A 144,179-nucleotide genomic window follows, 5' to 3' on the forward strand; every position below is an offset into this window, starting at 1 on the left:
CATTACGACTTTCAGGTGTCAGTCCGTTTTCTCAAGTGCTTTTAGTCAATTTCAACATTGTGTTAACATCGGGAAGTGGAGTGGTTAGCACAAGCCATTAATTATATAACTGACCAGGTCCCCATGTCAACAATTTCATCGGTGGCAGTCTTTAGTTGTAATCTATTTCTGTAGTCATTTATGGGAATTGAAATGGACTCTTTTTAAGTTAATTAGGGACTCGGTTTTTGACAAGTTGAGCAGACACTTATATATGGTCTAAGGAACTTTGTTGATTTCCAGATAATGAGTTTTGTATACTAGATTTTCTAAATGTATCGCTTTAATGTCATTTGCATCTTGAGATCGTCCATATTTTCTTTTTTTGGATTGATTCGTGTCTGTCTGTTTGTATTCTAGCATATACAAGAAGAAAACATGTAGTAAATATAATGCTGAACTGCAATATCTTTACTTCGAACTTCACTGTGATTAACAAAGTAATTGCCTGTACTTTCAGAAACCCATATCTTATCAAATTGATAATAGAGTCCTATAAATAAAATTGAGAATGTAAATGGGGAATGTGCCAAAGAGACAACAACCCGACCATAGAAAAAAAAACCACAACAGCAGAAGGTCACCAGCAGGTCTTCAATGTAGCGAGAAATTCCCGCACCCGGAGGCGTCCTTCAGCTAGCCCCTAAACAAATATATACTAGTTCAGTGATAATGAACGCCATACTAATTTCCAAATTGTACACAAGAAATTAAAATTAAAATAATACAAGACTAACAAAGGCCAGAGGCTCCTGACTTGGGACAGGCGCAAAAATGCGGCGGGGTTAAACATGTTTGTGAGATATCAACCCTCCCCCTATACCTCTAGCCAATGTAGAAAAGTAAAAATGTATACAAAAGTTAGTAAGTACGTGTCAAGATGTTAGCTTGTAAATTTCTTGCTGTAAAATATGTCTTCCGTTTATTGTCTTTGAACATCCTGTTTATGAAATGTTTTATATGTATTCTTGTAGTTTCACACATATTTGATATGCTATTAGCATTTTTAAGATTTCGTAATCGCATTTTTAACTTCTGTGTAATGATAAATATTACAGAGAACGTGTATTCAGTTAATAAACCTATTTGTACAATCTTTCATTAATTATTGACTTTTTGGAAAGAAGCAAAAACTCGAATACACTAACAAACCCTCTTGAACTTAAATGGACATTCGCTCATCGATTTGACCCAAATTCTTATAACTAACTGCTTATAGCCAATAAATATAATTTCTGTATTCTGCTTTAATAATTGTTTGAAACAAAAACAAAACCGGAATTCGCTAGAGATACATGCATTTAGAGGGGGATTGGAATCTAACAAAACATATTTAACAGCGCCTGGTCCAAGTCAGGAACCTCTAGCCTTTGCCAGTGTGTTCGAAAATGAATAATTAGTTAATAGGATGCTTTATCAGGCATCATATGGACTTCAAAACATGTTTCCCGTAAGTACATGGGTATAGAAATAGGTTAAGTTGCTGAATCCCTCATGTATGTCCCATCTTTTACAGATCCCTGTGTACTTCTGTAACATCTATCTTAGAAGTTCCCCTTTGACTTGTTCTTATAGTCTGATTTACACCTCGCTCTTTGTGTTGTCATCCAGGCTACTTTCATATATATAAAATTGAGAAAGGAAATGGTGAATATGTCAAAGCGACAACCACCCGACCATAGAGCAAACAACAGCCGAAGGCAACCAATGGGTCTTCAATGTAGCGAGAATTCCCGCACCCGTAGGTGTCCTTCAGCTGGCCCCTAAAATATGCATAATAGTACAGTGATAATGGACGTCATACTAAACTCCGAATTATACACAAGAAACTAAAATTTAAAATCATACAAGACTAACAAAGGCCAGAGGCTCCTGACTTGGGACAGGCGCAAAATTGCGGCGGGGTTAAACATGTTTATGAGATCTCAACCCTCCCCCTATACCTCTAGCCAATGTAGAAAAGTAAAAGAATAACAATACGCACATTAAAATTCAGTTCAAGAGAAGTCCGAGTCTGATATCAAAAGATGTAACAAAAGAAAATAAATAAAATGACAATAATACATAAATAACAACAGACTACTAGCAGTTAACTGACATGCCAGCTCCAGACCTCAATTAAACTGATTGAAAGATTATGTCTTCATCATATGAATATCAGGTACAATCCCTCCCGTTAGGGGTTTAGTATCATACTATCATAAAATATATGAGAAGAACATAACCCGTGTCATGCCAACAACTGTTTTTTTAGAAATAAATGTGTTTAGTTCCGATGCAAAGACCCTATCAGTGAATCAATGTTAAAGCCAAAATATGCAATCTTTAATGACCTGACAACAGTATCGTAACTATATCCCCTTTTAATAAGTCTATTTAAAGGTTTTGTTAGTTTCTGAGGAGAATACTGACATTTTTGTGCTTTATAAAGAATATTTCCATAAAATTTTGAATGTGAAATACCTGAACGTATAAGATGTCTGCATGTTGAGTTATATTTACGAATTATTTCCTTATACCGGTGATAAAATTTAGTAAATGTTTTGACCAGTTTGTGATATCGAAAACCCTGGTGTAATAATTTTTCAGTAATACATAAATTTCTCTCGCTAAAATCTAATACATTGTTACATACACGAGCGAATCGTACAAGTTGAGATATATAAACACCATAAGATGGTGACAAGGGAACGTCACCATCTAAAAATGGATAATTAACAATAGGAAATGAAAAATCATCTCTTTTATCATAAATTTTTGTATTAAGCTTCCCGTTTATGATATAGATATCAAGATCGAGGAAAGGGCAGTGGTCATTGTTATCATTAGCTTTATTTAAAGTAAGTTCTACAGGATAAATTTCTTTAGTATACATACTGAAGTCGTCATTATTTAGAGCCAATATATCATCCAAATATCTAAAAGTATTGTTAAATTTTTGTATCAAATGTTGTTTTGATGGGTCTTTGCTAATTTTAGTCATAAATTGTAACTCATAACAATACAAAAACAGGTCCGCAATAAGTGGTGCACAGTTAGTCCCCATTGGAATTCCAATAACTTGACGATATACGGAATCTCCAAAGCGAACAAAAATGTTATCAAGTAAAAATTCAAGTGCATAAATAGTATCAAAGCATGTCCAATTGACATAGTTCTTTTGTTTATTGCTATTAAAAAATGATCTAAAAGAGTTTGAACATATGTACTCGCATTCCGACTTTTTAAATGCCCAGTTAATTAGGGATGTGAATTTTTTCTTAATAAGAATATGAGGCAAAGTGGTATATAGGGTAGAAAAATCAAAACTTTGAACAGATTCAAAATCACCAATATATGCATGCAATTTATCAAGTACTTCCAACGAGTTTTTGACACTCCAAAAGTAATTAATTCCACTATTTTCAAAGGCCTTATTTGAACAATTTATTATCAGGTTTTTTATTGTACCAAGTGTACTAGTAAGTAAAACAGACAATTTAGTAGTTGAACAATGGCTGGAAGATGAAATAAATCTATATTTGTAAGGTTTTTTGTGCAGCTTCGGAAGCCAGTACATACTTGGGACTTTCATTGTGTTTGGTTCTGCTTGTAAAGAAGTAGCTAAAAGTTTATGTTTGTTACAGATGTCGTTTTCTGAAAATGAAGTCAGTTGGAATGTTGGTGAATTCGTGATTTCCTTTTGCAGAACCTCTATATAAAATTTACGTCAAACAATAATGATATTATTCGCAGCTTTATCAGCCGGGACAAAAACATATATGTATATATATACATCTACGTTACATAGTTGTATTGTCCCTACACACCGTCTTGACCATTGTCCTCCAACTTATCTTGTATACCGTGTTGACCGCTTCCCACCAACTAATCCTGTCTCTGTAGTTTACCTGTATACCTTCTGGTTTTAGCCTTGCTTCATTTATATATAGCACACCTTAGTCCTGTTCCTGTATTTTTAGTCTACCATCGATCCTCTGTTTTTAATCTACGTATAAGTAGCTACAATTGATTCCATCTGTCCTAAATTTGTCCGATCTATGTGGTCTCTAAAACTCTAGAAATGACAAATGTAAAACTATTTAAACAAGAAAACTTGCCGCCTAATCTTAATATGTACAAAATAATGAATGAAAAACAAATATACTACACAACAACATACAACAACCACTGAATTACACTCTTGACTTCAGACAGGCACATACAGAATGTTACAGAGTTAAAAATTAATCAAAAAGTATGAGTAAGGCAAAAGGTTTGACATGAATAAGGCAGCAAATAAAAGTTTAAAATGAAAAAAGGTAGAGGTCAACATGTAGTCTAAAATGGAAAATAGTATTCATCTCTAAATCACTCCAAAGACTTAACAAGCTATAAATGATTAGACCATAGGAAGTATTTTAAAAAGGTCAGGCCCATCTGTCCACCCTTGGTTCCATGGATATTTTTTGTCCCATCTTTCTCAGGAACTACATTACAATGATTTCTGAAATTTGGATTCAAGGTTTTATGAGTCGGCTATACCCTGTGATGCGTTTTCAGATTCATCAATCAACAACTTCCTGTTTACCAAACAATAACATCTTTTTATACTATTGATATAATGCAGTCACAGCAGAGGTATCATCAGACTGAGTGAGCAGTAGCTCATAGTTTTACTTGTTTATTCTTTGCCATCAATATCAAAATTATAAGTGAACAAAAACCAAAGAATTAGCAAAACGGATGCCCCACTTGCACTATCGTGGTAATAAGTTTCAAGTTGATTGGACTTTAACTTCGTCAAACACTACCTTGACCAAAAACTTAAACCTAAAGTGGGACAGACTGGCGGATGAACGAACTAACGGACGCACAGTCCGGAAATCATAAAAACAGCTCTTTCTGAAGAAAATTCTTCTAAAAAGGAAAACGATCAGAATAAGATCTACAAATATGTCAACATGACTGAAATTGCAGTTAACTCATAAATACAAATATTTGGTGTGCAAGTTTTACTGGTCCTGTAGAAAACTTATTTCAAATAAAATAGAACATCCTAAATTTTACATTGATTTCAAGCCTGGAAATTTAAATACAATTTGAATAAAAAAATCTAAAAGGTTTACCTATTCAACACAGTAGTTAAATCTTTGGATAATGATTTTGTTGGTATTGATTTTTTTATTAGTAAATTAAAACCATATAAAATATAACACATATGTTCTTTCAGGGTACTACAATCTGTAGATACCTATATTTTGGCTGTGCAACAAGGTCATATTTTTCTATGACTTGTAATGGTGTCTTTATATTTAATTCTTTGGATGTTGAATGTGTACCGATTGATATTTTAGTCTTAGATACATAATTTTTTTATTAATTGTTTTGTCACTTAAACTGTGAGTACTCTCTGATCTGTACTTTTTATCTCACAAGGCCATAAGGGCCAAGCGAGCTCTTCTTGGTCACTTGGCATCTGTCTAATAGTTGAAAGTCTTTAAAAAGAAATAAGGTTTAAAACAGGCAAAATTATCAATTGCAATGACCTATGAAAATAACAGAAATTTTAGATAAACCACCTTACAATAATCTGATACTCACATTAGTTAATTGGAACCGTGTCATGAAAAGTCAATGCAGACCAAAAAACATGAAAATAAGGTCAAAGTCAGATGTACCTCATCAGACAAACACGTTAACTTCAATCATTCTGTATACCAAATACAGTTAACCTATTTTTGAATATCTTTAATAACTTTTTTTTACTTCTAAGAGAGTGCACACGCTGAAATGTCTCGCCTTCTTTACCAATCATTAATAGTATGTTGATAGTCCTAAATATAAAGCTTTATTACAACTGTCATATAAACTTAACATTAACCAAGAAAATTAAACATTGACCAATGAACCATGAAAATGAGATCAAGGTCAAATGAACCATGCCAGGCAGACATGTACAACTAACAATTCTTCCATACAACAAATATAGTTGACCTATTGCTTATAGTTTAAGAAAAACACATCAAAACACAAAAAAAACTAAACACTGAGCAATGAACCGTGAAAATTAGGTCAAGGTCAAATAAAACCTATGTGACTGACCAAATATAGTTGACCTATTGCATATAGTGTTAGAAAAAAAGACCAAAACACAAAAACTTAACTTTGACCACTGAACCATGAAACTGAGGTCAAGGTCAGATGACACCTACACGCTAGACATGTACACCTTACAATTATTCCATACAACAAATATAGTAGACCTATTGCATACAATATAAGTAAAACAGACCAAAACCAAAAACTTAACTATAACCACTGAACCATGAAAATGAGGTCAAGTTCAGATGACACCTGCCAGTTGGACATGTACACCTTATAGTCCTTCCATATATCGAATATACAAGACCTATTGCTTATAATATCTAAGATATGGACTTGACCACCAATCCTTAACCTTGTTCAGTGATCCATGAAATGAGGTCGAGGTCAAGTGAAAACTGTCGACGGGCATGAGGACCTTGCAAGGTACGCACATACAAAATATAGTTATCCTATTACTAATAAGAGAGAATTTAACATTACAAAAAATCTTAACTTTTTTTTCAAGTAGTCACTGAACCATGAAAATGAGGTCAAGGACATTGGACATGTGACTGACGGAAACTTTGTAACATGAGGCATCTATATATACAAAAGTATGAAGCATCCAGGTCTTCAACCTTCTAAAATATAAAGCTTTTAAGAAGTTAGCTAACACCACTGCCGCCACCAGATCACTATCCCTATGTCGAGCTTTCTGTGACAAAAGTCGCAGGCTCAACAAAAAAACAACTATGGACTAAAATATCCATGAAAATAAGGTAAAGGTCAGATGAACCTTGTTAGATAGACGTGTGAACCTTACAATTATTCTATTCATTGAATAAACATAATGAATTACTTAGTTTCAGAGAAACAAATACCTAATCCCAAAACTGAACATTAATCACTGAACCATGACTTTGTAAGGCTAGGCGATCTCTCATGATGGTAATGATGGACAGCTGTTAAAAGTCCTGTGGCAATTAAATGCATATTCAGGATAGGTACATGAATATTAACCCTGCTTTGTGCAATCCACAAGAAGAGCATCAGCAAATGCCAATTTTTGAGTCGTTAAGGTTTTAACATGTACAAGTTCCAACTTGAGGCGAACACACTGATGTTATTGTATAAAAGACTCCTTAGTTGTAAATGTCTATGTCATTTGGTCTCTTGTGAAGAGTTGTCTCATTAGGAATCGCACCACTTCTTTTTTATATGTATACCTAGCAATGAATCCATATACATTTGTACCAAATATAGTTGTCCATATTACACATAAAAATGGGGTAACTAGTCAAATAAAAAGACCATTTGGCATCTTCATACAAATATGGAGCTATCCAGCACCTTTAAAGTTTGGACAATAAAGTTTTAAAAAAGACAACCCGGTTAAGTATCCCTAAGTTCTGCTGATGATACACTGCCAAGCCAATGATGATGATAGATGTCAATGTGTCATCCCCTCTTCCCCCTTTACTTGTCATCCAGATACAATATAAGATAAGATGATTTTCCAAAAAATTTTAATTACCAATTATTATGATCCTACATGATACAAAATAACCAAATGAAACCAAACACAAGCTGCTTCTTTTAAGATGTGTGCAAGTATCAAACAAACAGTTACTTGTGATATGCTTTTGATCACGGTTGTAAATTATCTTTAAATAAAAAGGAGGAAAAGGATCTGCATCATGCGTTTGGTATCAGTAGCAAAATAGTACAATAATGCAAAATAAATGACAGTACTGAGGATACTATCTATTTTCCTGGTTGTTTTTATTATAGGGGGAAATAATCCTAATGTAATTTCTTAGTCTATATAATTACGTATAAAAGTTTATGAATTAAAATAAAATCATGTAAATTTTTTGATAAATGTAATAAATTTTGTAATCATTTAGTGACTATTCTTTATTTAATATATAAACTTAAGGCTTTCTAGTCCTTACTTAACTTTAGATAAATAATAGAATTCCATAAAAACAAAGAATCCTCAGTTTGTCTCAACTTAAAAATGACATCCAAAAACAATACTTTTCTTATACAAAGTAAAAATATTAAAACATGCATGTACAAATTATTTTTTGAGAATTACTCAACTTATTTACTGGGTAATTAAAACAAACTAAATATCTTGATTGGTGCAAAAATGATTAGATTACCAATGAAATAGCAGAGGTGGAGAAAATTTGGTTGATTATTTAGGAAATCACTGAAGTACCACTGGAGGAGGCCCTCTAACAATCGGTGAGCACCCCCCTTTTATTTCCATGTATGAAAATTTCTGGATCCTCCAGTGAACAGATTACATTTCATTCATTCACAATTTTAACCTCAAGCTGTTTTAAACTATATTATAAGTTATCTGCGTTCATATCCGTAGATATGGATATTTTAACACTCTGAAGTACCCCAGTACACCATGAGGGGTAGCCGAAGGTTGTACAGGGTACTAAAGGGTGTTAAAATATCCATATCTACAGATATGAACGTAGATAACGAATTTATCCCCGGTCTTAGTCCGAATCGGGCGAGTTTAATGGAAATTCGGGTACGAACTTTTGTGGGAAAAAAATTGCTGATTATAAAGGGAATCATTTGGGCTGGCCTGGTCCCCTCTTAGACAGTCAGGAGTAAAACCCAACTCAAAACCCAAACATTTTTATTTGGGGTCAAAAACTTAGTAGTTAAAATATTTAACAGGGGACTAGTTTCTCTACAAAGTTAGTCTTTTCATAGTGTTCTGCCATCAAAATCCTACTACTTTGGATTGTAACCAACAAAATTCATTTCACAAAGCACTTGTAAGGCTTAAATGTACATAACTTAAAAATATATGTAAACCTATGTACCTTGTGGGTACTTTGAGAAACCATATGGCATACCTTTGGGACCCCTCAAAACACAATAATTTCAGTTTAATTTTTTATCAATCACAAAACAATAATTGAATGCAATTAATATAAATAAAAAAAATCTATAATTTGTAATTCAATACAGCAATATAAATACAATTTGTTAAAAAATCATTCTGCTTACAAGACTACTGTCTACAGATTGTTCCAATAGAGAAAGTAACAGTTCATTGGATTGTTTGCAGGATTATTGAGGATTTTCCCATACAAGGCAGCAACTGTTACACTTTCAACTGAAAAGAAATAAAGTTAAGTTTCAATTATTTTATCAAAATAATCTTAAGGGTATATAATAAAATTCAATTTAAAAAAAACCACATATATCAATGAATGTGAAAACTCTTTCTTATTTTTGCTACTTCATTTTACTGAAATCTGTCAATACACAAAAATAAATTTTCCAAACTTTACAATTATGAGACTTGACATCAAATACCTGAGCAATTATTGGAAATATTTAACACAGTGAATGCAGAAGCTGCTGGTAAGTTTACTTGAAAGTAAAATTTAATGAATATTTTGTTATTTGTTGTTTTATTGACCCTTACTGAGATCCAAACAAAATTTTTTCCATGATAAAAAAGTAGAAATAAATTCTTTTGAAATTTGTAATGAAAATATGAATGACTGAATGTAAAGCAGTTATCATACATGATCATCTTTTTTATGATAGCTAGGTTTTACTTGATATCAGATTATCTCTCCTTCACATCTGGCCCAAGACCACAATTAATGACCCCACTTTTCGTTAAAGTTCCCTTTAATTAATTGTAGTGTATTTTTTCTTTATTTTTTTTTCTTTCCCTTTCTCATACATTTCTTAGTTTTTCTGGGGTGGAAATGAAAGAAGAGAGCTGAAAATAAACTTTTGGATGTTTTATTTAAACTGATTTTGATAAGGAAAGAGTGATTCGGCCAGGTGCAAAAAGGTAGTATTTACACTTTTTGGAACATCTCTTGATTTTTTCCTATAGGGGTATGGATGTGTATTGGCCAAATTTGTATGATGTAAACATGCAATTTTTCTGAAAATTGCATATATTTTTGAACTTGAACTGTACATTGCACACACCAAAAATTAGACAAAAAGAATAGCCAAATTTTTTTTAATGCGACAAAATGTTATAAAGAACTGATAGAGGAATTAATTGTAGTCTTGGGCCTAATCTTGTTCAGGGCAAGGGAGACAAATCAGTAAATATAGATACACTTCTAAAGTAAAGGTACAACATTTTACATTGACATATATTTAGGATAGCTATATAGATATCTAGGGGCATTTAAAATTAGATACATGTATAATAAATAAATTTAAATTGTTTGTTGATTAATAAATTCTTACCTTAAAACAGCTCTAATAAATCCCCAAGCAAGTAACCCCAAGAAAACTTGTGATGCTAACCTGTAAAACAAAGTTCATGGTCAGTTATACTCAACTTTCAAAAAATATGTACATCATAATAATTGTTTAAAAGTTCTCAGATAACAAACAAAATTCTGCAAGAATATAATTGGTATTCAAAATCAAACTAATGGTTCTGTTTTTTGACCTTTGTAAGTTTTTTTTTTATCTGTCTAATACAGTCCTGATTTACATTTTCAATTTTATTAAGTTAGCAAAAAATAAACTTGTATTTCATCATATGGTATAGTATTTCAAACCTTAAAATTTTTTATTGATGTCAAATACTATTGAAAGTATTAAAAATAAAAGCTTTAATACCTACCAACATGTTAACAATATCAGATATCCATGTCTTACTCCCAACACAAGGAAAACATTGTAATTTCAACAATCTGAAATAAAAAAAAATGTTTAAAAGATAAAATAAAGAAGAGAAGCATAATTATGCATTGTATCATTTCTTATAAATTTGTTATATATAATATCTTCAAAATATTGACTTAAATACAAGTTATAAAAAAATGTTATGAAATGATGCAGATATCTTCAATATTACACAAAAAACCTTAATAAATAAAAAGTTTTAAAAGTCTATAATAATATTATTATAAATTTTGTGGAACATTTCAACTCACCACAGATTTTTCCTGGTAAAGCCTCAGACTTGGTTGAAGATATAATTGACCATCTTCCTTAGAGCTGCTATCATAACTGCCAAGGAGGTCCATGTCCTCGTTATTTTATTGTCCATTTGCTTTCAGAAATATCATTATACATGTATAAAAAAAAAAATATCAGATGCACTTTACAGTTTTAACAAAATCGTTTTTTTTTTAAATTTCCCCTCATCAAATCAATGGTTACGTTACCCACTATTTCTCAAACCCTCCAAATCTATTATCTATATACATATTTTTTTTATTTACAGAGCTCTAAATAATAGTCATTTTAGCTAGTATACATCTGATATTTAAATAAAATGTGTACAAAAGTGAATATTTAAATAAAAAAAGTTATATTCCCTATAAACACTTAGGAAATTTAAAGTATGAGGAGTATAACAAGGGAATTACCTCCCCTTGCCTTGAAAATAGAGGGACCCTGTCGAGACTCCACATCCTTCCTATATTCAACAATACAAAATATAGTCCAATTAAAATGAAAAATAATACGGTATGTAAAAACTACAACACATTTCAAAAACTAATTTAGTACTTTAAAAGAGGGACGAAAGATACCAAAGGGACAGTCAAACTCATAAATCTAAAACAAACTGACAACGCCATGGCTAAAAATGAAAAAGACAAACAGAAAAACAATAGTACACATGACACAACATAGAAAACTAAAGAATAAACAACACGAACCCCACCAAAAACTAGGGGTGATCTCAGGTGCTCCGGAAGGGTAAGCAGATCCTGCTCCACATGCGGCACCCGTCGTGTTGCTTATGTGATTACAAATCCGGTAAATAGTCTAATTCGGTAGGTCAAATTCATGAAAGGGAAGGGGATTGTAGTTACGACGTGAGGAACATATCCGATATCATTTGTGAAATGGTTATTCCATAACGGTCAACCAACTCGTGATGGCGTCCGTAAAATTTACGAAGGGATGATTTCAACTTCACCATTTGGAACTCTTGATTTAATAGCTTCCTTGTGAGCAGTAACCCTCTATCAAGAAAATCATGATAGGAAATGCAAGCACGGGAATATCGTATCAATTGAGAGATATATACCCCGTATGCAGGTGCTGCTGGAATGTTGCTACTTAGAAATGGAAAGTTCACAATTGGAAAGCTGAAATCATCTCTTTTGTCGTAAAGTTTTGTCTTCAACCGACCCTCATTGTCAATTTCTAGATGTAAGTCAAGATATGAAGCTGACTTAACTGTATCTGTAGTATCCTTTATCTACAATTCGATGGGATAGATGCGTTCCACATAGTCACCAAATTTTGAATTGTTTAGTGAAAGAATGTCATCTATATAGCGGAAAGTAAAGTTAAAGGATATTGCTAACTTCTTATCTTTCTTCCTAACTTTTACTTTTACTTTTACCTTTTAACTTTTACCTAGGGCCTTGGAGGCAGAGTGGTCTAAGAAGTATTATTGTATCTCTATAAAAAAGAAGATATGGTATGATTGCCAATGAGACAACTATCCACAAAAGACCAAAATGACACAAACGACAACCACTGAATTACAGGCTCCTGACTTGGGACAGTCACATACATAAATAATGTGGCGGGGTTAAACATGTTAGCGGGATCCCAACCCTCCCCCTAACCTGGGACAGTGGTATAACAGTACAACATAAGAACACAGGGGCGGATGCAGGAATTTTCGAAAGGGGGGTGCTAACCCAGGGCACCCAGGGCAAAGGGGGGGTGCAAAACATATGTCCCGATACAAATGCATTGATCGGCAAAAATAAAGGGGGGGTGCGCACCCCCTGAACCCCCCCCTGGATCCGCCACTGGAACAAACTATAAAAATCAGTTGATTTTGAAAAAGGCTCAACTCATCAGATGGACAAAAATACAAGTGGAGGTGGCCCGGTACTTATACATACTTATACTCTAGCATGTCAAAATGAGGTTGAGAATTCAAACCCAACCTGTGTTAGGTGTGTTTGACTCAAAGCTTAATAGACTGGAATTGACAGTTCCCTGGGGGGAAAGTTGGTGGGTATCTACTGTTACTTTTATCTTTTTCAACCCATAAAAAATGGCCATCAAGATATTACAAATTGGGCTGAAAGTGGATTATACACCAAAATTCAATCAATCAATCTGTTTTCACCAATATGTTCCTTTACTCTGCTTATTGTGAAATAATTGAAATTTGTTTAGCTAAAAGCACTGCAAAAAAATAACAAAAAGTTGTAAAAATATGTAACAATTCAGGAAACTCCAAAAACACAATACATTTTTTTTGTTTTTTTTTTTGTTTTTTTTAGATTCTCCATTCTGAACTGACTGGAAGCCTTTGGACTGGACAGACCATTATTAAGTTTACAAGTTAAATTGGTGTTTCATTTCATTTCATTTTCAAAGTAAAAATGAAATACAGTTACAGGGGATGGGGAATAACAAATAAGATCTAAATTATGAAACAGTCTCCATAAGCATGATAAGAAAAGTAAGAGTAATTTTGAAATTTTAAATACAAGCCTCCAATCTAGTTGAAAATGGAGAATCTTTACACATTTTTTTTTATGTGTAAAAAATTACATTTTTTGAAACATATACAAAAAATTTCTGAATAACATTCTTTACTATCACATAATCAATGTATGCGGCAGCCAGAGTTTCCTGTAAAAGAAATAAAACAAATGATCAAACCTATATAAAAATTTAAACATCATCTGATACAATTATTAGCAAATAAGGACGAAAAAGTAATCAATGAGTGTCTTAATTTTCGTTAATTCTTTTTTATGAATCATTGCGTTGGTTTTCTTGTTTGAAATTGTTTCACATTTTGTCATATTCAGGGCCTTTTAACGTTTACTTTAAAACTGGTACTGTAACTTCAGAAATTATTGCATGCACCTATTCTTGATTTTTTAACAAATGGATAAATATGCAAGATTAATAATCCCGATTTCAGAAAAATCTACCTTCAAAGTTATGCATCAGGGATTAGAATGATGAATATGAGTACCTATTGTGATACTCAACCAGTTGTATTATTAAAAATTCATAACGATTTTGCTCATTGCTGAATGTCTTACGGTGACTGTAAGTTGCTTCTCTTATTGATAGTTGTGTAGTTGGCAATCTTATAATCTCTCTTTATTCTTATATACCCTTATGATTACTGGTATAATTAAAACTTTTAATTTGGAAAACATTTTAAAAATGTTAGATCTACATGTGTACATAATAAAATCAATGGTGCATTTACATTCTCTTGGATGAATAGTTAAATCTATTTTTTAGTTCTTACCATAAAATTCAGCTCCAATGGCCCTTTCCCAGCTTCAATCCTTAGGGACAAGCTGTAGTGCTAACCTGAAACATAAAATGCTTAGTCAATCAAAATTATTTTAAAGGATCACTTCTGGAATACTCTATCTACGTTACAGGTATATAAAATGGGTAAAATATATAATAATAGACATCAAACCAACAATCCAATTCAATCCTATAAGGGGTAGGATTAAAAAAGCTAAAGTTGGCCACAAGATTTTAATCTTTTTTAATCAGGCCCAAAAAACTACGCATTTGACACATACATTGTTGTGGTATCATTATTGATACAAAATAACCACATCATCTTTTTGGCACCTCACAATATAAACTACTAAGTTATGACCTGTTGATTATGCAATTCTACTGTTTTCACAAAAGCGCCAATGAAGGCCCAATTTTTCACAATTCAGAACTTTTTTTTTCCATAATTCACTTTCCCTGATCCAGAAATAGTTTATGTCTTAATTTAAATATTACCCTTAGCACATTTAGTTTATTAAACATTTTGGACCAAAGGTATTCTTAAAGCTTTTAGGTCAGAAAATCCATAAAATCATCGCATTTTGATGATATCTCCCAATATAGTTAATTATAGAGTCTACAATGTATTATAAAGAAGCAATTTATTTTATGTTGCATTAAGTCTTTTGAAAGATATCTATTGAAGAACCAGATGGGGCATTTTTTGATAATCTATGATAAAGGCTTAAATTTAAAATCTATACTAAGGCCATATTTTGCCAAGTGAACATTGTCATATATGGTACTGATAAAATAAAGAGTACACTGTTGACCAAACTCTTATAAACCTTTAACCCTAAAGTCAGTATTTATTTCGAAATAATATTATTTATAGAATTATTTTCTTTTAAACAGGATTAATATTACTGGTACCTACCTATATATTAGCTGTATTAGACCACCAAGTCTTATTCCCACACCATGAAAACATGCCAGAGAAAGTATCTAAAAAGAAATTAATACATTTATTAATTTTACAAACTAATTTACATGTCAACCTAAAGATGACTTTACAAATTGTTCTGATTTCTTATTTCATGTACCAATAGTTTAACATTCAATATTTTGTAATATTTATATAAAAGATTGAAAAACAAACAAAAATAGTCAAAGGTTTACTATTTGAATTCTGCACTCAACTACTTTGAATAATTAAAATGAGTTGTCTCCCATTGAATAAACAAATCTTGCTGTTGATTAAACTAGTCTCCCCTTGAATGTTGATTCCTATCTCAGGATTTTCTCTCGTAATTGTAATAGAAATTCTTGTTAATGTACCTGCTATCTCAAAATATTAAAACTTGTAAATAAATTCTTCAAAGATGTTTTTCATGCAGAAAATAAAGATGAATATGTACTTTTTAACAATTATACACATGTATTTCTAGAAAATGTATAGAAATGGTTTGACTTCAATAAACTTGCCTTCTCAATTTCATGGTTAAGCCTCAGACTTGGTTGAAGATTTTATTGACCATCTTCCTTTGAGCTGCTCTCCTGGCTGCCAGGGTGGCTATCATCATTATCTTAATTGCAATCTTTCAGTTTTTGGTCCATTATTTATAGAAATAAATAAAAAATATCAGATGCACTCTCAGTTAATCACATATCTTGAAAATTTCACCAAATCAATTCTACCCGTAATGAACCATGATTTCTCCCACCCTAAAAACTATTATCTAGACCTCTGTTTACATTTTTTTTATTTACAGAACTCTGAATAACAGTCAATACATATTTTTGTATTAGCTAGTGTGCATCTAATATCAAAGCAAAAACAAATGTGAAAATCAAGTAAATAGTTATATATTCCCTATTCCCTAGCATGAGGAAATTTCAAGAATGAGGAGTTAAACAGGGGAATAATTTATTACCTCCCATTGCCAAATAAATTCACCTGTTGGGACTCCACATCACTGCTATATCTAACAAAAATACAAATGGTAGAGCTATAATCAAAAATAAATAATTTGATATAAAATATTCAAACATTTACAAAAAATATTTAGCACCTTGGTGGTTCTCTCCCATTACTCTGACTTTCTCAACCATGAAAAAAATGGTCACCAAGATATAATCAATATTGCTGAAAGTGGTGGTTAACATTACCAATCAATCAATCTTTTTTCACCAGGATGTTTCTTTACTATGATTATTTTGAAATAATTTGTTTGAGCTAAAAACAATGCTAAAAATAACAAAACATTGGAAAAATATTTATATCATACAAATAAGAAAAATTAAAAAATACATTTCTTTTTTTTTTTTTTTTTTTTTTAGATTCTCCATTCTTAACTTACTGGAAATGTTTTGAATACACATGGACCATTATTAAGTCTCAAGTAGGTCTACAAGTTATAGCTTAAAATTCTGAAGTATGAATTTAGCATACAACTTCCAGTCTTGCTGAAAATGGAGAATCTGTACATATTATTTTTTTTTTTTATTTGTGATAAAAATTATCAACATTTTTTCAAACAACATACACCAAAATAGTCTGAATTACATTCTTTTTTGTTTCAGTCGTATTGCACAATAATTTCCTGCAGCCACAGTTGAATTCACCTGAAAAAGAAATATGCATTCTAATATCTGTCAGAACAATATTCAACGCAAAGGAATCAGTAACTGGTTAATGCACTGATGATGCATAGAAAATTGATTTACTTTGTTTTAAAGTGATGTGTAGACATGAATTTACAAACAACCAGTCTTCTTTAGCAAACAAGGGATGACATGTCGTTGGTTGTTGTCCACCATATTTGTTTTGATTTCATTGTTTCATCATAAATTTAGCTGTTGGTTTTCTTCTTTGAATTGTTTCACATTTTTTCATGTCGCCTACTTTCTGTTTCATAGTTAATTGTAAAGTATATGTTTTGCTCATTGTTGTAGGCCATACAGTGACCATTAGTTGCTTACACCCATGTCATTTGGTCTCTGGGAGATTTTTTTCATTGACAATGATCTTCTTTACTTTATGTATAGGGACAATTTTAGAAAACCAATTTTCTAAGTAACAGTATAATTTTTTATTTCCTTTATTTATCTTCATATAATTATATATACGATTATAGTTTTAAGAAAAAATAAAGTATACTACTTCTCTGCATAATTAAAGTATAATACTTCTTAGCATAATGCAGAACTAGATTTGTACATGCTGAATAATTCATTAATTTATGTACTGGTTCTTACCATAAAAGCCAGCTCCAATGCCCATTCCCAACTTCAATCCTTACAGACAAGCTGTGAAGCTAATCTGAAATATAAAATGTTGTCATATTATTGATAAAATGGTTTAAAAGGATCACTTGTTACTGTATTAAAATTAAAAAGAAATGGGTTATAATCATGTACTAGATGTTGAGAAAATACTGACTAGACAGCAATTCAACAACATAACAAACAAGAATGTGTCCATAGTACATGAATGCCCCACTCGCACTATCATTTTCTATGTTCAGTGGACCGTGAAATTGGGGTCAAAACTTTAATTTGGAATTAAAATTAGAAAGATCATATCATAGGGAACATGTGTACTAAGTTTCAAGTTGATGTAACTTTAACTTCATCAAAAACTACCTTGACCAAAAACTTTAACCTGAACTTCGCACTATCATTTTCTATGTTCAGTGGACCATGAAATTGGGGTCAAAACTATAAATTGGCATTAAAATTAGAAAGATCATATCATGGGGAACAAGTGTACTAAGTTTCAAGTTGATTGGACTTCAACTTCTTCAAAAACTACCCTGACCAAAAACTTTAACCTGAGGTGGACGGATGAATGGAGGCACAGACGGACGGACATATGAACGGAGGCACAGACCAGAAAACATAATGCCCCTCTACTATCGTAGGTGGGGCATAACAAAATAATCATGTTAGATCCTTCTAGTTACATTATACATTGTATTTGTACTGATGTCAAAAGAGAGGGTAGAAATAAATAACAGAAATTTGGTGTTTGATTATTTCAAGGCAAGGAAAGTAAAAAATGGATCTAATTTTTTTTTTATACAAGTACTACATCTATCTTTTTTTTCTTTCTTCTCTTTGAAACTGTATACTGGTACCTACCTATATATTAGCTGTATTAGACCACCAAGTCTTATTCCCACACCATGAAAACATCTCACAGAAAGAACCTAAAATATAGAAATTGACAATTTATATACTTTATATTTGCATTTCCCCTACATTTACCAATATTGTTTGGATTTCTGACTTCGTGCACACAAAAGTATAACATCAATAACTGTAAAATCAATGTAAAAGATGAAAAATAAAAAAAAAGTCTTATAAATTTTCAAATCCACAAAAATAATGGTTTAAACATATTTTATTGTTCATAAAGGTAAATCATCTGCATATTTTACAATGAGTTATCTCCCATTGAAAGGCAAAAAATAACATTTTACACTAGCAACATCACTTTCTCCACTGTAACTGCGTTGTATGCTCTAAATATACACTTTTTATCAAATAATGTAAGAATGTATAGAATTTGTTAGACTTAATTAAACTTGCCTTCTTATTTTCTTGGTAAAGCCTCAGACTTGGTTGAAGATTTATTTAACCATCTTCCTTGGAGCTGCTACCATGGTTACTTTTTCATGCTTTTCAACATAATTCTTTGTGCTGGTCAGTTCACTGAATCCAATTTATGCACTTAACGAAATGTCCTTTCCATTGTATTTTATCAAGTGTACAATTGTCCCAAGAATGTTCCAAAGCATCTCACAATATTTTCTTTTTCTATTCATTCCAGTTGAAGTAATTCTCAATGTAATATACAAATAATATTTTTAATTCATACATAAAATACAGCAAAAATACCAGATGTGCCTGTATTTTCTTTTATTTAGAGAGCTCTAAATAATAGCTCTTATATTAGTTTAAAGACATCTAATATGTAAAGACCTAAAATAAGGGGTTATAAAAAAAGAACAGAAAAGTAATTGGCTAACACCTGTAAATCACAAACATTTTCTAATATTTTGAAGCATAGTTTAATAAAATATCTCTTCTTTTAAGTTTATCATCATGCACATCATGAGCATGAAAATTATACTCCAAAAATTGACAATAGCCTGAAGTAGCTCAGTTGTGCAAATTCATATTTTTCCTTTAACAATGGAGAATGGTCTTTTAAATACTGAAATTTAAATACAGTATATGGAATTTTAAAAGGTCAAAAATTTGTGATGACAATTAATCTTAATCAATTTGCATGCTCATTATGAGAGTTCTAAAGATATGAGTTCGACAAAAAAAAGTTACCTTCTTAAAAAGATTTTAGATAAAAAGCTCCCAATTCAAGAAAAAATAGAAAAATTATAAACATTTCAAACTGCAGTAGTTATAATTACACAAAACTGGTACCGTCTGTAAATTTTAATAAAAGTGGGGAAAATTCCTCAAAAAATTTCATACTAGGAGTTACACAACTTAAACATGAGTGCAATCTTTCATTGAAGTTTTGATGGTACAAGAAACACTGAAAATATAAAATACAAATTTATTAAATGCAAAATAGTAGTATGAAGTAGAAAATCTTGTTAGGACCAAATTTAGAAAGAAAAATTGTGAACTAAAGAAATGGTAAAAAAACGCTGATTCTTTAGAATAAAAAAAAAGAATTGTCCAAATTCAAATTGCATGTGATAAAAATCATTAAATTTTAAACTTTAATAACTGAAGAAAAAAGTTCCAAAATTTACAATTCAAAAGAAACATTTTTGTTCCCAAATCAAGTTTGATACTTGTACCATATTAATTGGTGATGTCAAAATTTTGTTTTTCATAAGACTGCTTCCAAAAACCTCTGTTTGAAAAGAAGAGAAATCACTGATATCTTGACATTAATAGAGATGGACTAGCACAAGGTAACTCTTGGAATGACTGGTTCCTTAAATGGAGGATACCAGTCAGAACTAGCTCCAGTCAATACATAGACAGGAAACAGCTCTTTTAGGCCATTTGTAGAGGAAACAAATCCCATGTAATAACGTAAATAGTTTTTTCCATCTTCAAATGATAAAAAAGCAATTATTTAAACCCCCAGGGGTGATTCAAGACATTTCTAAAGAGAGGGGGCTCCCACCCAGGATAAAAGGCAGGGTTCAAACTAGTTTATTTTCTGATTCAATTGCATTGATCATCAAAAAAATTGTAACGATTCCCCAGAACCCAGTGTCTCAACGACTTTTGCTGTAGATCCCAGGCTCAACAAAAATGTGGGGAAAAAAATCAATAAAAATATTCCTCTAGATATTATCTTTTGATTGTAAGAAGCTTAATCTGTCCAAGTTTGGTAAAAATCCAGGATAGTTTATGAATCTAATAAAAGTTTTAAAAACTTTAACTTCAGATTGTATTTAAGGTTAACTAAGTCAATTATAAGTAAAATACAAAAAAACAGGAACAAAGTTTTAAATAATTTTTCTTCTAGATACTAGCTTTTGATCGTAAACAAGCTTCTGTCCAAGTTTGTTACAAATCCAGAATATTTTAAGAAGTTATTAAAATTTTAAAATCTTTAACCACAGAGTGAATGTATTGTATCCTGGCATTTATAAGTAAAATATGGAAAAATTAATATGATTTATTTAAAAAATTTACTTCTGAATACTATCCTATGATCATAAACAAGCTTCTGTCAAAGTTTGGAAGAAATTCAGAATAGTTTTAGAAAGTTATTAAAATTTCAAAAACTTTAAGCAAAGAGTGAATATTTGTGATCACCAACGAAGACGCCCGACAGAATGTAGGATAACCAGGTCTCATTTTTTTCAATTAAAGTTATAGGCTGGACAAAAAGTATTAATGGTATTTTACATTTACAGTTACATTAAGTGAAATTCCCAGTAAAATATATACCGGTAATCAGGAAATGCATAGTATTTTTTTTATTTGAATTGTCTATAAAAGATTCACTTATGATAATTCTTATAACAATACTTCAGGGATTGTTGGAATAATTAAACTATATTGGCATGTTTTAATTTCTATGGCACCTTCATCAGAATAAAAACTAAAGAGTACAAAATGGTGGTGACAATTTGCACTTCACAATGTCAACAGGAGGAAAAATAATAAATAAAAAATAAAGAAGGTAATAATGGGAGTAGAGTTTAAAAAGAATGTTAAATAAAATTTGTTGAATAGTGTTTAATCAAATTTTGCAGAGGTACATGCTTCCAATTGGCTTCGCTCAGAGTTACTGCCTCTAATTGGGACCACTCTGCCGGGGGTACTGCTTCTAATTAGCTTTAGCAGACAGAGGTATATATGTACTGCTTCCAATCAGCTTCGCAACAAGACAGAGGGTATGTGCTCCTAATTAGCTTCGCTAAGAGGTACATGCTTCCAATTGGCTTCGCTCAGACAAACATACTTCTTCCATGTTGAAATAGTACGGTAAACAAGTCTGTACTACATCCAGCATCGTAAATGGTACATAATTGCAATTCAAATGTCGTCCAAATTTACAAAAACATATTTTATTTAACATTCTTGATCCAGTTAAAGTTCACATCTACGTTCACTCCCTATTTGTAATTTATCCTGATGGTGTCATTGTCAAATGCAAATTAACATTACAGAATTCTGTACTCTCCTTTAGTTTCGATCCTGATGAAGGACCTATAGGAACCAAAATATGTCTATCTTATTGATTCACTGTAGCACTCCCTATAGTATTTTTCTTATCTTTTGATTGAAAGAAGCATCTGTTCAAGTTTGGTAAAAATCCAGAATAGTTTATGAATCTAATAAATGTTTAAAAAACTTTAACAGCAGACTGTATGTAATGTTAACTTGATTAAAAACTAAGTCCATATATAAGTGAAAAACAGAGAAAATGGAATTTCATTTTTACTTCTGGATACTATCTTATGACCATAAACAAGCTTTTGTCCAAACTTGGTACAAATCCAGGAGAATTTAAGTAAGTTATTATAAATTTTAAAACTTTAACCACAGAGTGAATGTAATGTTTCCCAGGAGAAAAACTAAGTCCATATATAAGTGATAAAACAGAAAAAATGGAATTTTATTTTTACAAAATTTACTTCTGGATACTATCTTATGATCATAAACAAACTTTTGTCCAAGCTTGGTATAAATCAAGGAGAGTTTTTAAGAAAGTTATTAAAATATCAAACTTTAAGCAAAGAGTGAATATTTCTTGATGCTGCCAAGGACGACGCCAATGATGGAATGTAGGACTGCTATGTCTCACTTTTTCAACTAAAGTCAAAGGCTCGACAAAAAGGGGGATCCAACACCAAAACTCCCACCCTCTAAATCTGCCACTGCCCTCAAAGTATGGTACATGATTCAATTGGAACCTGCTTGGTTAATATAACTGATTGTGTGCAATTTTTGAAAGAAATTTAAGGGGAATTTCGAAAAAGAAATGTCAAAATCTTATCTACAAATCATGATGAGCCATTGTTAAATGTGATGAAAAGGTTTAAATTAAAAATAGTTGTTAATTATGTACTGATAATTATAAACCAAATAGTTACTAAAGATTTTTAAATCGAATAAAAATTACACTAATTTTAGAAAAAAATGATGTTGAATGGACAAAGAAGACATAAATAAATAGCCTAAAAAAAATTATTTTAAGAATTTTCATCATAAAATTAAAATTTGAAACAAGTTATCTCCCTTGCTTAAAAGTATTAGATTTCAATTGTGTTAAGACCAAGGAACAAACAACAAATGTTGCTTATATACAACATTTGAGGATTAATGATAAACTTGATTACAAATTTTTTCAAGCAAAAAGTGAATACTGTGGATTCATTATTATTGACAGTTTTTTTTTTAATTATTTTTCATGAGAACCACAAATTTTAGTTTTTCACAAGATTATTTTTTTGGGATTTGTATGGAGAATTTGTAATATGTCTGAATGAAAGCATATTATTAGGGATTAGAGTTGAAAAGTTAACCCAAGAACGAGATATCTGAAGTAAAATAGATTTTACTACCATTTAACGCGAGGGATAATTATTTAAATTTCTCTGGGAAATGATGATAGTTTTAGATAACTCAGAATGACATTTTTTTTTAGGGGGATGTGAAATGATTTAATTAATTGCTTTCCAATTTGGTTAAAGATTTAAGTGATTTTTATAGATAAGAGATACATCCAATTAGTTTATAATTTTGAAATGTTACTTTTACTTCACCATTGCCTTGTTCGCAATAAGTGCTTTAAAGAAACAGATACCCTGAAATAATTTTGTTGACACTCAAGTAAATAACATTTTGGGACATTTTTCACAATACTGTATTTGAATTCAATCTAAGATACAAATATACATTTAATTTTATGGTTTCCAATACATCATGATATGTCAAATACAATATAGAATTTGATTTAAAACATTTGCTTTTGACATATTGTTTCAAAAATTATAAAAAGTTCAAAGTAGCTTTAAGCTCCAGATTGTTTTTTTTTTTTTTAAATATTTAAATGACCGTACAAATATCAAATACTTTCATTTCAGAATTACATATGAAGATTCCTTTGAAAGCAGAACACTTGAAAACCATAACACCATCCAAAGAACAAATGAAAAAAAAACCAGAAGAAATAACCAGACCCTAACTGCTGAAAGCTACACCAAAAAGAACCTGTTATATGTTAGTAAGAGACGCAGCGCTCAAAGCTCAATGTATTTCTGAAATGATAATTTGATATTTGTTTAATCTTCAAAAACATCTTTCCAGATGAACAATAATGTTCAGCTATGAAACTTTAAATGCAGATGACTATGACCTAAATTTAGTTTCAAGTACAAATGTACTGTTATTCTCCAATTTGACAATCAAGATGTATTAAAAACAGTACAAAAAATTGGGGAAATTGTTTAATTACAAATCTGAAATTTCAGTTTTTATCCTTTTAAACTGGTGTACCACCAAAAATTGCATGAATTGCTATGCAAACCCAATTTCAACCACCCAAAAGCACTGGCAATGCAAACAAGACAATGTTTAAAAATGTATTATTAATATCAGTTGATCAACGACCTAAAATGTTTTACAACTTAATAAACCTCATCTAAAGTTATTTCAACTATCACCATTTCTACATTAATCAATTTGACAAAATATTATAAACAAATAAAATAAGCGGCCTTTCCACTCTGGGTTAATCTCCAACCGCTTTTTTAAGCTTCGACTGTTGTTGCATATTAAAGTATGCCAAATTGAACTACTGAAATTGATGGGCAAATCATTTTACTGCATTCCAGAAGAAAATTTTGTTCAATGGTTTAATAATCGGGGACACTTTTTGTGTTTGTTGTAATCAAATCAAATCAATCTTCTATCTGAGTTTTTATTTAATTTCCAGTTTTTATAGTACTTTCTAAATTGTATCTATACATCACTATTGAATGCTGGAATTTTTTTTTATTTATTTTTTCCGGTCAAAATTCTAACTACCTTGTTCTCATGAAATGCTTACTAAACATACTGACATTTATGTTTTCCAACTGGATATGATCTAAAGGAAAATACTTTTTGTTAATTTTTAAATCTTAATGAAACTTATTCAAGAATCCACCAACAAGAATGTAATAAGTACCACCTTGATTTATATTGGCATATTTATCTCAATACTTTTTTAATTATGAGAATAAAGAAGAACGTGTTATGTAATTGGCTATTATTAATCAAATGATCATTTGGCTTCTGTAATAAATAACATGAGAAAAACTTTTATAATTTAAAATGGCTCATCATAATCCAGAAACATTGTTAAAAATTTTGATGGTAAATATTTGTGATAATCATAAATGATTTTGTTTATATATAAAGATTAACTAATTTCAGAAATTCAGAATTAAATTCAATCACATTTTCCCAATTACTAAATGCTTCTACCATAAAATAGTGGAGGAGGCTTTTTCACCGGGGCAAACAGATTTCAATTCAGATAGCATCACATTTAAGCAGTATATATTAATAATAAAAAACCCTAGGTTTAATAATGTACCCCCTCAACTTTCCCAAGAGTAAAATATACATGAATTTTCGATCTTGGCATAGTGTACCTGAATTTTACTTCACAAATTTAGAGCAAAATTGCGTCTATTAGTTGAAATACCATATCATATCGAAACCCTCATTTCATATGAGTTACCTCCCCTTCTAATTTAGTGAATTTTTATTTCACTACTCAGTGGCGAATCCAGAACTTTTCATGAGGGGGCCCGCTCCAGTCATGCTACAGTGATACCTTATATAATCTTTCCACAAAAGGGGGGGGGGGCAAGGCTCCCTGGATCCACTTATGCTACTGTAATTCAAGATATCAGTGTTTTCATGTAAACCCGAGTCATTATTTGTTATTTTACCTAAAAAAAAGTAACATTATTAAATTTTGGAACCGTTCAATTGTAACAATTCATAGAAGCATATCTTAATTTACTCCAAAAAATATAGAAATTTGTCATTTATAATCTTTTATCTAACACATTTAATAATTTGGTTATGCATGAAAAAGGTTTGAACATTTCTTTTTTCATTCGTTGATTAAGGTAAATTAACATTTCCATTTTTTTTTCTATTCAAGAAATTATTTACTTATTATATTAAATAAAACATTTTGAAGAAAGAGATGAAAAAAACACATAAAAATTCATTTTGCATTTTGACAATTTTTTATAGAAAAAATGGAGCAAAGAATGAAAAAAAAACATTTAACTTGAACAATTAGTAAATAAGTTAACATATCAAATACTTGCTACCATTCTGTGGTACCTAAGATCACCCTTTTTTTTATTTTGGTTGGTGCTTGGTGTCTGAGATCATTCCTGGTCTTTGGTAAGAATTGTGAGTTGTGTAAGAAATCATCCCTGGTCTTTGGAAAGGTTGGTGCTTGGTGCCTGAGATCATCCCTGGCTCTTAAGTTTGGTTGGGTTTGTGCTCTTTGCCCTAGTTCATGCCTGTTCTTTGTTTTGGTTGGTACTCGGTGCTTGAGAACCTCTCAGGTCTTTGGTTGGGTTGTTGCTGTACAATATTTTGTTATCAGTGTAGACAATTTTCTGTCATTTCTTTTGGTTATGTGTTGTCTTGTCTTTTTTCACCACATGGTTTAATATTGGCCCTTTGGTATATTCCTTTTTTGTGTATCTCTTGTTTATCATTGTACCCGACTGTATGAATTTTTAGGATAATTGTAGAAATGCTATTAGCGATATGCTATTCCTAGATGTTCCAGGTTATGAATAACTTCTTGATTACAGTGTGCTGCTTCATTCAAAAAAGGTGAAAGTAAGATGTCTCATGTGTTAAATTTTGTGAGGTGGGATACTTCTTGTGTTCCAGGGTGTTCTGTCTCAAATAATACCAGTTAATACTTTGATTGGTTTTGTTCTATGAGTTTTTATCTCATTGACAAAAATACACAAAACAGAAATAATAAATACAGTATACCTATACATCTTTGTAAGAACTCTGAAATGGATATTAAGAAGAAAGATTAGTAATTTGTCACTTCAATCAATGAAATGGACATAAAGAAATCTATATGCCACTTTTCTTCATCTGTTACAACATAGCCATACTCTAGTCTATGACTGAGGTTGCATCTACAACAAAAAAGAAATGTAAATTATTAGTGTTTGAGAACGTTGCATGACTGAAACATCCTCTCGGCTGCATCTGCAAAAAAATCTGTAGTCTTTTGGAGAACGTTGGTGTCACTTTCATCAAACGGGCCCTTTAACAAGCTCATGGTAGAGTGATCTTGTTACTATTGTATAGTGCTGCGGAAACTATGCGCTACCCTCCCTGGTCTAGTACAACGGAGTCTATTCAAGGTCTATGACTGTAACATCCCCCTGCTGCAATCTGCAAAAATCAAAATTTTAGAATTAAACATCTGTTGGTGAACTCTGAAATGAAATATAAATACATATACAAAATTACATACGGGCATATAAGAATAAAATCAATGAAACCTTAATTTTTTTTTTTAAAGTATTTTTTTTTATTTTTAATCAACTTTTTTTACTTTATTTTTCCATGAAAAGCATTGTAACTGCTGTAAAAATACCAAAACTATTGCCATTTGGCTTAGTTAGTCTGTTTCTTATGTTACCTCTTCTGACATGGGACACAGACTTCTTTTTAAATGAGTTTTACTGTGTGAATTGCTGTGTGTTTGTTTTTTCTACATTGGCTCCTAGAGGTATAGGTGTGGGTTGAGATCTCTCAAACCTGTTTAACCCACTGTATTTATGCACCTGTCTCTAGTTAGAAGCCTCTGGCCTTTGTTAGTCTTGTATGTTTTTTAATTTTAGTTCATTTATATGATTTTGATTTTCGTATGACATCCACTTTTACCGAACTAGTACACAGTTTTGTGTAGGGCCTGCTGAAGCCTGCCTCCTGATGCTGAATTTTCTGGTCGAGTTGAAGAGCCATTAGTGGCCTTCGGCTGTTTTCTGCTCTTTGGTTGGGTTGTTGTCTCTGACATTATTTTTAATTTTGTATAAGTTTCATATTTTTTGTTGGAAAAACCAGTCACCTGTTGTGTGCGGTGGCTCCCTTGTTTCATTTTTTTATTTTGACATTCTGTTCTTTTTATTATCTGACCAAGCTGAGCAACCTTCTACTACAATGGTACCTATTAAATGTTGCATGCATACAGACCAAAATGAGGTTAAATTATAGTCTTTGAAAAAAATAATAAATATGCAAAGTTTTTAGCTCATTTTTACAAAATTTAACTAAACAGACTGCTACCCGTTGGTTTTCCCGTTTGAATGGTTTTACGCTAGTAATTTTGGGGCCCTTTATAGCTTGTTGTTTAGTGTGAGCCAAGGCTCCATGTTGAAGGACATTCATTGACCTATAATGGTTTACTTTTACAAATTGTTATTTGGATGGAGAGTTGTCTCATTGGCACTCACACCACATCTTCCTATATCTACTTGCTAATTGCAGGTCATTACTTCATTATTCCACTTTAATTTATGTTCATCAAAAATGAAGTGCTGTTATTTATTGTCTTTTTTTTTTATAGCAAATGCCTCTTAATGTATTTTTTCAAACTTTTAAAAAGTGAATGGAAGCTGACACAAATACACAAGATAATTAAGTAATTTTTGTTTTTTAACAATTTCAAGCTCCTATGTGTATAACATATCAAACTTTAAGCTTAGCTTTACAAATTTGATGAATTTTTTAATGTTTTTTGAGTGAAAGTGACAAGCTCCATGTGAAAAAAAGCATATTCTAGTATTGCACAAACCATAAGCCTTGCTATCATCAGTAAATTTGGTGAAAATATTAAAATCAAATCTTCTTATCATGTAGAAAAGTTATGCTGCACCTTGTTCAAACTCATTTATACTCTTCAGAAACTAAAAAAAAATCAGTCAAAGTCAATCAAATGTTTAGCATTGACAATGCATTGAACATTTCACTTAAACTAACATACATAAGGTCTTTATGACTCAAGAGGTCAAACCCCATGAAACAACCAACAATGACAAAATGCTTTCCATGTCCTCAACTAAGGCCATTCAACTTCAATAAACATTTTGTTTGTCTTAGTCAAAGTCAAAGTGCAGTGCTAGTGAAATAGTCTCAACAGAGTAGAAATGAGTAAAAAAAATTATATTAAATGTTTTTGAAGATATTTGAACATTTATAAAATGATATTTATTTCAAGATGTAGGACACACATTGGACATTTTAGTGTGCTGATTTGGGTCTCCATGCTGTGGTATTTTGTTAGAAGAATGGCATCCTACATCTTTAGCCTTGGAATTATTTTGGAAAATGAAAAAAAAATCTTTTGTTGATGTAAGCATGGCAAAAGGCAATTTAATGTTAACAATTTCTGTATTTCTTTTATCTTAGTTATCAATTATAGATATAAGGGGGGATAGGACCTTTATTGGGACCATGGGATTGGGTGTTTTTAAGCTCAGGATTTCGTGATTGACCCTTTCAAGATCCTGGAATTCTTTTTTTTGAATTTCGGGATGTCGAGATTTAAATTTATTTAAATTTGGGACCTCAGGATTTCGAGTTTTTAAGCCCAGATTTCAGGATAAGTTTTCAGAATTATGATCCATGTGGTCAAAGTTATCTTCCATTGATTAAAGGTAAGCTTCATCAAAACAACTCTATTTACTTGTTAAATTTTGAAAAATGACCAGAGCAACTGAATTAATTTTAAAGACCATTGAGGTAGTGGCCATTTTCCTCAATAATAAGAGTGACATTTTTCTCTTGCAGGGGAGTCAAGATTTCCAAATATTTTGTTGTTTGTTAGTTGCATCTGGCTTTTTTTTTTTTAAAGAACAAATTAGCTTATTCAAAATTTGAAACCCTTCAATTTGAAAAAAATTCTGTATGAAATTTTGTATTTTGGTTAGGCATTGCACAAAAAGGGTGGGCTTTATATAAAAAAGTTTCACCCTGCAACATGCTCATGTGCTTAGGTCAGATATTGGTGTGTATGTAAGTTATTTGTTAGTCTGTTCATTTTATTCACAAATCTTTTAGACTTTGGATGATTTACAAGTTCATGTATTGTCTAATTAGTTGAAGACCTGTCAATGTCTTTGGTTATTTATTTTCATTGGGTAGCTGCCTTGTTGATTTATACCCTACATCCCCCTTTTTTCATAATGATGCATAATATCTAACCAACAAAAAGAATACTCACCAAATTTGATTATAGATGAGGTTCTTACCATAATATTTGGTAACCCCAGATATACTTAACAGCTGTCTTACTGTTCTCATTGCTTACTCTTCAAGGTCATCAATCTCTCTTCTGCTAAGTTGTTGGCTCCTCTAAAACATCATTTCTTTTTAATAAATATGAAAGAATGGAACTTAAAACTCTATATTATTTATCATTCTTTATAAATCTTGGTTGGTTGGTCGGGTCACCAGACACATTTTTAAAACTAGATACCCCAATGATGATTGTGGTCAAGTTTGGTTTAATTTGGCCCAGTATTTTCAGAGGAGAAGATTTTTTGTAAGAGTTAACAACGACAGACTACAGACAACAGACTACAGACGACAACGACGGAACCAAGTGATGAGAAAAGGTGAGCTAAAAAAGAGTACTTAAGGTTTATGTACCCTTCTGTAGCCATTTTTGTACGAATTTTTCAAACCTCAATTGTATCAAAACTAAAGATATAATAAATAATAGAGATAGGCCATTTAGTACATGTTCCAAGGGGAAACTTGATGCAAAGCATTATTTTTTACTGTTCCTTTCTTTTGTTCGTTTATTTATGCTATCTATGTACTGATTTTGTGTTCTGGATGGATATTCCTGTGTGCATATTCTTTGTTTACCTATTAAACTGTAGCACTAGGTCTATGAAAGATGAATACCGATGTATACTTTAATGTCCAAATCATAATACAATGTAGTAGTCAAATCTGAGAAAAGTTTATCAAAAAGAATTTTTGGAGAAATTCATCATCAAAAAACTAATCCAGAAGCTTTCGGTCTTAAACATTTATGAAAAAAAAATTTAGGTATATTTAGTTTAGATCACACAGAAACTTACAATCGAATTGTTAATAGCTAGATCTTAATATACATATAGTACAATATATTATCAGATAAACCTGCTAGTAATCTGTATGGTAAAAAAAAATGATTAAGTTTTGTAATAAACTATTTGACTATACCTGTATTCACTTGGTCTACTGTATCAAGGGAAAATCAACATGTTTGTGAAATGAAGTTGATCTACTGTTTTGCTTTCCTAGATGCATCTGAATACCAATTTAGATTTTAGATAACTAAGTTTGTAGTGTCAAAGTACTGAAAAGAAACATTTAATATTAAAATTATCCCAGAAAATATGTTGCAAACAAAAAAGTATGTGTGTTTACTGTACCCATGTACCTTCCCTAAAGTTTTGTTCGGAAATTTTTAGATTTAGCAATGTTGCTCCCATAGACTCAATATTTTTGAGTCTATTGACCCTACAATACAAGGTTTCAACATAGACGTTTTCAGTAAGTTTTGCCAACCAGTTCAAAAACTTTACCCAAATTTGATTGGTTAAACTGTTAATTGTTCCCTAGACAGATACATGAATGTGAGCTCTATTCTTCTTGTTATATTTGCCACTGGACATTATGCAACCAACAATCAATCATGAATCTTAAATGGTTAAAGTAAAAGCTCTATGCTGTAACTAAGTAAAGCTTGTATATATAGACATGCACAGACATTAAGAAGATGTTTTACATCTCTAGTAGTAAATCAAACAAAACAGATCACATTAAAGAAATTTATGATAAATAAATGATACCTTAAATCTTCTATAACTTTGAACTCATTTGATGTCCCCAAATATTTTAAGGAAAAACACAGGGGTTTGTACAAGTAAAGACCAATTTAAACTAAAATGAAGCCCAATTCAAACCTGTTGATCACATGATAATTTATACACTCAAATCTACTCACTTAACACTTGAGTAACCAGCCGTGTACCCAAATATTTTCACCTGACAAAAGTATTGCAAAAAAATATGTAACTGAATTTTGCTCAGATAACAAAGAATTGCCCTCAAAGGAATTCTTTTTAACTTGTTAAAGAACAGTCAAATCTGAAGCATGGGGCTCAAAGAACCTGCATTCAAATTTTTAAGTTGAACCACGAAAACTGATAAACTAAAAAGTGGACCAAGGGCAGATATGAAGAATCAAGTTCTCCTACCTTTTAAAATAGGCACTGGCTACGGTTACATGGAAATGTAACCATAATAAAAATATTATTGTTACATTGGAGACTAAATGCCGGAATGCATGGTTGGGTAAGGATCTGTTTAATTACGAATGTAACAATAATTATTAAGGCTACGGTTACTGTTATTGTTACATGAAAAACAGCAATGTACGATGGGACTAGTAATATGTACTAGATAATAAAAAATGAAGACATTTATTTTATATTTGCAATACATACATTTATTACATACAATTTATTTACTGTAATTTTTTTTATTTACAATGACAATTTCTACAAATCAAGTAAGTGGTTTTTAAAGTCCGACACATTTTTGATGAACGAAATTGCGTCCTCCACGGTTACGTGTACATAAAGAAAATCTTAGTATTTAAGTTACAGTTAGCAAACTTTGCTTTTGATGTATCAATTTGGGTCAAGTTGTTTAGCTGTATGAAATTTATGTCTTGATTGTGTTTAAGTTTCGCCGGTTTAAAACGCATCGCAATTTTTTAAAGTGTTTCACCCTAAACAAAATTGGTTCAAAGTATAATGACAGTAATAAGAGTAGGTGTGCAGTTAAATACTTTAAAAAAGAAAAACCATTGAACTATATGTTTCGCCTTTGACACTCCTAATCTTGAGTAGTATCTTTAAGAACATCAAAAACATTAATACGTAAAACTATTCAAGTTAAACACAATTTAATTGTTGAATAATAATATTTAATATTTATCAGTATTACAAGTATTGTTTAGTACATATGAAAGAATTAAGCAAAACAACTATATAAGATTTAAGTTTAATAAATCTAGCGTACATTGCTGTTTTTCATGTAACAATAACGTAATGTAACCGTAGCCTCAGTAATTATTGTTACATTCGTAATTAATCGGTTCCTCACCCAACTTTGCATTCCGGTAATTAGTCTCCAATATAACAATAATATTTTTTATTATTGTTACATTTCCATGTAACCGTAGCCAGTGCCTTTAAAATATAGCTTAACCATATATACACTTCAATCCCAGGCTGCATCTATATGTTAACTGTAAAACAATATTCCTTTTCAGTTGGTGTGACTTTTACAAGCAATCAATATATTTACTAAATCATGACTGCATCAACCCAGTCTAGTTTTATTGTTGGTTGCTTAACGTCCAGTGGCAAATATATCATGCATATTTAGAACGATAAATGAACAAGAGCCAGCTTCTCAAATTTCTTCAGATGGTCTTCTAGCTGTTTTCATATCCGAAATTTTGAAGAAGAGATTTTAAAAGCGGTGTCCTGAATGATCCATATAATGAAAATAATCTGGAAGCATATCAAGGGGTGAATATTTACCTTGGGTTTTTGTGGCTTCACGAATAGTTTCAAAGTTTACATCGTAAATCTTTTGCTTCTGTAAATTGTGTCCATCTTGTTCGTTTGAAGACAAAGTGCTATTTGAAACACTTTGGCGGGAAGTTTTCCAATGGCCAAAAATGAAGGGTCTTAAAACTTCAAACCAATGAGAACTAACAAAACAAGACACACCCTCGGTATTAAAACTACTCATAAAATTTGTTTGACCACAGCCTGGTTGAACAATAAACTTAAGATCTCAAATCGAGCATAAAAAGGTCTGATAATACATTTGATATGAAAAATGACACGTAAAGATCTTTTTAATATAATTATCCTTCATCAATGGAAAACTAACGGAGTTTCCCTTTAATCATGGATACTGGTTTTCAGGTAGATGTTTAATAAGTGAAGACAAGGCCGTAGCTAGGCATCTTATTTTAGTGAGGCAAAATAATTGAGCCGTGCAAAGCGAGGCGAACATTTTTTTTGGAGGGTATGAAATAAATGGTGCAAAATCCTGCATTCTAGGCATTTTTAGAGAGTTTGATAATGTTTTGAATTTGTACACTTTTTATATAAATTTTTCATATTTTAAGACTTTTACTAACACCAAATTTTTAACAACTTTATTTAAATTTATATGTAAGATAATCATCCAAATATCACTGATTTGAGTCTGCTGCCAGAACATAAAACAAACATCGATTCAGTAGAGTTTGCCACATTTTTCTATGGCCGGTTCAGTCAAATCGTTTCAGAATCGTGATTTGGTCTGTTGATATCCTTATCGCGATGAACATGGAGCATTGCAAGACCGCACAATCTCTCGTCACTCATGTATGCTCTTTTCCAAGTTTTCAGTCGTTTCAGGGCAGTCTGTGTTTCTACAGGTAGCACATTATCATCAACACAATGATCAATGTCTTCTTCCAAGTCCTTCACCATCAGCAATTCGGTAGCAGCTTTTGTTTGCAAAAGGGAATTACGCTTTCCTGTAAGCACCATCATACAGTCGCAGTTACAAAATATTAAACTCGCTTTTATGCTGACAAAGAGTAGACAAACAAGGGATAGAATGAGATAACATACATGTATATGATTCTATTTATAAAGTAAGTATATATGATATGGGTACAGGGGAATTGGAATGGAGTTTTTGACGTTTACATGTAGTTCCGTAATTTCAAATTATTTCTGGAAATAGTTGGTGGTATTTTAGTTCCAGAATCTGTAAATTTAGGGGTTAGGGGTTGGAGGTGTCCGATTCCGAAACCCCGAATATAAAGAAACGAAATTCCGTAGTCCCGAATATGTAAAGACAAATTCCTGTGTTAAAGGTTCTACCATTCCTCAATAATATCAAATTGGAATATGGGATATTTTTTTCAATTTTTAAGGTTGAAGAAACATAGGTAACCAGTTGCTTCGCAGGGCGCAGCATTATACGACCGCAGAGGTTGAACCCTGAACGGTTGGGGCAAGTATGGACACAACATTCAAGCTGGATTCAGCTCTAAATTTGGATTGTGATTAAATAGTTGACACAGCATAGGTTTCTGACACAGAATGAATGTGGTCTAATGAACTTAAACAAAAAATGTTGCCTTTGAGCAATTCACTATGCTGTTGAATATTAATCCTCTCAAAAAAATGTTTGAAGAAATTTTCTTTTTATTTATGAAATCTGAAATGAAAAAAATTGACCCCCCAATTTTTTTTTCACATCCCCCTTTCCCTTATTTCAAAACTGATCTCAATTCAAATTTCTAATGAAGTTTGCAACAATAACTACTCATTTAAATACATCATAAAATATTAAAATGTAAAAAAAGTGCTTGTTATTACTGAATGGTAAAGATTGTTTTAATCTATCAGTTGGTAGTTAAAGTGAATATACATTGTATATTGTATAAAACAATGATTTAAGTTGATTCAACTACTATTCTGGACAAAGAAAGATAACTCCAATTGAAATCCAATTGGAATTTCTTGCTATTGCACAATATTGTGCAATTAGATATTTCTTGCTATTGTGCAATACTGTGCAATTGAAAATATTTGCTATTGCACAATACTGTGCAATTGAATATTTCTTGCTATTGCACAATACTGTGCAATTGAAGATTTCTTGCTATTGCTGAATACTGTGCAATTGAAAATTTCTTGCTATTGCACAATACTTAATATAATAATTTTGGATCCTGATTTGGACCAACTTGAAAACTGGGCCAATAATCAAAAATCTAAGTACATGTTTAGATTCAGCATATCAAAGAGGCCCAATAATTCAATTTTTGTTAAAATCAAACTTAGTTTAATTTTGGACCCTTTGGACTTTAATGTAGACCAATTTTAAAACGGGACCGACCAACAATTAAGAATCTACATACACAGTTAGATTTGGCATATCAAAGAACCCCAATTATTCAATTTTTGATGAAATCAAACAAAGTTTAATTTTGGACACCGATTTGGACCAACTTGAAAACTGGGCCAATAATCAAAAATCTAAGTACATTTTTAGATTCAGCATATCAAAGAACCCCAAGGATTCAAATTTTGTTAAAATCAAACTAAGTTTAATTTTGGACCCTTTGGACCTTAATGTAGACCAATTTGAAAACGGGACCAAAAATTAAGAATCTACATACACAGTTAGATTCGGCATATCAAAGAACCCCAATTATTCAATTTTTGATGAAATCAAACAAAGTTTAATTTTGGACCCTTTGGGCCCTTTATTCCTAAACTGTTGGGACCAAAAACTCCCAAAATCAATACCAACCTTCCTTTTATGGTCATAAACCTTGTGTTTAAATTTCATACACTTCTATTTACTTATACTAAAGTTATGGTGCGAAAACCAAGAAAAATGCTTATTTGGGTCCCTTTTTGGCCCCTAATTCCTAAACTGTTGGGACCTCAACTCCCAAAATCAATACCAACCTTCCTTTTGTGGTCATAAACATTGTGTTTAAATTTCATTGATTTCTATTTATTCAAACTAAAGTTATTGTGCGAAAACCAAGAATAATGCTTATTTGGGCCCTTTTTTGGCCCCTAATTCCTAAACAGTTGGAACCAAAACTCCCAAAATCAATCCCAACCTTTCTTTTGTGGTCATAAACTTTGTGTCAAAATTTCATAGATTTCTATTTACTTAAACTAAAGTTATAGTGCGAAAACCAAGAAAATACTTATTTGGGCCCTTTTTGGCCCCTAATTCCTAAAATGTTGGGACCAAAACTCCCAAAATCAATCCCAACCGTCCTTTTGTAGTCATAAACCTTGTGTAAAAATTTCATAGATTTCTATTCAGTTTTACTAAAGTTAGAGTGCGAAAACTAAAAGTATTCGGACGACGACGACGACGACGACGACGACGACGACGACGACGCCAACATGATAGCAATATACGACGAAAATTTTTTCAAATTTTGCGGTCGTATAAAAACTAATCCATGCATTCATGTTTCATATTATTTATATTTTATTTATCTGTAAAGAGAAAGATTAAAGTTCGTGAAATGAATACGCAGATAGGACTGCCCCTTGCGATGCCCAGTACTTGATTTGGTGAAACGGAGAAATGAATACGCAGACAGGACTGCCCCCTTCCGAAGACCAGTACTTGATTTGTCAGTCTACTTATCGTTTTTGGATTGTTCTAATGAAGTTATATGCAATACTCAGACTCTGTTCACAAAAAAAACTAGTTTACTAGAATTATTCCTTCTTTACCTTCAGTGTCCCTTTTCCTTTTTCTGCAAGAGCCTGTTTTTAACTGAAGATCCATGATGATTATCGTTACTAGGTTAAAGTGTAATCCAGAAACATCACCCGTTGAGATGCTGAGTTATATCCAGAATGAATATTTTAAAAGGAATGATGACAAGTTATAGCAATTAAGGTTGAGACAGAACAACAAATGACTATTATATTTATATATATGTATAAAAAAAATAATCAGTGTCGAAATTTTAGTGAGGCAATTGCCTCACTTACCTCAAGGGTAGTTACGGCCTTGGCCTCTACGCTCCACATGATTGTGATCTCTGCAACATCCCCCATCCAATCTGGTTTGTTTCTGTACAAAATCTCACTATCTGATGTATTACCAAACATTTATTCTTATCCCGACATTATACCAGTATATAGTTAGAGTATCATCTTAGTCTCTTTTTACTTCACTGGGGTTGACCCTGTACTAGTATATTTCGTCAACAAGTATCCCTTTGTGCTGTCATTTAGTCGCATTATAATCTATCAATTCTACCTTGTCCATTTAGTGTCTTAACAGCATACATCCCTTTGACTTGTTCCTGTTTAGTCTGTGTCTCCATCTATCATCTAACCTTGTCGAGTCCCATTAAAATCCATTCTTTGTCATGTCCCTGTTTGGTTTAGTATCTACCTCAATTGTTCGTACCTTTTTATAAAAGACTCCAGGTGTTAATTACAAAATTCCTGCCTTACTTGGTAGCCATGTGCTTACTTTTAAAAATTCTGGAGGTAACAGCTTTATCTTCTGCCTAGTAAACAAGACTTCAGGGCCATTTATAGCAGCATATGTTAATTTCTGTGTCATATGGTCTCTTGTGGAGAGTTGTCTCATTGGCAATCATACCACAACTTCTTTTTAATATTGAAAATAGGAATTAGCTGCTTCTCCAATAAGCATTCATCATTTATGAGTAAGAACAGGATGATAAGCTTACAAAGTCTCAAAAAAATGTGTCTGGGTAGGGTGACATGTTTTTCTATGAACTTTTACCTTAATAATTAGAATGTTAAAAATCATGCGTACAGCATTCGTCTTGCACAAAGCAGGGTTTATAACCATCTCACTAAGCTACCTACATGCTCTTGTCCAGATATGCATGCATAATTTTGGTACTAAATGTTAAGCACCATAAAAGTTTGGTATTTCGTCTGTACTCTTAAAAACTTATATTCCTATGTACCTTTGTATGATCTCATTATCCCTCACCCCTATATTTATCTTTTTGTCAAGCATGGTTTTGAAACTAGCATCTGATTATCATAACTCTTTATTGTCTCTGTATACTTATTTTATTTCTACATTCTAAATGTGTCCCATTTCATTACCAATGACTTTTGTATATATTCATATTGTATTCCATTGAGAGAAAGTAACTGTTTAATTAATGTCTACTGCAAGACCTTTTAAAATAATGCTGGATTCAAACTTGTATGCAATATGCAACTACTGTACTCATCACATAATAATAAACAAAGTATCAGCTTAACTGATAGAAAGGCAATAAATGTTTACAAAGTTTTCTAAACTTTAAGGGCTTTAATAAGATCAAAAGTAGTTCAAATAGAATGAAACTCAATTGTAATCTGAAACAACTTATTTTATAGGTCCAATTTTCCTGGAATTCATTCCATTCATAGATTCGAAATAAGGTCTTGTGTGACCTTTGAAAGTCACCACTGACCTTAAGAATAGCCAAAGTTCAACAACAACTTATCACTTTTTCCTTTCACAATATGTTTAGTGTGGTACTGGAAATAGCATTGGGGAAAAAATAACAAGACACAACCATAAAAGAAAGATAGTAACAACAGACGAGGACAATTAAAATAACAGTACCATTCTGACTGTAGTTATCTCAGCACAATTTCCTAATATTCTGCTTACGGTGGTACCCAACACCTTCACTATAATTAATTTTCATAAATTTTGACAAAGTATTTACTTTCGACTCTTTGACAAAAATATAAAATTAAAAAAAAAATTTAACCAACCGTTTTATCAGAAAAATTACACTGGTTATATAGCAGTTAGACAATCACTTATTTTGATCAATGAGAAGCTTGACATTCACTTAACAACACAATGTAATTAAAACGTTTAGCTGATTTTACAGAGTTATCTCCCTGTAGGGTTAGGTACCATCTTAAAAACCATTAAGGTTTATGACCCCTTCTGTAGCCATTTTTGTACGAACTTTTCAAACTTCAATTGTATCAAAACTACAGATATAATGAAAAGAGATGGGCCATTTTGTACATATTTCAAGGGGAAACTTGATGCAAAGCATTATTTTTTACTGTTTTCATTGCATTTAATAGAAAAAGAGGACTTTGTGACAAATTATTCAAGATTTTTATAGAAAATCCACAGCCTTTAATACAGAGGTTTTTGTTATAAAATTTGAAACATAAATTACTCACATGATTTTCTGTGATGTGCTAGGGTTTATTTTTTACAAAAAGTTCTAAGCAACCTGTAAATTCCTAAACACCTTGTGCTAAGTCACTAAAGTTGAGCGCACCCTAAAAGATGTACTTGATTTGGTCCATATTTATATTTGTTTTAACCAATAACTACATTAATAAACTTGTTTTATGGAAATCAATGCTAGCACTGCATGCAATACCTAATCCTATATCTATCAGACATCAAATTGCCAAATATGAGAGTACAAGGATAAAGGCTGTGGATTTTCTATAAAATTTCCATATGTTTAGCATTGAATCAACACAAGGGTACATAATCCTTAAGTGAATTAAGAGCAGTTTGGTGAGGATTTTTTTCACGCAGCAGGGAAGAAACACAGAAAATTATAGAGTGGAAGCCAAGTATGATGAAGTTTATGTTTACAGCCATCACTTAAAATGCATCCTATCCATAAATAATATAATAGTTTGCAATTTATAGAATTTTGAAGAACTTCAATTCAGTTTTAATCATAATTTCCATTTCATTGCATTCAAGAGGTATGTGAGAAACTGGGCTTCAACATGAATTCTTTTGGAATTGTTTTTGGTCAACTCTGATTTTGGATGTGTTTGTTCCGTTAATTTAAATTTTTATTGTTTTCATATTCATGCCCAATTTTTAAGATTTAAAACATTGAGTATATATGTGAAAGTGAAAGTAGAACATTTATATCCCTTGCAAAGCAGTAATCATTCCCCCCTCAACATTTATGTTACCAAATTGCTACATTTCAACTACAATTATCTAAAACAAAAAAAAATTCATATGAATACATTTTATTATGGTTCATTAGCCTTTGACAGTTTTATGATACAAATGCTATTTCTAGCTTCTTTAATTCTCCACCATCTGCCCATTTTATGTTCTTGTCCTACACCAGCTACTAAAAAACTGCCATCTTTAGAAAACTGGAGTGAGTTCACAAATCCTGTCTGTAAAGAAGAGAAGATTCACATATTTTAACATATAATCAATTAAAATATCACTGTCTTTAACTCTCAGCATTTAACTTGAAACTGAGCAGTAAAATAAAATTAGATGTGTGTTTAAATACTATTTCAAAAGCAATTTTTTCAGTCTTATCCTGGATATTTGAAAGGTAGTCTGGTAAACATATTCATTATTCGATTGAATATAGAAAAAAGTGGACTTTTGACAAGTGTTTAACCTTATATCATTGTTTCATTTCATTTAAAATCCATACCTTTTCTAAATTTCTTTCATTTCAAATATTTGTATCATTTGTATGTTGTCTAAAAATAAAGTAAATATCTGTAGATTGTCGCACTTTCAGCTAATTCTCTGACACACTTAATATAGTAGAATTACTTTCTTAGGACTGACTGAACATCTTTATAATGTACTTACCACAGGCAAACTAAAAATGGGTTTTAATGATTTAAAGTCATCACCACACTTCCAAAATCTTATCATTCCATCTTTTGAACCTAGAAAGGAAAAGGAATCGGAATAACAATATAATATATTTTGGATTAATAGAAATGTTCCTTTCTTCATTTAATTAAATTGTTCTAATTTGTGAACCCTTCTTAGAGAAAAAAGGGATACACAGTGAACACCATGAGTAAATTGGTATATACTTTGTCCTTAAGATATTTGAAGTTTCTAGATCTTGACAGATTCTCTTTCTTTGGTTTTTACAAATGAGCAAGTAATAAATGTGATATATTGCTCTTACATTACTAACAATCAATTGCTAATTTGCTATGTTCATGATGTCGTTCTAAAAATGTCAATTTGAAGTAACTGTGTATCGTCTGCATAATAAAATATGACTAATTTTTACTAATGCTGAAATAAATATGTGCAGGTTTTTGATAACCATCTCAATGCTTTGTTTTTTTCTGCAATTATAAGTATCTATAAAATTAATTGCCTTATAAAAATGATATTTAACTATTATTTCTATTTACCTGTAGCTATTAAATCTGTATGTTGTAAAGATGCCACTGCTGATATCCAGAATTCAGACTTTTCCTCGCTGTTCCCTGAATGAGCATTTCTGACTAAAACCATTGGCTTCTTCTTCATAACTCCCCATAATGCTATGGAACTAGAAAAGTAATGCAAGGTCAGAACTATTCAAACTTGAGAGTTTCTTAATTCTAGAAATGCCACTGATATTTTTCTTGTTTTAATTTATTTCAAACAATGAGGACATGTGTGTGGTTTCATGTACTTGAAATGTCATTGAGTTCAATATAATTTAATAATCTATATCATTTCATAAAATTCATTGTCATCACAATTGTTACATAAATGAACGAAAGACTTGTCAAATTACTTTTTTTTATAATATTTTTTGTTCCCTAGACTTATCACTAGATTGACCCCCCCCCCCCCCCCCCCCCCCCCCAAAAAAAAAAAGATAAAAATAAAATAAATAAAAAAATTATCAATTTATAAACATGTCTAGCCAGCATCAATATTAAGCAGTAAAATACAAAATTCCGTAAACAACTACAGTATCTAATACAAAAACAAATGTATACTTACTTATCATCACCTCCTGACACAAAGTTTGTCTCATTGATCAAGGATACACAGTCTATGGAACCCCTACAAAATCAAGTCACAATTCTAAAATCTCAGATAAATCAATTTATTATATATTTGAGTAATGTTTTAAGACTGCATAATTAATATATCATCCTTACTAAGTAAATTTATTGATTGATAACCATTAAATGTCCAGTGGCTAGAATTACTAACTCTTTTAGGATTCATTAATAAATATGTCCTGCTTTGTTCTAGACCACAATTTCTAGGTCAAGCTCTTACTACCAAAGTCATAGAGTTGAGAAATAAAATAATAATAAAGATGAGAGTTTTTAGTGCTGGTAGTTTAAATTTTGTAACTTTTCATTGAAATCTATGAGATGGTGTAGAATTAAATATCGATAGTAAACATGGACTTACAAATGTAGTTAAATATATACATAAACTTCAATACTATTCTAAACAGAGAGTTATATTAATTTTAGCCATTAAAATTCAGCCTTCAATTTTAATTTATATGAGGATTATCATTTTTCCTGCTAAAAGATAGACTGGCAGCCATGATATAGAGCAGAAAGTAGTGTTAAGCACAATCAACCAATCAATCAATGTATATACTAATGCATTCCCCTTAGCTTGCACATGTCCATGCATGACAAGGAATAATTCTACCCTTATTTCAGATAAAAAATTAACATATCAATACCATGACTACCCTTAGTTTTAAATGCTCACTTTTCAACTCAAATATAGAAATAAGCTTACATATGACCATGAAAGACTAGTTGTGATTCTTCAATAATTTTCCAGATTCTAAGACTTGCATCCCTGCCCCCTGCTGTAATGGCTCGCTCCCTTGTTAGACTATCTATAGATGTTATAGCATCTTCATGTCCATATCTGAAGAATAAAGAAAATTTTCATTAGCATGTTTAGCATATTATTCATTAGGCATTTTCAATTTTTCTGTTTTAACTTATTACCTTAATATGTTTATTACAACTGTATCAATCTCATTTTTTTTCAAAGAATCAACAATAAAAACAATCTGGTATTAAGTATATTTCAAATTTTAAGAAAAGCATCTTTCTTTAAACTCAATGGCAAATAATTATACTGTCAGAACTTGATAGTATAAGTTGTGTTTTGGGGATTTATCAATAAAATAAGGCCCCTGATCTCCTTTTTTATTTGATATTTCAGAAGAATTTATTGAAAGCAATTCTCTCATTGAATTTTAACCAATTCTAATTGTTTAATTTTCCCTCGATGGATAACCCATATATAATAACATTTTCATTAATTTCAATTTATTTTATAATTCAGATGCTCAAAATTATGTCAAAATTCAACTTTTATGCCCCATTTATGGGCATTATATTTTCTGGTCTGTGCATCTGTGCGTCCGTACGTCCATCCGTTCATTTGTTCGTTCGTTCGTCTGTCCAGCTTCAGGTTAAAGTTTTTGGTCAAGGTAGTTTTTGATGAAGTTGAAGTCCAATCAACTTGAAACTTAGTACACATGTTCCTTATGATATGATCTTTCTGATTTTAATGCCAAATTAGAGATTTTACCCCAATTTTCACGGTCCACTGAACATAGAAAATGATGGTGCGGATGGGGGCATACATGTACTTAGGACACATTCTTGTAATGATTAAATCAGTGTTTTTATTGAACAGATTGAAAATATAATATTGATATTGAAAAGAATACAACAGCACAAGCAGTTTTGTGAGTTGAAACATGCATTTCATTCATTTAGATATTACTTTTTTACTTCAGTAAATTAATCAATGAGTGATGGATTTATGTTAGAAGAAAGTTAAAGTGAATAAAATACACAGAGAACAATAGCTATTGTATTTATTCAACTAGACAATAGACTCTGACAAAATTTTAAAAAGATTGATCAATAGAAGATGACACTGTTCAAAAGTGTGTGTCATTTGGTCATGTTGGTTTGCCAAATTAAAAAAAATAATAATAGATCCGTGACTCAAAGTTTTTAAATTGAAATCTGAAAGTATGTTGACCTGAAGTGTTAGAAAAATCTATCCACTAACAAATATTTACCATAGCTATCTTAACCAGGTGCTCCGCAGGGCGCAGCTTTATACGACCGCAGAGGTCGAACCCTGAACAGTTGGGGCAAGTATGGACAAAACATTCAAGCGTGATACAGCTCTGAATTTGGATTGTGATCAAATTTTTGACATTACATGGGTTTTTTTTACACAAAACAAATGTCAAGATTTTACAAATCAATTAAAGATTTCTTCTTATTTAAATCTAAAATTAAATAGTTGACACAGCATAGGTTTCTGACACAGAATGAATGTGGTCTAATGAACTTAAAAGTTTTTTTTTGCCTTTGAGCAATTGACTATGCTGTTGAATATTAATCCTCTCAAAAAAATGTTTGAAGAAATTTTCTTTTTATTTATGAAATCTGAAATGAGAAAAATTTAACCCCCCCCCTTTTTTCACATCCCGGTTTCCCTTTTTCCAAAACTGATATCAATTCAAATTTTTAATGGAGTTTGCAACAATAACTACTCTTTTAAATACATCATAAAATATTAAAATGTAAAATAAAGTGCTTGTTATCACTGAATGGTAAAGATTGGTTGGTAGTAAAAGTGAATATACATTGTTTATTGTATAAAACAATAAAAAAAACTTCATCAGCAACATTTTATATTGGCAAATTTCCAATGAAGTTATTTACATAAAGTTATTGGCAAATAAAAATAGAAAATGACATCATAGTCATGTCTGGCAAATTTCCAACATACATTATCTAAAACATTTTAGATAAGATAAGGAAAAAAAGCTTCATCAGCAACATTTTATATTGGCAAATTTCCAATGAAGTTATTTACATAAAGTTATTGGCAAATAAAAATAGAAAATGACATCATAGTCATGTCTGGCAAATTTCCAACATATATTATCAACTACTATTCTATACAAAGAAAGATAACTCCAATTGAAAATTAATTGCTATTGCATAATATTGTGCAATTAGATATTTCTTGCTATTGTGCAATACTGTGCAATTGAACATTTCTTGCTATTGCACAATACTTGATATGGAATCCTGATTTGGACCAACTTGAAAACTGGGCCCATAATCAAAAATCAAAGTACATATTTAGATAAAGCATATCAAATAAGCCCAAGAATTTAATTTTTGTTAAAATCAAACTTAGTTTAATTTGGACCCTTTGGACCTTAATGTAGACCAATTTGAAAACTGGACCAAAAATTAAGAATCTACATACACAGTTAGATTTGGCATATCAAAGAACCCATTTATTCAATTTTTGAAGAAATCAAACAAAGTTTAATTTTGGACCCCCATTTGGACCAACTTGAAAACTAGGCCAATAATTAAAAATCTAAGTACATTTTTAAATTCAGCATATCAAAGAACCCCAAGGATTCAATTTTTGTTAAAATCAAACTAAGTTTAATTTTGGACCCTTTGGACCTTAATGTAGACCAATTTGAAAACGGGATCAAAAATTAAGAATCTACATACATAGTTAGATTCGGCATATCAAAGAACCCCAATTATTCAATTTTTGATGAAATCACACAAAGTTCAATTTTGGACCCTTTGGGCCCCTTATTCCTAAACTGTTAGGACCAAAACTCCCAAAATCAAACCCAACCTTCCTTTTATGGTCATAAACCTTGTGTTTAAATTTCATAGATTTCTATTTACTTATACTAAAGTTATGGTGCAAAAACCAAAAATAATGCTTAATAGGGCCCCTTTTTGGCCCCTAATTCATAAACTGTTGTGATCTCAACTCCAAAAATCAATCCCAACCTTCCTTTTGTGGTCATAAACCTTGTGCTAAAATTTCATTGATTTCTATTTACTTATACTAAAGTTATTGTGCGAAAACCAAGAATAATGCTTATTTGGGCCCTTTTTTGGCCCTTAATTCCTAAACTGTTGGAACCAAAACCCCCAAAATCAATCCCAACCTTCCTTTTGTGGTCATAAACCTTGTGTCAAAATTTCATAGATTTCTATTCACTTAAACTAAAGTTATAGTGCGAAAACCAAGAAAATGCTTATTTGGGCCCTTTTTGGCCCCTAATTCCTAAAATGTTGGGACCAAAACTCCCAAAATCAATACCAACCTTCCTTTTGTGGTCATAAACCTTGTGTTAAAATTTCATAGATTTCCATTCACTTTTACTAAAGTTAGAGTGCGAAAACTAAAAGTATTCGGACGCTGGACGACGACGACGACGACGACGACGACGCCGACGCCAACGTGATAGCAATATACGACGAAAAATTTTTCAAATTTTGCGGTCGTATAAAAATGATTTAAATATTAAACTACATACAATGTTTCTACATATGTCATCTCATCTAAGTTCCATATCTTTACAGCACGGTCATGTGAAGCACTGAACAACTGATGTGATCCTTTTCTAAAAGCTAGTCCCTGTAACATAAAAAAGGGGGAAAAAGATGACTGATGTGTTCCTTTTCTTTAATTCTATCCAATGTAACAAAAAAAACATTGAAAATAATATGTTCCTTTTCTTAAGCTAGCCCCTGTAAAACAAAAGGAATAACTTATGTGTTCCTTTTCTGAAGGCCAATCCCTTTAACAAATACAATAATTTAATATTTTGTTTATTATGCCACTTTTTTCCTAATCTTTAATTATTTGTTTGAAAACAAAATCCTGTTATGTTGTTCTTTACTGCTTTAGTATTAGTGCATGGTGCAAGTCCTGTTTACTCTAATCACTAATCTTTTCCACCAGAAGTCACTACTGTCATGACTATACACAGCCATTATCTTACTCATGATAGGATTAGTACAATAGTCAGTTATAACTTATATAGAATTACAGTTTAATACCTGATCTCTTTTTCAGATTTGTCATCAACTTATTAACAGAAAACATCACAACAGACAATTCAGCTCTAAATGTTGTGTTGCTGAAGGCATAGTAATTACTTGGTCACGTTTAAGGGGAAAAAATATTTGAACATGTGATATGTTATTTAAAGCACACTCTTGAACAAAAGAGATGTTTTCAGCCAGGTGGACACATAAGGAAGGAATGACCATTAGAGTGTTACATATATATTATATATACAAGTATTTTTTCTACCACTATAACTTACAGATACTGTGTTTCTATGACCTCTAAATACTTTTATTTTTTCCATTGTTTCTGGGTTTCTAATATGGATTTCTTTGTTGGCATCACCCGAGGCCTGAAAAAACATATAAAATATACGGTTAGGTCTAAATGTTCAACCTAGAGTTGATTGCATTTACATCATTTGGACTCTGTTGGATAATTCTTGGCAATCAACATCTCCTTATTTTTAAATATAAGATACACTGAATGATAATGTTGCTAACCTGTACATATCCTTAGTTTAGTTTAAACATATTTTATTTGCAAAAGTAGCGAAAGGGATTGGACACAAGTTATACATTAGTGACGTCCTCTCACATTTAGTGCCATGAAGAAATATTAAAATATACTTTAACAGGTAAGTGATTGTACTTTCTATCATTTCTTGTGACTTTGTGAATGAAATACATCCTACCAAGTATTTTCCATCTGATGATATTGCCAATGACATGACATGTGCTGAATGACCTTCACCTCCATTCTTTTTAGCTCCATATACTGTATAAACTTTCCGACATGTCTGGGTATCCCCTTAAAAATAAACCAATTTACAAATAAATTTAAAATGGAAACAAAGCCTTTTTCATTCATTTTATCAGTTACAGCTTTTGAAATCAAAAATAATACAAATATCATATTAACAAAAATTCTAATAATTTATAAACTTTACAGGAGGCTGTCAGAGCAACAGCAAACCAGATTTTTAACATTTATTTGTGTCCTGGCATTTTTCACCATTACAAAACCATAACTCTTGAACGTTATTAGTGACAAACATTAATATTGAACCTGACCTCCATTTTGTCATCAGTAACATATTAAAATATGAAAAGCTTTGGTTGAATAATTCATCAGTAAATGCAGGGACACTGTTTGGCTGCCATTCACACACCCACCGTACAACCCCAAATCAATGACCAATTTTTCCTTTGCAAATCAGGTTTAAAATTTAAAGAAGTGAAATTTTGACCTCATGAATCAAATTAAAAAAAGTATTTTAATTCTCAAGTGGTTTTTTTTAACTTTTAAAATCTTCATGTATTGATAATTGTATGCTTAATTCTATAAATATTGTTTACTTTAAGCAGCCTTAAGTGATCTATAAATGTGCCTCAAAAAACAAAGATATAAATTACTGAATGACAATGTTCTTTTAACACTGTTTCATCATCCTAGCTTACATTTTATAATTGTACAGTCCTTAGAACCACTGTAAATATGTTTACTATCTGAGGAAATAATGATGCATGTCACTGAAAGTTGATGTCCTCGTAACACTGTGATGTCTTCAATTGTTGGAGGTATATACTAAAAGATAAATTATAAGATGTATTACATGTCTCAACATTATTGGTATTGGTATCAATTTTATTATACGGAAAAAATTGTGTACTGTGTGATTACATTTACTATTTCTTTTTTTTTTTTAACATTCATAAATTCTTTATTGCACTTTTTGCTGTTTTAACAAATTACTTAATGTACAGCATTCCATCAAGTATCCCTGTTACATACAATTATAACTGATATCCAGGGAGAATATACAGTAAAACTTATCTTATTTTATACATAGCCATGCATTTAATACATTTCTATTTTCTATAATTACTTAAATAATTTACTATTTCCATCTTTCTTTTCTTTAAATGATTGTTTAAAAATAACACCATGTTGTCATCTCCATACACAAATTGATAAGACTTTTATTTGCCAATGGTCCAGTGGCAAATGTTTCATGCATAATAATCAGGATAAGAATAAATTCAACTATAAATCTGTGTTTACATAACAATAGCTCCATGAAACTAGAGAATAAAGACCCCCAAAACAACCTGCAACATTCATTTTCTGCAGCATGATCCTAATATTTTTTTCGCAACTTTTTTAAAGATGAGAATCATATCAATTTGGGTGGAAATCTGATTCTTCCAAATTGATGCATCACAGATGAATAGCACAATTAGGAACTATATTATTCTATCGAACAAAATGTAAAAACAAAAGGTTATAATAACTAGCTACTTACATCATCAGCAACCTGTTTATGTAATCGTCCTGTTTGTTCTAGCTACAGAATGAAAATAAAATATTCATTGAAATGTAAGAATGCACAGTAAGATTTATACAATCTTTATGAAAGGATGGCATGGAAGTAGCCTTATTACCTGTATTTTTTAAAAATTATTAATTCAGTGAAAATTTATAACAAAAACAAAAACAGTTTTGTATCCCTAATATATAAATTAAACAAGAATGTGTCCATAGTACACGGATGCCCCACGCGCACAATCATTTTCTATGTTCAGTGGACCGTGAAATTTGGGTCAAAACTTTAATTTAGAATTAAAATTAGAAAGATCATATCATAGGGAACATGTGTCCTAAGTTTCAAGTTGATGTAACTTTAACTTCATCAAAAACTACCTTGACCAAAAACTTTAACCTGAACTTCGCACTATCATTTTCTATGTTCAGTATACCATGAAATTGGGGTCAAAAAAATATTTTGGCATTACAATTAGAAAGATCATATCATGGGGAACATGTGTACTAAGTTTCAAGTTGATTGAACTTCAACTTCTTCAAAAATTACCTTGACCAAAAACTTTAACCTGAAGCGAACGGACGCACAGACAGACAGATGAACGAACGAACGGAGGCACAAACCAGAAGACATAATGCCCCTCTACTAGCGTAGGTGGGGCATAATTAACTAAATTTCCATTGAATGTATTGTTATTTGTTTAAAAATGGCTTATAAATAATTTTGATAAAGACTCAAATTGTGATTAAAGGGAGACAATTGAACTAATTATACAATACAAAATGTTAAAAAAATAAATGAAACTGACACTTTTCCAATAAACACAGTCTAACTATAAATACTCAGTGTTCATAAAAAGTTGGTTGTTTTTGAAAACTTTAGTGTTTTGACAGCTAAATAATACATACTATATCCTGTTTTAATCTGTGCGATACTATATCTCTGTGAATTTCTTCATCTTCAAGATTGTCAGCTTCTACAAGAAGAAAGATATGATTGGATAGAGAAGTTTATAGCTGTATAGATCTCTATGTACTGTAAACACATTTTTTTTGTCTTAGTACATATATTCCTTTTGATAAAATTTAGGAAATTGTTCATAAGCCTTGATTAATGAAAATTAGTTTTAAACATGCATTTAGGATATATTTCTTGGCACTATGAAGCAGTTTAAGTACCAAGCCACTTTGATAATTTGTTTTCTTTACAATTATTTGATCATTATTGATATTCATTAAATTTTAATTACAAAGTTGCTTTATATATAATAGTTCAAGAAAAAATACAAAAATGTTTTTTCAATGAAAATGGAACTTTTTTGTTCTGTGACTTTTTGCATGTGCATTTTTTTCCTTTGACTGTCTGTCCTACATTCAAATAGGTAATGTCTTTAGTGAATTAATATTCATAGAAAATAAATCTACATTTTCCATCTTCATGTATAATGTGTTTTATTATAAAAAGGAAATAAATATCAAAACACTTTTTTAAGTCCACAATAATGTGGTGAAATTGCGTTGATCTTGTTAATGGAGTATTTTATGCTTTTTCTCTAAAGTAGTCAACTGATTTCAGAAATTGAAGATTTTACAGCTCTTCTATAAAAGCATGCAAAGCCAACCTTTGATCAACTTGTTTGCTATGTTTGCTCAGATGTTTGCAAACAATAGGTAGGTGGAGTTTCAGTCTGTTTTATATATACTGGGATTTGATTGGACAATAAAAATTGACATGAAATAAAGTTAATGTTTATTGTCCAATCAAATTCCAGTATATAGTAAACAGACTGAAAAAGACTACCTACCTGTTGTTTACAAACATCCAAGCAAAAATAGCAAGCAAATTGATCAAAGGTTTGCTATGCACGCATTTATAGAAGAGCTGTAAGAAAATGATGAAAGAACAGAGAAAATGGTTTAGTGGCAAAGAGAACAGGTAAACACCAATAAACATTCTATTGAACCAGGAATTACTTACTAGAGAAAAAGAAGTTAAAACACTCTTTCCAAATTAAAATTCTGTGGGTCAGAAATTTCATTTACCGTATTTCTTAATATCAAGAATTCTCTCATTAATATAATTATTAGAATATATGTTGTCCTACTATTTAAATGTTTGACAATGAAAAGGAAATTGTAAGTTAAAAATAAACTGTAATGGGAAATCCGTATCATACATATAAGTAAGCTACAAATGTATAATCTGAGTTTAATTGAAAATTTTGAAAAATTATTTGGTTATCTAAATGGTTATCTAAAAAAAAATGTTTGTTACATGAAACTACATGTAGATACCCAAGATCAGCTTTGATATATAAATTGTATTATGTTCATCTTATAGTACTTGAAAAACAAAACTATCCATGCAAACTTAAAATTTACCAATGACCCATTAAAATGAGGTCATTGCCTGACAAATTCTACCATTTTTTAAGTCCGGGCCTTAAAAATGTATATACTTTGCTATGTTTTATCAGTGTTTCTCATTGTTGAAGGCTGTTAGGTAACTTGTGGATAAAAACCTCTGCATCGATTGGTATCTTCTGGAACATTGTTGTATTAAAAATCATTCTTAAAATTATTTTTGTTAAATTGCTAGACATTTAGACTGTACAATCATTCTAATTCTATATAGATATAGGAAGATATGGTGTGAGTGTCAATGAGACAACTCTCCATCCAAATAACAATTTATCAAAGTAACCCATTATAGGTCAATGTAAGGCCTTCAACATGGAGCCTTGGCTCACACCGAACAACAAGCTATAAAGGGCCCCAAAATATATACCATGTATACAATGGCTTCCAAAACGGTAATATTTTCTAATCATGAGCTCCAAAATCGATCCCCTGTCCTGCTTTTGTATGGCTCAGACAGACGACTAATGTTGATTTGCTATAATTCAGAAAAAAATACTTGGCAATCGTTTTGACTATGACTATTAACTTAAGACACATACTTTTCCTAACATAGAAGAGATATGTGGATACAGGATTTCATTATAAGTATACCTTCAGCTTGTATCTGAGACAAGTACTGTTTGGCTAATCTAAGTTTCTTCTCTTGTGCTGTCTCTATGTCCTCCTCTGAAGATGAATAGGTCTTTTTTCCTTCAATATCACTAAAATGAATGCAAAAAGTTTGTTATATAAACACTGATTTATTTTTATTGAATGTCATTTCTAAAGTAGAATAATAATTTTTTTTGAAATACAGGAGTCTTCAAGAAATTGAGACACATATAAAAATAATTGAATCTTTCAATTCAGATTTTTCTTTTATATACAATGTAGACTGTTCAATACATTTGCAATACAAGCAGGTCAAAGAGCAATACAGTTAAATACTTTTCAATACAGGTTTATGTGAAGATTTATTGAGTTGTTTCAGTAATAACATATGCAAAATCTGCTAGTTAGGTCTCTGCATATTTTGTTAACTATCAAAATCATATTTCAAATATCTCGATTTTAACATGTTGAAATAGTTAATATTGTCATTTTATTCTATCAAAAGTATGCAATATTGTAATCACCATGTGCGTATTCCCATAGGTATTAAACAGTCCTTATCAATAATACTCTTCTATGTGTCAATATCATTAACAATGCAAAAGGACAAAAAGTTTAATTTAGACCCCTCATCTATCAACCATTGTTTTTCTAGAATATTATTAATAGTGAGACAACCATGAAAACTTCAAACCATCAGTTTTGACCAGAAGGGTAAATACCTGTAAAAACAGCCCATATAAATAATGTAAATATATATCAGATCTAAATCATAACCACCACCTAGGTGGTTTTAAATATAAAACATTTCTGATATATTCTGATGTTTGGTCTATATTTTCCTTTATGTCACATTCAAGATAAAGGTAATTACTATCTAAATAGGATTTAGTATATTGAATATTTCTAACATATGTCAATTATGAATTCACTATAAATGAGTATCTACATGTAAGTTACAGGATCTGCTTACACTTCTGGAGCACCTGAGATCACCCCTAGTTTTTGGTGGGGTTCGTGTTGCTTATTCTTTAGTTTTTTATGTTGTGTCATGTGCACTATTGTTTGTCTGTTTGTCTTTTTCATTTTTAACCATGGTGTGTCAGTTTATTTTCGATTTATGAGTTTGACTGTCCCTTTTCCATTTTTAACCATGGTCATGATGGTGTGTCAGTTTATTTTCGATTTATGAGTTTGACTGTCCCTCTGGTATCTTTCGTCCTTCTTTTACAATGGCCTACATATATTTTGCACCTCTTAAGCATAGTCATAACATATCTTGGTTCCATTTAAATTGCACATACACATGTATTGCAGTTCTAATATACTGTCCTTAAGTTCCATTAAACTGTTTCACAAATTCTTGACATACCTTTCAATATCTGAATCACTGTCAAGTTCCTCTCCAAGAAATCTCTTTTTTGGTTTTCTCGCATCTGATTTATTTTGTGAATCATTGAATTTCTGTTTCTGAAATAAAAAAATTGTTCACTTAAGCATCATTTAAAACAGTAAACAAGATACGTGCGACACAAAATATCTTGATCCTTAGATTATGTCAAAAATGTCCTGCATCCACCAGCACATTTGCATATTCAGTGAACAGCAAAAATCTGTGTAAATATAAAAAGAAAATGTTGTATGAATACCAATGAGACAACTCTCTGCAAGTGACCAAATGACACAGAAATTAACAACTATAGCCTATTTATTTGTAGGTTACTGTATGGCCTTCAACAATGAGAAAAGCCCATACCGTAGTCAGCTATAAAAGGCCCTGACATAATCACAAATGTAAAACAATTCAAATGAGAAGACTAACAGTCTAATCAATGTAAAAAACAAGAGGCTGTCACAACGACAGCAAACCAGATTTATTAACATTTATTTGTACCCTGCCAATAAATATCACAAGAACCATAACTGATGAACGGTGAAAGTGAAAATCGTCAATATCAAATTTGACCTCCATTTTGTCATCAGTATCAATATATTAAAATTTGAAAAGCTTAGGTTGAATGGTTCATGAGTAAATGCACGGACACGACTAGAAAAGCCATTTTTCAATCTTTCAAGAACCATAACTCCTGAGCGGTAAAAGTTACAGGTACATGTACATCTGATGACCGATGTAAACACGTTTGTACATGTATGTATGTACTGGTAGATTCCTCCATTATTTGGAGCACCCATCTAGAGCTGCTAGGGTACAGTGGAATCCATGTAAACTCCCTTTCGGGATTAATGGAGATGTGTCGCTAATGTATTTACAACAAAATTTAAAAGGACAATTCCTACCCATACACAATGGGAGTGCTATATATAGCTACGACACCAGGACACATTATAGTGGAGGAAACCTAAGTACTTGGAGAGAATCACCAGGACACTCTGTGGGAACAGACAAACCGAAGAGATATCAGCAGATCGATCTCCAGGTCAAAGTAGGGGGTAACTTTTACCAACCGAGGCCCAAAGTACCCATTTTCCGGTCTGGGTACCAGAAATGTGTGCAAGAGGGTGAAAATCACCCTTCTGGTGTACTGATTTTTTTAAGCATTTTCAGTATTGGAAACAGTTGCGGTACATCTAATAATCAATTGAAAAGTGCCGAAATATGCACTGTAACGGAAATTTAACATCGGTCATCTGGACTGACACTAGCCTTCAAAACACAGGCACTTGTTTCTGTCGATGTGGGGTTTTCGTACCGGTGTGGATAGTAAACCCCACATTGACAGAAACAAGTGCCTGTGCTTCAAAATACTGGTCAGAGCCTCATTTTTACGAACAGGAGTTACAGGACAGACGATTTTCGCGAATTCTGGTCTCAAATAAAACTCAGGTGTTTCAGATGTTTGTTTATTTTACCAGCTTCTGTGGCAAGGAAAGAAAATGTTCATCAAAAATCTATAAAGGTTTTTAACTTTTTGAAACATAAAATGGTTGCAACACTTACTATCTAGGTGCTGCCAAATAACAAAGAGAAAATTTATGGTGTAAACACAGCCATGGCCATGGGCAAAGTGTATAATTACAAAACCCTGCATTGCCTAATTCTGTTATTCAGCTGTTCATGACAATTCGGTCTCTCCAATGACAATGTGAGGGACTTTTTCAAAACAATGGTCAATATTAATGTTACCTTGTTTTGTGATTTTTCTGGCTTTCTTTTCCTGTTCTTGATGAAAAATGACATTGTAACGATTGATTTCCACTGCTGTATCTGTTTCTCTTCTTCTCGCACGTGTTATTAATTTATAAACACATTTCCAGCTTACACCTTTCATATAAATTTACCACATTTGAAACGCGTATGTGAGTTTGATTTTTCTAGTAATAATATTTGAGAAGTCAATAACGGGTTGAAAGATCCGCACCCAGCACGTTCAACCATGGACGTACAACTAAGAGGGGGGAGGGGGGAAAGGGGAGGAAGGGGGGTTCCAATAACAGCAAAACAGTAAATCAATTTGGCTTAAAACAGATAACAAGGAATTGAAAAGTGGTGATAACAGATAACAATAAATGAAATCTTAAAATCAGTCCGGTCCAGGACCAATACATTAGATCTTACTAGATAACTGGCCAAAGTTTTATGGACCTAGCTAGGCCTTAACAGAGACTTACATATATAAATATTCCTTTGACAAAAACAGGAACTAGTAATTTTGTTCAGTTTTAAGTTTTTCAGTTTTGAATGTACATGGAATTTTTGTACAAATTACATTTTTTTTTACATATTTTGGTACAAATTATAGGGGTCTCATTTGGGAGGGGGTCTCATCCTAGACCCCGCTTATTGTTTAGTTAGAATCCCGTATCAAGATTTTCGTTGCAATAATAGTAATTTCCTGTGTCCCGCCAGAATTTGTTTCCAGTTTTTACGCTTAATTATTCGACTTTCACATGTTACGCTTAAAAAAAATCGACCAATCCAGGCATCCCTATAGCCATATGTTTTCCTTTTTTTGTGATATTTATAATTGTCTGGATTTGCATATTTCGTATGTATGGGGATACTGTTCTTTGTACCCCCTGTGTACATGTATATTGAATTTATATAACAAAAATGAAAACATATGGCCAAGGATATATCTGATGAGGATCATGATTAAAACAAAAATCAAGGGAATTCGATAGATCAATTTTTGGGCTTTTCTCTTTTTTTAATTTTTCAAGAAAATGAAGCCAGTGACACATTATATTTATTTGATATTTAGAGCACTTTCTCCTGAAAAGCAATTTTGATATAGAACAAACCATTGAAGCACAAATGTGTACAAAGTCAAAACATAAATTTTAATTTGCTAGAAAAATGTGTACAAAGTCAAAATACAAACTATAATTTTCATGATTTATACACATTTTTTACAAATTATAATTTGTACAACAATTGATCATCTAAAGACATTTTCACAGACAATAGAATTTATTACAAAAAAAAATAATAATGTATACTGGAATGGTCCTTGACCCGACTGATTTTTATATGTTTGTGAGATGTATGTTACTGGAATCGGCATTATCCTTCTGCAAATACGTGACCTTCATATCACCATTGGAAAGACCTCCATAGTTATCAGAAGATGTGGTATGAGTGCCAATGAGACAACTCTCCATCCAAGTCACAATGTTCAATTATCTTCAATTTCTACTTAAGAGTCTCAGAATTGTTTTTCTTATATACCTTAATATTAACACAGGCATTTGTCTCAGACAAAAATTTCCTATCAAAATGCTAACATTCCAATTTTCAATAACAGTTAATAGCATATACAATCTCACAATAACAGATAACAATAAAAATAATAGTCCTATAACAGCTAACAAGGAACAAGACAATAACAGCTAACAGCAAATATGTTTTCAGAATAACAGATAACAAAGAATTAAATTACCCCATAACAGCATAACAGCGAAAACCCTTGCCCCCCTCAATTAACATACTTACATGCTAATAATACAACCAATTTACACCCTTGGTGCAACAAAAACAATTAAAAATATCTTTCTTCCTAATTATACAGCCCACAGAGGGTATTTCACTGATTAACGTTACACAAATGAAAAAAGATAAAAGGCAAAAAAAAAACCAATGCAAATAAACTGTTACTTTTTAAATATTACAAATTGTTGTAGAGGGGGGGGGGGGGATAGGGGGTTTGTTAACATGTTAACAACACCTCGATTTTGGCAAAAACGGTTAACAAAATATCAAAAATGCTGATAACATTTATATTATAGTCATTTCCATGCTGAAGAGGAACTGTTTATTTTGAATTGCTATAAAATTGTCCAAACTAAGCTTTCATATAGTTTTTCTTTCTAAAAGTATTCTATATTTATAAGAATCAGATATCATTTTAAATAAAACATCATATATTCAGTAAAATATGTGTGAAATAACAATATGCTATTGATAAGTTTTCAGGGGAGATAACCTAAAATATTATTCTTTTGAATAAAGACTTTTTGAAAGAAAAGTTATTATCTCCCCCATGGAAACTTCCTACAAACATATATTGCAATTTTACACATATTTTACTGAATATGAAATGTTTTAATTCACATAATGTCTGATTCTTATAAATATAGAATACTTTTAGAAAGAAAAACTATATGAAAGCTTAGTTTGGACAATTTAATAGCAATTCAAAATAAACAGTTCCCCTTCAGCATGGAAATGAATATAATGTAACTATACAAACTGATAAACTAATTTTGTCACAACATCGTTAATGTGGAGTTAAAGTCTTATAGGATTGTAAGTATGTTTTATTTTATCACCTTGCACTTTCATGACTTGGCTGTGGTTTTCTACAGCAGTTGGTTCAAATTTCTGACCAGTTGAACAATTTGATTTTATAAAACAAATTGCAATTTGGTCAAAATTTTGAATGAGTTGCAATTGGTGGAGAGCAACACTATCAGTCAACTCACTGTAAAAAGAAATCCGAGTCCGATATATCAGAATAGGTAACAAAAGAAACTAATATTTCTCGTTTAAATTGTTTTACTTTGTCATATTGGGGCCTTTTATAGCTGACTATGCGGCATGGGCTTTGCTCATTGTTGAAGGCCGTACGGTGACCTATAGTTGTTAATGTCTGTGTCATTTTTGTCTCTTGTATATTGTGGACAGTTGTCTCATTGGCTATCATACCACATCTTCTTTTTTATAAGCACATTGACAATGCTAAATACATTAACAAGGAGTACAAGCAGTTACTGACAATGCCCGCTCCAGACATCAAATAAACTGATTAAAAGAATACGTCTTCAGGCATCATACGAAAATCAAGCACAATCCCTCCCATTAAAGGGTTTAGTATCAGAGCATCAAAAAATAGATGAGATGAACATAAACGGCGTATAATGCTAACAACTGGTTTCAGAATGATAAATGTGTTTATTTCCGATGCAAAGACACTATGAGTGAATTAATATTTATACAAAAAAAATGCCATCTTTATGCCCGCGTCACACTGTCCCGATTTTTATATACGATGGACACCCGAATGCGAAAATTGTAAGTTCGTACGAAGTTGGTCCCGATCTCGTTAAAATACCAAAAAGTGACCGAAGAAAGTACGATGAATAACGAAGTCTATACGATGGTGCCGAAATTATATACGATAGCAACAGATGGACATACGAAGGTTAACCGAAGACGGGTATTTAAGCTTCATATCTCAGCCGAAGCCTACACGATGGATCACGAAGGCTACACGATGGATTACGAAGGCTACACGATGGATTACGAAGGCTACACGATGGATTACGATGATGGCGCGATGGCCATACGATGTCTAAAAGATACGAACAGAATTTCGACAACATATCGTTTCTGTACAAGTCTGCCATGCATGGCGGGAAATCGATCTTTTTGTCTAATTCTTATAAAACCTAGTTTGTTATCCCCTCGCCTACTACATGTAAGTTGCGTGTATATAAAATTGTTATTGACACTCTAGACCCAAAATGCTCAAAACTTGGTATGGTGTACTCGTTAAGAATATCTTAAGCGCTATTGACTTTAAAGTTCAAAGGTCGAGGTCACAGTGGCAGTTGTAATACAAGGCAATATCACCCTTGTGGACACTCTAAAACCAGTATGCTTCAAAAGATTTTAACCACATTTGGTATATTGTCCCTCCTTGTAATGATCTGACATTTTTTACGTTCAAGGCCAAAGGTCAAGGTCATGCAGATGGACTTGTTTTTTCTCCTTGAAATAGCATAATATACAGGAATTGGTGGGAAATCGATCTTTTTGTCTAATTCTTATAAAACTTAGTTTGTTATCCCCTCGCCTACTACATGTAAGTTGCGTGTATATAAAACTGTTATTGACACTCTAGACCCAAAATGCTCAAAACTTGGTATGGTGTTACTCGTTAAGAATATCTTAAGCGCTATTGACTTTAAAGTTCAAAGGTCGAGGTCACAGTGGCAGTTGTAATACAAGGCAATATCACCCTTGTGGACACTCTAAAACCAATATGCTTCAAAAGATTTTAACCACATTTGGTATATTGTCCCTCCTTGTAATGATCTGACATTTTTTACGTTCAAGGCCAAAGGCCAAAGGTCAAGGTCATGCAGATGGACTTGTTTTTTCTCCTTGAAATAGCATAATATACAGGAATTGGTTGCTCATTTTTTTACCTGCTGGTTCTAAAGACAATATTAAAGGTATTTCCAGTTACTGAATGTTTTGGTTGATTTCTAGAAAAATAGTTTATGTATCAAATATGCATATTCAATTTACCATTTTCTGCATGTGTATATACAAATATAGTGTCCATATTTGTCCTCAATATGTTACATACGAGGGGATGCCACGCTCGGCATTGCCTTGTTTGAACTGTAAAATGTGTGCACTAGTCTGAATAATCACCAATAATTATGCCCATGTTTACTGATCTATCTTAAAGGTAAGGTAATGGGTTCGTTGATCCCTTTTATTCAAAAAGAGCTCTTTCCAGGAGAATATCATAATAATATAGACAAAAGGAAGGATGTTGGGAAAGCAACTAATGCGGCAAAATATGACATATAGAAAACAAAATGGTTATGGAGTAAACATTCGTGTGACAACAACTCAGACGATACATAAAAAAATCAGAATAATGAAGAAAAAGTTGGTTTCCCTATATATACGTGTACCTGCAGTGTTGGTGTACGAGGCGCGTTTATGATTTTCATAATGTTACTTGATATGGAAAATTGACAAAAAATAATATTTTATTTGTAAAAGTAAATCCTGAGCCTGTAATAGCTGCTCTTCTTGTTCCATTTGAATTAATAGAAACAACGCTGTCACCTTTCTTGTTCTCATAGAATCATATGATATGAGCTCCATGTTTTGTGAACGTCTTTCTTAACTGTCATATTAGACTGACCAGTGCATATCGCACATGGCACTTTAAATGTATTTTAACGCGAAAATTAACTTACATTTAGCTGGATTTATTGCCGTCGTAGTTCCATCTTGTCGCCTTCGTACTTTTATTCGATGGCAACACGACGGGATTACGAGGTCTTCACGAAGTCGTGTTGCCATCGTAAGACCTTCGGGTATCTTCGTGATTCATTCGTGTAGACATCGTAATGTCAAAACTGCCCGATGGAAACGATGGAAACACGAATGCAATACGATGTGCAAAGATGCATTCCCGGTGACATTACGATAGTGAGGATGGTGATACGAACTCAATACGAACCCTCAACATCGGACGCACCTTCGGGGATTTTTTAACATGTTAAAAAATTTAGAACCCTTCCCGAAGTTGTCCCCGAAGGCTAGAAAAAGTGGCCGATGGTTCTACGATAGTTAAAGATGGCACTACTAATAGCCCGATCTGGTTACGATCAGTCCCGATTTTGAAAATTTTCATTATCGTGTTGCCATCGGCGTAAAAATCGGGACAGTGTGACGCGGGCATTAATGACTTGACAACCGTATCGTACCGTATCCCTTCTGCAATTATCAATTCCAGATTTTGATTATATCGGCAAAGGTTATAGTAGGTGAAAATTGTTTTCACTCATCTTCATTTATCATCAGTCTTTAAATAAGAAGATGCGGTATGAGTGCCAATGAGACATCTCTGTATCTAAGTCACAATATATAAATAGTTAACAATTATATAGATTTAAGCAGATGTGGCATGGATGTAATTAGGCAACTCTCCATCTAAGTCACAATTTGTAAATTAAACCATCATTTGTCAAAGAACGGCCTTCAACACGGAGCCTTGGCTCACACCAAACAACAAGCTATAAAAGGTCCTAAAATGAAAATGACTAGTTTAAAACCATTCGAACAGGACAACCAACGATCTAATCCATATAAACCGAAAATCGAGAAACACTTATGAACCACATCAACAAACAACAACCACTGAACAATAGGTTCCTGACACAGGCACTTGTCTCAGAAAAACAATCCTATATACCTTAATGATTTTCTGAGACAAGTGCCTGTGGTTCCTGACTTAGGACCAGTGCAAACAAATGCAGAGTTGTAACGTTTTAAACATCACCCTAACCTGAATATATGATCACATCATAGAAAAAAGGAAAATCACAAAAATACCAAACTCCGAAGAAAATTCGAATCTGCAGAAAAGTCCCTTACCAAGGGCAAAATCAAAAGCTCAAACACATTAAATGAATGTACAACAATTGTCATATTCCTGACTTGGTTCAGGCATTTTCTTGTATAGAAAAGTCACAATATAAAATATCAATTAAAATGGGACAACTCAATCAAAAGACAACAAACAGTATACAAACCACAACGAGAGGACATTTGTACAAACAAATGAACCGACACAAACAAACGGACCTCTCAGCATGGGTCACAACATTTACTGCTGAATGATTTGGTGAACCTGCTATATAAGTAATACAAAATGGTAAGTAGTTCCCACTCTTAACTCATTGGCACCCGTCGTGTTTCTTTTTACGAATACAAGTTCGGTGATAAGTCTATTTGATGGTAATTAAGCCATACACGAAGAAAGGGAGACGAGAAAGAGACTACGACAAATGCAACCGTTGAACGTATCCGTGTCTTATCTGTGAAATCCATATTTTGCATTAGTTAACCAAGTGAAATTGCCGAGAAAACAAGCTGTATTGTAGAGAAATATGAATTGTAGTTGAAAATCTGATTTCTTAACAAAAAACTTTATAAAACCTAAAAACTAAAATGGGTACATTATAAGATCGAAGTAAAGAGACATTATAATGTCATTATACGTAAACCATTATTTGTTCAAACCGTAGCTGCTTAAGTTGAGTTTTCACAATCCCAATTTTATAAAAAAAAATAATAATCTGTTATAAATGCCAATGACACAACTCTACACTATAGAGACAAAATGATATAGAAGTAAAACAACTATAGATCACTGTACGGCCTTCAATAATGAATAAAACTCATACCGCACTGTCAGCTATAACAGGCTCCGGTTGTGTCACCATCTTGAGAATTTGTCGTAAACAGATGATTGTTTAAAGTTTGACATGTTTCATACTTTGGGCGATTAAACCTTGGGATATATATTGCTGAAGACCATGTTTTTAGTAGAACTGGGTTTTTGTCTCATGTAGGTCACAAATATTTCATTCAGAAAAGAAAAAGCAAAAAAACAACAAAACAAGCTAGGCATTCCAAACGTGTTCTAGCCCCAAGGATCACGGGTACAAATTATGTCACCATTTATTTAGATACTTAAAGATTATCGTTGGTTATCTGGTTTATTCCCTATTGTCCCACTTTTTAAAATATTAGAGTTCTGATTGTCTCACAAGTACGACGAAAGTGAGAAAAGCAATCGAGTTGAGATAACCATGGAAGTATTATATTGACGGTCAATATAATACTTCCATGAGATAACCAATGATAATCTGTTTATCGCTATTTTACCTATGAAGACGTTGTTAATTTTCTTGACAACGGCACGTGTTCCCTTATTTTCTAACGAAAATTTTCATATAAGTCACTCGACTCCACTGACAAAGGAAATTATCAGTCAACAAGATCAAAGGAAAAACTCGTAAAATAGCGATAAACTGCAATATAAACACAGGCAATTATAATTAATTGAATAGAACTATTTTCATGTAAACATCTATTTCACTCAACATATTTGTACTCATTTATAACACAGTTCTTTTTAAGTATTTATTGTATTATAGAACAGATAACAGAAATACAAAACATCTATACAATATTGAAACTAAATATAAAGTAGAACTACATAAAGTCAAAATAGAACGGGTCGTCATCACTCCATTGGATCTTCCCTTTATATGCCAGTTTCACCTTGTTCGGTTTCTCCTGTGGGCATGTCTTGGCCGAATTCAGTGTTCTCATTTTCATTCATCTGTGGCATCATGTCAGATGGAGATGATCTAAAAATAAAATAAAGAAAGAAATAAAGAAAGAAAGGAAAGAAATAACTGTAGTAATTATGGCTAGGAAGTTGATTGTAGTACAAATCTCAGGCTGATAGACCTGAAGTGTTTGTCACTGTTGTCAAGACTATTGTCAACTATGTAAATAACAGGTTTTACTAATAGAAGACCAGTTCAAGGGTAGGATCAAGAATCGAAATTGTTTTATCTGATGCAAAAATATCTTTTAAATAAATTCTTCATTGTATCTTTTGAATGTTAGTAAGAAACACTCAAGACTCGTTTTGACTAATTAAGGATTCTAAATACAATGTATATGTTTGAGAAGGCTTTATTATATACATGTTAACAATTGTTCCGTATTTATTACATTGCAGTTACCAAACCAACATTTACAAATCAACCTAATTTCAAATCCTGTCCACTGATGTATGAATAAAATACATAAGTCAGTAAGATAATACTTAATTTATTATTATTTTAATTGCAACATACCCTTCATTTACAGGAAATTTCATGGCATGTTCACTGGCACAAAGCAGACATCTGCAGTAGCAACGTCCATGATAGAGGACTGACATAAAATACCCACATCTTCTAAATGTGCAATGCGCTTTACATAATGAACCACAAGTAACTACACTCTCAGCCTCGTGAACTAAAACAAAAGAGCATAGATGTAACCAATTACAGCGCTTAAGCTTTGATAGGTTAAGGTTGAATTTCATATTTGTTAATATTTAATGGAACCGTTATCTCATGTATATCCACGCCGTAATTTTTCTTTTGACACAACTATTTAAGTTTTTGTCATGTAGAAACACTGACCACAAAAAGAATAGCACAAACTTGAAATATAAATAGTTATGACCAAATATGACTAACATAGTATTGAGTCTATTAGGTAACACATGTATCTTTTGATCCTAAATTAATAGTTTAAACATTTCACTTAGTTTCACTCGCTGAGATTATAACATTGGTTTCCATAGTTTCCATAGTTAACATACATTTATTTCTTTAGCCGCATTAAATTAATTGTGTTTTTTTAGTAGTCATTTAGTTATGATTTCGGCATCATGAACGTAAAATCAGGACAAAACCATAAAACATGGCTATATTTCCGACAGAAATAAGAATATTCTTTTTGTCTTTTTTTCGAGATGAAATTTTTAATACGGTATAACTTCATCAAATAGTTAGAATTATATAGAGCAATTTTACTTTGAATTTTTGTAAACATGATTAAAATATAGAGATTTTTTAAGTTCATGTGAACTAGCGCGGCAAATAGATATCTGGTCATACCTGCTTTGTAATTTTCATAAAGGTGTCAGAATACCAGTCTAAAATCCTTATCTATTCAACCAAATTTTGCAACTTTTACAGCTAGCTTTCCAAATATTTATACCATAAGATTAACTTTATAAAAACAAGATTTATCTTTAATTGTAAATGTATCATCTTTTTTATGCCAATTTTCAAACGTGTAGCAAAGTACTGCCGTTTAAAAGTCAAGTCTTAAATAAAAGATCCCTGGTTTTCGGAAAGTCTTAAGTAAGTATGATATGCAAACGCAACAAGACCATAACATTTCACTCTGGTTTTAAAACATTTAATATTACTTTAAATAAAAGTAACAACATACCTGCAATAATTGCTACAAGAGCAGTAGCCAGAATAATTGCTGCCTTCATATTGGATCAAAATTAGATATTGGTCTGAAATGGAAAGAGATGTAACATCATTAACATAAATATGAGAAGGTATGGAATTAAAAGGGCGAGCGCTAAGAATATGTTATATTAACACAATAAACTTTAGGAAAGTATTAAATACGAAAATTCCGCGATATATATCAAGGTAAAAATACCACTTTATTTTTATATTTGAATATCTAGATCTATATAAGCATCATTGCAAAAATCAGGACAGATATGACACCACTGCTAGAGTGTTATTCATTTAGAATCAGATTTCTTAGTAATAAACTTAGCAGCTGTTCATTGAAATCTGCATGTTCAATTTGTTTCTGGTGCCAGTGCTGAATTATTGGAAACTTGACTGAAATAAGACATAAAAAGAATATTTCTAAAGATTGTCACTTTTTGATTATTATGATTTAAATACAGTAATATAGTTTTAAGTTAACAAAGCTACATACCTTATACCTTCAGCTAGTCAACAGGCTGTGTATTTTTTTTGTTTTTTTACAAATTAAGCAGTTTTTATAACATTTGATCCAGAAATGACAGTTCCGTAGGAGGATGTTGGTTTGTGCAACTAAATTGCGTGTTATTTTTACTGTATTATGTACGAAATCTAGGGCGTTTAAATTACAAGTATATCTCAGAATAACCACATTAGAAATAAACATTAAAAATAGAACAGACAACACGAACGAGGCAAAAACAGGGACAAATACTTGGATCCCATGCGACATACGTCTTACTTTAAGTATTATCCTATTCTTACGTCAAAATATGCCCCTAGCAACACTTTCAAAATTGATGAAGTAAGAAGACACGAATGGACGATGAAAGGAATAAGTCAAGAAAAATCAGTTGGCCAGTATTAAGAAAAACAATACCGACATGACATAGATTCAAAGCTAAAGACTAAGCAACACAAATACTACTGACGCCGTCAATTCATCTTTATGATTATTTGTAAGTGCTTTCTAAGAATACCCCACGATTAAAGATGATGATGAGACACATATAGATTTTCGTAGTTTGTTGTGTGATCTTCATTATATTTAATATAATAAATCATTTCAATGAGATAGCGGCCAAACTACAAAAACAAACTCCAAATTCACGAATTGAGACCAGTATCGTCGACAGAATCTCCGTTTATAATCATAAATTAACTGGTCACAGAATTGTTTGAATTTTTGAAATACTAAAGCTTTTCTACCCAAGGAATAGAATACCTTAGCTGTATTTGGCAAAACTTTTAGGAATTTTTGGTCCCCAATGCTCTTCACTTCGTACTTTATTTGACCTTTTAACATTTTTGATTCGAACGTCACTGATGAGTCTTTTGTAGACGAAACGCGCGTCTGGCGTAAATATAAAACTTCAATCTGGTATCTATGATGAGTTTATTTATACATGCATCACTCTCATAAGATTCTATAGGCATCAAGTTTAAAGATATATTTAAAATGTAAGTCAGATTAAGAAGAATATTTTTTGTAGCCAAATGTTTCATAAATTGAATACAGACCGATGATTATTAATAGGAGTTTCATTTGAATATTTAAATATGGTATTTTTGTGCAATTCATTAATTTTTTGCAAAGAACAAAAAAAACCTGAAGATACCGGTCTGGCCTATAATTAAGGACGCCAGACTCACGTTTTATCTATATACATAAAATTTACAAGTGGCGCTCGACTCATCGCCAGGTATGCCAACTCAAAACAGTAGTCGAAGAGCGTTATAAAGCAATCATTCAAAAAGTTGTGACCGAAATGGATACGACCATCTATGCATGAAGGAAGACCAATCTAAACGACTCGAATAATTTTAATAAATTGTGAACTGCAAATCTGCAGAATATGACCGTAATAATTAAATCTCGTATTTGTTTACTTGTTAGTTGTTATATGACATTTGAGGTTATGATTAAATAAGTTTCCGAACAGGGGAAATACATTAACTGTATCCGCATAAGTAAATATGTAGTTTATCAACCTTGTATTGTAAGGTCCTTTTATCTAAATAAGGACGGACAGATTACTTCTGTTAGGTGTAATTTATTAATGGGATTGGAAGTGTGTATTTCAAAACTCAGTTTCTTAAACCAATTTGTCATAAAAATCTTGTGAAAGGAATACTAGTTATATGTCATTATCACACAATGAAACAGATTGCTCTCAGTTATATGTCAAACCAGGCCGTAAATTATACAATTAAAAATAAGAACGCAAACAATAGGTGTATAAGCAAAGACCCATCGAAACAACATCTGATAAACAAATTTAATAATACTTTTAGATATTTGGATGATATTTTGGCTCTCAATAATGACGACTTCAGTATGTATATTAATGAAATTTATCCTGTTGAACTTACTTTAAATAAAGCTAATACTAACAATGACCACTGCCCTTTCCTCGATCTTGATATCTATATCATTAACGGAAAGCTGAATACTAAAATTTATGATAAAAGAGATGATTTTTCATTTCCTATCGTTAATTATCCATTTTTAGATGGTGACGTTCCCTTGTCACCATCTTACGGTGTTTATGCATCTCAACTTGTACGATTCGCTCGTGTATGTAACAATGTTTTAGATTTTAACGAGAGAAATTTATGTATTACTGAAAAATTATTACACCAGGGTTTTCGATATCACAAACTAGTCAAAACATTTACTAAATTTTATTATCGGTATAAGGACATCATTCGTAAATATAGCTCAACATGCAGACTTCTTATACGTTCAGGTATTTCACATCCAATTTTTTATGGAAATATTCTTTATAAAGCACAAAGGTGTCAGTATTGACCTCAAAAACTAACAAAACCTTTGAATAGACTTATTAAGAAGGGATATAGTTACGATACTGTTGTCAGGTCATTAAAGATTGCATATTTTGGCGTTAATATTGATTCACTTATAGGGTCTTTGCATCGGAACTAAACACATTTATTCAAAAACCAGTTGTTGGCATGACACGGGTTATGATCTTCTCATATATATGGTATGATACTAAACCCTTAACGGGAAGGATTGTGCCTGATGTTCATATGATGAAATCCTAATCTTTCAGTCAGTTTAATTGAAGTCTTGAGCTGGCATGTCAGTTAACTGCTAGTAGTCTGTTGTTTTTTTATGTATTATTGTCATTTTGTTTATTTTCTTTGGTTACATCTTCTGACATCAGACTCGGACTTCTCTTGAACTGAATTTTAATGTGCGTATTGTTATGCGTTTACTTTTCTACATTGGCTAGAGGTATATTTATGTCTTCACGCTAGAAACTAAGAAAATATATGATATTTTGGGGATGATCATCAATTCTTCAATTTATAGTTTGAACTAGATTTAACATATTCTAAAATTCGTATGAATTGAAATTCACTGCGTATAAAAATATATAATTGGAATTGGACAATATCGTGTCTTTCAAACATAATCAGACAGCTACAGTTATAACAATGTAGGACGACATGACTATATACCACCAGTTTAAAGATAAAACATCGTATTCAGTTCTAACTTTGCTTTTTCTTAAAATTATATGTAATTGTTTTTCCAAATATGAATATTATTTGAATGTTATCTAAAGAGTCAAATGGTACAGTAATACTGAAACAACCAGCAAAACTTCTACTTGTCATGTTAAACAATAGATGTGTATCCATCTATGAAAGATTAAGGAGTTGAAGATTCTTGGTGTTTTGATCTTAAAAAGTATAATTCATTTTATGCCCGCCAAAAATGAATTTTAAGAATGAAAAACGTTTCCAGTATTAATCAATATCTACCAGTGATTTAAAGAAGTAAAATGTGTCGGGTATATATGAAGAGTTTATTTACAACCACTGGGTCGATGCCACTACTGGTGCAGCTATTATTTCTCCGAGGGTATCACCAGCACTTCTGTGTTGACATGACATATCATTGATATGGTCATAATTATTAAGTCACTGTTTACAAAACTTTGACTTTTGAAATACTTAGGCTTTCCTACCTCAGGAATAGATTACCTCAGCTGTATTTGGTAAAACTTTTTTTTTATCCTCAATGCACTCTAACTTCGTACTTTATTCGGCCGTTTAAACTTTTTTTTTATTCGAACGTCACTGACGAGTCTTTTTTTAGACGAAACGCGCGCCTGGCCCAAATACAAAATTTCAATCCTGGGATTTATTATGAGTTTAAATATAACTGCTTTATTATCCCATTATATACAAGCTATCACGTTTATGTATCATTATTTGTCATTCTGTTGCCGTACATAACTAGCTATCATGAACGTCGTCCGTTGAAAGGGGTCTCTTGAAATGTAAAATCGTTCGAAATCACAATATTCTCTACCTTAAAAATGAAAATTTTGTTTTTGCTACCGTTCAAAAATATTGATAATTAATAGTAATCCATCTACACACATAAGCATTTTGAACATGATACGGTGTTTATCATTGTTTTGCTTAAACTTGTGTTAAATTTTGTATCACAAATATGTTTCCCCTCCCTGAATATGATTTTACAGTCCGTACTTTTGTTATAACTTCTCTTTAGTTTGTTGATCGATAGTTAAAGCAGGAGGACTGAGAAATGATAAAAAAGTTTAGCTCAACTTTTATTTTGCTGTATGGTATATTTTTTTGGGAATGGGAAATTATCAATCAGATCTTTAATTGATTGTATCTGTCTAATTTATTGGTAACTATTTATATACCCTTGACGATTTACACTTTGTCATATTATAAAAGTCACTATGTATTGTTGGAAGCTGTATAATCTCCTCAATATATTACTTTTATTTTTCGTTCGGTTGCTGTCTCATTGATGTAAGCAACAATTACTTTATTTAAATTGGAAACACAAGGAAAAAAACCCCACCTAGAAATCATAAAAGTGAGTTCGCTTCCAGGATGTATTTTCATGGGCACCAACTATGTTATCAGTTATTTAGATACATTGCAATATAAATAAAGGCAACAGTAGTATGATCTAGTATACCGCTGTATCGAAGGTCATAAACCGATTGAGAGAAAACAAATCCGGTTTACCAACTAAAACTGAGATAAACACATCAAATAAAAGAGGAAAGCAACAAACAACAGAAACACTAAAAAACAGGCTATTGATACTATTAGTTAAATCTACTCTTTCCATGTTATCAATTATAAATTAAGCAACGATACACATTTCTATTTAAGTTTTTATTCAGATAAGAGCTACAATTTTAGAAATCAAAAACACCTCTTAAACAATTAAAAATACATTGAAGAATTATATAATGTCAAACAGAACGGGTCATTTTCACTTCTGAGAATCATTGGATCATCTCTTTAAATGCCAGTTTCACCTTGTTCGGTTTCTCCTGTGGGCATGTCCTGACCGAATTCAGTGTTCTCATTTTCATTCATCTGTGGCATCATGTCAGATGGAGATGATCTAAAAACAAAAACAAAATTAATACTTAAAATGTGTTTTACATTATGTGAAGAAGTTGATTGAAGGTTGGTTGACAGTTCTTAAGTATCTCTGTCACTGTTATTAAGAAAAAAATTCAACCAAATTTATTGTAAGTTAAGCTATCCAGATATAGATATTATTATATGGCATGTTTAGAAGAGATGTGAAAAAGTCGGAATTGTTTTTATCTAACGTAAGATTATAAAAAAAATGAGTCTTTCATGTTTTTTTTTTTTTTAAATCAGCGTACGGTATAATATTTTTAGACTCGTTTGGACTAATTACGTGTGCTCAATCCACTACATATGTTTTTAAACGACTTACACTTGTATATGTTAGCGAAATGCTGTTTATGTAACACGTTGTTAGCCAGTTAACATCTGAAATCAACCTGAACATAAAATCCTATCCAATTATGTAAGAAATATATTGACCACTATACAAGAGCAAAACAAAAACACAAAACAAATCATTATTTCAATTGCAAGTTCAACATACCCTTCATTTTCAGGGAATTTCATGGAATGCTCACTGGAACAACGAAGACATTTGCAGTAGCAACGCCCTCTGTATAGGACTGATACATAATATCCACAGCGTCTTGCTCTACAATGGCCTTTACATCTGGAAGCACAACTTGCCTCTGCCTCATGGACTGAAACATAAAAATAAATGTAATGCGTTAATAGTAAATATAGGAATTCGTTAATTGCTATTTTGTCATTTTATTCAGCACTAAGTTTTTAAGTAATTTTCATTGAAAACATAAAACTGACAACAAAAAGAATAGCAAAAACTTAAAGGGAGAATATTAATGACTGAATATGGTGACATAGTCGGAATTCAAAGATATCTCCGGAGATCACATTAATAAATATTATTTTGATAAGAATAATTGTTAATCTAAACCTAAATTTAAGATGAAACGTTGAGACAATACCAATGCTGTTGGCAAAACTGAGAAATGGGTAAATCTTCATAATCATGCTGTTGTAGGGTCTGTTTTGATTCAATACTAATACCGGTAGTTTGAATATAAAAAGTTGTTTTACTCGCTGAGATAAAAAAACAAACAAAAACAACATTGTTTTCCATTATCCTACGTTTTTATTTTTATACGTCTCTGGTAATTTTTTTTAAAGAAATCAACGTGTTGGTCATGATTTTGACATCACATACGTCAGGTACGGATTCAGTAATTTTAAAAGGAGGGGGGCTCCTAACATAGGATAAAGGGGGGGGGGGTTCAACCACATGTCCCCATTCGAATGCATTGATCGTCCAAAAAAAGGGGGGTTGCAACCCCCGGAACCTCCACCCTGGATCCGCCACTGTACGTAAAATGAACAAAACCATAAAACATAGGTATATATTTTATTCATTTTTAAGACGAAATGTTAAATACGATATAATTGATCACATGCAGTTTTAAACTTCTTGCTTATTGATGAAATAGTCAGAAATATAAATCATTTTAACTGGAAATATTTGTGAACTTGGTTAAGATATAGAGATTTAGTAAATGTCACGTGATCTATCAAGTTAAATAATATTAAGGGAATTGATCATTCGTCTCCACTCGGCCGATTCCGTACCCTCATTTAACAGAAGGAGAGTAGTGGATTCCACCGGGGATTGTCGAATGGGGAATTGATCATACCTATTTTGTAAATTTTGTAAAAGCTAATTTTAAAATCCCTTAAAAGCTAAATGTCTTCATTGGGACACAAATACTTTACCGAAGTCGTTCTGAAAGAGAGTAAGCCAACGTAGAAAGGACATTTTAATTTGCATTTGAAACATTTAAATGACTTTAAATTATAGTAACAAAATGTTGTACATACCTGCAAGAATTGCTACAAGAGCGATAGCCAGAATAACTGCTGCCTTCATATTGGATCAAAAATAGATGTTGGTCTGAAATGAAAAGGATTGTAACATTATTGACATACACATGAGAAGGTATGCAATGAAAAAGGAAAACACAAAAAAAAATAAAAAAATTTATACACATTTAAACTTTTGGGTAGTATCAAATACGGAAGTTTGACATATCTGGCGTTAAAAAAATTTACGGTAACAATTACAGCACTTTATTTTTATTTTGGTTTGAAAGCATCACTGAAAAAAATAAGAAACATTTTTAACCCCACTGCGAGAGTGTTATTCATTAAGAGTGTAGATAAATAAATATAGCAGATATGCATTAAAAATATGCATAATTTATTAATTTTTGAAATAATTTTGATTTATTGAAAAGGTAAGACATAATACGTCTATTTCTAAAGATCGTCGTTTTGATTATTTTGATTTTAATACAGTGATACAATTTTTATTTAAAAAAATACTTACCTTATGTGTATGATTCAGATAGTCAGCAGGCTGTTAAAGTAAATTGATAAATTGGCAGTTTTTATAACATTTGATTTTGAAATGACAATTCCGTCGGAGGGAAGTAGGTTTGTAAAACGGATTTGCGTCTTGTTTTTCTATGTTAAATCTGTGTTATGTCGGAAATATAAGGCGTTTACAAAAAATAGATATCAGAAGATTTGGTATGAACACTTCTTCATCCCAGTTACAATTTGTAAAAAGTAAACCATTATAGGTCAAAGTACGGTCTTCAACACGGAGCCTTGTAAAACCAATTAATCAGAACGACCTTTGGTCAAATCTATATTAAAAAAAGATAAACACTGATGAACCACACCAACAAACGACAACCAGTATACAACAGGTTTCTGATTTAGAACCGGTGCAAACCATTATGCAACTGGTTTAAACTTTTCAACAGGCGCTAACATTCACTCTAACATGAAATAGTAGTGTAACATTACAACATAGAAAGACACACTATAACATATAAATTGAAATGACTTATCTAAATCAAAACACTTATTAAAAAAACAAGTAAACTAACACTGACCATATAGATTTATGACACAACTTAGATAAAATAATAATAAAAAAAGGGGGAGATGTCAAACAATATCAGAAAATACAACTTTAACAATGGACGAAATAGCGTTAAATAAACCCCATTATATACAAAAACATAAAAATTAGAAAGGACTACTAGTATATGAACAATTTTAAAACAGGAACAGTTATTTGGATCTCATGCGACATCCTTTATATTTTCCTGCGCTCCTATCAACAATATGTCGAAAGTAAGAAGACACGAAGGGAAAAAGACTAACAAAGAAAAAGATTAGGCCATGCTTTAGAAAAATGATTTGGGTCATTTGCAAGTGCTAATTACAATAATTGATTTTTACAGCTTGATATTGTTCTTTTTTGTTAAAGTATATATAAATGATACAGTGAAAAGGCTAAAAACAACGACCAAAAAGATCATTTTTCAGTTCTTAGTTGGGTGGAATATTCATTACCTAAATCCTATTCTTTCAAGGAAAGTCAATAATCAGTTGGTTGTCCACATTTAAAAGAAAAACAATCTCACTAGAGAAATAATCTTATTGGTCATTATACCACAGCTCCTTATTTTCATACCGACACGAAATGTTTGTTTGACTGTAATTTTTTTTCTGTCTATGAAGAAATAACATAAAAAATTTGGTGCACACTGAATAACGCGCGTAGCGGGATATTTAATAGTGTGCACCACATTTTTTTATGTTATTTCGAATAGACAGAAAAAATATTACAGTCATTATAATTTAATTCTAAATTCCATTTTAAACTGTAGAAAACCATGAAAAAACGTTGATGACGTCACGGTCACATGACTAATTATGTCTATGGGCTGATAACAAAATAACGCCAGCCAATCAGAAGACGCGTTACATCCAAAATTAAATTATATGTACCAAGCATGAATGATAAAAGAATAATACAGCAAAATGTATTTTCATGATTGAAATGAAACTATCCAGTGACACCCAACACAGAAATGCATTTACATGCCATAATACATATTATATTTTCAAGCTATCTTGTAGTAAACTAAATTTATTCTTTTAAATTTTATTCACAAACTAAGTCAAATTAAAACTTTTCTGATTATATTTTTGAATATAATCATTGTTTGTAGTTTGGCTAGCATAAAACCAGGTTTAAGCAACCATCTTTTTCTTGAAATGTTCTGTACCAAGTCAGTAATATGACATACATTTATCAAATAGTCCGTTTCTATATATGTTGGCGTTTGTTTTTGTTGCAGTTAACTATTTCTGTTTTCCCTTTTATAGTTGATTTGTTGCCGATGGTTTTGATTTGTGACCCGGAATCTTTTCGTTTAATCGATTTATGACTATTGATCAGCGGTATACTACTGTTGACTTTATTTTCATATTCGAAATGGTACTTTTATACTCCGAATAGTTTATTTCGTAAGTTATCATAGAAGCGGATGCATTCTCAAATATATTTAATGGCAAGTTACGTATCATTGGATAGTTCTTAATAGAATTATGGAAATAAAATGATGTGGTAAAATTGCCAATTAAACAAATCTCCAACAGAGTCCAAATAACATAGAAGTTATTAAGTGTAGGCCATCGTATGACCTCCAATAATAAACAAAACCATTTATTGCATAGTCAGCTATAAAAGTCGTCAAAACCCCCCTTACAACAAAAATGATCATTATATGTCTTCTACAGACTCGGCTGTGTATTCAATAATGTCAAAGCCTAACCTATCGTAATGCATTTCTATTTCCTCTTGGAGACATATATGTCTTATTTTCTTATAATGCATGCAGTAATCATTTTGAGAGTGAGTATGTCTGTCTATTTGTGTGCTTTCTCAACGAAAGAAAGTGTCTCCTTTCATAATTTTTTGGCATCCTGAAAATAAGTTGTTTGTAAATAATAAAAGCAACAGTAGTATATCACTGTTTAATAATTATAAATCGATTCAACGAAAACAAATCCGGGTTACAAAGTACAACCGAGGGAATAAAACATCAACTATAGGAAGAAAAAACTTACAACAGAAACACTGAATTGCAACAAAAACAAACGTCCACATACATAGACACGGGCTATTTTATAACAAAAGCATATATGACGTTAGCCGTATTTAAAAGCACATCTTTTTTTAACTTTAGATTTTCACTTCGTATTCGATCGGCTTTCTGACTGTTAAGATTGGAGTGCCAATGAATATGAAGACAACTCGTGTCTCTGTCATACCAAACTTTATTTAAGATTTCGTCTAATACCAGAAGTCTTTCGACATTTTAAATAAATAGATTCATTGTTGATTTAATAGATAAAAAAAATTAAGGGTAATTGGTAATATTAGGTCCCAAAATGATCAATTTAAATATAAGGGATTTTCGGTTTCTGTATTCTATTTTAGACCTTTCCATGGTAACGGATTGAACTGAGAAAAACAACACTAACAAGTATCAACTTCAAAATAAACACATAGATCAACGATGTAATGTACGCTATAAAAAACATCTAAAACAACATGTGAAACATTAAATGTAAAGAAGATACTACAAGAAGAAAAACAAAACTGTACTGTAGCTTCCTGTCCTTTGAAAGCCTTAAGTATACAGGGGTAGAGTAAAATTATAAGATTTGTGGTATACTTTAGTTCAACCCGATTAAACCAAAACCGCTCTCTTAAAATATAACCCTTCCATATGTATTTGTTATTTGTTATGTTGACCCGGTTATTTGATGTTATTGATTTAATAAGTTTCCGATCGGAAGGGAAATAATTGTTGCTGAACAACTTAATTGTATCCGAATCAGTAAACAAACAGTTAATGAACCTTGTATCGTTTATGACCCTTTTAATCCAAATAAGAACAGACTATTGTAAGATGTACATTATAGATGTTATTGAAAGAGCATTTTACAAATGACAGTTCACTTCCTAAAATGTCTATCTCTCATAATCGGGAAGACAAGGGAAAGGATTGTCTGTTTATCGGCTATGTCTTTATCTGGGATTTATCAAGCAGATTTGCTGGTTTTAGTAAAAGAGTAGCTTTTTGTTTTAGTCTTTCCTGCTTAATATTTTTCTGGAAACAAATAATCTTGAAGCAGCGCACATTTGAAATACCGAATTATACTTGTTACCGTATTTGTCCTTCATATGAGCAACACGACGAGTGGCACATGTGGATCAGGATCTACTTACCCGTCCGGAGCACATGAGATAGGTCCCGGGTTTTGTTGGGGTTCTGGTTGCTCAGCTTTTGTTTTATTTGTTGAATTTCATATACTGTCTTTTGGTCCTTTTCTTTAGTTTTGCCATATCGTTGTGAGTTTATTTTCGGTTAATAATGTTTAATGTTCCTTTCGTGTCTCTTTTAATGTCATTGGAGAGCCTACTGTCTCTTGATGGACCAGTTGACTAACTTATGCGAATATCATTAACAACGTTTTTCTTGTATTACATTTTTGAAAAGGCATGCCTTCAAACAAGATACTTTTAGATAAGAAACTTATAAAGATTGATACTTTGGGAATGACCATGAATTCACTAATTCATTGTTTGAAACAGATCTTACATGTTGTTTTTGTTTATTTTTTCTGAATAAAAACAAACGCTTTATAATTTCATGCTTTTCTACCTTTTCTTGATTAACCTTCATAAGGAGGCATCAAAGCCCAATATTTGATGGTATTAAAGGGACCTCAAAATTAAAACCAAATTTATCTAATGTGAATATCGACTAAGGGAGTTGAAACCTAAATTTCTTAGTAATTTCGAAATCTATCAACGGAAAATTTACAATCTGTTTGTTATCAATCTTGTTAGCAACAAAGAACTAAATACTTAGCATAATGAGGACCACTATATGAAATTGTGCAATCGGGGTATGGCATCATCAAGATGGATGCCGTTGCCATGGAAACTGATAAAATGTGAATAAAAGGCAAATTCTAAATCTTTTGTTATAAGAGCCAACCTAATGAAACTTTATGTAAATGTTGGCAGTGGTGCCCTGAGGTACCAACGGTACTTAGCTTCTGCAAAATCTCTACCATTGCCATGGAAACTGGAGAAAAGTTTAAAATTGAACCTATGGGAAAAAACATCAAACCAGCCTTTTCTAATAGAATATACTAAGATCAAACTCAAAGAAACTTCATAGATATATAACATGGCATAAGTCAATGTTGCAGCTGTTATTGGAATTTTCAAAATGGATACCGTAACCATTGAAACAGCAAAAATTTCCAAAAATTTCATAATGGTCTAAACTATATGAAACTTATAATAAATGGTAATTGACAATTACAGATAAGAATTTGGATTTTGGAATTTCCAAAATGGTCGCCGTTGCCATGGAAACTGCAAAAATAAAAAAAAATACAAATGTTAAATTTTTGTGATGTATTTAAGTGCTTTGGCTGCTTTAAATTTTCAAAATGGCTGCAGATTAGTGGCAATATGGGAAGGGTGCCATCCGCTATTGCTTGCAATGGCAAATCTAGTAATTATTATATTTATTTTTCCACACTTTTTTTGTCCATGCTATTTCTCAGAATTAGTTAAACAATTTTAATGTAACTATACCATAATGTAGACCACTGCATGCAATGGTGCAGTGGGGTATGGCATCATCAAGATGGCTGCCGTTGCCATGGAAACGAAACAAATGTGAAAAAAATCCAGTTTTTTGTTTTGGTGAACTGTTTGGATATGCTTGAACTCAGAATCATTATAATTTAATACAATACTATATACAGGTGTTGGATGATTTTGGCACTCATTAAAACTGCAATATTGCCATGGAAACTACACCAAAAATTTCAAAAAAAATAAAATGCTCCAAACTTCATAAAACTTCACAGTAACGATGAGCAACATTGGAAGATGTGGCATTTGGAGTTGGAATTTCTAAAATGGCCGTTGTTACCATGGAAACAATGCAAAAAGGTCAAAATTTTCAAAAAATATAAAAATGCTGCAAACTGGATGAAACTTGGTCACTGGCAAAAGCAGACTTTATGAATGGAAGATGTGGCATTTGAAGTTGGAATTTTTTAAATGGCCGTCGTAACCATGGAAACAGCAAAAACGTCCATAATTTTAAAATGTTCCAAACTTAACGAAACTTTGTTAAACAGATAATTTGTATGTGTAGATGCACTCTTTGACTTTGAAATTTTCTAAATGGCTGCAGCTCGCCTGGCAATGGGGCAAGGGTGCCATCCGCTATATTGCTTGCAATGACAAATCTAGCTGTAATTGCTTTTACATGTGTCAGCTTTAATATTGGCATTCAAGAGACGAATGTTTTCCTGAATATCCCTGTCCCTTCTTTTGTATACCTATTGTTAGACGACTGATCAAGGATAAGGGTTAATCTTCAACGCATGTTTTTGCTTTATCGTATATTTTGTCAAGCTATAATATGGTATTGAGAGCAGATGTTGAATAGTATCTATTAAATTTACTGCTAACCTTTTATAGGTTAGACGATAAGAACAGGGCATTTTGTAAAGACCACCATCTTTTGTAGAACGCCATACATTGTCATTCAGATGTTTGTTATTGTAACATTTATTTTTAGATTGTTGTCTCATTGATGTAGATCCCATAGATTTTAGTCGTAAAAGTAAAAAAAAAATTAGAGTTAAGCATCAAGTCAGTTAATTGGAGGGGTGTTAACGGGACTTTCTACGTTACATACTTAAATCCATTAAAAAATAAACACAAGTAATTGGTTTTGATGAAATATACCATTGAATGTAAAATACTGTCACTAAATATGCCTTTGAACAGTTCGTTTTATAATGAGTATTTATTGTTTCTGAACTTCAATAACAGAAATTAAATTAAAAAAAAATTGAAAAAAAGTAATACTATATAATGTTTAAACAGAAATGGTCATCATCACCTTATTACACCTCCTTGTTATATGCCAGTTTCACCTTGCTCGGTGTGTCCTTTCGGTGTATTCTCTACGAATTCATTGTTCGCATTTCCATCCATCTGTGGAAACATCTGAGATGATCTAAAAAAGAACGTAAATTTATATATATAAAAAAAGAAAGAAAGAGTTAAACTTTTAGATCTATGATGTTGATTGAAGTATTCTTCACAGTTTGGCTGGCAGTGTTTATCTTCTTTACTCTTGCCACGTAAACAATCAACCAGATTTAGATTCTGAAAGATGATGACTCATAGAAAACCAACGTTTGAAGTGATACCGGTAAAAATACTATTCATTATAATGTATGTGTATCCATAAGGGGCCCTTTAATCGCCTATGAAGTTTATAATACGTATTACTTACATAGTGATGCAGTTATCATTTCAAGGCAATAGAGGTCAATAGAAAATTGATCAAGAATCGAATCGATAGTTTTTGGATGCAAAAGGTTTGATTAAAAAAAATCAAACTTATCGTCTAGTGTGTTGTTTTATATGCAAATACACTGATTCGAAATTAACTGAGAAAAGAGGCTGAATCCACTGCATATGTTTGCTAAAGACCTCCATATGTTTATATTACAGAATTTGATTGAGCTCTTTGGATGGTTCCGTACGGCAAGATATCTCATCTATCCTTCTATTTCACATTTACAATGGAGCCTCACTTTCATTTTTTGAAACTGATGTATGCATACAATATTTTTCTTAGTGCATTTTATTCAAACTGCAACATACCCTTTATTTTCAGAGAATTCCATAGTTTGCACACTTGCACAATCTAAACATCTGCAGGAGCATCGATTTCCATAATGTTTTGCTGAATAACATTTAAAGACTTTGCTTCTACAAAGATATCTACATTTGGTATGACAATCTGCTTCTGACTCGTGAACTAAAATAAATTACAACATAGATATATCAATAACATGTGCTTATATTGTTGTCGAATGTATAACTAACCCTTAACTTTTATAATTAGTTATCAAAGGTACCAGGATTATAATCTAGTACGCCAGACGCGCGTTTCGTCTACATCAGACTCACCAGTCACGCTCATATAAAAATATTTATAAAGCCAAACAAGAACAAAGTTGAAGAGCATGGAGGATCCAAAATTCCAAAAAGTGGTGCCAAATACGGCTAAGGTAATCTATGCCTGGGATATAAGCTACTTTACAGGGTTTTTAAAAGCACATTTGGGATGTAGATTCTTCTTGAAGGTGACAAATCACATGAAAGAAATAATGATAAGGAAACTGGGTTACCTCCGTGTAAATTTTATAAAAGTTTTTTTTTTAAACCGCTGAATCAAACCGTCTATTTTCGAAACCAAGATCCAGTCCTTTTTTTATTTGGTTCTGACTTCCCTGAATTTGTTATAGCCATATTCGATACAATATGTTCCACATGTTGAGCAGACCTGCAACTCCTTCAGAGCACACGAGATTACCTTTTGGGTCTTAATTAGGCTCGTCTTGTTCAGTCTTTAGTCTTTTATGAAGTGTTTTGTAGCCTGTCGTTGTAGTTGATGTGTTTCCTTCGGTTTTAGTTTGTAACCCGGGTTTGTTTTCTCTCAATCTATTTATGACTTTTGGACAGCGGTATACTACTGTTGCCTTTGTTTTTTTTTCGTCGTTTTTCGTGATTTATCTTGGTATTGCCGTTTTTTTTATTGACTTGTTTCTTGTAACTGTTTTCGCTTTGAACACGATTTTGTTTATTCTTCCGGTCACAATTTGGTTCATCCTTTTCATTCACAGTTTTGTTGATATTACGTCTCGTTAATACCCATACTTCAATGTGCTGTGTCAAATATTTTGCCGTTATCGTTCATTATAGATTTAAAAAAAAATATCTTTGCAATATACAGTAGGCCAAAAAAAGATATGCCACGCAAAAAAGAAACAAAGAATATCAAATTTTAACACAGAAGACGCTATGGTGGTATCAAATACACAATCTCTAGCAAAATTAAACGACTCAAGTAAACGGTAAAGCATACCACACTTTTATAACTTTTTGTTCTAAGCATCAATAAATATATCAAGAGAGATTGCCCGGATGTTATTTATTTAGAATGCACATGAATCAATTTATCAAGTATCTTGTTTTAGGGTTGATGTATTAAAAAGGTATTTATTAAGATTAACACGTTTTGATTATTATAATATCATCGTCTTCATACGTTAATACAGTTGATTTTGACAAAGTTACCTACCTTATGTATATGATTCAGAAAGTCAACATGCAGTTAATGTAAATTGACAAATTGGCGGTTTTTATAATGTTTGATCCAGAAATAACGATTCCGGCGGACGGGCTTTGCTTTTTATTTTAGTTCTGCGACGGAAATTAGTCTTGTTGTTTACTATATTATTTCTGAAATCTAGGGCGGTTGTATATAAAGTTTAACATATAAGGACTAATCAACACCAATTGCACTAAAAGCAGTGAATGACGATCATGAAATCCGAAAAGTAAGCAGTAACTCAGACCACTTCAACACCCGATTAGATGCTGATTGAAATTAAATGAAATTTTGAATAGTAATCTACAAGATAATATTCGATATAGGTGTCTTGGTAAATTTAACGAAGATGTGAAATGATAACTTTATTTAAAACTGACTACTTGTTTATCCATTACACTCCCATTGTTCTCATAAGGGATGATCATGAATAGTTAAACAAGTCAGTAAATGCTCGTAAATTTCAATCTAAGAATCAAATGCTTTGTTTAATGTTAGTCCTTAATTTAAGAGTGTAAGTACAACGCCTTTAGATCTTCAATAAATAATCTGTAATTGATGACTGTCTATCACAAAAAAAATGAGTCCCGGCCCAGAGGATTTCCACAGTGTTATTTGCGTTGATATGGAATTCCATTTTCCCTAATAAAGCTAACGCACATAGACTATACAACTGTATACACATTACCATAGTCTCGTTGATGCTTATAAAAACCTATTTAAGGTTTCGAGGAACATAACATTTTTAACTGAGCTACACGTCCATTCGACTTAGCTGTATAACAGATAGCAGAACAGGAACGTGTCCGCTGATTCAATTCTTTCGTGAGTTCTAATTATAAATCAACTAATAATTAATGACCAGTCCAGTTGCAAATATTTCATGAATGTTAAGTACGAAAACGCAATTATACGTTGAATGAACGGTTCCATAGGTAAATTTAACTAGGGTTTATGGACACATAACAATGGGTAGTTCACCGGGAGAGGCAGGGAATCACTGCAAGTTATTAAACGAGCCCCGGCATATGTTTTGGAAGTCATTGTTTTCCATTTTGAGTTGCAAATGTTTTCATTTAGGAAGTGTATTTTAATTTTATTTTATCCAATGTTTTATGTGAGTAGAGATGCAATGCATTTGCCTTGTTATTTATTTTCCAGGGTTAAATACTGTAGCTGTAAACAAAATTAAGGGTGGGGTGAGCACATTTATTTTTTTTCCTTCTGACGAACATGTATTTAGATTTTTTTTTATCTCCTTCCCACTGGTGGTATTATATTTTACCTTTAGTACGCCCCGAAATTCCTATATCTCTCGAAAATCCAACTTAACACGGTTGATTGCATGCAATGCAATGGTCCTGAATAGACATACATTAAGGTGAAACACCATCGAAATTCCATGACGCTTCGATTAAGATTTCATAAATATGTCAAAAGAAAAAAAATCCTATAACGAATCTTGCGTATAATTTGCCAATCGAGCGTACCTTTCGTCAGTCAAATTGTAAGAAAGATCTATTTTCACTTGAGTGCCTATAGTCTGTTGATATACCTGATTATTAACTTATGCGAAAGTAGAGACCTCAAACACTATTTGTCTGATATAACTTGCTTTATAGATATGTCTTCAAACAAGATACTGTTAGATAAGGAACTTAATAAAGATTAATAATTTGGTAATGACCATCTATTCGCTCATTCATTGTTTAAAACAGAAGTAACATGTTGCTTTTATTATTTCTGAATAAAAAAAACCTGCTTACTATTTCATGCACTCGAAGCGCTTTTCTTTGTGTACCTTCATCAGGAACGCATAAGGCAGCATGTTTGATGGTCATTGACCTCAAAATTATAATCAAATCCATCTTATGTAATATTTTGATTTAGGGAATTGAAACATTACTCTCTTAGCAATTTTTTAATCTATAAACGGACAATTTACAACCTGTTCGTTATAAATCTTGTCAGCTCCGACGTACCAACCACTGATCTATCGAGTTCTTCAAACCTACTCTAAAGCATTGTCGTAGGTATAAGAATGTAGGACGACATGACTATATACCAGTAGGTTAAGTACTTTGCGGTTGCCTCCAGTAACTGTGAGCTTTTTTTGTGCGGTACTGTTTATCATTAAAATTGCTTTTATTTGTGTAAGCTTTAATATCGGTTTCAAAGATTAATGCTTTTCCTGTTCTGAATTTGACTTTTCGTCCTTTTGTTTAGCCTTTGTTAGTCCATTGATCGAGATGAAAAATGAAAAAACTTCAGGGCATATTTTTGCTATATCGTATAATTTGTCATGTTGGGAATTCATTTGATGTTGTTTGTTTAATTTTTGGACAACTTTTTATATTGTGGGTGATTGAGACCAATACATGTTCTAAAGATCACTTTATTTCGTTGAAGGCCATACGTTATCGTGTATTTATGTATTGTTCCGTTTGATTGCTGTCTCATTGGTGTAGATCCCACATATTTTATTCATAAAAGGAAGTGAGGCATCACGAAAATTCAGTTCGGGTAATTACGAGCATGTTTATCATTTATTTGAATCAATTGTAACCTTAACACATGTAAGCTGCTCTCTCGGATATAATATAGTATGTTACTAATAATATTTTTGAACTGTAAGACTTGTACGTATTTGAAACACAGTTCTATTAATAATTAGAATTTATTGCATCAGAACTACAAATTGGAACAAAAAGAAAGTAAAACTATGTAATGTTTTAACAGAACGGGTCATCATCACTCCATTGGATATTCCCTTTATATGCCAGTTTCACCTTGTTCGGTTTCTCCTGTGGGCATGTCTTGGGCGAGATCAATGTTCTCGTATTCATTCATCTGAGATGATCTAAAAAAAAAAAATAAAAAAAAATGAATTACTAAATAAAGATTGGAAACTCTTAAAAGGTAAATAGTCTATTATGTTCAGGAGCATACCAGGAGTATAGGGTCCACTAGAAAGCCAACGTTTGGAGCGATACTTGTAAAAACAACTAAATATTTTTAATTCATGTATCATAAGGGGATCCCTAAACCCGCCCTTGAAGTTAATACTATGTATAACTGTCATAGTGATGAAACTATAATTTCAAAGTACGAACAGCAGAGATGAAAAATAATCAAAAATCGAAATTATTTATCGAATGCAAAGGTGATAAAATCGTCTTGTGTGTCTTTTATATGTCGTTTACTAGTATACGTGCATTTATTTGTAGAGATAGAGTTAACTAAGAAAGGAGTCCACTGCATATATTTGGAGAGGGATTACATGAGAACATCTTAAATAGTTTAATATAGCTCTTAGAATTGTTATGTACGGCAAGACATCTCATTTATCATTGGCTAATTCAATAGAACTAAAAGAGGGAGATTAAACAAATTACATTGACAATACGACCTCACTTACAAATAAACAAATTACATTTACAATACGACCTCACTTACAAATTGTGTCAACTGATGTATGCATACACTATTTATCATAATTCATAAGGCAGCCGAAAAGTTAAATATTTAGTATTACTTAAACATACCCTTCATTTTCTGGGAATTGCATGGTATGCTCACTGCCACAACGGAAACATTTGCAGTAGCATCGTCCTCTAAAACTGGCTGATGCCCAACCTTTACATCTTCTGCCTGCACATTTAGCTTTACATCTGGAAGCACAACCTGCTTCTGACTCATGAACTTAAAGAAAACAAAACATAGATGTATTAACGAAATATGGTAATATTGCAGGGGATTGTTACCAAATGCATTACAAATCCATAAATGTTTGGCTATTTTAACTGTCATTATGTTTCGACCATTTTCTTAGCACTATTTTTTTATTTAAAGTATTTATCATTGAAGAAGCGATACGCACGGCAGGAAGAATAGCATAAACTTAAAAAAAGAATATTTATTACTTATTATCGCTGGTAAAGTCTTCATTCGCAGAGATATATAATATTTGTTTATATAATTTTGATAAACGTTATAAGTCTACATAAACTTTAATTGAAAATGATATGTCTTGACAAAAACAATGGTTTGATACAATGGAGGAACATTAAGGTTTTGGTCATGGAAGCATGAATTAACGTAACAGGATTGATATATAACATAATCATAAAACGTTTCAATACTTCCAATTTGGTATAGTCGGTTTTTTCTCCGACTTATATATTTCATTGTAAAGTTTGTTTCTTTTTACACGCTTTTATCTATTCATCAAGTCACAGTTAAGTTCTTTCTTTCATTCACTGATTTGTTCATATTACGCGTCCCTATGAACACTCGTATTCCAATCTGTTGTATCACATCTTTTGCGCTGTCGTTCTTTGTAGATAAAATAAAACGCAGACATGACATAACATTTTACTCAGCTTTTGAAAAGTTAAAATGTCATTTAATTATAGATACCCAAATTATGTACATACCTATAAGAAGTACTGCAAGAGCAATAGCCAGGATAACTGCTACCTTCATATTAGATCTACAGTTACGTTGATATCAATCTGAAATTGGAAGGGCTGTTACATCTTTGTCAAAAAAGATAAGCAATGCAAAAAGGAAGCACAAAGAATGATAGATTTTAAAACATTAGACTCTTTGGATGTAACAAGTACTAAATATAGCAAATAAACAAAAAGACTTAAGAAAACGTTAAAGTACAGAATTTAAAAAGTCATTTTTGTTTTAAAGCATAAATGTGATTTTCTACACCTGACTTTGAGATTATAAATTTAGAATACAGGTGAATAAATTATTCAGCTGATCTTAGAAATTCTGCATGTTCAATTTGTTTTACGTTTCAGGGCTGACTAGTTGAAAAGGTAAGATATAATCTTTTCTAAAGATTGTTACGTTTTGATTATTATAAAATCGCCGTTACGATACATTAATACAGTTTACTTTGATAAAGTTACCTACCTTATGTATATAGTTCAGCAAGTCAGCAGGATGTGAAAGTAAATAGACAAATTAGCGGTTTTTATAGTATTTGAATCAGATATAACGATTCCGGCGGACGGGCTTCGGTTTCTATTTTGGTGTCTACGACGGAAATTCGACTTGTTTTCGTAGTTTTTTTTCTAAAATCTAGGGCGTTGAAATATTAAGTTGAACATAGAAAACACATTAAAAATAAACGTTTATAATAAAAACAATTCATCGTGTTAAAAGCAAAACTTTGACCTATAATTGTTAACGTATTATACATTACAATTTGTTGTCCCATTGACACTCATTCCAAATCTTCGTATGTATATCCACGAACGAGATTGAAACAATGAGCATTATTTTGGATTACTTGCGATATTCGTTATCTTTCTATGAAGACTCTTAGTAACATTTGTAAATTTGAAGAAAGTAAATAAAAATAAAATATAAAGGGACTGCAATCTTTTAATCAAAGATCAGAACAAAGGCATGCTGAATAAAACATTAAAAAAACCCAAATAATACACATAAATTAGAAATATTAGGACAAGACAAATCGAATCTCACTAAAACTAGAGAATGATCTGAAGTTAACCGAATAAACTCATCATAGATACCAGAGTTGAAATTTATTACACGCATGTTTCGTCTACAAAAGAATCACCAGTGAGGCTCGAATCAAACAAGTTAAAAAGCCCAAATACAGTACAAAGTTGAAGAGCTTTTTAAGACCAAACATTCCTATTTTTGTTTCCAAATACAGCTAAGGTAATCTTCTCCTGAGGTATAAAAGCCTTAGTATTTCATATATGAAAAACAAGTCAGTAACTCTGTTCCGTTAAACACCTGATGAATTGCTGATCGGACATGTAGGATTTCTTATCAAAGTAATATATACAATATAATTTCACGTGTCTCGGTTAAATTAACAAAGATGTGAATAGATATTTATTCATTATCAAAAACTTCATTCATTACACATCAATTGTACATAAATAGTTACTATTCTTAGTTATAAATACCAAACTAAAATTCAAGGAAAATATTTTTTTCAACTGTGATACACGTCTTTTCGAGTCGACCCTGTCGTTTTGAATGATTATATCACATGAGACACAGGAACAAAACCGCAACGGTTTGTGGACAAACAACTAGAAGAAATTAATTTCTGTCTTATTTAGTTCCTTTAATAATTTATAATATCAATTCACTAAGAAGCAAACAACTATGTCAACAAGGAAATTCAAATGACATATAGGCTCTCTTTAAACAAATCACGTACTAGTAATATAAAACGAAAGACAAAAATATAAAAAAGACCATAGCACAATAACGCAATGGCGGGATGCATAAATACCGAGCCACGCGAAAAAGGTTAAAATAAAGAAAACCAAAGAGAAATAAACAAAAACCTATAACACAAAATTAAGATCATAAACAACGTCAGTACCTAGATTTATACTGTAATGCTAATATATGCACTTAACAATATGTAAAGTTCTAATTTATATCAATTTTCAGTAAATACAGTCGTTATTAACATCATTTCTTTTCGGTGAGGTTCGTGTGGCTCAGTCTTTAGTTTTTTATGTTGTGTTTTGTATACTGTTGTTTTTTCTTATGATCTTTTTTCTTTTTTGCCATGGTGTTATGAGTTTGAATAACACTTGGGTATCTTTTGTTTCTCTTATATATAGAAGTACCACGACAAGTGTCACTTTAAAGCAGGATCTGCTAAATTTTACGAAGCACATGCCATCCGCCACGTTGTAGAAAAAATAATTTGTTGCCCAGTTTTTGATGTTCGATCTTATGTTTTGTAGACTGTTATTTGCCTTCTGGTCGTTTTTCGATTAAAAAAAAAATTCTACAGTTGAGATTGAATGTCCGTATGGTATTATTTGCTTCTCTTTAAAATGTAGATAAGTAACGTTCTATCGTCTATGCCCAACACTTTAAATGACGAACAATACCGTATTCAGAACGCAACACAATATTTCGAACAATATGCTTCACAAGGTAAATAAGAGAATGTACAATGAAATTGAAACGTTGAAAGAACTAACCCGAAATCGACCAAAAAAGTTGTAAATACACAAGTGCAAGCAAAACAAAATCAGAAAGGATAAAATCTACTAAAGAATAGCTCAACGTGCTTAACCTGCTGATTTGAAATCATGTCAAGCTTTAAACTAATATTTTTATATTATATATTAACTCAATTATTACGATATTTCTAGATGGTATGCAAGTCCAAAATTCTTTACAAAAACACAACAATAGCGTTTAATATACAGGCCATCATATTCTCTGAAAATAAGTAAAGCACCATTATATCAGATAAGGTATAACAAGTCTTTAGAAAACTAATTGTATAAGTTAACATTTATCAGGAAGAACATCATTGTTCTACTTCAGCAATACAAATATTTGTGGTATAAGTCAGGGTCGGCTAATTGCACCCTACAAGCCCTCTTCCAAAAAAAAAATAAGAATGAAGAAAAATTGAAAAATTTCAAAAGAAAGTATCTAATAGCATTTGAAAGTTGGCCGTTGAATAAAGCATGTCCAAAAACTATCGTCACTTAATCATTCCATTTATATGTTACTGTACTTTTACAGTATAAGTTAGGGTAGGCCAATTGCACCCTACAAGCTCTCTTCCAAACTATCAGCAATTGAAAGTTGACCGTTGAATAAAGCATATCCAAAAACTATCGTCACTTAATCATTCCATTTATATGTTACTGTACTTTTACAGTATAAGTCAGGGTAGGCCAATTCACCCTACAAGCTCTCTTCCAAAAAAATTAAAATGAAGAAAATTTGAAAGATTTAAAAAGAAAGTATCTAATAGCAATTGAAAGTTGACCGTTGAATAAAGCATGTCCAAAAACTATCGTCACTAAATCATCCCATTTATATGATACTGTACTTTTACAGTAAGCATAGTACCCTTGTCCTAATACTCGTATTTGTTTACTTGTTATGTTGACCCGGTTATTTGATGTTATTGAGCCAATAAGTTTCCGATTGGGAGGAAATAAATGTTTCTGAACAAACAAATTGTATCCGGATAAGTAAATACGCAGTTTATAAGCTTTGTATATTTATGCCCTTTTAAAATCGATATATGACAAATGCTAGATGTTAAAGAATGAAACTTCAGTTCCTGGAAACAATTAGTCTTAGCAAGGAAATACCGAGATTATAGGTCTATCTCCCGCAGTGAAACAAAGTTTATTGTTTCTAAAATATCAAAAATTTTGCATCTTTGCAGCTGTATATTTTTTTTGAACAACTCTACATGGACCAGCGCATATTTCAATAGCATTTTAATCTTTGTAGAGCATAAAGTTTATTACTGAAAGTCTCCATCGACTGCAGCAAACATTTTATTATCAAAGAAGTTTCAGTGCACAATTAATATTCATCCCAATAACTAAGTATTAAATTAAAACTGTAATTCATAATTTTTTTAGTAGAAAACATTTTCAGATATCTTAGATATATAATACAAGTTAAACGAAAGAAAATAGAATATTAACAAACGTCCGATCAGAATATATCATCGTCTCTTCATAAATCCGCATCCTTACATCACAGTTTCACTTTGCTTGATTTAACCTTTCTGCATGTCCTGTAATTGGTCAGTGTTCTCGTGGTCTTTTTGTCTGTGCTTGCATCTCAGATGGTAAGGAGATAAAATATGATAAATAACAAAATGGAGGAATAAATAGAATTTCAATATCATAACACTGAGGATGTCGAAGTAGAAATCATAGCCTTTTACTGTCAGCCATTCTCTCTTTTACCCTTATCAAGACTATTGTCAGATCTGTTCATGATAGGTTTTACTGACATGGTGTGGTGAATTTAACATGTTGCAAAATCAACATAATTCTAAAAACCTACAAACTGATGTATGCTTATAATATTTACCAATGTAAAGCAGGCAGTCAAAACTACATAATTGATAAATGTTTTACTAGTAATTTTAACAGGCCCTTAATTTTCAGAGAATTTTATGGTACGCTCAATGGCACAACTGAGACATCTGCAGTCACAGGACCATACATAACTGACTGCCAATTTTATATACAGCGTCTGGCCGTCCATTGGTATTTACAACTGGAAGCACAACTTGCATTTGCGTCTTGGACTTAAACAAAATATCATAGATGTAATGTATGTATAAAAAAGAAAATGTGGTAAGATTGCCAATGAGACAACTGTCTACAAGAGACCAAAATGACACAGAACTATAGGTAACCGTACGTTATTTGTTATTATTTCAATGTATTTTTCATTCATGTTGAAAAATCCCATGTATTTCATTCATATTCAATTATGTGTGTACTTTTTTAAAGTGTTTTTTTAATTTTTTTATGATACGAACAGGATAACAAATACAAATACAATTGTCATTTGATTTCTGGACTTTCTGTTCTTTTTCCTCGGAATTCGGTAATTTTGTTATTTTACCTTTTAACAAAAAGGGGGTAAATTTTTGGGAAACCAATTGTTAACTAGAAATAAATTAAATTCGTTTTAAAAAAAAGTTTAAGTTATACAAAAAATATTGTAAAAAGTATTGTTATATCATACTTGATAACGTTAAATTATTAGCAAGCTAAAGTTAACATTTAGGAGACGTGATATGAAACAACAAGACAACAGTACAACAGAGATCAAAGGACCAAAATTGTATTAAATTAAAATGAATCATCAATTTGTTTAATCCTTGCATATGTATCCGTCGGCCTTTTAAATTTTTTTTTTTATTATTAAACAATTATAAACTAGGAGCTACTATATTGGTAGTTCTGTTAAATACGGTTATTTGTCTTGGCAATCATCCCCATCTTTTCATTTTAATTTAGGAAATATTTCTCTGCTTTTTTAAATGTTTATCAGTCATTAATTTGTTTAAATAAAATTATATCCCTATAAGATGTACTGCAAGGCCAATAGCCAGAATAACTGTTACCTTCACATTGGATCTTAATATGGTACCATAAAATTAGACGAGAAAAACAATACAGTTAACTATAGGGTAATATCAAGAACGAAACTTTGTAAACTATAACCTCAAAACAAAATTCAAATGAATTTAAGAGGAACATGTGTTTATGTATGTTTAACCAAGTCAGGAATATAATAGTTCTTGTCCATTCGTTTTTGATGTGTTTTATTATTTGATTTTGCCATGTGATTATGGACTTTCCGATTGGATTTTCCTCTAAGTTCAGTATTTTTGTGATTTTACTTTTTAAAGCATTGCTGAATTTAATAACATTTGGAAAGAGTGTTATTTCATAACTATTAAAAGTAATAGATGTATCAAGCAAGCTTTGCAATATTGTTTGTACAATATACTTTTCTTATTCATTGAAATGATCAAAATCAAAATATAATCACCCTTTTTTTCATAATGATACAGTGATACGATTTTATTTTTACAAAGTCACCTACCTTGTATAATTATTTCAGCTACTCAGCAGGATCAATTAAAGGAACACTAATTTGCAGTTTTTACACATAGGTTAATAAATGACATTTCGTTGTTAAGTTGGTGTTACGAATTTGCGTATTTCCTTTACTGCATACTTTCAAAAAGTCACGGTCAATATTTTACTACGTTATTTATATAAGATGTAAACCATAGTGGCAGTTTATTCTTACGTTATTTTCGATTAATGAGTCTGAATGTACCTTTTGTATCTTTCACCCCTCTCTATGCTGTTACAATACTGTTCAATGTTTGGAGACGGGTTGATCCCTTAAGCTTATAATCATGTTTTATCTCAACCAGGTTCTTTATGTGCATGTCTCAAGTTTGCAGTCTGTTATTTAGTGATTGCGGGTTTTTTTGTCCGTTATATTTGTCCGTTATATTTTTTTTAAATTTTTTTTCTTTTTTTTTTATATAATTCAGGCTATTGGTATTCTTGTTTGAATTTTTACGTACTTGTCATGTCTGGCGTTTTATAGTTAGCCTTACGGTATGGGTTTTGCACATTGTTGAAGGTCGTTATTGACCTACAGTCGCTTACATCAAGGTCATGTGGACTCGGACTTCTTCAAAACAAAGTTTAACTCTTCGTGCTGCTGTGTTTATTTATTCTACATTGACTAGAGGTAATGAGAGAGTATTTGGATCACACAAAACAGGGTTATCCCCCCGTATTCTTGCGACTGCCCCAAATCCGGAGTCTTTTAATGTTGTTATTAAACGTTTTAATTCATTTGTGTTTTTGAGTTTAGTGTACATTTTTGTTGAACCGTAGGGTGTTTTCTGCTCTTTGTTCTGGTTTATTGAATAATTCATATATAACACACACAACTAAAAACTTAAAAAGAAACCTTAAATATCGGAAATACAATACTCGGACTAAGCAAAATAAGGACAATTTCCAAAAAAAACCAAACCAGAACAATAACCGTCGTTTTATGCTATCGTTCTCGAGAATAGTTCAACAAAAGTTCCCTTAACAAGAGTTTAAATCATTTTAAATCAGAGAAAAGTATGAAGACACATAACTTAAACAACACGAATGCATATTTAAGTAGAGACATTATATATTGATGTCGGTGCATCTGTTTGTTCGTCCGTCCGCCATATTACAAGTTGAAATAGTGATTTTAGGAAAGTTAGTTTTTTATGGAGTTAATAAATTTTATTTAAGATTTAATAACAGTGGGATCTTTATGATATGAACTTTTTACAATATTCGAGAAAATCAAACACATAAACGAATAGAAAACAACTGTAATTTTCCTGACTCGGTACAGGCATTTGCCCGTCTGAAAGAGACGTTTTTTGTGTACATATACGACATTAAAGGATACATTAAAATACATGAATTAAAAAAGGCTCATCTCATCATAAACAAACATCTGGCGTACTAAATTATAATCCTGGTACCTTTCAGAACTATTTACACCACTGGGTCGATGCCACTGCTGGTGGACGTTTCGTCCCCGAGGGTATCACCAGCCCAGTAGTCAACATTTCGGTGTTGACATGAATATCAATAATGTGGTCATTTTTATAAATTTCCTGTTTACAAAACCTTGAATTTTACGAAAAATTAAGGATTTTCTTATCCCAGGCATAGCTTACCTTAGCCGTATTTGGCACCACTTTTTGGAATTTTGGATCCACAATGCTCTTCAATTTGTTCTTGTTTGGTTTTATAAATATTTTGATATGAGCGTCACTGATGAGTCTGATGTAGACGAAACGCGCGTCTGGCGTACTAAATTATAATCCTGGTACCTTTGATAACTAATTAATCCGAGGTTCAGTGTTTATGGAGAACCACGATCTCTGCACGATAAAGATCCTTCTCAGCAAACTCTTTTTGTGGTCTATAAGTGACCAGTTGTTTGGAAAATTTATTTCATACTGGTTTTGGCTTTGATATATTTTTCTGAGGTTTAAAATTTCACTATCTGGTAATTTGGTGTTCATGGTTTAACTTTTGTTTATGATGAGATGAGCCTTTTCAATTTATGTATTTTAGTGTATCCTTTAATGTCGTATATGTACACAATTGTTTCAGGTTAGAGTGAAGGTTGGCGCTAGATGAAAAGTTCAAACCCGCTGCATTTATATGTACTTTTCCTATGTGATGAACCTAATTTTCAGTAGTTGTTGATTGTTGATGTGGTATATAAGTGTTTCTCAATTTTATACAGATGAGAACATTGGTTTTCCTGTTTGAATGGATTTACATTTGTTATTTTGGAGCCACTTATAGCTTGCTACACGGTGTGAGACTAGGCTTCGCGTTGAAGGTCATACTTTGACTTATAATTGTTTTCTTTTACAATTGTGACTTGGATGGATAATTTCCTCATTTGCATTCATACTTCATCTCCTTATATATATTACCTTATGAATAAAAGGTGAATTAAATCTGGTTTTACAGCTTATTAAACAACCTCTCCCATAAATAACAGTGGCATACAATTCTTTTATATTGAACAATGTGAGAGGAAAACAAACAGACTTAATTGGTGAACATTTGTGATAATGCGAGTTGATGGTGTCCTACGGTCAGATACTTTTACTTAAGTCTGATATATCATTATTGAAAGCATATTATACATGTCTCGATCAAAACAAATAATGAATTGTGTATGTTTGTATGAATATAACATACATTTGCTATAACAGACAAATGGCCCTTTTATAGAGCTGTGAGTAGGTTTGTATGACTAAATCAGTATTTTTCATATGCATTTTGGGTCCTAAATGCTCTTCAACTTTGTACTTGTTTGGCTTTAAACCTATTTTGATCAGAGCGTCACTGATGAGTCTTATGTAGACGAAACGCGCGTCTGGCGTATCAAATTGCAATCCTAGTACCTTTGATAACTATTATCGTTACTTTTGTCTAAATCCGACAATTAAAAACCTGGATCTGCAACCGAATTTCAGAATTTCTTTTTTTGAAAACCTAAATTTTTATCATTGATTTATATCGGCCTTTTAATTTGAAAAATGGAAAATTGAAATCAGAATAACCGAAAATCATGAAATATGAACTGCATGTTTAAAATGAGAATTTCGATGATACGTCAGTAACTATTATGACAGAAATTACTTATCCATAGATGTAAGAAGATGTGGTATAAGTGCCAATTAGACAACTCTCCATCCAAGTCGCAATTTTTAAAAGTAAACCATTATAAGTCAAAGTACGGTCTTCAACACGGAGCCTTAGATCACATCGAACAGCAAGCTATAAAGGGTCCCCCAAAATGACTAGCATAAAACAATTCAAACTGGAAATCCAACAGTCTAATCTATATAACCATGCAGGTTTCTATGTAAGTCTTTTCATTCAAACGTTTAGTTAGAAAAAAACCCAAACAGGTGACGATAAAATGTTGAACTGTTTCATGTGATCTTCTTCTTAATATAAAACACTTGTACTATAATGTGGACATGTATGGCATGTAAGTATGATATTAGTAGTACTGACCGTTTTAGGAAAAGTGTGCTACTTCAATCTTATTTCTAAGTGTCCTACATTCTAATTTGTCTATCATGATCGTCTCCATCCATTTGATTTGCGTATAAAACAATAACTATTAACTAAGTACTGAGTTGAAACACAATTTTATTTAGTATTTATGATATTAGATAACAATTACAGAAATCTAAGACATTTTATACAAGTGAAACGAAAGGGAAAGGTCTATTAACACAGATCGAATCAGAATATCACTCCAAAACAGAATGTGTATCAACGTCACTTTATAAGGCCTTCTCTTTACATTCCAGTTTCACCTTGTTCGGTTTCTCCTTTCTGCATGTCCTGGAATTGCTCATGGTCATTCATCTGTGCTGGCATCTCAGCTGGTCTGAAGATGAAATATGATATATAAGAAATTGGAGGAATACATCTAGATTTAAAAATTATTAAAACGTGTACGATGTTAAAGTTTACTGTCAGTCTCTTTTAATTTTCTACTCTTGTCAAACATACTGTCAACCTTTTCGTAATACATGATACAGGCATTATGTAATGACTTTAATACATTAAGATGAACTTATTTTTAAAATCATCCCAATTGATGTCTATATAGAAGGCAGTCAAAACTACTTAATAAATAAATGCTATAAATGTAACGTACCCTTCACTTTCAGGGGAGAATTTCATGGTATGCTCGCTGGAACAACGGAGACATCTGCAATAGCAAAACCATCCATATCTGACTGACACGTAATATCTACAGCGTCTGGCTCTACAACGAGATTTACATCTGGAAGCACAGCTTGCATCTGCGTCTTGCACTAAAAAAAATATCACGGTTGTAAGAATACAATAAAAAAAAAGTAAAAAGAGGGATATTTCTGATGCGTTATTTGTTTACATATCACGAGGTGTTTTTTTAATGCATATTCTTATATGACATGCTTATTTCTCTTTGTAAATAACACCGTGATAAAATTCTCGATATATCTATACCGAGCAATGACTCAGATGTTCACATAAATCACTGTTACAATATACCTCACAAGTAAAAAGCAATTAGGTTTATTTTGTCACAGAATTCAAATAAGTCATTTCAGGAAAAGTGTTCTGTTGCTTGATAGTCAGCGCATTTGTTGAAAATAAGAAATAGCATTTGCACGCGAGTAGACACAAGACGTGTTTAGATCCTCAGAGTTCATTATGATAGGAATTTCTAAATCAATTATAAGTGAGAAAAAATTGAAATAAGAATGTAAGGGTTTATTACAAAATAATTAATATGTTAACTTTATTTGTTTACTGTTAATGTTAATAATTATCAAAGGTATCAGTCTTATAATTTGATGCGCTAGACGAGCATTGCCTATGCGGCGAAAAAAACCAGACTTATTTGAAGACATTATGCACTCCTATTGGGCGTTCACTTTGTCTTCAAACTTGGGAAAAATTTTTTCATAGTGAAGCTATGCTAAACACACTATTATTCAATAAATAGGTAGTATTTATTTTACTAAATAGCAAAATTTAACAAACAACCATTTATTTTAAAACTTAATCTTCAGTTTTTGCATCCCGATTTTTTTTTATAATTTTGGCAATTTGTGTTTCTTCATTTTGGGAAGAATTTTTTTCCCGGGTGAAGAAGGGTTGTGTGCTATTTACACCCGAGTAATTAACCAATCAGATTGTATGATATTTGCTGCATCAGAAATAAAATTATGTACATACCTATAAGAAGTACTGCAAGGGCGATGGCTAGGATAACTGCTAACTTCATATTGGATCTTAAAGATGTAGATATTGAACTAAAATTGGAAAGTTATTACATAATCAAAAAACCCCGAAAAAAAACCAAACAAACAAAAATGTACACACACAAACAGTATATGTAAATATAAGTTAAAGCCTCGCAGAAAAAAAAATCAACATTTAAGAAGAGAGTTAGCTCATTATAAATTAAATTAATAAATATAACAAGACAGCTTTGAATTATTTCTTGTGCAATATTTCTTGAATAACAATCACATTTTGATCATAATAATACATTGATACGATTTATTTTTACAAAGCTACTTACCGAAGGTAAACAATTCAGCTAGTCAGCAGGATGATAACCATCAATGACAAATGAACGGTTTTTATACACATGGATCCAGACATGACAATTCCGGCGGACGGGAGGGTTAGGTTACAAATTTGCGTATTTCCTTTGTTGTCAATATTTTTTAGAAATCAATGTAAACTTGTTTTGTTTAGGATTTTGTAATTTACTTTTATTTTAAAACATATAATTATAATAGTTCGAGTGGGTCTCCTACCGTCACACGCTTTTAGTTAAAGTATGATATATAATTATTGAGAATATATAACACGTGATTCGCTAATAAAATAATTGTAAAGAATTTTGTATGTTTTTATGAATATTACAGAAGTTTCGCTACATCATTCATTTGGCCTTTTTTTTTTTTTTTAGAGAGAATGACCAAAAAACCTGCCGAATTTTGGAATTTACTTTTCATAGATGATTTATTTTCCTCAGTTAACATCAGTTAAAAAAATACTGTGCCAACATTTTTTAAACCAGAATAAACCGAAATTATAAAATATAAACTGAATGTTTTAATAAGAATCTAGGAGATAGGTCTTTAAATATTAGGACAATTTTATTATTCATGTAGCTTTCTATCTTCTATCTTTTTATGTCAAACGATTATTGGTAAAATGTATAAACAGCTCAACATAAAAATGTCTAATTCTACAGGAGATCTTCATCATAATGGCAAACAGCTGAGGAAATTCTACAGGTGAATATCGTCTTTAAATACTAAAAGAATTGTATAATAACTAAAATGACATTCTATTACGATCTTACTTGTGGATTTGGGACGAAAAGTGTGACACATCAAGTTTCTATCTATGTTTTCAACTATTGTATATGTCTTTCCTGGTTGTATGCAGTCATGTTTTGTTACTATTGATTTGCAAGTTTAGTGTTTTGACTATATTTAATTTGTGTAGCTGTTCATGTATTCTATTTGTATTATATTTTTAAAAAAAAGACGTCATAATCTCATCATAGACACGAGGATTACAGTTTGTATTTACGCCAGACGCGCGTTTCGTCTACAAAAGACTCATCAGTGACGCTCGAATCCAAAAAAGTTAAAAAGGCCAAGTAAAGTACAAAGTAGAGCATTAATGACCAAAATTCCTAAAAGTGTTTATCATATATCCATAAAATTAGTACTAAAGATATAAACAGATCAAAGATTTATATCACCTTAAGTAATTTACTTTTCATAAACCAAAATATAATGAACTGAACTCGAAAGGCGTGTCCAGTTTAAATAACTGAAAAAAGAACTCCCCTAGTAAAAAAACCCAATCATGTACGGATGAATATACTTAGGAGAACAACATTTGCAACGGAGTTTATCTGTGACGAGTAAAATATGATATTAATACTGCTCATGCTAGTACTTCTCTTGCCTGTCATCAGGGGTCATTTATAATTTTTTGATTGAGTTTGTCCTCCACAATCTCAAGTTTTCAGGTTAATGTTTTGTTGACTGTTATTTGTAATTTCGTCTTTTTTGCCGAGATAATTTTAAGTAGAATTGTAAAATTGAGCGCGTCAGACGAGCTTCATGTATTTCTATAGTATAAGTTCAATGTTTTGTCTGTTTATTACTACACTTGGGACTAATGTGATTTTTAAAGATTTTGTTTTTATAATCGATGGTTTACAAGAAACTAAAAAGTAACATTCTCCGAAGCAATGAAGATAAATTACTTTGATTTAACTTTCATTTAGAAATTAAGTTTTAATTTCAATAAAGGATAAAGTTCGTTTCAACTTTCTACTGATACAATTTATTAATTTGACGAACTACTTTCCGCTCTAAAAAAAGTATCCGTTGAATAACATTAGAGCTTCCGTCGAGCATGCAATACATGTAATCAAATCAAATATCGGCCAGCAAAAGTAATCCTTTTTTTAGGACAGTATGTTATCAAGATAAACATATAGTACATGAATATTTTATCATTTCTATCTCCATTTCTGTTTCTGCTATCCTTTTATAAGATTTATAAAGCTCGAAATGTTTATAATGTCCATTCATATGAAAGACTTCGTTAGCGAAATATGCAATGAAGCTTCATATTATATTCTTTTATGCATACTAGTGATAAAGGTTCTTAATTACCTTTTATCACCTGTTATCCACATATGAATTTGGTAAAAATACCTTTGAGAATGAAATCTAATTCATTTTTATCTAAAATATTCATATTAAATTATTATTTTAATGATTTGATATATTTTGATTATCCTCATCCTGTTTGACAATAATTTTAAAATATGTTCTGCTGTCGTAGTAGAGAAAGGTTTTGGGGTGTTAAATCTATGAAAGAAATTGTTGATGAATTACTTCACATAGTCAGGACTATAACTACTTTTTCCATGTCACGAATTATGTAATCAAGCTTTGAAAGCTTTTACCAAAAAAACAATCTGCATTTTAGGGGTTCCTGGTGATGCTTTATCTTGATATTTATTACCATCGAACGTTAAAAGTAGAATGTCACAAACTTTCCATAATAGGAGGAATTTGATTCTTTAAAACGACTTATCATATCCGGATAAGTAAACATGCACTTTATATGTCTTTTTACTAGTATGTCCATTTCGGTCATATGCCTCTTGAAATGGATCTGTACATGTGTATTTAGTTTGGTTTTTTTTTGTGTGTTTCCAGATAAGCGCCTTGGATGCATGCAATTTTTATGGTGTTATTTTCGTTTTGTAAGCCCTCGTATTAATATTTTGATTTGTACTTTATGGGAAGGTGTGTATATTTATTAATCTATGAAGTATAATTTCTTAACTTTGGTTGCTGGGTCTTAATTATCGTAACGTTAACTATCGTATCTGTTTAATTGCTCAAACAATTTTGTCAGAATAACGGAACTTTCATACAAGTGGGATATTAAGCAAGATACAAAACCAATTTTAACCCACCATTTTATTCATATTTACTATAAACAACAATAACAAAAATGTACTTGTTTGATTTAAATATATTTGTGTCTGAACTATCAAATTTAGTTATGTTGAACAAATTTATGTTTATGGTGCATGTTTTCGTAATTTTGGTACCAATTATTGTCACGTTTATAACTAATGTTTGTTTGGTTTGCTCAAACACTTTTGTACCAATTATGGAACTATCATAAAAGTGAGAGATTTAGCTAGATATAAAACGAAATTTTAAACAACTATTTTTCTACAAAAATGCATGTTCCAGGTCAGGAATATCACAGTTGTTGTCCTGTCGTTGCATTGGTTTTGTCAGTTGTAATGGGCATTATGAAATTTTCTTGGAGTTAATTATTTTTATTCAGACTTTTTTTTAAGCTAAAAGAAAATGGACACAGTTGAAATGAGTATTTTTTCATAGAGAATAATACGTCAGTTCTTTCAAAAAAAAATAACATTTTGCCTGAGTAGACCAGAAAAAACTAAATGTGTCGATTTTTGTCTTTTCACACTAAGTAAGCCTTATACCAAACGAATCTCACATTCCATTTGTTAGATTTTTACTTCTAAGTAAAATAGTATTGTTTATTAGTACTATCCAACTAGAAGGTGTTGGGTTATAAATCAAAAAAGTAGTCAATAGAGGAAAAATTTGAGTTTCGTTATTGTTTCAGACGTCACTATTTATATAAAAATCACGAAAATGCATCACTGTTAAGGATTTAAAAAAATAAAATAAATATCAAAATAGATGATGTTAAATAAAAACAAGAGAATAATTCTCTTCTACGTCGGCTTAACCTTATTTGTCTCGCTAGAATTGGTCGTCGTTCTTTCATGAAAGTCTCGAAGAAAATGACAACAAAAATAATTGATCGAACTAACGGCCAGATTCTCACTGTTCAATAATTATTTAAACCGATTTATTTGAAATCATGTAAAAGTTGCATAAATGGCAGAGGTTTCGTTCTGGATTTGTTAAGACAGGATGCTAATCTGAATAAAAACAGTCTCATTAGTCTGTGTCCTTTGGCCTCTGGTGGATATAGTTGTCTCATTTGAAATCATACTACATAAACTTGTTTTAATACTTTAGAAGTTTTAAGTAATAAAACTGATAAATAGTACTGTAGCGTGTATACCGAGTAGAATTATAACGTATATCTTTTATAATATTGTTTTAAATAATTCACAATTTGATTGAATTAAAAGATAGGGTTAAGAATTAATCGATAGTCGTTTTCCTTTTCATTGTGCATAGTGTACCACGCCCTGCTTATTGAGATAATGAATATTTCTATTGTCAACAAATAACAACAAAATTGCAGCAGTCGACGTGAGAATACCTGCTTTTTATTATAAAGATATAAGAAGACGAATTATCATGCGTTGTTAAAATCTTGTTTTTTTTTAAATTTTATTTCAGATGAGAGCTGATTAACTCTGATCTTTTAAATCCAGAAATACTTTAAAACTGTTTACTCCCGTAGTGTTTAACCATTTGTTAAGTAATAACAAAAACGCTACTTAAGAACATCTGCATAATTTTAAATCTCGATTTTTCTCTATAATAATTTATATCAAAACTTTTCAACCTTTTATACCACATTTCCCCATGTGAAATTGAAAAATTGTCTAAAAGAAATAATCCACTTTGCTTTTTAATATAGGAATGAAAGCTTGCGCTATAGATGTATTGCTTTGATGCCTTACGGCATATTTTGTTAATAGTGAAACAAAAATATTAAACATGGTATACCGAGGAACAAGTGATCAGTGTATGCCTTAGTTTCTTCTTAAAACATATTTGTTGATTTAAAGTAGGCCTTTCAACACATTTTCTACAATTCCTTTGGGAAAGGACTGTACGTCTCTCCTGCGTACCTCTTCTTATTTTTCATATGAGTTAGAGTTCCTTCAAATACTTGTCAAATGATGAAAAAAGCTAGATCATTTAATTTCTATTTCAGATATATTGATGATGCTTTATTTAATATTTGTTGATTTGAGGTAGACCTTTTCAACACCTTTTCTATAATTCCTATGGGAAAGGACTGTACGTCTCTCCTGCTTACCTCTTCTCTTTTTTCATATGAGATAGAGTTCCTTCAAATACTTGTCAAATGATGAAGGAAGCTAGATCATTTAATTTTTATTTCAGATATATTGATGATGCTCTATTCAATATTTGTTGATTTGAGGTAGACCTTTTCAACACCTTTTCTACAATTCCTATGGGAAAGGACTGTACGTCTCTCCTGCTTACCTCTTCTCTTTTTTCATATGAGTTAGAGTTCCTTCAAATACTTGTCAAATGATGAAAGAAGCTAGATCATTCAATTTCTATTTCAGATATATTGATGATGCTCTATTTTATATTTGTTGATTTGAGGTAGACCTTTTCAACACCTTTTCTACTATTCCTATGGGAAAGGACTGTGCGTCTCAACTGCTAACCTCTTCTTTTTTCCATACGAGTCGGAATTCCTTCAAATACTTGTCAAATGATGAAAGAAGCAAGATCATTCAATTTCTATTTCAGATATATTGATGATGCCTTTTCCATTATAAACAATCCACACTTTTCTAATTGTGTTCCATTAGTATGTTCGTCAGAACTAGAAATTGAAAAAAAACAATGGACTCAACCGCCTAATTTCTAGACGTATACCTCGCATTTGACATAAACAGTCATCTCAGTAACAGAATATATGACAAACTAGATGATTTAATCTTGAAATTATCAATTACCATCACTTTAGCAGCAATATACAATTTCACCTACATATGAGCTATTCATTTACAATTAATCATTCGGTTTTCAACAGCTTGCAGCTGCCATTTAGACTATATAAAACGTCACCAGGGTCTAAGCAGAAAGTTGATGAACCAGGGTTATGCCAAAAACGTCTTATTGATAAATGTCCCGTATCAACATCAAAACTAGTTCATGATGGTATTGCAGTAGAGATTATAGATACTGACATGTTTAGCATATTTGTAGGACTCGGAACCGCGATGGTACTACGCTGAAGTGCGATGGTTAACACGCTGAAGTGCGATGGTAACATTGTGACGTTAACTTGTTGATATTTACGCTGAAGTGCAATGGTGGTTACGCTGTAGTGCTATGGCCAACTTAAGACTGAGTAAAAGCAAAATGCACATGGGCTTTTGTAATAAAATAACGCCATTAATATTTGGCTGCTAGCCTCTTATTTGGAAGATGTTTTAACTTCTGTTTAGATCAAACCAAAGACTTTTATTTTTGTTTTTGTTTAATCTAATTTTCCAAGTCTCAAATTATTCTTTTCGCACGCAAGAGTATGGAATAAGGTGTTCAAAGGAGAAATAAAAAAAAAAGATTTAGCGTGTTGGTCTTTATAATAGTACTAAGAAGTGTCCATCTCATTTACTTAAATATTATGATAAACAATTTATATTTACATGTTTTACCTTGAATGTCGGAACAGTATCAACGAAGTATCAGACAAGTAAATTTATGCTGTACTAATAGCGAAGCTTGTCAATTATTTCACGAAAAAGAAAAAAAATGACAATGATAAATTGGGAAGTACACGTAGGATTTAGTGAGGTTAATTTCTGTCTTCTTCTTCTACCATATAGTGACCGCCTTCAACAAATTGAAGATTATGTCACAGGAGGAAACTTACAACAAGACATAGATTGAAAAAAATGTACAAGTTTAAAAAAAAAAAAATATGAAAAATGAAAAAATATAAAATGTTTTGTATAATAAAGTAAGATGTTGTAATTAATATTGATGCTTTGAGATTGAAGATTTGAAAGAGTCTACTGAAGTGCAATTTACAATGTTATCTGGTAGTTTGTTCCAGTCGGTAATAGTTCTTGGAAAATATGATTCTTTTCTGTACTGTGTTTTGCAGGATGGAATTTGGAAGCTGTTCGAATTAGAATGTCTTGTTTGTCTTTTTTGAGGAATTAATTTATTATTTTTAGGGATTGCAACCTTTTCGTGTTCAATTTTGTAAAGCATTACCAATCTGGAGTCTTTTCTTCTGTCAGAGAGACTGCGCCATTCAAGATGTTGTAACATGTTACCAACGCTTGAGGTGTTTCTGTATTTGTTGGTAACAAAACGTGCAGCCCTCCTTTGAACTTTTTCAATGCTATCTATGTCTTGTTGTAAGTATGGATCCCAAACAGAGCAAGCATACTCTAGTGATTGTCTTACTAGGGACTTATATGCTTGCTCTTTAATGGATGTTGAACTTATGTTCAGGTTCCTCCTTAGAAAGCCTAGTGTGCTATTAGCTTTCTTGCATATGTTGTTAATATGCACATCCCATTTAATGTCTGACATGTTTTAGACTGAAACCATAAAAAAACAAGAGCGACGGTGTTCTTTTCAAAACAAAACAAACATACTCGGGTATAAAACAACATTATATGAACTTGATATAGCAAAATCATTCATTGAAACATTACTAATAATATCATATTTTTTTAAAATTTTTAAATTGCCCACATAAAATCATGTGACGCTTACCGTAGGATAAATTAAGATTAATATTTAGATTAGTATACTGTATTTATCGTACAAAAAGTCTGCGGCATAATTCAGAATACTGGTTAGCCCATTTGGTGACCAAGTTCATCTTTCAGCCGCTTTGCTGCCTAAAATGGTTTAACATATTTTTTTATAACCTCAACATGTAATGCTTAAAACTGTTCGGGACTTGAATTGTTTGTTTGTTTCTTATTTCCTTGCTTTTCTTTGTTAACATGACACCTTCATCTACAAAACCCTATTTTCCTGCCTGCGAATCCATGTTGTATTTTGAAAACGCCATATTATTCAAACGTCACACACAAAACCATCGCACTTCAGCGAAAGGACCATCGTACTTCGGCGTAGACCATCGCACTTCAGCGTGACCATCGCACTTCAGCGTCCCCATCGCACCTCCGAGTCCTACATATTAATTACGTGGTTCTTTTCATTTATCTTTGTATATTTTTAATCTTTACTTTTTAGTCTATTTTTAGTAATATCCTATTGTCGTGGCTTCGCTATTTATGCATCCCGCCAGTATCTTATTGTGCTAGTTTCATTTTCTGTATTCTGTTCTTTCATTATTACTTATGTGCTTTAGAATGAGTCTTTAAGCCATTTTGTTTTTCGCTGACATAGATGTTTGTTTTTAGATTGATTAAACACAAGACTAGAACAAATAATTGTATTCCATTACGTTTTATTTTTCATCTTTGTAATTTATAATTTGTAATTTGTTACTATTCTTATGCTAATAACAGATAAACTTTAACAAATAAAACTGTGTAGTACTAATTTTGGTTGAGAACTCCTTTACAAGGCATGTTCAGATTTCCATGAATTTGTTAAAAAATCATTAGCATTATATAAAATAGTTTTTGTGCTTTCAAATTTGATTCTGACACCGACACAAAACCAGAAATACGCACGACCCTCCCACCGTCAGTGATAGGTTAGGGGACAAATCTTAGCATATTCAGTCGTTACAATCTCTAACAATAAAAAAAAAAAAAGAATTATTAGAATACATATGTATGTACGGTATATCTTAAAAACAATGTCATGGTGTCTTGTCAAAAAGTAGTGTTTGCTGACCTAGGTTTACATTTGATTCTGTTTACTTGTTTTGTTTCGGAAATCTCAATGTCATTAAGTGGGGTATTTGTTCCTGAGCGGAAATTACTTTTTAGTTAAATGGAGAAATTTGTATCCGTTGAAACAAAAACGCAGTTTATCATACATTTAAGATTGATTGAGAGCTAATTTATTTTTGTATTCCGGAAAATGTTACTTTTATGTTTTCTTGTAAATCTTAGGAGACTAAAAGATATCACAAAACGTACAATAGGTCATCTTACAAACAGAAAAAAAATAGAACCATAATACAAATAATAATAACAATAAATGTATGAATACAAATTGGTATAAAATTATAGTTGATTAAACCATCGATTTGAACTTGTCAACATTTCAAACAAAGATATTCACTAACTGAAACGAAAATAATCAAACAAAGCCTGTTGATCATGATAGCACAGACTTTTAAAAATAATATTGAAAATAAAAATAAAATAACATTCTCAATCTGTAAATTTAGATAAATTTACCATTCAAGAATATAGTGACATTTTCAATTTTAAACTGTTCACAATAGAACATACATGTGTTTCCTTTGCCTTCTTGTAGTAATCCTGTGTGTGGGTGTGTGGAGGGAGGGGATAACATAAGAAGACCTGACCATTGAGTTTTTATACAATTTTCAGATAAAATTCACTTGCACTTTCAGATATATTGATGATGTCCTGTCACACAATACCCCAAATTTCACTGAATTTTTGATTTTCATTTACCCCAGTGAACTCTTCAGTATGAACACAGAAAGACGACTTAAAACTAGAATAATTCCCATTTCTTGACAGTAACATACCCTCTGTCCAATCGAATGGTGTTTATACGTTATGATTGTGTATTTGTGTATGTTCACTTTTAACGGACTGCATTAGCAGGGCTGTGCTCCTTATACCGTTAGAGTTACGAGAATGAATGGCCCAAATATATACTACAAAAATGTAAGTGTTGTGGTCACTATACCATGACCAATTGGTTGACCATTACTTTTTGTATGTATCTCAACTCAATACAGTCATCATGATGTAGTCATGTTATCGCAGTCTTAAGATATTTAGATGTTGGAATTGTCGTCTTATCTGTAATTTAACTGACTGTGTGCTATTCCGGAATGTGACATTGTATCTCAATGGATTCGCATGACAGGTGATGCATAAATCAAGAAACGCTTACCCTGTTAACGCATCGGGCTTGTTCCTTTTGAAGTTCATACTGCCACTTCTGTTTTTGTTTGTTACCTTGGTGGATAATATTAATAATATTCCAGAATATTTCTTCCTTTTGGAACTTATATTATGAAGGAACTTCTATTCCGTGACAGTGTCTCTTCATAATTAATTTATGAGAAATGAACATCGGTGAACAACTGGTGCCTTTAACTCGTGTAGACGAACGCGCAACTGTCGAATTAAACTATATAACGAGTTTTTGTTTAAAACCAACAAGGATATGCCATTGTTGGTGGATGTCTTTTTTTCCACTAGAGTATCACCAGCCCAATAATTAGAGCTGTAGTTGGAATTCAACTTTTTTTTTATTGATTTTTGTTTTTGATTCCAGCGACCTTGAAGCTGACAAATAAAGTTAAGAATGGGAATAGGTAATATGTTAAAGAAACAACGACCCGACAAAAGCAGAAAACAGCCAAAGGTCACCAATGGGTCTTCAAAACAGGGAGAAAATCCAGCACCATGAGGTGGGCTTCAGCCGGCTCTTAAACACAATGTATACTAGTTCTGGAAAAATGGTCGTCAGATTAAACTCCAAAACATATAAAAAAACTAAATTAAAAAAAATTAAAAGATCAATAAAGGCCATAGGCTCCTGACTTGGGGTAGCCACAAACTTGCGCTGTTGTTAAACATGTTTAGAGGTGTCACAAATACATATAAGATTAACAAAGTCAAGAGGATCCTTATTTGGGACATGCGCAAAATTGCGGCGGAATTAAACATGTTTTGATATTTGTGAGATCTGAATCATCCCCTATACATCTAGCCAATGTAGAATAAACAAATAAATAGCAATAATCACAGTAAAGTCTGTTTGAGAGAAATATGAGTCCGATTTCAGAAAAAAAACCATTCATCTTGCATCTTAAATAAGTTGTTTTGTATTGGTTTTAAATTTTACTTGTACAATTCGTTGTCATGAGTATGGAACTGAAACTCGTATATTAGTAGTCAAAGAAAATATTTGTTAGAACCCATTCACGAGTCAAATTATGTCAACAAAAATTTACTCACACAGTTATACCACGATTTTAGTGTGCATAGCACTTTAACTGGAACAACGTTTTCCTTATTATTATATACCCACAAGCCAAATACAATGAAACGTTGGGTACGTGAATTTGAAAATGTCTACAGTAAACAGCACAGCAAACACTTTTAAAGCAAACTTTGCATTAGAAACTAGTATCTGTGTCAATCTTTTTTCAAAATGTATGACCCCCATTTTATAAACTAAGTATTGGGCTTCTTTCACTTTTAGTCTCAAGAATACAGGTCTGATGTCTGGAAAAACACATGTCACAAACTTCTTTATATCATAATTATCGGTCTCTTTGCGACTAAGGAATTTTGATTGTCCCTTTGGTATTTGTCGCATTTTTTCGTGGCGCCCATGTATTGATATGTTATGTGTAAATAACTGTATCTATAATTGTCTGATAAATAGTAGCATAAGTTATATTTCTAGACTGAACTTCTTAGAGCTTGACATTGTATTGATAACTGCTTACTGTTGAAAGCCTTTGAATGACTCATTGATGACCGTTGTTTATTTTCTCGCCCGGTTTCTGTTTCAGTGACTTATAGCCCACATGACATTTTATTTTTTAATTAGACAAAACTTATTGTATTCAAATTGGTTTTCTTTTTTATAATACTATAAATATTACTTCTGCTGACCTGACTATCTTTACATTGTGGACGGAAACTTTGATATTACTGAACGGATATGTTTTTTTCTGTGGCTTTTGACAACGGAAAACAATGTTTTGCTGTACTATTCAATTGCTTCCTTCGAAAATCAATACGAAGTTTAACATATATAGGAGAGTAACATCTTACAATTGATTATTGGTCACATGACGGAAAAGATAATGTTTTAGCCAATTAAACACCTCAGTAAATGGAGAAAAAAAAGCGTCAAGTTAGAAAGTTAGTTTGATTCTAGCAAATGAGTTATTTGTAAATTTAAAATTATACAATAAAAAATCTTTTATCTTATTACAATTTGTATGTTCCATGTTACCTATCTGGTGGTTTCATGCTTTCTAAAGGGCACTCCCGTGTGGGATTTAAAACTTAAATATAAAATTACTTGTTCAGTAACAACATTTAACTATTGAAATGTCTTTATAAATGTATAAATCACATCATTGTTACTTCAATAACAATAGGAGTGAAAAGTAAAAGGTTTTTTAAGACACTATATGTCCCTGTGGTGTCATGTTTCAGCCAAAAGATATGTTATATATTGTTTATGATAAATCTAGAACAAATTGTTGTAATAAATTCGTTTTTTAGTCTACAATTATATTTTTGCTACAGTTTTAACATATGCTTTTCAGCTTTGTACTTTATTTTGTCTTTTTAACTATTTTTTTTATTCGAGCGTCACTGATAAGTCTTTTGTAGACGGAACGCGCGTCTGGTGCAAATACAAAATTTCAATCCTGGTATCTATCATGAGTTACCATATAACCATTGGGTCGATGCCACTGCTTGTGGAGTTTTTATTCCCCGAGGGTATCACCAGCCAAGTAGTCATCACTTCCATGTTGACATTAAATATCATTGATAAGGTCATTATTATAAATGAACTGTTTACAAAACATTGAATTTTTGAAATACCAAGGCTTTTTTTTTTTACCTCAGAAATATATTACCGTACCTATATTTGGCAAAACCTTCAGGAAATTTTTGTCCTCAATGCTCTTCAGCTTCGAACTTTACTTAGCTATTTTGTTTTAACTTGTCAGGATTCGAGCTTCATTGGGCAGTCTTTTATAGACAAAACGCGTGTCTGGAGCAAATACAAAATTTAAATCCTGGTATCTATGATGTGTTTATTTACAACCACTGAGTCGATGCCACTGCTGGTGGAGTTTTTCCACCCAAGGGTATCACCAGCTTACTTGACATGAAATATCATTGTTCAACTTGTTGCCTTTTGATGGCTGTTGTTCGTGTGTTTCTTTGTCAATTGTATTCTCCAATTTATTTATATTGCAGTGTTGAGTTGTCATCTTAATGTTATACCCCGATTTTGTTTTTTGTCCATGGATTTATGAGTTTGAACATCGGTATACTAGTACTGTTGCCTTAATTGACATGGTCATAATTATAAATGAACTGTTAACAAAAATTTGAATTTTTGAAATACTAAGGCTTTTCTACCTTATGAATAGATTACCTTAGCGGTATTTTGCAAAACCTTTAGAAAATGTTTGCCCTCTTCAACTTCGTTCTTAAATTGGTCTTTTTAACTTGATGTGATTTGAGCGTCACTGATGAGTCTTTTGTAGATGGGACGCGTGTCTGGCGCAAAAATTAAATTTCAATCCTGGAACCTATGATGAGTTTATTTATACTTATTTTTTTAATTCTATATAGATATTTTTCTTCAATTTCATCAAGCGCATCACACTATAATATGACCGATTCCAGTCACCTTTGTATAATTTTTGATTCGATACAGCATGTATCTTTAATTATCTCCCCCCCCCTCCCAAGTTGGAAAAAGGCATGTATACGAATGCTTGTATAGGATCCGTTCTAAATATAATGTATTTTGCAGCTTTAGTTGTTAGTGCTGTTAAACCCTGTATTCAACATATTTAAGTTGATTTCGCTCTAATTTCATAATATCAGCAGATCGGTAGTTTAGTACATCATTACCGAAGAGACATCTTGGTAGAACATAATGTCTGCTAAAGCTTAGCGGATACTAACAGTAACAGTCCCTTGCGAATTTGTAATCATTGTCCCATAAATGCATAGATAGTCCCCCCAATCCCCCCGGTTTCAGTGAGGTTCGATTCTGATAAAAAAAAGAGGGACGAAAGATACCAAAGGGACAGTCAAACTCATAAATCTAAAACAAACTGACAACGCCATGGCGTCTTTAGGTTTATGTTTTATGTTTTGTTTTTCTTTCCCACTTTTGTTTTTTTTTACCGTGTACTCTATAGTTTATCTTGACTTATGGCAGTTTGCTGTCATTTGATATTTCCGTACTTCGAATTTCAGAATGTTTTCTATTTAGTCTTGTTGAACAGAAATATGGTTACCAATGTGATATCTCATCTGTATTATATATCTGCCTATTTAGTCTTGTTGAACAGAAATATGGTTACCAATGTGATATCTCATCTGTATTATATATCTGCCTATTTAGTCTTGTTGAACAGAAATATGGTTACCAATGTGATATCTCATCAGTATTATATATCTGCCTATTTAGTCTTGTTGAACAGAAATATGGTTACCAATGTGATATCTCATCTGTATTATATATCTGCCTTTTGGCGAACGGAGACATTATGCTTTAGCAGTGTTTCATCCTCTTTTGGTTCTTCCCATACAATCTTGTCCACATAACTTTTTTGTATTTATTTACCCCACTGTCTATTCATATTGGACATGTCAATTTTAGATGAAAGTAAATAAATGAGTAAAATTCAATATTGTTTAGCTCATCGCATCGACCTCACAGCTTACCATTTGCTATACATATTAAATGTGGAAAATAAACATGTTGTATATACTCCTGATGTTCGTTTTGTCTATTGAATTTAATAAAACTATAAACAAACCACTGGGAACGTTCTAAATATGATATAGATAAGATAATGTTAAATTAGGAAATAACTGTCGTTCTACCTTATCTTGAGGACACGAGGTATTCAAATATCAATGACACACTGTATGTAATATAGTGCTCATTAAAACAAACAAAAAACCATGAAATCATGTTGGTATGTATTTTGGAACGTTTGTCTCGTGTTTGCAACGTTTAAAACCTGTTCTACCTTGCCGGAAAGCATAGAGACAGTGTATAATTCTGGGCCTTCAGAATATAGGAATATACAAGCGGCATTAAAAGACTTAGAAGATAAGTTAACTGCGCAATTTCATTTTAAAGTCCTGGAATTGGAAGAAAAATATGATAAACAAATGCGAAAAATGAAAGAAGCTATTGTTCAGCACGAAATTGAAATCAGGCGTCTAAAGAAAGTGGAGGAATTGTCTAAGATAGAAAAAGAGCAGGCAGTAAAAATACAGGATGATGTGGAACATTTGAAGTTAATATGTAACAAATGGCAGACATTTTTCAACGAAAGTGATTTTGTTTCGGGACAGACTGACGCTGAAGGCTCTGTGTTTAACCATGAGACACCCCAGAGAGTAAGAAAAGATGAACAAGAACAGATTTATGGTGATGATCGTGGTAAAGGTAGATATTCAATATGACTGGTTTTGCTCATGGTATAATCCTATTACAACATATAATGCGAGCCTACAATTATAAAAGAGAGCGAAAAATACCAAAGGGATATTCAAACTCATAAGTCGAAAATAAACTGACAATACAAACTTCCGATTCGATTTAGTAGGTACCGCTCGGTTTGAAAAGTCAATCCTCGCGGATACTATTCGCCTTACTGTTGAATTAGTATGATTTAAAAACATTTTGACTTTATCTTCGGTATAAATACGTAATTTGCAGAGTTGAGCTAATGATTATAAGACCCATGTGGTTATGATTTTTTATAAACTAAACGTGTTATGCATTTTGTATACATTGAATGTCTATAAGATAACGTATTCATTATATTAGTATAATTCAGTTGTAATCCGTATTATACATATTGAACAATGAAATATAATGTCAAACGTATGAAGTATAAAACGTAATGTATGATTAATGTTTTCTTTTTCGTTTATAGCAAAAAGACTTCTCCTTGGAACTACTGCACCGACAACAGAGTCAACAGTGGCATTTTATGTCTATCTGAGCCACAGCGAGACGAAAATTGGACCACACCATACGTTGCTTTTTGACTATATAGAAACAAATGTCGGTAACAGTTACAACAAGCATACTGGCGCATTTATTGCACCAATGAGGGGTGTTTATCTATTTTCTTACACCGTGTTTTCTGAACGACAGGGATACGGTTCATTTGAGATTGTTGTCAATAGTGCAAGTCGCGGATCAATATTTGTTGAAAATGGGGGAGCACAATCTGTCTACACAGGTTCAACTGGAGTTGCTGTCTTGCTTTTAAACCAGGGAGATGCATGCACTATACGCACTCATTCTACATACGCATCTACTGGAACAATCCGTAGCGGGAAATTAATGCGCACATCATTTAGTGGCTTGATAGTTGGACATATGATGTAATGAAATGAGAACTTATCACATTATGTTTGAACAATATGTGTTCTTATGATATATAGACAAAATAAATAAAGTATATTACTGTATAGTATATTATTATTTTCTTCTTTTACTTAAACCTTAAATGATCTGTTTTCAAGTGGGAATGTGTTCTACTTCTTATAGTCTGAAAACACGTATTTATGTAAATGCAAAATTCCTGAAGTTTTTTACATGTATATCTAATGTAAAATCTTTAGGGATGTTTTTTTTTTATTCAGAACACTTAATCAACCTTTCTTTAGTTTATAGATATACGGAGATGTGAAATGAGCGCCAATTAGACAACTCTCCATACACGTCACAACTTGTAAAAGTAAACCATTATAGGTCAAATTACAGCCTTCCACACAGAGCCTTTGCTCTCACCAGACGGCAAGCTATAAAGGGCCCCAAAAATAACTAGTGTAAATAAACCATTTAAACAGGACAACCAACGGTCTGGTCAATTTAAAAAAAAACGAGAAATGAGACACTCTTAAGAACGAAATATAAAAACGACAACCACTGAAGATCAGGCTTTTCTTTGTGTTATTGAGAAGTATACCAGGTACAAAAATAAATACTTGAAGATTGATTGATTGCAGTTTGCTATACGCCACATCAGCACAAAAAGGTTATATATCGGAGCGAGAATATACATCAAGACCATCGTGTATTATTTGTTATGCTGATACAGAAAATTTACAGCCATTGGTATCTTCCGATGAACCTTTTTAAAAAGAAAAAAGACGAGGCGTTGATTCATTGGCTTTTTGCTCAGACACTGGTGACGGTCGATAAAGTCTGCCTGCAGCAGCTGCAAGCACTTGAACATCGAATAATGACCAATTCATTATCGTCGCATTATAATTCTTATTGACGATATGACTACTTACTTGTTGTAAAAGAATATAGACACAGGAAAAGACTACTGCTTTGTCTCTCGCTATCGCTATGATGAGACGGCAATCCGTCGATGACTTTATACATAAGAAATAAAAATAACACATTATACACGTTATTCGTCCGAAGCATTTTTCTTGATTTACCTTTATCAGAAACGCTCAAAGCCGAATATTTGATAGCCAATAATGCGCAAGAACCGAAACAGCTAAAGAGCTTTATAAAAATAGATGTTTCAAAGCGACACGAATGGCCCGTCTCAAAAAGTTGAAAAATCTGCAATTTTAATAACACATGATGTGGACACAAACATGATGGTGGTCTCACATATCAAAAATCAGCTTAATATCTGATGACGTTTAGAAAAAAACTCCGTGGAATTACGGAATTTCGGACAAGGGTAAAACTATATGGAACAGACAACTTCGTTGCGGGGCCATAAAAAGCACATAAGAAAGACAAATCCATCTGAGGTCAACTTTGCCTGAGGGTTTGTTCGTCCGTAACATATTACTCTTTTGAGCGATAGGCATGTTTATGCTTTCTATGTTGCTACTTTATGGAAAATTCTGGATATCTGACGTAAATTGGTAATCTATCATTATCGAAACCTTCGCATAGTTCTATTTACTTGTTTGTAATTTATAGACAAACTGCCATGTAAAACAGTAACTATAAGGGCAAAAGATAAACCGTGGTATAATTCAGAAATGAAAAATCAAATATAAGGATACCAGATCATGTGCACACCATGACTAGCCATTGTTCTATCCACCAACTGATTGAAATTTACCATATAAACATATGTTTGGCCCTTGAAAATTGTTATACTGTATCTACTGATATCGAAAAATTTACACTTGAAAACCTGGTGATTTTAAAAGCGGTGTCCCTCAAGGATGTGTTTTGGGTTCTCTTCTTCTCTCAATATATAAAAATGGTATTGCAGATCACTGCAAATGGTTATCGCAGTTATTTGCCTCACTTTCGCATTCATATCAGTGAAATGGAAATTAACTAAATTCTGACTGTCTGAACAATGGAAAGTGAATTTCAATCCTCAAAATACTGAATCATCGGCATGATATTTGCAACCTTGTGATTAACTGAGAAACACTGATATTGTTTTTAAAGGCGAAGAAATACACTATAAAAAAATCATAAACATTTGAGTATTTACATTAAATGTAGATTTTCAATGGAGTTATTACATTTACAATTTCGTTAAAAACACGACAAAACAAATCTCTTTCAGCGGAAAATTACATTTGCTCTCCAGAGAGAACTCGGGGAAAATGTTTTTTATCTACGGTAATAACTATTAATTCTAGAATATGCTTGTGAAGTATGGGATGGTTGTACCAACCAGAACATCATAAAACTGGAACAAGTTCAAAATGAAGCCGCCTGGTAGTATTATTACTAGGTTACAGAAAATTTCAAGTGATGAATCGTTATATTTTAAGACAGGGTGGGAATCTTTACAATCAAGAAGAAGCAGGAGAAAATTTTTTTTTTTATAAAATAAAAAAAGGAACAAAACACAATGGTTTCTAATTTTTACTGGAAACCGGATGACTTAAGTGTAAGCTACTTTTTAAAAATCTCTTGCAATTTTTTTCACGAGACAATCGACGTATATCTTAAGGAATACATGTGATTATAGATTGATTGATTGGTTGAAAATTGCGTTAAACACCAATAATACCAATCAATCCATAACAACTTTGGTGTCTTTTTCATGTAAAGAGTCTCACTGGTAGATGTTGTTTATATTTGTGCTTCATCCACCACTGCTTTAATTATTGGAATGAGGGTGTATCGTGAGATAGTGAATAGCTAATCATTAATTTTGTACAAACCTGCGTGGACCGATTTTTATTCTTTTCGTTATTTGTATGTTTTTTTAGTGGATACGTTGTTTAAAAGTGCTGGTATGTGCATTTTGAGAGTCCTGATGATGCAAGTTTACAGGCAGTGAATGTTAAAGTTCTAATGCTGATCAGGTCAGAAAAAATATATAATTAAGAGTTATATTTTGTAACTGGATAAGGAAATACTTTGTCTCATGTTACGAAATATTTTGCAGACAGTTACATTAAAAGTATACAGTGACTATCATATAAAGTGGGAATAAATCCAAAAACTTATCATGAATAAAACATAGGTTACCTTTGACAAAACAAAATAATCAACAACAGTTACACTTATTGCGACTCTGCTTCTCCCGTCCATGTGTTAAAAGTAAATTCTTGTATTTTATGTAGTATTCATACTATGTAGGAATATAGATAGGGCATCAAGTCTGTAAGGCTAGTTTTGAACTTTAAATGTTAAATTTATCATTGATTAATGCCCATATGCTAAATGGAGGTGGGAACAGCCTCTTTTATATGAACTTTTATAACTTAACATAGAGACGTCCTAATCCGTTAAAGATATAATAGTGCTTATCTAATCCTATTAAAGAATCAAACATACCAATTTAACTTAACTCTAAACAACAATACTTTCATTTAAATGTTATTGTTTCTGGTTGGTTGCAAGTAAAGAATGGTAGAGAAAAAGACATAAATATACTTAAATGTTATGATCCGTTTTAAATATTAAATTTCATTTTAAGGAATCTAACTACGATTCAGGTAGAAAAATTGTTAACGTGTATGTTTGTTCGTAAAAATCAAAGTGCGGTGATAGTGGTATAAGAAATTTTGATTTTAGTTTCACACGGTTTTCTTATGCATACCAAAGTATGTTTCATTTAAATTGAATCTACATTTTGTATCTAATTCAAATCAAATTTAGCCAGTTCAAATATACCTATGAACCAACAATGGGCGGACATACAGTCTTTTTCCGTCATTTAAAATATAATGAGTCTTAGTTTATTTATAAAAAAACGGCACTCGGAAAAAGCAAATATTATTTTTCTGATGAATTGCCGAAATCAGAATTTGTTTACATAACGTTATTGTTAGATTTGCTTTCAATGAATTTAAACACTCAAATTGACAGAAAGATTATTAATTAAAAGGGTTTGAAGTTTAAGCGATAAAGAATAAAAGAAATAATCTGAAAAATGAAAGATTAACTTATGGATTATATGAACCGAGCAATGACACTACACCATAAAAGTGAATTAGTGCTATTGTCGTCGGGCAATGAGACACCTAACAACAAATGTTAATATGAAAGTGAGAACTTCAATATAACATTATTATTCAAACATTTTAAAATCTCGAGTGTTATAACCAGGATTCCGTATAAGATCGGATATTGATAAATAAACATACATAATACTTGACTTCAAGGAGAACGAAGATATGAGTATATGATCAGATTTATTAGTGCTTTCCTTAAATAATTTACAAATATACCTCTTGGATAAATTTTGAATACTTACTCAAATACACAATGGAGAAATGGACATGGAATTTCAGAAATATGGATCATCTTCATGTAGCAGTAAACTCTACTATCAGACATATTATGCAAAATGAAAGAAGTAAAAAATGGAGCAAGGTTAGTTGTTTTAAATATGTTCAAATCTAAAAAATACATTCAACATATAACATTAGTTATTTTATTGCGACTCTGCTTCTCCCGTCCATGTGTTAAAAGTAAATTCTTGTATTTTATGTAATATTCATACTATGTAGGAATATAGATAAACTCTAATGCCCTCAGATTGTAAAAATGCATTGCTGGTCACCGTTAATTTTCAAGCCTATTGGCAGAAGTACATATACTAATTATGGTAAGTTTAAGGAGCTCTAGTGGTAGATTGATTGATTGATTGTTGGTTGCCGTTCAAACGTCCAGTGCCGAATATGTCATGCATGTTCAGGACGAGAACAAATTAACAATAAATACAATGGATAGGTCCTATTATAGAGGCCGTTCGGGATGAAGGCTGGGAATTGTATACTGCCACTGGAAAACGGAGAGCATGGCAACATTGAGAGGTTGTAACTACCTTGCAAAATCACGAATAAATGGGCGTACAGATGATCTTCAGTGTAGTTAGTTAAATCTAATACTGAAAATTAAAGAATTAGTATTAGATTTTGTATAATTAAGACATGCAATGTAGAAAACAAACCGATTATAAAGTCAAGGGATTGGTTTGGATTTATTTCGTATAAAAAGTTGAAAGTAAATAAAGAATAAAATATCATACACTCCATTCCTAAGCTTACTGTGGCTGTAACTACAGAAGTGTTTATGAACGCTTTTAACTTTAGAACCATAATATCAGCTAATAGAAGCTAGGAGGCAATAAACTTGACACTTGAAATAAATTAAATAAAATGACAAAGTATACTTGTTAGAAAATGTAAAGCCGAATAAATACATGCTGATAACGGATTAAATAAAATCAAAATTTCACTTTTATCGTTAAAGTTTTATTACATTGGCGTGTTTACATATAATAATACCTGGACACTTTTTATTCATTCAAACAGAGTAGCATTAACATATGAAATATACAAATTAAATTCTCTATGTCAGTGTTTGATTAAAGATTTTATATTTCTATACATGTTTCGTTATGATGTATTAAAATATGCTTTCTCCTATTAAATTTATACACATTTATGAGTTCTCTATTGAAATCGATGATGTCTCTTTTCAAAATAAATGATACTTGACATAAATCTCAATAATAATAACGAAAACAATATAAAGTTTGGTGGCATAAGCTGAATAGGTGTTAAATGAACATTGGCACATATTACATAAATATTAGAACAATAATGTGTATGTGCTTTGTACTTGACCAACACACCAGCCAGAGTTTTACGTGGTATTTTACTGACAATATAATATCGTAGGAAAGCAAGCCCTCTCCCACCAAAGCAATGCATCCACAGTGATTTGACTTGGTTTTCATTATTTAAAATAAATAAAATGAAAAAGGGGTAAAATAGTGTGATGATGATGCGTATTATTATGTACATTGTAGAGGATGAAATCCGTTTGAAATTACCTTTAATTACATTTTTTATCCAATTTTATTTTACGACAGAAATATACCACTATCAACCTTTTGCCAGGGTTTTTGGAAGGTGTTTATTATCAGTATGGAGATAGAAATATTCTTTTTTTGAAAGAAAAATATGAATGAATATATCACATGGATATCCAATCGATTTTCGTTTGGGGTTTCATAGTCGACGTCAAAATCAAAAGACTTCAGTATAAACCCTACTTTTTTGCTGATCTTGTAGGTATTGTGTCTTTTCCGAATTGATTATTTTCCTCGTTGAAAATATAGACATCTAATTATTAAAAAGATGGTTCCTATTCAATATAATTCTATAACTGTCAATTTCATTTGCTCTAGGTTATAGAAAATTATAAGATACTGCTCTTTATGGTTAGCAAAAAGAACCTCCCTGAAGATTACGAACCACCGCCATCATACAATATGCTGGTGAGTACATTGCATTGATTGCACATTTATCATTAGGCTCTCTATGTGCTAAAGTTCTGGCCTACTGTTTGGTAAAAGAGGGACGAAAGATAGCAAAGGGACAGTCAAACTAATAAATCTAAAACAAACTGAGAACGCCATGGCTAAAAATGAAAAAGACAAACAAACAACAGCACACATGACACAACATAGAAAACTAAAGAATAAACAACACGAACCCCACCAAAAAACTAGGGGTGATCTCAGGTGCTCCGGAAGGGTAAGCAGATCCTGCTCCACACGTGGCACCCGTCGTGTTGCTTATGTGATAACAAATCCGGTAAATAGTTTAAATTCGGTAGAACGACGTAAGGAACATATCCGATATCATTTGTGAAACGGTTATTCCATAACGGTCAACCAACTCGTGATGGCGTCCGTAAAATTTACGAAGGGAAGATTTCAACTTCACCATTTGGAGCAGCAACCCTCTATCAAGTAAATCATGATAGGAAAGGCTAGCACGGAAATATCGTATCAATTTGGAGATATATTCTGCTGGAATGTTGCTACTTAGAAATGGAACTTAGGCTATAGCTTCAAAATAAACCGATATAAAATTCTTAAAGTTTGCCGACTATTTGACTATTTAGAGTGCCAGAAGCAATACGACTGTTAAAATTCATTTATTTTTACAAAAATGTTTCAGTGCTTAACATAAAACTATACATATACGATGAGAAATTATTCTTAAAAATTCATTGTAAGGAATTCACATGGACATTGATTGCATCAACAAAGTTTCCGAAATGTCGTTATGTTTGTGCATGTTGGCATACCTTTATTTCTAAAATGCTGATACATATATCCTGAAAAAACAATTATTTATTCCGAGAACCTCGTTTTTTAGTTAATTGAACATGAAAAAAAGGAAGTTGACCATTAACACCAAGACTTTTAATATCTCGAAAGTAGATATTTTTTTATTTTAAGGTGCAATTAAAGACCATTGGAAACAACAATTATTTTTAAACAAAATGAACAATCAAAAATAAAAAAAAATACGTTATTGTCGTATTGATGATCATGCACATGTGTATATGTAATAGCTGTACTTGTTTACTTGTTTTTTTGACTATGGTAAATAATGGATTTATTCACATTCGTCCCCAAATCTCTTTATTTCATAATGCATTTGATGGGTTTTCTTTCTTTTTTTCAGTTGTATGAAATATACTATCATTTAGGTGTAGCTTATCAACATTTGAAAAATCCTAGAAAGTCCGCTGAAAGTTTTACTAATGCAATTTCAGCTGTTTCAGCTCCAAAGGTAAGTTTGGGATTTTATATAAAAAGACATACATTTGATTAGACTGTCCGGTTTGATAACAAAAAACCAAAATCAATTAAATTCAAATTCCATGTTATGTTGTTTACATAATTCTACAGTCTCTATTTATCCTCTGAGGAAATGTGAAGTAGACTTCAGTTAAAGAGCAACACATCAACGTACAAATCTACAAAAAAAGTAGTTCCTAAGTTCATCATATTAGCTTTTAGCTTCTAAAATCATATGCATATATAACAAATATTCCAATTATCTTCCCTACTCTTGACTAATAGACACGTTCTGTAAATAGAGAGGACACACATTTCAAAAATAGACACAGAAAAGTTAGAACGATATATTTTTAACCAAAAACACAATATATATTACTCCCCTGAAACTTTCCAGAAAATTTAATCTAATGGAATAAAATGGTCTAAAGTACAATTTTTTTTAAATTGATTATTATGTATAATCGTGTCTGAAATCTATCGTGTCCCTTTATACTACATCATAGTCATAATTTAACTTATATTCACTGACTGTAGTAGTTTGATTAGAATCATTATTGTGCTCGATATAAATCAAGTAATGGTATTGATTTTTTTAAGAACTGCTTTTATTGATATGGTTGACGTTTTCATTTATTTTTTTTATTTCAGAACGGATGTTTGGCCGGATGTGTAACTAACTCTTGTTTGATGACACCATTGTATGCCAGGCGAGCGTTTTCGTACTCTCAAATAGGTAAATGAATAACCAAAAGAGACATTATAAACAAGCTTTATTGACTAGTGATCAATAATTAGTTAAGTGGGAAGAGGTATATTCATTTTTAAAAAAAAAAATTAAAAAAATATGTCCAATGTTCAATAAAACAGCGCATGTTTCAAATGACTCAGGTTGTCAAATCTTATTTTAGACATGAGACTGAAAAACGTGAGTCGAATTAAAGCTTTTTAATAAATATTGTACTTTTTTCTGTTCTCCTGGTATAAACCACCCATCAATGTAGACATAGAACCAATACTTGCACCAAATAACCAAGTATAATCAATACTTGTACCAAATATCCAAGTATAACCAATACTTGTACCAAATATCCAAGTATACATATACACTCTGAATATACACGCCATAAAAGGCTATATTAAATACCAAAGACTTTGTAAAGTGGATAGTGGCACGACAACGCCGATGCTCTATATTTAATAAGAAATAAACACAATTCATACATATACATCTACACATATAATATATAATTCAAACATCAGTATCAAACAAAAATTCTCCAAATAAAAAGCTTAATAAACTTTAACCAGAATTAAAATTTACCAAGAAAATTCGACTGCTCAGATTGACGATGTCGTGCTGAATGATTACATAGGCAATAAAATACCGCGAAAATAATTTTGAAGCGGGAAAACAAATACGCCCTCTATGCTACATATGATGAAACACCCAGGAGAAATTAATTTCATTCTAATGCACTGCCCGTTTAAACGAATGAAATTATAATTCTCCTGGTATAAACCACCCATCAATGTAGACATAGAACCAATACTTGCACCAAATAACCAAGTATAATCAATACTTGTACCAAATATCCAAGTATAACCAATACTTGTACCAAATATCCAAGTATACATATACACTCTGAATATACACGCCATAAAAGGCTATATTAAATACCAAAGACTTTGTAAAGTGGATAGTCGCACGACAACGCCGATGCTGAACCCAAAGAACGGGAAGCTATTTATTACTATGTATGGAAAATTATATAGTCCAAAATGTAAATAAAACAAAAAAGATATTCATTTCCCAAATTCTGAGAAACAATCCTACGTTCTGATAAATCGTCTTTCACTAGCCATCCTTTGAAGTGTCCGACTTCCAACGTCCATGACGTTTAAAAAGTCTATCTGAAAAACCAAACCTTGCAGCGGTAATAGCACCACAAGATACTATATAATCCCTATGCTTTTACATCGGGAACAAATGGAGAAATTGCATCAAAGAAAGTTCCCTCATCCTTGTATAGCTTAAAGGCTTATTTGTTGAACGAAAAACAAAACATTTCTTTCACTTGTGACAAATTCCTGAATGAATACAAATTTTAATCAGATTAAATGCCACTGCATGCATATATAATTCCAAATTAGAACTGGACGCAAAGTTGTGACGTTCTTCACAATAATAAACCAGTTTCCATCTCTGTAAATATCCGTTTTTTCGATAAAAATTGAAATGTGTGTTGACTTGCAATTAATTTAATAATAACGCAAATTCAACAATTCTGATACACGCATAAAGCCTAGATATCCCAATATACACGCACAAATGGTACGTTGTGTAAAACGATTATATGCACAAAATAACTTATTATACGCATCCTGTAATAACTTATCGGCTCTTCCTCCATATTTGTGAGCCTAATTTCTTTTTAACATCCTCAAACACATATTTCTCTAATTGAGAATCTGTTGGAGAATCTTCACCAATAATCGAGTGCGCCCTTTTATACTATAGTATGCATCACATACAGGACTAGACAAAGCAATATCGTTTCTGAACACCTGGAAAAAACATACATGTATTTAATAACATAATTTTAAATTGATATGTGGTTCCTTCCACGTTTTGACATAGTTCATCAATACAATACATAATATACCAATAAAATGAAAAAATACAATATAGCACATGCAATAAAAATGTCCCCAATACATGAAAACTATCACCAAGTTAATACTAGTTAATTTCAACATGAAAACTATAATGTAATGTCACCCTAAACTCCATTCTAATAGCCAACACCCTAAATGGTAAATCAATATACCAAAGTCCGATTTGTTCCCTCTACCAGGTAAAAAATTAGCTTTTTTAGTAGGTAGGTAATGTAAACCCAACACCTCATCAATAAATATATCTCCTTTGGGACATAAAAACGGCTAGTAAAACGCCGATCTCCACAAAGGTAAAATAATAGTACTATATGCCTTGTACATGTATACATAAGGACTTTCAATTATAGGCAAACTGGGGGAACATACCACCCATTTATACCTTCTGATCAATTAATCTATCTCCTTTGGTATATAAAAAACGGCTAGTAATACGCCGATCTCCACAAAGGCAAATAATAGTAAAATATGCCTTACACTGCTGCATGTATACATAAGGACTTTCAATAATAGGCAAACTGGGGGAACATACCACCCATTTAAACCTTGCCAATAGATAGTGAACGCATCAATAATAAGTCTCTAAAATGTAGACTGTTCACTCTTTGAACTAGTTTCTAACAATTTCTAGGTTATTAACTTCACTTTAAAACTTTAGAAAACCGTTTAAAATGTAGCTTGATATTTAACTTTCGCTAACTACCACAGTGTGTTCTCGCGGTTGATTATCCGTTAGGGTCGTGAGTGTTGTAGTCCTTGCCAGTACTACCTATGTTTACTACTACATTTTGAGATTACTGTTGAATATTTATTCAGATCTATTTTTATACTGTAAACTGTTACTTGTTTTTACACTTGTTATGTTTCACATTTTGTGATAATAAAGTATGTAAAACTGATTGAAATTAGAGTCTCATTGCCAATATCATTCGTCTCAGTACAACAAGGAAGAACCAGTCTGTTTGCACATAACACAAAAGTACATCACTTGTCGCATCCGTCGTCAGTCTGTCAGTCTGTAGTTGTGGCAATATCAGACACTTTAGTAGTCAGCAGGGTTTGGTGACGCATAGCCGCCCGACCCTCCTGTTACAACACATTGAATGTACATTCCAATACCTGGAGTAAAATACAGGTAATCGATGGTTATGATCACTAACAAACCAATTAATTTCATGAGGACCCAAACAGGGATTCCAAATATTCAAAAATATGTACTGCATAACGGCAGTCATCAGTATTTATGATAAGACTTATATAGTCTGCAATTTCATTCTTTGCCCTAGGTATCCATTCAACCTCTACGAACAAGTGTGCTTCAAACAAGTCACAAAAATGGCATATGCAAAATCTTGCAAATAAGGCTTCATACTGCCCTTATATGAACAATGGAAACAAAGTTTTGGTTATCCATAAACCATTAATCGTTTATCTCTCATAAAATCTGCCAAAGAAGCCTTATACATTTAACAGCCGTAAGTTCTTTCCAAGTAGAACTATGGTGTACATCGTATTCATGACACATACCATGAGCAATATTCTTAGGATTTTCTACTGAACATCCACTATATCCAGTTCCACTGGTATCACTATAAACATAGTGTGACACGAAAAATTGGATACAAAATGTTAGAATTAACACATTTAAAATTTACCAGCCAGAGTATAAGCTGCTCTTAACTTTGAACTGAAAGTCCAATATTAGATTCGAAGAATAGGCTGATTTAACATCAATACTAATGATTCAATCATAATATAAGCCACATTCCTATGACAAATATACGACATGGATATAATCTGACCAACGGAAGCTACAGTTCTCCCATAAAATGACCTAAATATCCTGAAGATACTATAACTTGTTTTATGGAATCAAACAGTTATGACAGTCTCTCAACTGGTATGCTTAAGATAGCTTTGTTTGTATCAATGAAATAACCAAATATATCAATGTATAACTGGGAGACCAAATGGACACAACCACTTTGGTCAATAAGGTCTTGTTTACCTCATGTGACAATATCTGTACACACGCTAATATCAGAATCTGTGCCAAATCCATAATCTATATACATAAAAATTTCTTTTCATTCACCTCAATTTAATAGTGGTCAAGTAACTTTAGTAAATATATAATAAGCAGAACTTTATCCAAAAAGGGGGAACGAGAATAAAAATATATGAACTTTCATCCAAGGATTTGTAGTCTCAACTATTATACCTTGTCATATGTCCAGTAAAGATAATCAGAATGGAGATCGTATATGCCTATATGGTAATAAGCTGAATGTAAAACTTAAAACAATAAAATTCTGTTAATTAGATTGCATAGCTACCAAGATATCTTCAAATTATACAAAGGTGTTTTCCATAGATGTAAATTGACATGACCTATATCTAAAATTATAACTTTCATTGTCATTGTTTAGAACAGAGGTAGCAAGTGAATTAGCAAACCAATGGTTTATCATCAGTACATGAATAATAATGTCCTCTAAACAAAAAATCTTAAATAGCTTCTAAAACAAAATTATCACTGTATGTTGTTTTGTAAACAAAACGGACAGCCGTGTAGTATAAAATGTATTTTATAAGCGTGTAAAATGGTATCGGTAATGAAATCATGACAACCAATGTTATACCAAAAATCAATATGTCGCTATAATCTATCTCTGACGATAATTTTAGACTGACCTTGATCATATTCAAAATAGTCGTGTGTGAGAAAGTGTGCACTCGATTGACTACCAATAGAAATATTTAAATACTCATCTTATATAAATAATTCCGTATCTGGCCTATCGACTGCTTTCCGGTTGAATAGGCATCTATTCCTCAAATATTGGTTATCCATAACCATAGCAGGCTCCTTCCTGAAACTTAGACTGACTTCCGCTCGTGCTGGACATGTTGCAATAAAACGAGATTTTCAAAGGCATATACAACCGGGATGAGGTTCTCGAAAGGGCTTCTGTTGAAATTTTAATTGTTGTTTACTAGTGCTGAAAATTTCCTGTTGTGAAACACCATGCAGGAGTAATGTAATCAAGTAATGGAGAATTTGGGTCCATTGTCAAATTCAAGATAGGCAGTGTACCAAGAAAATTCGACTGCTCAGATTGACGATGTCGTGCTGAATGATTACATAGGCAATAAAATACCGCGAAAATAATTTTGAAGCGGGAAAACAAATACGCCCTCTATGCTACATATGATGAAACACCCAGGAGAAATTAATTTCATTCTAATGCACTGCCCGTTTAAACGAATGAAATTATAATTTCACTACTGTCCAATGTTAGACGAAAGGTTAAGGGCTAACAAACATGTTAACCTTGCCACAATCTCTATGTACTTTACTGAAGTCAGAAACATGTAATATAGTGGTTGTCTTTATTGGTCATCTGTTAAATTGATTTTTAGCTGACCTGGACTAAAAGGCCAAGTGAGCATTTCTCATCACATGGCGTCCGTCGTCCGTCGTCGTCGTCCGTTGTCGTTAACTTTTAAAAAAATCTCCTTTGAAACTACTTTGCCAAATTTAACCATACTTGGCCAGAATCATCATTGGGGTATCTAGTTTTAAAAATGTCTCCTGTGACCAGGCTAACCAACCAAGATGGCAGCCATGGCTTAAAATATAACATAGGGGTAAAATGTAGATTTTGGCTTATAACTCTGAAACTGAAGCATTTAGAGCAAATATGACATGGAGGTTAAATTGTTTATCAAGTCAAGATCTATCTGCCCTGAAATTTTCAGATGAATCGGACAACCGATTGTTGGGTTGCTGCACCTGAATTGGCAATTTTAAGGAAATTTTGACGTTTTTGGTTATTATCTTGAATATTATTATAGATAGAGATAAACTGTAAACAGCAATAATGTTCAGAAAAGTAAGATCTACAAATAAGTCAACATGAACAAAATGGTCAGTTGACCCCTTAAGGAGTTATTGCCCTTTACAGTCAATTTTTAACAATTTTTATAAACTTGGTAAATTTTTGTAAATTTTATCAAAATAAGTTACTCTGTAACTAATGGGCCAAGTTCATTAAAGATAGAGATAATTGTAAGTAGCAAGAATGTTCAGTAAAGTAAGATCTATAAACACATCACCATCACCAAAACACAATTTTATCATTAATCCATCTGTGTCTTTTGTTTAATATGCACATAGACCAAGGTGAGCGACACAGGCTTTTACGACCCTCTAGTTCGTTTATTCTTTTGTCAGAAATTAGGCCGTTGGTTTTCTCTCTTTTTTTCTTCTTCTTATTCACATTTTGAACTGACTCCAATGGCATACTTCAAGGGTTTTGCAGGTTTCTGAAGGTAGATCGATTGGTAACTAGTACCTATATAGTCAATGAACTGTCAATAACAAAGTTAAGGGACGAATTAAGTATAATTGCAAGGCAATATTCATACATTTACACATAGTTCAAGTCAGCAAGTATTTAATGATTTTATTTCTGTATAGGTGAACACGAAAAGGCTTTAAAAGACGCAGAGAGATGTGTTGTACTTGACAGCAGAAACCCCGTATGTAGAAATTCAACTTTTATTACATGAATCTAGTTATAAATTTAAAATAATTCTTATTATTTCATATCGGTTAAGAATATTAAGCTTATCTTATTGGATAAAAAGAGGCCACATGACATTCTTTATTCTTCAGTAATAAGTTCCATCGGTCATTAACAGAACAAAACAGACCGGAAAACCGGTCGTTAACACCCTTTTACATGATAATGACCGGTGGGGCGTGGTTTGTCTGTTTGAGTGACGTTCCGTAATTAAACGCAACGCTATTCAGACGTGTTTACAGTTTACAGTTAGGAAATGGAAGACACGTTTGCTAGTGCAGACAACTCTAATGACCGTTTTGCTACTGATGAAATTATAGTAAACTTTATTTTTGTATTTTAAATATTGAAGTGACTTATATAGATATATAGAATGAAATTCAAAACAGTGTGGCTGTGGCCATTGATTGACACATTAAATTCATCCATTGACTGGGACAATTTAAGTGAACGTTTGTATGTAACGGCCATTGCTCACTGTGTATTTTTTAAAGACACTTAAACTATGGGGTCACCAAAGGTTCTCAACACCTTAATAAAGTAATTCGAAAAAATTAATCAGAAATAACACGATGGTTTGATTTATATCAATTATATAAATCAAAACATAAAGGTTATTCCTGATTAATTTTTCGAATTATTTTATAATTAAAGGCGTTAAGAAACCTTTGGTGACCCCACAGTTTAAATGTCTATCGTAGGTACGTCTTGAACAGTGGTCCTTACAGACAAACGTTCACGTAAATTGTCCCAGTCAATGGATGAATTTAATGTGTCGATCAATGGCCACAGCCACACTGTTTTGAATTTCATTCTAAATTTATGACCGGTCTTTACTCTTTCACAAAGAAATCGTACATTATCTATAGGTTACTTTCAACAATTTGAATTCAAAAATTCTTTTTAAAACATAGTTTCTCAATGAAATAAACATAATAGTTATTGAAAACTGGTCATTATCGTGATATATGAACAGCCCGTAGGACGATGGTATTGACTGCGACAGCGATAATGGCCTCGCCTTTGGCTCGGTCATTATCGCTGTCTCAGTCAATACCACTGTCCTGTGGGCAGTCCATATATCACGATAATGACCAGTTTTCAATAAATATTATGTAAATAAAACAAGTGTTGACACATATCAGTGTGGATAGTATGTTTAAATGTTTGACAGTGTTTCTGACAAAAATGCAAATGGTATGTAAGAATCCTATGTATGTGTAAACTATGTTCTTCCTACATAGTTCTATCTATGTCCGCTGTGATGGGCATTTCTCTTTTTTACTTTTATCAAGAACGCTAAAAAACATCTTGGATAACTTTTCATAAGGGAGTTTGAACCTAAAGTTTCTTGTTAATTTCTTAATTCAATTATTTAAAAGAATCAGTTTAGTTAAGATCAGTAGTGATGTCTGACATTAAACTGTACTCAGAAAATAGTGAACAGTCCAACCATGTTTCTAGTAAATCTTTACCCCGCCATTTTTCTGCAGATAACCTTTGTTTCTGATAGATTGTCTTTGAAATTGTCTATTGTCAAAGAAACAAACGCATTTCCTTCAATTTTCATACTTAAGAATTTTAATTGATGAAGACAAGAAATTTTTCAATTCACGTATTTCATAACTTAAAGCATTTCGATAATGATTTTGGACCTAAACATACCAACGGTAATAGTTATGAATTTCAAGTGATTAAGTTGTTACACATCAATGAACCAACAACAGACAGAACCAGAACAACAATAAGCTACCTAGATGGATGGAAGCTCTCAATCGTCCCGACATTTTATTAAAAAAAAATGTAAATATTTTAACAGGAACTATAAACCCGATCTACTGCTATCAACACACAAAATTAAAAAAACACAAAATTAAACATATTACGTAAGACAAACCGTCCCCATGCCTGTAGTGCATGCCCATATATTATTGCAGTTATGTTTTTGTGCTTGTAAGAGAGCTGTTTACATATTCAATCATCTTTCTTGAAGAGCTGTCTCCTTGGCAATTATACCTCACCTTCTGTTTTTTATGAACGACGAAGTTCCTGACTTAGAGCATAACGACAATCACGTAAGTATGCAAACATATGTTTAATAAGCCACGTTTTGATTTCCAATTCCTACACTTTTATATCATTTCCTTATAGGACTTGTATTGTATCCGAGCTTTGGTCAAGAGTACAATGGACAAGGACAGTTCGGTAAGTTATGAGACAACCAGCTCTTTTATAATGTTTCCGAATATTGTAGTACTGTTAAAACTCGATTGTTGTCAATTAACTTACTATTTAAAGCTCAAATATATCTTATCTATATGAGAAACAATGAATTTACCAATACATTGAGAAGTCCCATGTTTTATTGTATTAACACGACAGAGGACAGCTAGACATATATGAGAGTATTAAAACCCCTTATTCAAAGATCGGTGTATTTAAACACGATCTTAAATGTACTGTTACAGCATTTTATAAGAAGTCAAAGAAGGTTAATTAATTTGAACCCAGTTTCACATTTTTTTCATGCATAGACCAACTTCAAACGGAACTCATCAATATGCCCAAAATGAGGACAAAAATAAAAAAACCCTCAACTTTAAACAACAAACAAAAAACAACCTATAGGGCATACATGTATATGGTATTTAACAACTGGCTAGTGCCTATACCATATGTCAAACTTTGAATAGAGTCAGCTGAAATAATTAAATGATTGTGTAAACAACAATGATCCTCTATTCCGACTATGTTTTCAAATATAGTGCATGTGCTATGGCGATTTAATTTAAAGTGTAACTATATGTACTTTAATGCTGATATTTTGACATAGTGTATGTGCTCTGTCGGTTATTTTCCATGGCTATGTTATGTCGGAGTTATATTGTATGTCCTGGGACAGGCTGTTTTTAACCTATTACATGTGCTATGTCGGCATCAATTCCACATATGTATTTTTATGGTTTCAGTAATTTCACATCATGTATGAGCTAGGACTTTTCTAATTTGCTTATATGCTATGTCTGCTTTAATTCGTTGTAGACATATAAAGGAAATGGGAGAAGAAGGGATCTTAATTTCATGCCAGATCTTGACATTGCATTGAAACTCAATTCAAAACATAAGTGTGCTTTGGTTCTACGCTCTGCTATGGTAAGCATTGTTACAGATATTAATCATGTATATTAATAACGTAATTAATGATTTACCGATTTATTGTAACAATGACATTTTAATGTATTTTTTTTAAAGTTTCGACAACATAAGTAGTTTATGTAATGTTTGAAAACAACACAGAAAGGTCATTATTTGTAGGATACATATACAATGCGTTTTCACTTGAGAAGTTGGTATACAGTATTACTGATGTCTGCATGATCATTTGATATATTTAATAGCACGTGATTGATTGCCGTAGTTTGATTTAAAATAATGAAGTTTATATTTAGAAGTTAAACACGAACTGTTCTCTTTATTTTTTTATTTAAGGAGATGGGATATAATTATTTTAAATGCGAACTATCCACCAGAGCCCAAACGACACGGACTTACACAAAAATAGGTGATCGAACGGTATTCAACAATGAGTAAACCTCATAATAAGCTATAAAAGGACAAGAGACGATAAGCTCTGAAATAATTAAAAGAAAAACAAAACTACAGCCTGATTATCACAAAACAATGAACAAAAAAACAGATATAACAAACAGAAAACAACGAGAATCATTGAATTAAAAGCGCCTGACTTAGGACAAACACACATGGCGAGGTTAGACATGAGGGCCCAACTCCCCCCTCACCTGCTACAGTGTTGTAACATCACAAATAAGAACATAAGTTGCTATTAATCAGCGGGGCATTGCTTGACTCGTGACTAAGATTGGTACGAAGAACAAAACCAACTATCTTAAAGACAAACACCCTATCTAAGAGTACTGGCAGTTACTCAAAGCATGTTCAAAATCATTAAAAGTAATAATTGTGCAGACTATTAACAGCTATCGTTACGGCAGGTGCAAGTGGTTTAACAGATCAAAATATGATGTACAAGTTGTCAAATCAATTGCATTTTAATGGCATTCAGAAAGCCAGACATAAATTCGCCGTACACGTTAGTACCAATAGTCGGCCATAGGTAAATGGAAAACCAGTTTGTCGATGAAATCCTTGATGTACTTTCGAAAGTTGTTGTTTCAGTATGTTGAAAAGAACTTATTTAGCCAATTGTTGTAGTTTTGTAAGAGCCATTTCACATTTTTTGTCGAACATTGTAGACAAAGTATGGATTGGGTCAGGTGAGTGCTTTGCAGGTTTTTATGACTGACGTCTAGTATAAATAAATGTGTTGCATATATCTGTAGTGTTATCTGACTTTCAAAAGCTTTTTCTCGAGATGATTTTTTTAAATTTTATTTGCTTTTATTGAGGCGTATTGTTTGGTTTGTGAGTGTTTTGCTTGCATTGTAAACGTTGTCTGTAGTTTTGTTTTTTTATGTGTTGTTAGTTGGAAGAACAGTCCATTGCTGCCCGAGGTGTATGTATAGTGTTGTTTACGTTATAACGAATTTTAACATTCACATATGCATTTTGTTTATAATTTACTAAACCCTTAAATATACTAACTAAACTTACTATATAACAAAACTAAATTGTTTTTTATCAATCGTTTACTCAATGAAAAAACGGGAAGTTCTACGTACACTGATTACAACAAAATTATATTCAATTTTTGAAATCAAAATTCTTTTACAAATGATATTACATAATAATATTTAACTATATATAACTACTTATAAAATGTTTGCAGTTTTTATCTGTTGTTTTTTTCATGCCTAGATCCCCCCTTTTTGAACGATCAGTTAACCTGTTTGTGTAAAACAACAGAGGGGACATATTAGTTGTAATCCGAGTTTGTTTGTTTTTTGTTTTTTGTTGTTGTTTTTTTTCTTTTTCTAACTCACTTAAAATTGTCAAAATGTTAATTTTCATTATATAAAAAACTTTACTATAACTAAATATTTCCAATTTTTCTGTTTAATTATTCGTAAATTCACGTTTTCAAATTCTATTCCCCTTACGTTTTCCAGTTCCAAAATTGCACACTCACAGTATTAACTTGCTTGCTATTCTAGTGATTTATTTATCCTTTTAACTATTATTTGATGCACATAAAAATATATTTATAGTATTTTAGGGCAAGAGCATTCACAATTATTGATATCATAAGGGTAGCTACAAGAACGAGCATATCGTATTACTAAACGTTCTGTCTTTCCGTTGGAGTTGGCTGTAAAAGCGGTGATCATGTGCATATTTCAACACGAAGCGCTTCTTACAAAATGTGCTATAGGAACAGCTTTAAGATCCAAAAAAATTACCAATAGAATTCTTGAATAGTAAGCCATAAAAGGCACCGACATGACAAAATTTGAAAAACAATACTCGTCAGAGTGAGAGAGAGCGATACAGAGAGATGTATTACAGTATGTTAGAGAAAAAGAGTTATCAAATGAGAGAGTGATAATTATATCTGTATATCGGTATATTTTAAAAGTATGTCACAGATAAATTCAGATTTTTAAATTATTCATTTTATTCGAAATAGACAATACCAGTTTTCCAGATAGAGACGGATCAATGCAGAAATATTACGACTTTTACTCACCCTGCAATACTGGAATTTTATGACAAGTAAGTTATTTTGCTTAATCTAACAAACGAAGGCAAACTAAATTGTTGTTCAATTGTTAATGCTTACTTTAGATAACCTTTTCAGTTTTATCTAGTGATTGTAGACAATTGTTGTCAATGCTTTAAAATTTAGTTATGCATTCATAATTCTTACACGGATTTCGAGTTAAGGAATAGCTACTGATTTGTACATAATGTCACGATCACATGACAGATTGTGTCTATGGGGTTTTAGACACAACAATTTTTTTATGATATGTTGGCTAAATAGGGAATACAAGACGAACCCATACATATGTGTTTCAATACCATGGAGTGATTTCCATTTTCAATATTCTCGACATATTTGTATGATATTTTATATTAATCTTTTCCACTATTAAAGGGAACTATTTTCTTTTTCTTTTTTCAGATACTTGTACCCTTTAAGTGTTCCACATACAATAATTTCGATAAACCTTACACCAGATAAACCAAGCAAGAAAAAGCTAGGTATGGCAATACAAAATAATTCAATAGAACACACAATCGCTTTCGCGGGACTCATGAAAGTATGAAAGAAAAGAACATAATTCAATTTTGATTATCTTGGTATTTAAAAGAGATATAATAATATGCCAAAGAGAAATCTTTTCCTCTTTTACAATTGACTGTTTTGATGTGCATGTGTTTAATGTGTTTACTAAAAAGAAAAATCACAAAAATATCGAACTAAAAAGGAAAGTCCTTATTTAAATGGCACAATCAAAAGCTCAAACATATAAGTGCATAGGAATGTCCTGTTGAATTTTTAAAGTTAAAAAAATGTGAAACTCTCTCTGCTCTTTACAAAAGATTTGCAACAACTCTTTTAGGGGTCCGTAGTTTGCCTGTTGCAGGGCTTTAATTTTGCTGCATTCTAAATTAGCCACTCATCAAGTGGCACATCTACGTTCCCCACCCTACACCCTTGTCGAAATTTTTGCAAGACCTAGTGACATATTTGATTAATTTAGGGTTTTCTCTTGAATATTTATGACATATTTGAACATAACTTTAAAATTGACCAAAAATATCAATCAATTAATAAACTGCCTTAATGAAGAATATAAGGAATTGAACTTGTCATTTCCTAGAATTTGACAGAATTTTTCAAATGCAAAATAACAAATATACCGAACTCCAAAGAAAACTCTTTACGGAAAGTCCAGAAGCCAATGGCAAAATCAAAAGCTCAAGCACATTAAACACATAGACCATATGTATCTCTTATTTTCAAATGTGAAATCAAAAGATATACTCTCAGACGGGTAATTTTTTAACTTTTATTATTAGAATGCAAACAACTACAAGAATATAACAGATTACCCAATGCAAATTCTCCAAACGAACACGAAATATCTGTACAGCAGCCTCCCTTTAGATGTGGAACACCAAAAGGTACAAGCAGTGATCGCTCGTCAGTTAGACGAAGACATGACTATGCTAAAGCAATTCAGAAGTTTATGTCCCGACCGAAAACAGCTTCCGATTACTTTGGTAAGAATTGCTTTTAAGATATCTTAAACCAATAATTATTTGATTGTTTGAAGATGATTACGAACTGCCTTTGTTTATTTTTTCATATCTTAACTGTTATTGAATTGGTACATTACTAGTAAACAGCATTTTCTTATCTGTCATAATTTAAACAATTGCTATACAGAGCATTCGTAAATATAGATAAGTAAAATAACAAGAAGATGAGCCACGGTTGTTTATAGCACAAATATCCACCAAAGTCCGAAGGTTATGATGTAAACAACTGTAGATTGCAGTACTGCCTTCAACAGTGAGTAAAACCTATAATCCTATAATAAGCATTAAAAGGCATGACAAAATGTGAAACAAAACAAAACAGAAAACAAACGGTTTTATTTCTATTAAAAAAAACTCCCTTATCCTTGGACAATGTTTTTACAAATACAGTTGGGAAGGCGTGTCACATCAGATCGACACAAACCACGATAAAATAAACAAGCAAAACCCCATTAACCCACAAAATACCGTAAATGTTTGGAAAGAGTTTCCGGAATCAACTTAACTGTCTACAATTTATCCAACCTTCAAATGAGTTTTTATTTTACGAGTATCATTTTTTTCATAAAATAATACTTTATTGCATTATATGATAGTGAGTTCTTCCTTCATATCACTATTATTAAAAAAAAACTTTTCGTTTTATTTACAGCTCAGTTAGAACGTGGAATGAAACTTAAAGCACAAAAAGAGGAAATAGAAAGCAGACGCGCAATTTCGGCGGGAACCTGTAGGCAACAAATAGACTCAAAACTTTTACCAAAGACTTCAAATTTATCTCAATCTGTATCAACTTTACATTCACCAACAAGAACGTACGAGCAAAAAGAGAACATATCACCTTCTACTCAGCCTTCGCCATCTAGTCATAATCGTGTGTCGATGTGTTCAAAACTTCAGAATGTTTTCAAAAAACCTGGCACTGCTACAACGCATAAGACTGAAACCAGTATATCAACCAAGACGTCCGAATTTATTGTTCCAACGCCGGAGACTTATTCGATACCTGTATGTTATTTTATGTCAATTATTAATTGTTCTAACTGTCTTGTGCAGTGTAGAATAAAAACACCTTTTTTTCAAGGGAATACAATCAAACAATTTTTAAAACCATCCGTCATTCATTTTCTGGGAGATTTTAAAAACAACGATTTATTTGGAGTTATTCCGTCTTGTCCTCTCTAAGTAAAAGTCAAATTCTTCTTTTTGTCTAAAGGATTCTTGTGTCCGTCTTATTTCAGAATCTCGAGGATCTTAGTGGTTGTCTTTAATTACAACTTACCGTGGGTGTTTGTATTAAGATTAATTTATTATGAATACAAGTACTCCAATATAATTTGTTCAAGGTGTGTAACTTTTTCAACTTTTTATTTAAAAAAAAATAGCATGTTATCGTATCACATGCGTATAAGCAGTTCTTTGGTTGATAGTCGTATATGATTACATATTGATGAACAGTCAAATCTTAAAATAATGTCAAAGGATGAGTTTTAGGTCCGATTACACAGTTATTTCGAAGTGCATTTCTTTTAGACAATAAATGAAAATAAAAAAAAATCCACCTGCTTTTTTTTAATAATAATTTAACAGTGTGTTGTACTACATTTGAGAAAATTGTATCAAATTATGGAAAACTTTATCGGGTCTAACTTTGGCATCAGGGTACTCCTGAGCAGGTGTGTCTGTGAATCTGTTGATTCGAAAATGCAGAATACCTTTGAAAAGTAAATGAGTTGTAATGCAGGTTTTAGATCAAATCCACAGTGGGCATGCATATTCTCAAAATATTGACAAATTTCTGTGTTAATGGGATAAATAAATATGGACTTATTCTGTGTTAAGGGGGTAAAGAAATCTTTTGACAGCTTCTGGAGTGCTATTTTTTTTTACCTTTTTCAGCTGGACCACTACTTTACTTTAAAAATTCATGACCATAATTCATTAACACTGAAAATTCACCTCATACTCGCTATTTTAGTCATTAAACATGAAGAAATACATTTGAAAGGGGTATACAAAAAAATTTGGTATGCAAAACACTGTCTACACTAGGGACTATATTCGTGGATAACGAAAATGAGACAACGAAAATGGACAACGAAAAGTAAAGGACGATTACTGCTGACGATTACTGTGCACTCTGACCTAATATTGAGATATTTATTTACAGGTATTCCAACCAGTCAACATCAGAGAAGCTCCTCGTATGTACTACAAGTAAGTATTCAACTTTAAGAATTTTTATCATGAAGCTGTTCACACAAATGATAACGAAAATATAAGTGAACGAATAATTAATTCCAAAGATCATTCTTGTGAATTTCTGACAATCAGTTGTTTTTATTTTGGGGGATTTTTGCTTTACAAATCTGGGTGTTATGTCAGTGACCAGTTCAGTTTTTTCTTTTCTTTAACTCTTTAAAACATTTGACAACTTTATTTGCTATTTATATGACTTTGTATCTTTTGCATTTTCTCTTATTCGAACATTTATGTCTTTTTAAAGATTTCATAGTCATATCGTTCGTTGCAAACAAACTCATCATAGATACCAGGATTTAAAATTTGTAATTGTGCCAGAAGCGCGTTTCGTTTGCAAATGACTCATCAGTGACAATCGAAACAGATAAAGTACAAGGTTGAACAGCATTGAGGACCAACAAATCTAAAACAGCTATGTATAGTGCTACTAATTGATTGGTTTTAAAAACGATACATTTTCGTTCATCACGCCCACTGACTGGTTTTTATTACCAACCAATAGGGAATCTCAACGCCAACACTATCTGGTCGTTCCATCATCTAAAAATACACTTTTAAGAGTACATACATGAACGTGTTTCCTTTATTGATCTACATTTACAACTAAAAAAAAGGTTACCAACAAACCTATTTATTGAAATAGAGTAAAACAAATCCCGATTAAAATTACAATTCTGGTATGATGGTAGCTATGACTATAAAATTGAGAAAGGAAATGGTGAATATGTCAAAGCGACAACCACCCGACCATAGAGCAAACAACAGCCGAAGGCAACCAATGGGTCTTCAATGTAGCGAGAATTCCCGCACCCGTAGGTGTCCTTCAGCTGGCCCCTAAAATATGCATAATAGTACAGTGATAATGGACGTCATACTAAACTCCGAGTTTATTTACAATCACTGGTTCGATGCAACTGATGGTGAAAGTTTACTCCCCAAGGAATCATCAGCTTTAGTAGTCAGAACTCTTGTGTTGACATCAATTATCATTGATATTGTCATAATTATGAATTGTTTGAAAAATTGTAAATTGTTCGACATGCTAAAGATGTTCTACCCCAGACATAGATAACCGTTGTTGTATTTGTCAAAAGCTTGTGGAATTTTGATAAAGTCTTTCTATTTGAATTTACCTTGCATTGTATCAATTAAAGTGGGACTGGTGAGTTTTATGCAAACTAAATGCGCCACAGGAGTAACAGATTACATATATAAGTTGTGACTAATTTTGACTAGAAATATTGTTCACGGTGACAAAAAAAGTGAAAGCTTATACTTGTAATCGTTTCTTTAATTGCGCATTGTGTTTGCATTAAACTCACCAGTCCCACTTTAATTGAAACAATGCAAGGTCAATTCAAAAATGATAACCATTGAAAAACAAAAAATACCAAAGCTGTGTGACAAAGTCTATCTTAGCCTGTGGGTAGAAAACCCATCAAGTTTTGAATAATAATTATTTAAAATTTCGTGACAGATATTAACAAATACGATTCAGGGAAATCGTCCAGTTATATCAACAGCACATTTTTTTTTCATCCTACTAAAAATAATGTATTCAAGATATCTTATAACTGAATATTATATTATCAATCTCTATATAGAGTGGAGCTTAATTGTCACAACATCTTTTATTGCTTTATCAGCAATTTCTTCAGTCATGAATTAAAACGACTGTACATGCTGATGCAGATATATAGCACGTTGACAAACAAACATGTTATACTACACATCTTATATTTCAGGCCTTGGAAAGGAGATAAACTTCCTGTTGCTGAAATAAGAAGAAAAGCTTTTACTCCAAAATTTATATGAAAAAAATATATATGACCTTTAAGTGTTTACTGACGATCTAAAAAGAATTGTGTATTGTTAATATATTATTATTATATCTTAATAAAGAATTTATGCTGTGCATATTTTAAAAATTCTGGTAAATCAGTAAGAGCATCAGATTTTGAATGCTCAGTAATAAAAGAAAAAATATAATGAGAATTTTAAAGACTTGCCTGAAAGAAAGCACAGAATACTAAAGCTGGAACCATACAATGATGAATTGATTTGCATGCAAAATTACCAAATTGATCCAATTTCACAACAATTTCATTTTTTTTGTCGGATCAGGTGAGGTAATCCATGTATGAAACATAAACTGGAGAAACCTTTTTGACTTTCCTTTTAATGTCAAGTATCAGCTTGACTTATTGAATAACATTGTGATTTCATTGATCATCTTTTGTATTTAAAATGACATTCGGTACTACTTATATATATTTCAAAGTATATCTAATGTCATCACTTAATACCAATAGGTCAATAAAGATAAAGATACGATAAAGATATTTTATTTCCTAATCAAAGGGGTCATAACGAGCATGTAATCACATAAAGTAAAAATAAAAAGCCTTTCTCTCCCACTCGCATACACTCACACATACTATCGTTCTGATTAAGGATGACTGATTTAACAGTACAACATATAAATGAGAAAATAAAGTACAGATACAAATACAGATACAAATACAGATACAAATGTATTTTTATTTTTTTATCAATACCTTTGATGTTTGATTGTTGATCTTTTGTACCAATACAGGATTTTGTAATTAATTTGAGATTTAATTTGAAAATATGAAATAGTTTATATCTTGTCCTTTGTAATAAAAAAAAACAACAACAAAAAAACCGAACTCCAAAGAAAAATTCTATAAACGGAAAGTCCCTAAGCAAATGGCAAAATCAAACGCTCAAACACATCGAACAACTGTCGTATTCCTGACTTTGTACAGAATTTTCGTATGTAGAAAATGGATGATTACACCACCTGGTTTTATAGCTAGCTTTACCTGTCATTTGTATAACAGTGGCATGCAATTCCACTATGTTGACAACTATGTGTGAACAAAACAGGTAAACATGTCAAATCTTATAAAATGTTGGATGAAAAGGACACAAACTTATTATATTAAACCGAGGAGAATTCCATGCAATTTAATGTTTGCATCAACTTTTTCAACGATGGTCTACTTTCTACTCAGCTACAGGTGTTGAAATTGGGCTGCGATTAAATAACGACTTCTGAGTATTAATGCAAAGTATCCAATTAAATCATACAGCCAACAACGGTGTGTTAGCATATTTCGTGTCATAAAAAGTTGAATGTAATTGTGATTTGATTTATGAGAATCTACTCGTTTAATTTCGGGTTTGTCAGCCAGTTACGTGAGAGAGTTTTACTTAAACAGCCTCTACATCTCATTACGACTAAGACAAGAACGTGTTAAAGTAACCGTCATTTAAACTTTGAAATCCCACAATTACGTCTTAAGTTGAAGTAGTTTGCTACCGTTAACATTTTTCTTCTGAAACAAAAACTTTGATATAAAAATTGGCACTTTTTGTAAACACATTTTTTTTATAGGAAAAATGATATATCTGCAAACTATGCTTATATGTGTAGACGAAACTCGCACATGCCGTTCACAATTACTAGCCTGGTATCTTTGCCACTGCCAGTGGATGTTTTTTTTTATTTGAGGGAATCACAAGCCGAGTAGTCATCAATTATGTACTGACAAGACATATCATTGATATGATCACTTGCAAAAACGAGCTTGTACGAAGCTTTGTATTGTTCAAGACTAAGGATGTTCTACCCACAAATTGATAGTTTTTGTTGCATTTGGACAAATATTTTAGACTTTTGGGTTATCAATTATTTCAAACTTAGTACTTGGCTCAGATCACGAAAACTAGTAGAATATATTAGACTTTTGAACAGCGGTGTACTACTGTAGCCTTTAATTGGCCATTTTTTAATTATACGATCGTCACTTGTGTTGTTTTATATTTTTTATGAATCTTAGGTAGACATAACGCGCGTCTGTTTAACAAAATGAATGTTTGTTTTTTTTTATATTGCAAGAACGGTACGAAATTGAGATGCTGTTATCATATCGATACGTACAGTTTGGCAGCGTACACGGTCATGCATGTATATTAACAGACAGTTAATAACAATAAAGCAATGAGGAGGTGTGGTATGATGAGAAAACCATTCACAAAGGTTGAAATGAAGTGGTAGAAATTTATTATAGATACCCGTTACAACTTTCAATTCATACCATATTATCGGCTATAATTATATGTAAAAAAAAAAGAAAAAAACTGCTATAATCTTATTAGCCTTATAACTTATCATAACATGAATGTGTCAAAAGTACACGGATGCCCCACTCGCACTATCCTTTTCCATATTCCATGGACCGTGAAATTGGGTAATAATCTAATTTGACATTAAGATTAAAAAGATTATACTATAGAGAACATATGTACTAAGTTTCAAGTTGATTGGACTTCAATTTCATCAAAAACTACCTTGACCAAAAACTTAAACCTGAAACTCCCACTTTCATTTTCTATGTTCAGCGGACCGTGAAATTGGGGTCAAAAGTCTAATTTTGCTTTAAAATTAGAAAGATCATATCATAAGCAACAAGTGTACTAAGTTTCAAGTTGATTGGACTTTAGCTTCATCAAAAACTATCTTGCCAAAAACTGTAACCTTAACGGACACAGAGACGAACGGACAGACGAACGGACGAACGAACGGAGCCACAGACCAGAAAACATAATGCCCCTCTACTATCGTAGGTGGGTCATAAAAATGAAAGATTCTTTATGTCATTTTATTTTGGTTTAAAAGTGTTGATCACGCACACAATTTAGAATGAAGCGCTTCTGCTTGGTGTTTGTAAGGTGAAATATATATTTGACTTAAGATAATATCAAATTGATTTGTCTGTATCAGCCTCATTCTTACTCCAAAGCAACAGGACAGATATGTTTCAAGCAAAAACACTTCATTTTATTTGACAAAGGTACATTTTATTATTTACATTATTTCTTTTGTGTCATGGAACTATATAATGAGAAGTCGTTTGTATATTTGAGTCGTTTACATGCTGTCTTATTGACATATGCCCGACATTTTCTTTATTTGCATTCTCCAGCATTTAAAGCCTAAAGTACATCCCATAAACTGCAGCATTTCTGCAACGAAACCATTTAAAAGTGCGATGTATTAAAAACAAAATAGAAGACATAGAAGAATTGCCAATAAAACTACTGTTAAGCATATTCCATATGTCGTTAGAAATTTTTATGAATCTTTAAATTTTGTTACATGCGAAACATAATCTTAAAGTATTTTTTAACAAGGTCCGTGGGCATTAGGACCAAATTGAATGTTATCTTGAATAATCAAACAGTGTCAATATTTTTCTCGTATTTTCATATATATTTTTGTAAGCGTCATAGAATTTTGTGCATATGAAAATTTACAAACACGATTAAGGTAAATCGTTTAATAGTATTACCAGACACTGATCACT

At 31.8% G+C, this 144,179-nt stretch overlaps 7 protein-coding genes and 4 long non-coding RNA genes across 13 annotated transcripts; 2 read left to right on the forward strand and 9 right to left on the reverse strand.

Moving 5' to 3' along the window:
- Positions 1-8,165: 8,165 nt before the first annotated feature.
- On the reverse strand, positions 8,166-11,645 carry LOC139515528 (uncharacterized). Its single transcript, XR_011662801.1, has 4 exons — positions 11,067-11,645; positions 10,754-10,823; positions 10,369-10,428; positions 8,166-9,259 (listed from the first exon to the last, which is right to left on the reverse strand). It is a non-coding gene; the product is annotated as an uncharacterized lncRNA (long non-coding RNA).
- Positions 11,646-12,920: 1,275 nt separating this feature from the next.
- LOC139493825 (uncharacterized) lies at positions 12,921-34,295 on the reverse strand. The gene is made up of 8 exons (XR_011657089.1): positions 33,540-34,295; positions 31,144-31,279; positions 18,967-30,282; positions 18,517-18,584; positions 17,632-17,695; positions 15,311-16,998; positions 14,387-14,451; positions 12,921-13,749 (listed from the first exon to the last, which is right to left on the reverse strand). It is a non-coding gene; the product is annotated as an uncharacterized lncRNA (long non-coding RNA).
- A 6,260-nt stretch (positions 34,296-40,555) lies between these two features.
- On the reverse strand, positions 40,556-55,866 carry LOC139493836 (U3 small nucleolar RNA-interacting protein 2-like). The gene is made up of 14 exons (XM_071282048.1): positions 55,706-55,866; positions 53,933-54,030; positions 52,561-52,670; positions 50,458-50,525; positions 49,532-49,573; positions 48,687-48,813; positions 47,921-48,036; positions 47,486-47,578; positions 46,691-46,791; positions 43,081-43,215; positions 42,313-42,375; positions 41,730-41,869; positions 41,164-41,243; positions 40,556-40,727 (listed from the first exon to the last, which is right to left on the reverse strand). The coding sequence occupies exons 1-14, from the start codon at positions 55,757-55,759 to the stop codon at positions 40,575-40,577; spliced, it is 1,380 nt and encodes a 459-aa protein (XP_071138149.1). The 5' UTR covers positions 55,760-55,866; the 3' UTR covers positions 40,556-40,574.
- A 7,880-nt stretch (positions 55,867-63,746) lies between these two features.
- Positions 63,747-66,284, reverse strand: LOC139493852 (uncharacterized). Its single transcript, XM_071282049.1, has 4 exons — positions 66,158-66,284; positions 65,642-65,714; positions 64,489-64,651; positions 63,747-63,990 (listed from the first exon to the last, which is right to left on the reverse strand). Exons 2-4 carry the CDS (start codon positions 65,688-65,690, stop codon positions 63,885-63,887), a joined length of 318 nt encoding a protein of 105 aa, XP_071138150.1. The 5' UTR covers positions 65,691-65,714; positions 66,158-66,284; the 3' UTR covers positions 63,747-63,884.
- A 4,603-nt stretch (positions 66,285-70,887) lies between these two features.
- On the reverse strand, positions 70,888-73,600 carry LOC139493868 (uncharacterized). The gene is made up of 4 exons (XM_071282051.1): positions 73,511-73,600; positions 73,003-73,075; positions 71,657-71,813; positions 70,888-71,137 (listed from the first exon to the last, which is right to left on the reverse strand). The coding sequence occupies exons 2-4, from the start codon at positions 73,049-73,051 to the stop codon at positions 71,032-71,034; spliced, it is 312 nt and encodes a 103-aa protein (XP_071138152.1). The 5' UTR covers positions 73,052-73,075; positions 73,511-73,600; the 3' UTR covers positions 70,888-71,031.
- A 6,354-nt stretch (positions 73,601-79,954) lies between these two features.
- Positions 79,955-82,033, reverse strand: LOC139493884 (uncharacterized). The gene is made up of 2 exons (XR_011657090.1): positions 80,768-82,033; positions 79,955-80,111 (listed from the first exon to the last, which is right to left on the reverse strand). It is a non-coding gene; the product is annotated as an uncharacterized lncRNA (long non-coding RNA).
- Positions 82,034-84,938: 2,905 nt separating this feature from the next.
- LOC139493892 (uncharacterized) lies at positions 84,939-87,321 on the reverse strand. Its single transcript, XM_071282061.1, has 4 exons — positions 87,210-87,321; positions 86,717-86,794; positions 85,826-85,982; positions 84,939-85,140 (listed from the first exon to the last, which is right to left on the reverse strand). Exons 2-4 carry the CDS (start codon positions 86,763-86,765, stop codon positions 85,053-85,055), a joined length of 294 nt encoding a protein of 97 aa, XP_071138162.1. The 5' UTR covers positions 86,766-86,794; positions 87,210-87,321; the 3' UTR covers positions 84,939-85,052.
- Positions 87,322-87,668: 347 nt separating this feature from the next.
- LOC139493904 (uncharacterized) lies at positions 87,669-92,842 on the reverse strand. The gene is made up of 3 exons (XR_011657095.1): positions 92,694-92,842; positions 90,005-91,380; positions 87,669-89,867 (listed from the first exon to the last, which is right to left on the reverse strand). It is a non-coding gene; the product is annotated as an uncharacterized lncRNA (long non-coding RNA).
- Positions 92,843-96,335: 3,493 nt separating this feature from the next.
- On the reverse strand, positions 96,336-98,420 carry LOC139493911 (uncharacterized). The gene is made up of 4 exons (XM_071282074.1): positions 98,289-98,420; positions 97,940-98,016; positions 96,870-97,029; positions 96,336-96,596 (listed from the first exon to the last, which is right to left on the reverse strand). Exons 2-4 carry the CDS (start codon positions 97,986-97,988, stop codon positions 96,506-96,508), a joined length of 300 nt encoding a protein of 99 aa, XP_071138175.1. The 5' UTR covers positions 97,989-98,016; positions 98,289-98,420; the 3' UTR covers positions 96,336-96,505.
- Positions 98,421-112,826: 14,406 nt separating this feature from the next.
- On the forward strand, positions 112,827-114,424 carry LOC139520052 (heavy metal-binding protein HIP-like). Its single transcript, XM_071312474.1, has 2 exons — positions 112,827-113,382; positions 113,876-114,424. The coding sequence occupies exons 1-2, from the start codon at positions 112,890-112,892 to the stop codon at positions 114,334-114,336; spliced, it is 954 nt and encodes a 317-aa protein (XP_071168575.1). The 5' UTR covers positions 112,827-112,889; the 3' UTR covers positions 114,337-114,424.
- Positions 114,425-117,861: 3,437 nt separating this feature from the next.
- Positions 117,862-140,714, forward strand: LOC139493920 (uncharacterized). Of its 3 annotated transcripts, none has more exons than XM_071282085.1 (14): positions 117,862-118,779; positions 120,605-120,694; positions 121,896-122,003; positions 122,663-122,747; positions 129,171-129,232; positions 131,428-131,481; positions 132,319-132,429; positions 133,781-133,810; positions 134,882-134,967; positions 135,380-135,459; positions 136,282-136,485; positions 137,177-137,532; positions 138,695-138,741; positions 140,532-140,714. In XM_071282085.1, exons 1-14 carry the CDS (start codon positions 118,672-118,674, stop codon positions 140,599-140,601), a joined length of 1,491 nt encoding a protein of 496 aa, XP_071138186.1. In that variant the 5' UTR covers positions 117,862-118,671; the 3' UTR covers positions 140,602-140,714. The 3 variants fall into 3 exon arrangements, with proteins under 3 accessions (XP_071138186.1, XP_071138196.1, XP_071138203.1); XM_071282095.1 differs by lacking the exon at positions 133,781-133,810 and adding an exon at positions 133,551-133,571 and having other exon boundaries at positions 117,873-118,779; XM_071282102.1 differs by lacking the exon at positions 133,781-133,810 and having other exon boundaries at positions 118,456-118,779.
- The last annotated feature ends 3,465 nt before the right edge of the window (positions 140,715-144,179 follow it).

Source organism: Mytilus edulis, chromosome 1, assembly GCF_963676685.1.
Source record: "Mytilus edulis chromosome 1, xbMytEdul2.2, whole genome shotgun sequence".
Lineage (NCBI taxonomy): Eukaryota > Metazoa > Mollusca > Bivalvia > Mytilida > Mytilidae > Mytilus > Mytilus edulis.

What these genes read in the sequence shown, in the direction of transcription:
- LOC139493836 (XM_071282048.1), bottom strand. Translation starts at nt 55,759, where the DNA reads ATGTCATTTTTCATCAAGAACAGGAAAAGAAAGCCAGAAAAATCACAA. An exon ending in GTCTCAGATACAAGCTGAAG is followed by an intron (nt 50,526 to 52,560) that starts GTATACTTATAA and finishes TTCTTCTTGTAG; the next exon opens with AAGCTGACAATCTTGAAGAT. An exon ending in ATAAACAGGTTGCTGATGAT is followed by an intron (nt 48,814 to 49,531) that starts GTAAGTAGCTAG and finishes TTTATCTTTTAG; the next exon opens with TATATACCTCCAACAATTGA.
- LOC139493852 (XM_071282049.1), bottom strand. Translation starts at nt 65,690, where the DNA reads ATGAAGGCAGCAATTATTCTGGCTACTGCTCTTGTAGCAATTATTGCA. An exon ending in TCTTGTAGCAATTATTGCAG is followed by an intron (nt 64,652 to 65,641) that starts GTATGTTGTTAC and finishes CTTTTGTTTTAG; the next exon opens with TTCACGAGGCTGAGAGTGTA. An exon ending in AAATTTCCTGTAAATGAAGG is followed by an intron (nt 63,991 to 64,488) that starts GTATGTTGCAAT and finishes TTTTATTTTTAG; the next exon opens with ATCATCTCCATCTGACATGA.
- LOC139493868 (XM_071282051.1), bottom strand. Translation starts at nt 73,051, where the DNA reads ATGAAGGCAGCAGTTATTCTGGCTATCGCTCTTGTAGCAATTCTTGCA. An exon ending in TCTTGTAGCAATTCTTGCAG is followed by an intron (nt 71,814 to 73,002) that starts GTATGTACAACA and finishes TTTATGTTTCAG; the next exon opens with TCCATGAGGCAGAGGCAAGT. An exon ending in AAATTCCCTGAAAATGAAGG is followed by an intron (nt 71,138 to 71,656) that starts GTATGTTGAACT and finishes TTTTGTTTTTAG; the next exon opens with ATCATCTCCATCTGACATGA.
- LOC139493892 (XM_071282061.1), bottom strand. Translation starts at nt 86,765, where the DNA reads ATGAAGGTAGCAGTTATCCTGGCTATTGCTCTTGCAGTACTTCTTATA. An exon ending in TCTTGCAGTACTTCTTATAG is followed by an intron (nt 85,983 to 86,716) that starts GTATGTACATAA and finishes GTTTTCTTTAAG; the next exon opens with TTCATGAGTCAGAAGCAGGT. An exon ending in CAATTCCCAGAAAATGAAGG is followed by an intron (nt 85,141 to 85,825) that starts GTATGTTTAAGT and finishes TTTTTTTTTTAG; the next exon opens with ATCATCTCAGATGAATGAAT.
- LOC139493911 (XM_071282074.1), bottom strand. Translation starts at nt 97,988, where the DNA reads ATGAAGTTAGCAGTTATCCTAGCCATCGCCCTTGCAGTACTTCTTATA. An exon ending in CCTTGCAGTACTTCTTATAG is followed by an intron (nt 97,030 to 97,939) that starts GTATGTACATAA and finishes TATTTTTTTTAG; the next exon opens with TGCAAGACGCAGATGCAAGC. An exon ending in TTCTCCCCTGAAAGTGAAGG is followed by an intron (nt 96,597 to 96,869) that starts GTACGTTACATT and finishes TTTCATCTTCAG; the next exon opens with ACCAGCTGAGATGCCAGCAC.
- LOC139520052 (XM_071312474.1), top strand. Translation starts at nt 112,890, where the DNA reads ATGAAATCATGTTGGTATGTATTTTGGAACGTTTGTCTCGTGTTTGCA. An exon ending in TGGTGATGATCGTGGTAAAG is followed by an intron (nt 113,383 to 113,875) that starts GTAGATATTCAA and finishes TTTCGTTTATAG; the next exon opens with CAAAAAGACTTCTCCTTGGA.
- LOC139493920 (XM_071282085.1), top strand. Translation starts at nt 118,672, where the DNA reads ATGGAGAAATGGACATGGAATTTCAGAAATATGGATCATCTTCATGTA. An exon ending in GTTTTCGTACTCTCAAATAG is followed by an intron (nt 122,748 to 129,170) that starts GTAAATGAATAA and finishes ATTTCTGTATAG; the next exon opens with GTGAACACGAAAAGGCTTTA. An exon ending in AACAGCTTCCGATTACTTTG is followed by an intron (nt 136,486 to 137,176) that starts GTAAGAATTGCT and finishes TTTTATTTACAG; the next exon opens with CTCAGTTAGAACGTGGAATG.